This window comes from Ipomoea nil, unplaced genomic scaffold (assembly GCF_001879475.1).
Source record: "Ipomoea nil cultivar Tokyo-kokei standard unplaced genomic scaffold, Asagao_1.1 scaffold0317, whole genome shotgun sequence".
In the NCBI taxonomy this organism is placed as follows: domain Eukaryota; kingdom Viridiplantae; phylum Streptophyta; class Magnoliopsida; order Solanales; family Convolvulaceae; genus Ipomoea; species Ipomoea nil.
Genome location: NW_017616745.1, coordinates 1646398 through 1755108, shown reverse-complemented (window position 1 = coordinate 1755108; position 108711 = coordinate 1646398). Strand labels below are relative to the sequence as shown.

Below are 108711 nucleotides of genomic sequence, written 5' to 3'. Positions count from 1 at the left end.
CTTCATTCCTCCACATCATCTTTGACCCCACAAAAAAACAACCTAAAAACTATTAATGGGAACACCCTTATATCTTGGGAGTGTTCATTTAGTAATTTGGTCTATGTAACCTAGGATATATATAGTGATCGGTGAAACTTTACTTCATTTACAATAGTCAAATCTACAAAACTACAACGATCAAATGAGTTAATTCCAGCAATGGTCCTCCGACTATATTGATTTTCCAAAATTAGTCTCCGACTTTTAATTTTGACACTTTAGGTCCCTTGACTTTCAATTTCTTTCCAATTGAGCTCTTTTCGTTAGAATACGGTTCATTGGACTTTAAATGAAGGGGTAAGCACGTCCTTTCACCTTCCTATGTATTATTCTTCGTATTTCTCTCTTTGTATTTCGCCGCTATACCTTGTAAACATCTCAATAATGAAGGAACGCACACACGAGCAGCCAGCAAATGGGGAACGACGATGAACATTCTAGGGTTTCGACTAAGATTATCTTCATATATATCACGTATACAAGGGGGAAATATGAAGAATAATACATAGGCAGGTGAAAGGATGAGTTTACTCGTTCATTTAAAATCCAATTAACCGTATTCTAACGAAAGGACCTCAATTGGAAAGAAATTGAAAGTCAAGGAACCTAAAATGTCCAAATTAAAAATCAGGGACTAATTTTAGAAAATCAATATAGTCAGAGGACCATTACTGGAATTAACTCACGATCAAATTTACAAAATTTGAATGTCAGATCGTATTCAAAGAGAATCAAACTCCTTCCATTCAAATATGTTTGTAGTTATAGTATATTGTGGTATAAGGATTAGTTCATATCATAATACTTTTCCCATAAAAAAATAATGACATGCATCACATAAAATTACAAAATACATCACATTCAAAATTTTTGAATCTAAAAACGCACCCTATGATTATATCATATTCTTGAAAACCCAAGAATAAGACCAAAGGCCAAACCATAACTCGAAACTTGTTTTATCCTAAAAAATTTAGGTTACAACGCTCGTAGCCCTTTGGGAGGTAGCAAATAAGGTTTTAAGGATAGTGTTGGTATCACACGACTCAAGCTTACTCTTTCTCCTTTCGTTCTTGTGCTTGGTAATTTCTTAGAAATAATCTTTTTGTGGGATTATATTCCTAACACACACGACTCAAGCTTACCCTTTCTCCTTTTGTTCTTGTGCTTGGTAATTTCTTAGAAATAATCTTTTCGTGGGATTATATTCCACACATACACACACACACACACACACACAATAACTTGAACTTTGCTGCAATTAACATGTGTTAAAAGTGCAAGTAAAATCACTTAAAGTGTAACCATTTTATTTTAACTTAATAGTGCATATAATTTACCTTTTCACATTGGTGCACCTAGTGATAACGTCCTTCACATTGATGCACTTAATGATAACTTTTGGTGCAACTAATGATAACTTTTGGTGCACTTTATATTGATGCTCATTGTACATTATTTGTTGCACTTTTAATACATTTTACTTGCACTTATTAAGTGCATTTTATGAAAGTAATACTTGCACTTTTAACACAACTTACTTGCATTTCAAAATTTAATTATTTATGAAAATGCCACCGTATTATTTTAAAAGACAATATATATTTCTTAATCCTTTAGATTTGGACAGATAAACAGCTGACATGAATCCTCCTTTCTTTCCTGAGCATGTGATTCTCGCATAATCGGTCTCATATATATATATATATATATATATATATATATATATATATATATATATATATATATATATATATATATATATATATATATATATATATAGAGAGAGAGAGAGAGAGAGAGAGAGAGAGAGAGAGTAGGATTCCAATGAGAACACTTGCTTAGGTGAGAATAAATCGTGTGCATCCATCTAATATTTTTTAATGGTCTAGATTAGATTAAGTGCGTGCGAACGCGAATAAAATGTGTGCAAACACACTTAATCATGTTTGCACACATTTAATTCGCGTTCACACCTATTTAATTCGCATTCGTACACACTTAATCTAATCTAGACCATTAAAAAATATTAGATGAATACACATGATTTATTCTCACGCTCTCACCTAAACAAGTGTTCTCATATGATCATATATATATATATATATATATATATATATATATATATATATATATATATATATATTCAACTTGCGTTTGTTTAGACAAAATACAAATAATAAAATTGTAGTGTAGGTTCCATGTTTCCAGCTTTACATAGTTTAATAACCCTGTTTCCTTAAACGTTTCAGGAACTTTTTTGGGTTCAGAGTTGAACTTGAACAGGGTGTAAAGGCTGATGAGATTCCTTGAACAATGCGATCGTACATTAAATAAATTCTTGTGTAATAATTTATAAAATTACACATAAAAATAAATCATATTATCTAAATTTATGTAAGAAATTTGATAAAAAACATTAATAAAAATTAAATCTATGACATTGTGATACAATAATCATTCTCCACCTTAGCTACCCTTTTGGTGCACTCTTTTTTTTTTATTTTTGTTTCTGCATCACATTGCCCCTTCCTTTGTCTAAGGAGTTAACTATATTATCTTTTATTTATATATGTATATGCATAATGCATGTCAGATTTATTTTATATATCTGCCATTTTCAACCATTAATATAAAATACTTTGAACTCTATTCAATTCAACAATACCGTACAATGTCACCGGGCTTGTAGTTTAATGAAAAGATTGATAAAAAGGTTTTTAAAAGGAAATAAACAAGTGAATACATTTTTTTTTTTTTTTTTGGTTTTGAATTACTACATCTGCAGATTAGAGCTTTGCTTCAAAAAGGTTTGAAGCAAAGCTCTAATCTGAAACCCTAGAGCTGCTATGCCTATGGGGTGCCACGACCTGATTTATATTAAAAATTATTTGTTTTAATTAAGTTGTTGTCTAGGTGCCGCCTAACGCCAGCTATGGCCTATGGGGTGCCACAACCTGATTTATATTAAAAAAATATTTGTTTTAATTAGGTTGTTGCCTAGGTGCCGCCTAACGCCTACTATAATCTTGTATAAGACTTAAAAGTATTAATTATATCTACAATTTTGTTATGACTCATTTTTATTAGATCCCGTCTTACAAATTAATTAAGACCTATGAGACAGTCTCACTAGAGACCAGCCCATAATTCAATTTTAGGCACCAAAATTAGTAAATTCCATATCTTTCAAGAGAGAAGGATGGGATTGACCAAGTGAATGGATTATGATTTTAGTACTTAAAGGTCACGAGTTTGCAATTGATTTTTGTCAACATCTTCCTGTAAAAAAGTGTGAATTAATCATATTCATCATCCATTAATGTTGATCAATAATTGTTGAAAAATAAATATAAAAAAAAAATGAGATAAACACAAATAATTATTATAGTGCATTCGCAGATAACTTATATTGAACACACTTAAATACACTATATACTATTGATCCTAAGTGCATGCACTTTCAGTTATCGGTCAAATGCATGCACTATCAAGTGATTCTAAATGTGGATGTAATAACTACAAAAATGTCACTAAAATTTTCATTTAATTCCCCACCATTGATTATATTAAATGGATGAATGAAATTGATCCACATTTTTTACATGGATTTATTCTCACTTGAACCTTCTCTTATATATAAAAGAAAATTTGAAGTCATATTTTTTATAATTAATTAATAATCAAATACAAGAGTAATAACCAAGACTATGTGGTCTAATGGTACCCGGGTTGGACTTCCATTTGGAAGGTTATGAGTTTGAGCCTCAGTGGAGGCGTTATTGGTTCTTTGTGTTTCAGTAGGTTGAGAAAGTATATGAACAGATACTACAATGTAATAGGGCCAGTAACATTCAAAAATTTAGATATTTTTAAAAATAAGTCGTTTTAGTTAGAGTCTGATCTATTGTTTTAATTGATTGATTTTTAATCTAACTAATGAATCTCTTAACAACTATTTAATTAAAATACATGTCAAACACATCAAAAAATATTTCAAACGTTTTATTGAAACCACAGATCCCAAACTACTTTCAAATATTCTTTACATGTAATATATGATATTATATCCTTATTAGCATTTTCATGGAGCACCATGCGGTCCATGCATGATGATATATAATATATGTTAGGTCATGCTATCAATTAATAATTAATAATAATAATAATAAATTAATAATAAAAACAACAACAACAATGAAAAGTTTACCATGCGAATAATACATAGAACAATCATATATGTATAATATTCGTATGTTGTATTGGGTATAACCCAGTACCAATAGTACTCTAATAATAATAATAATAATAATAATAATAATAATCCATGTACAAATGAGGGAAACATCAAATACTGTGTTCAATCTACGTTAATAGTTAATGTGTAACTTTATATATTTCTTTATACTTGTATATCAATCAGCGTTACGAATAATAGATCGACTTAACCCTTTAGACTGGCCTCCACCTAGCACACAATTTCCAAGAATTAATAATGCATTTTCTTATTTAGCTAACCTTGTCTTTATTTATTAATAATCTTTCCAGTTTTTTTTTTTTTTGGCTCTTTTTTGTTTTTTTTTTTTTGTTTTTTTTTTTAAAATTTATTTTCTTTTCTTTGATTCTGGGCCAAAATTTAATTTGATACTTAATTGGGAGTGAAGTCATCATTGTAGAGTTATAGATACTTGGGAAGTGAATCTCGTGAATTGAAGATACCTATGTGATGAGATCAATTTGTAACAATAGTGTTAATTAAAATGAATTTATAATTTTTATTTTTTATTTTTTAATTTTGTGAAGTGACTTTTTTCATCAGTCAATTATCTACAAAGTAATTTTTTAAAACAACGCTGATAAAATTTAGAAAAGTTGTACTTATTATTATGCGTACACTAAGTTTAGTAACATCTTTTGCTCAAGCATGAGATTAATTTCTAAGTTACACTAATAATGTTGTGATTGAAGAATTTTAAAATAGTACTTCTAATTGAAATAAATTATTAGGTTTAAGTTGGTACTTGATTGTTGCAACCCCTAAAACCAACTTGTTAATAACAAGATCATTACAACTACAAAGTAATGCTAATAATGTCTTTTTTTCGGCAAGTGGATGGATTTGGATTCTAACCTTGTTGGATTTGCATGTTAAGTTTGAAAAAAGAAAAAAAAAAAAAAAAAAAGTTAAGTTTGCACTAAAAAAACATAAATTTTTTTTTAAGTTGGTTGGAAAGTACACTTTTCTTTTTCATGGAATTTTTGGATTCTAGCCTTCTTTGGTTTACATGTTAAGTAGAATTGAAAAAGATAAATTTGCGGTACCAAGGCTTGGAATTTATTTATTTTTGAGAATAAGGCTTGGAATTTTCTAGATACCAAAATAAGTTAGAAAGCACATTTTTGTCACCGAAAATGTAATTTTTGATACACTAGATTAATCTTAAATCTCCATAATCTCTATCTAAGGGCGTTAGAGGAGATAAATCGCAAATAATTGCCCAGTCAATCTTTTAGTTTCCATTTTTGCATGTAACTTTGTGCATTAATAGTTTTTATCATCCTTTAAAAAAAGTAGTCTTTATCACATCTGATCAATTTTTGACCTTTAATTTGGTCTTTAAAAAAAAAAAAAAAAAAAAAAAACTTAAAGACAAGTGAATTTGGAGTCAAACCTAGTTGGGTTTGCATGTTAAGTAGATAAAGTTAAGTTTGCTCTAGTGATTTTTTTTTTTTCAGTTCTCTTGCATATAAAAACACTTTTAAAAAATCACTTAGCTTTTTCATTGTAAAAATGGGTAATTAGAAAATCCATCTTGCAAAATACTTTTTTTTTTTTTTGAAAGGGCAAAATACTATTTTATTTTATTTCTACTCATATGTGAAAAAATTATAATATCTTTTGGTTCGTCAGTCCCGACGTGGAAAAACTCCAATTAATCAACATAGGTTATGGTTGATGTTTTTCACTTTATGATGTACCAATAACTTAGAAAACTCAAATTTTGAAATATTTTTTCAACAAATTGATGCGTCAATAATTTTTTTTAGGGTGACGAGAAAAACTATCATCAATTACTATCCGATGGTGTGCACTGACTGAACTTCACTCCTGTGTAATAACTCGCAAACCTTACATATGAGAAATAAACCATACTAAAAAGATCATATGTGACGAGATCAACCGAGAGGGTATTGACAGTTGTTATTGCGGTCGAAATCATTCACCTATAATTTATATACTTCAAAGTTCAAACATAACCTAATCATTATCATTGGTCAAACTCACAAAATTACAATCACCTAAAATATATATAAGCTCCAGGCCTCCAACGTTTGCCAAAAGTGTTGGATTAGGATATAATGTTCACAAAACATGTGGGAAAACTGTTAGGTATTAGGTACTATGGTTGAATTGAAACATTTGGACAGCACTGAAACACGTAGTGAAACTGCCTGGATTAACTCTCCTAATCCATATTTTTATGGCAACTTGCTTTTTAATTACAACATCAAATCACTTAACCATATCTCTTTCCATGCATTAGTTCAACAATTTCATCAATTTGTACAGATAATAATAACTTTTTTTATGGAGAATTTTTGGGCATTCCAAATTGTTGTTGTTAGTTTTTTTTTTTTAATTGAAAAAAAAAATTAAATAAACCTCTGAATTTATGTCTTTTGTGTAATTATGCCACTGAACTTTTTTTTTTTTAAGTACTATCAACTCTATTACAAGATAATATATGTTCAATATACTTTCTCTATCTATTGTAGCCCAAAAAGCCACTGAACTTAAAATGCTTGCAATTGAAACATCAAGTGATCAAACATGCAAAAACGTAATGTGCAATTGAGATATTTTTCTTATTTTTTACAAAATAATCCAATCACATTACTTACATGGTCCATTTCCTTTATCAAGTTAGTTTGGAGGAAAGATTGAATTATTTTCAACTCAAATTGCATTGGATCGGGAGAATTTTTTTTTTTTTTTTAAATCTTAATTGCACATATTTTGTTTGTTTAATGGTTTAATGCACGTGTTACTTGTTTAATAGTATAATTCACATGTTTTAAGTTCAGTGATCTAGTACACAAAAGTTAAAAATTTTGTGGCATATTTGACACTTTTGTTGTTCCAATTCACTAGTACAAAAACAGCTATTTACGTATGTTATGATCATTTTAATTACCAATCTGCCACTGCATCACCTTATGTGTCTGTGTTTTGTCACAACAGACGCAAAATGCACAATTTTTATGATATTTTCGTATTAGTAGTTGAAAGTAATTATACAACAGTACAATTATTTCAACATGAAATTATAAAATTACAGAATGATATATATCATTAATGATGAATAATATGAAATACCTTATAATTAAATGGACTAAACACTCAAAAATATACCAACCACTATACATATACACCACACGGTTTGATAATGTTTTGAAGGAACAAAACAAAGTGGTGTTCATCATCATGTGCTCACCAAACCCTAGTTAATCACTTAATTGTTTAGTTTCACAATTCCTACACCACTCCCTATTTAAATCTTCAGAGTTGAAATTGAAATAAAAAATAAATTAATTAATAAAGACTTAAAGTACTGAGTTAAGTTTTCATATAAATTATATACGTGAAAAAGTATTACCTCATCAATGTACAACAGTCATATCTAGGTTGTATTTTCAAAAACTTTACATATATATTATTAGTGTCTTGCATCATAATGATTGTGATGTTTTTTTTTTTTTTTTTTTTGTGTGCATTCTAAAATAATAAGGGGTCCTTGGTAAATAGCTGTTAGTTGATTGTGTTAGTGAATTTGATTAGTTGGTAGCATTAGCTGATTGTAGAAAGATGTTTGGTAAATTAGTTGTTATCGAATACTTGATTACATACAAAATGACTTTATAAAAAAGTTAATAAAAAAAGTTGTTTTGAACAGCATTTTGAATTCTAGTGTTTTGGAGCAATAAGCTATTAAAAAAAAAAACTAATTAATCAGACACTCTATTAGTTATTTAATAAAGTCAAACAGCAACAAACTAAAATTGACTGATAGACTAACTATTTTATCTTACTGGGCCGAAACCTTTTCTCTACAATCAATATTCACAATATAGAGGTGAAACTTTGGAAGAATGATCAGGGATCGAGTCTCACCAGCGGCAGTGTGGGAGCAACTTCTCAAAGTGAGGGGGGCTCCTTGTGCGCAGTGAGCATCGGTCTAGCCTCTATGGTTCATGTTCAGTTGAGTCACCATGATTTACATCCTCCCAAATGCTCTGTCGGGCCGGGGTGTGGGGGGCCCTTAGAGTTGGGGTTCAACTTTTTTTGGAAGAATATTCACAATATAATATAATACCAACAATCGAACATCACAATTACCTTTTAAAAGCATATCTTCTTGTAAATTAATATAACATCAAAAATTACAAACTGAAAATCGTAGAAATGCTCTTAGCAAAAGTAGACCGGACTCCATTCGTCGATCTTGAGAGGATCGGATAAGGAAAGCATCACTTAATATTTGTTTCATGCTTCTAATGGTAGGGTGTACGTTCGATTTTTGTGTCACGAACAATGACAATTTGAGTTTGAATAGAACTTTATATATATATATATATATATATATATATATATATATATATATATATATATATATATCTAAAAATCTAAAAACATAATAAGTGTGAATGAAAGTTATACCCCTGATTTATGTCTGTTTTTTCCGTTAAATTTTTTTGTACATTATGCTATAAAGGTTGTGCATTAAAATATTTTGGACAAACACACCCCTACCGTTATAACTTCCGTTATCTTTTCCACTATTGTTACCATGCACATGCATCCACCATATATTTTCTTATCTTATTCATTAATAATAATATATACACATTAAATATTTGAGTTATATGTTAATTATTACATAAATATAAATATCAAATTTATAAAAATGATTTACATTATTATTATTATTATTATTTAGAATAATTTAAATATCTAAAATCTAAATAAAGTTAAAATTTTAATATAATGTATTAATATTGAGCACCTATTTTTTGCGCATCGCGCATAAAAAATACTAGTAGATATATACAAATGTATAAGAAGTAATTTTACTTTTTGTCTCACGACTTTTGAGGTTCTATCACTTTTGGTGCACAACTTTAAAATTTTTAAATTTTGGTGTCTAACTTTTTTATTTTTATCATTTTTTGTTCTTTCGACCAAATTAACGGTGAAATGTTGCCGAATTTTATATTTTTAGGGGTAAAATCGTCATCCCAAGGAAACATCTTCAATATCTAAACAAAACCACTGTAAAATCATATCTATAGGTGTTTGATTGATGAGAAATTGAGAATAATGGGAAAGACGGACAAAAACTAGACGCATATCTATGAGATTTATAGTGTCAAAAATTGACAAACTCTTTTTTTTTTCTCTTAATATAATTTTTCTTTTGTTTAGATATTGAAGATCTTTCATTGGGATGACGATTTTGCCCTTAAAATATAAAATTCGGTAACATTCCGCTGTCAATTTGGCCGGAAGAACCAAATCTGATAAAAATAACAAAGTTAGGCACCAAAATACAAAATAATAATAATAAACTTGTGCACCAAAAGTGATAAAATTTCAAAAGTCATAGGATCAAAAGTGAAATTAGTTCAAATGTATAATTTAATGTTGAATCTTGAAGTTAAATTCATTTAATTTATTTTTTCACGGACCTGTGTACAATGTCATGAAGTCTAGAATATAATTCAACGGGGTTTAAGTTATCGCAAGAAGAAGAAAAAAAAAAAAAAACCCTCGGTCAACCAATCTTGGCGTGCCACATGTTAGTCAAATATTCGTTAGACAACCACATCAAAATTCTCAAAACACCCAACAGCTTTCCTCGCTCTCCTATCCCAAATCAGAATCCTCGTGGCTCCGAGGTTGTCCTGTTTCGGCTTCACGCCGACGCGCCGTTTGCTCCACTCGCGCATTTTTCTTGGGCGGGTAAGTTCAGAATCTCCTGAGATTTTCACCCGCACTTCTCGGGCAGTCAACGGGATTCGACGTGACAGGTGTCGGCGAGTACGGACTCCATCGCACCAGCGCGAGAGTGTGGAACAAGTTTAAGGTTTTAAAGTGGTTTTGAGCTCAGCGAATCGCTCCCGGTTTCAGAAAACCACCTTTCTTTCAATATTCTTTCTAAAAAGATCCCCAAACCTTAAACTAGCAAGCCCTCTCTCTCTCTCTCTCTCTCTCCCCCTCTCCTTCTTTCTTGTCTCTTTCATCCTTTCTCTCAATCGTGAACAACATACAAGTATAAATAGATGATCAAAATTGGTGATGATCTGTGATTTCTTGTGTTGATTTGAGCAAAGACGAAAATTCAGACTCAAATAAACAAGTGTTCTATCTAACGACTTTCTGCGCTGACAAAAACCCTAAAAACGAAGATGGGGAGAGGGAAGATTGTGATTAGAAGGATCGATAATTCGACGAGCAGGCAAGTCACCTTCTCTAAGAGGAGGAATGGGCTGCTGAAGAAGGCCAGGGAGCTATCAATCTTGTGTGATGCTGAAGTTGGCTTGATTATCTTCTCTAGCACCGAAAAGCTCTATGATTTTGCAAGCACTAGGTTAGTCGTTATATATACATAGAAATTAATTAAAGTATATCATTTCTTCCATCCATCTCTTCTATAATTGAATTTACTTTCTATATATATACAAGTATATAGCTGGTCTAGCGAGCTATAATTTACTTTTCATATATTATTGACCAGCTATATAGTTATTAATATTAATATTTGATCATTAAATTATACATACTAAACATTGGTTTCATTATATTTTATTTTCTAACTTTTTAAAGTATGTATATTCTTTTAACATCTCAGTACACCACTAAGACACTAAACTACAAAGACCCCCTGAAAAATATATTTTTTTTAATTTATTTTTTCTTTCATTTGATCGATTAAGATTTGAAATTCTGCTGGCTAGACTACAACGTTTTGACTTAGTTTTCATTTTACGCATTAAGAATGGAGTAATTAAAAGAATTCAAAAAGTTTTTTTTTAATTAAATACAAATCTTAATTAATACTTTTTTCATTGATTTTTTTTTTTTTTTTAGAAAATTTCATTGAAGGGTTAAATTTATGTGTATTATGAGTTAATATAGCGTGTTGCAGACAATCGATCTGGACTGACAATATTTATTTTTCACGTGAATATTCGCATATAATACAAAGTTTTTGGTAAAAGTTAAAATATTTGCATATATATATAATATATATTAATGCATCCTATCTAATAATATTTATCCTAGCTACAAGTTGATGAAAAATTACTGAGATAAAAATATACTGATCTGAAGATTCTGATCCCCAGGCCAGACTAGAATATAATCCAGAGTTTTCTCAACTTTTTCAGGAATTGGTTTCTCTCTCTCTCTCTATACATACATACATATATATATATATATATATATATATATATATACACGCAAACACACACTAAGAATTTATGTTGAAGAATGCATGCATGGATGAAATTGTATGTGGTGATATATACGTGAAGTATTGTGTGTATATGTTATTATTGCAGCATGAAATCTGTGATTGAAAGATACACGAAGATGAAGGAGGAGCAACCTCAGCTGATGAATCCTATGTCTGAGGTTAAGGTCAGTACACCACACACATGAATTTAATTAATAATGTTTAATTTCCAGCATGCTAGCTAGTTTCTTATCTTTTCAAACTTCTATAAATGTTACAACGTATGTACACACTTAAGTGTTTCATTCTCAGGGCATGCATGCATGCATGACCTATATATGTGAAGTTGCATATATATATATATATATATATATATATATATATATATATATATAGTAAGGTTCAAGTGCGGCCATGTCCTTAAGTGTGGCGTCACCAATAGTTCAACAAATATATACCATCAACATTTGGAGAATACACCACAAAAACACACACAAATTATGTACGCATGAGTAAAAACAGCATACAGTGTGAGAAAATATATACCATCAACGTTTGGAGAATACACGAGAATACACCATAAAAACACACACAAATTATGTACGCATGAGTAAAAACAGCGTACAGTGTGAGTTATTTACATGATTTTAATTTACATGATTTTTGTACGTATATGCAGGCTATACATAAGAGCGTAATTTACTTAATACAGACCCTTAAATAGTACGTGATTGTGGTTAGCAATCTATATAGCCCGCATAGGCAGCTCAACTAATCAATGTGGGAGCAACCTCTCAAATGAGGGGCTCTTTATACATAGTGAACAAATTAAAAGTCTAGCATTTGTTGATTAAAAGTACACAGTGTCTAAATTAAAAGTACACACAAATTATGTACGCATGAGTAAAAACAGCATACAGTGTGAGAAAATATATACCATCAACGTTTGGAGAATACACCAAAAAAACACACACAAATTATGTAAAAACAGCGTACCTGTGTGAGTTATTTACATGATTTTTGTACGTATATGCAGGCTATACATAAGAGCGTAATTTACTTAATGCAGACCCTTAAATAGTACGTGATTGTGGTTAGCAATCTATATAGTCCGCATAGGCAGCTCAACTAATCAATGTGGGAGCAACCTCTCAAATGAGGGGCTCTTTATACACAGTGAACAAATTAAAAGTCTAGCATTTGTTGATCAATTGAGTTATCATGATTTCTTCATGTCACAATCCTATCAAGTCAAGTGTGAGAGCGTTTAGAATTAGCGATTCAACCTTTTATCTCAAGAATTAGCAATCCATATATAATTTGTCTCAACTTATCATTCTTAAGTTCTTAACTGTACTGCTCCCCATAATTCAATAATATATTTATTTTTTGAATAATTTCAAACTTATTCATTTCTTTTTCTTCCCCCAATAAAAGCATGACAGAATTACAATATACTTATTTCATAATTTTCTTTAATCTTCTGAAGTGCATGTAGTTTTATCAAATGAACATTTTATATATATTTTCTAAATGGTCCTGCACTTATACAACTTATAAAAATTACAAAACAATATATGGGAAGTTTATGAAGTTTCTGAATTTTGATTAATTTTGTTAATATAATATACATTTTTAAAATTAATAAAGTTCAAAACAATTATTAATTCCATTAGACAAATTAAAGCCATAATGATGTGCACCAACATGTTAGAACTTAATTATTAACATTTTAGCATAGCAATGTCACATTAAAGTTTATAGTTTTTGGGAATTTTTTAAACCAAATTAAATATTATATAACTCTTATTATTTTATTTATTTTTAAAAAGAACTAATTATATAAAAAGTTAAATGTTTATTTGAACTACCACATCAATAATTTCGGGGCAAAACACAACAACAACAACAACAACAAAAGAGTAGCCAAGTGAGTGGAGCATGATTTTCGTACTAAAAGGTGACCGGCAAGTTCGATTCTTGCCAACATCTTTTCAGTTGAGCTCATCACACAAGATTTTTCTAGTATGGTTTACTTATGTGGTTTGTGGTCTATTAAACTATTATACAGGAGCAGTGTTTACTAAATGCACACACTTGAATAGTGGTTGCGGGTTTATCTTGTTATAAAAAAAAAAAAAAAAAAAAAAAAGTAAAATAAAATAAAAAAACACACCCAAATAAAGCATGACTAGTTGGTTTGTTCCTTTACTTTAAAAAATTGTGAGTGAAACTCACATTGTGACTCCTAATTGGCAAAGGACCACAACTCAAACTAAGAAGACCAATAGTTAGCTTTTATAGGGAGTATGAATTCTGTACTTGAAACAAATTAGTAATTGTCTTATGTTATGAATTTATGTGTTATGTGCCTGTGAACACAAATTATGTACCTAAATCAAATTTGAAAAATAAGTAAATATATAACATGTGTATGTGTCTTGTGTTATGAATTGAAATTATGTACCTTACGAATATAAATTCTGTACCTCGTCTTTTCAATCCAGCTGGGTCCATAATGCTATGTTATGTGTTTTGTGTTATGAAATTATGTACCTTATGAATATGAATTATGTACTTTGTTATTTCAATTTAAGGTTCATAATGTTATGTGGACCCTGATTCATGTTATAAATTGCCACCTAACCCCTAACTAATATATGTTTATCATTATCGTTATTGCTTTACCACCAAATAACTTTGTCTTCTAGTTCAAGTGTCAATTTGTCACTTTTAGTATTATCCTCGAAAGAATGTCAAAAGGAAGCACATTGTTGCATGAGTTATTCTTATTTATTATTATTATTATTATTTTGAATGTTAGTGATTCTATTACATTGTAGTATCTGTTCAAACATACTTTCTCAACCTAATGAAGCATAAAGAGTCAACAACGCCTCCACTGAGGCTCGATCTCATGACCTCCCATCTTATTTATTATTAAAAAAAAAAAAAACCAACAACAACAAAAAAAAAACAAAAAAAAAAAACAAAAAACAAAACAAAAACAAAAACAAAACAATATATGATACATCAAAGAGATGTGAATCAAACTTAAAACCGCTTATATAGAGTTACAAACCTAATTAAGACTCTATTGTAATGTTCTTGGGCATATAGGCTTTTTAAACAAGAGGAATGGTGCAAGAATGCCCAGCAGATCAACCTAAAGGGCTAAAGGGTCATCTGCCATAAACATCTGATCTTTCCACTGAATCTAAACCACCATCATATTCTTCATCCACTAAAGGATCAATCATCTGCCATGAGAGAACCTAGGGTGTGGTTAAGTGGAAGGCACTCATACATCCTTAACCAAATGTCAATAGTTCGATCCTTGGCTTTGGGTATGGAGCAACCTTAAATCTCCAGGCCAGTGTCCCACCCAAAAGAGGTGCCTACAATTTAACGAGGGGATTAGTCACTATATCAGACGATGGAAACCCCGAGTATACCCAAAAAAAAAAAAAAAAAAAAAAAAAAAAAAAAAAAAAAATCTGCCATGAGAGGAACAGTATAAAAAATTCAAAGCCACCATCTGCTTCTTGGTTGATCCAATAAGAGGCACCAGGTTGGTTCTTAGACTGTTAGATTGGCCTTCAGGAAAGATGAAATCCAAGCCATCCAATTATTAAACTCCATTACAAACACAGGCCAAGTAAAAGCATAGATGATATAGGAAAGAAACTTCCAAGAAAATCCTTCTATGAAAGAAAACTATATTCTGCTAGATTAGTTGCTGCATTGACCACATTAAAGAAGCATAGCTTAATAGATTCGCTTCTGTTCTGGGTAAGATGGATCAAATTGAATAAAGTTCAAACATGCCTGCACATTCTGAACCACAAGTTAGGAAAAGAGTGAGACCCGGGTTATCCCGAAATTCTTCCCCATAAAGAGAACTCATTTGCCACTTGAGCTACCCTTATGAATCAGTAATTATAGAGTTTGGAGACTCCAGCTTGCTTTGCTACCCAATGGTCTTTTAAAAGCAAACATGGCAGGACATCGTGTAACCAACAAAAGTCTCGGCTCACTTTCCAGCAACTGCATCTTGGCCCCAAAGGTTATGGTGTCCACTTGCCTAGATTCCCAACCGGGTACAGTCAAATGCTAGAAACAGCACCCCACTCTGAAGAAGCATACCCCATCAAGGTAAATAAAGTTTTTCTTTGCTTTAGGCAGCAAAGTATCGGCTAATGTCCTCTCTTATTTGCATTTGCAGAGGAATGAGATGAGGTGCCAACAACTTGCTCCTAGTGGAAGATCAAAAGTCTGCAAAGATACGTTCAACAGAACTCCATTAAATGATAGTTCGTTTCTCCTGCAGACATGGTTGAACTTGCAGAGTATAGTGATGAAGGAAATGAAGGCAAAGTGGTCAAAACAATTCGACCAAAATGGATATCGGGACTCGGGAGGTCCTAGAAATAACCAAATGATCAATTAATTTCAACTGCATCTAGGGAGCATGTTCAACAGAATTCTATTAAATGATAGTTCGTTACTTCGTTTCTCCTGCAGACATGGTTGAACCTTGCAGAGTATAGTAATGAAGGAAATGAAGGCAAAGTGGACAAAACAATTCGACCAAAATGGCTATTGGGACTCGGGAGGTCCTAGAAATAACCAAATGATCAATTAATTTCAACTGCATCTAGGGAGCATGTTCAACAGAATTCTATTAAATGATAGTTCGTTTCTCCTGCAGACATGGTTGAACCTTGCAGAGTATAGTAATGAAGGAAATGAAGGCAAAGTGGACAAAACAATTCGACCAAAATGGCTATCGGGTCTCGGGAGGTCCTAGAAATAACCAAATGATCAATTAATTTCAACTGCCTCTAGGGAACGAGTCTCCGCATTCATTTTGCATTTGGATGGGTGGCAAATGAGAGGAAAGAAAGATAAAGGGGGAAAATGGAGAAGTTTTGTATTTGGATGAGAAGATAGGGCTGAAGAGAAATAAAAACGAAGAAGAAAATTTTGTATTTGGATGAGATGAAAGGGTGATATAGGAATGGGAAACGGAGGTGGTGAATATATTGAGAGGAGAGGAGCTAGGTTCAATGTACAATATGGATTGAGAAAGGGAGAGACAACTTTTTCTTACCAATTTGGTAAGGAAAAACAAATGATAAGATAGAGGATTATTTCTCCCCCATTTGCTCCTCATTTTCGTTCCCTTCCTCTTCTTTCTCATCCAAACAAGAAAAACTAGTAACATTCCACTCATTTTCCTTCCTCCCATTTTCCACCCATCCAGACAAGGCAGCCATTGAATTTGGGTTTAAAAGGGCTCAAGTAACATAGAAGCATACCTTGTTAGATGCTCAGTTAGGCTACTGCTTTCTTCTCGAACGGACTTTGACACTAATCTCAAGGAACTATCAAACCCGAACTCAAGGCTCCCTTAGTCCACCACAGCATCCCCAAGTAACGTTGATCTCAATCCCAAGCTGAAAGTGGAATGGGGCTAGAGAATTGTAACCTTTTAGTCACTAGATGCTTGGCAATAAGATTCCTCAATGCATTCATCGTGATTCTTTCTTTCGATGCTCCAATCCAACTTCAAGCAGTGGCAAGGTGCAAACATGAATAGGTCCCAATGTTATCATGTTAGCTCTTATCAAGTAATGGTTTTGGTTATGAACCAATTTCCTATTGACAAGATGCTGTTTCTCATGCAATAGGTCTTGACTGCATTCTGCAGGTTCAACTGGCTAAGCCAGGAGACATTGCATTCAAATCTTCATCCTATTTGTCAAGCTGTTTCCCGATCCTTCATCTAACTTGTGCAACCCAAGATCTCCTGTTAGACATAGATATCAGAAGTAACTTGGGTCAGTTCACATAACTCCATATATGAAGATTGAAAATCTTCCATGCAAGTAATTTCACATTTTCAAAACATGTTGCTTCATAACTTCTGGATTTGATTGTTACTTGCAATCAGGCATAAATAAGGCATAATGCCCTTAAATAGTACAACTGGAATTGTTAACGGCTTAACTATTTTACTAAGGCTAAGAGTCTAGGTTTAAGAATTTTTCATTATTCCTTTGAAGAAAGCTTTAATTAGCTTATTTATGCATGCTAATCTATCATTTACTTGTTGACTGGGTAAGTATAAGCAATTTAATGTTTTGATTGATAGTTTTGGCAAAGAGAAGCAGCTACACTGAGGCAACAACTGCACTACTTGCAAGAAACCCACAGGTAAGTTCATCAGTCTCATATACTAAAAGGTTATTTAGTGAAAAACGAGTGTTATTATTCATTATATTGTTGGAGAAAGGTTTTATGCATCATTTTTTTAAAAATAATAATAGAATTTAAAGGATTGTGATCATAAAGTAAATGATAAATCAGTAAATGCACTTACTTTTTGGCTTGATAAAGAATTGCAGTTTAAGCAACTATGAAATCCCTATGTTGGTTTCTTTAGCTTTCTTCCTCTCTCATCTTCAAGAATGTATAATCTGCTTTTTCAGTACAGTGCCATAGATGAAAATTCATATGAACCCTATGTTGGTTTCCTGAACCTTCGTACTCATCTGTTCATATATGACATAACTAAGCTTATAGTAACAGTTCAGATTTAAGGAAGAATTTATGGAATACATGACGGGAAAAAAATGGTCTGGAATCTGAACAAGTACACAAGATATTCTAAAATAAGCAAGAACATGTTGCCTTGATGCAAAGAACCTCAAAAGGAATGCGATTTTGGTAAAGGAATAGAAAGTTATTATAGTTTCTACTAAATAGATCAAGATATTTTGGTAGCTAACAAGCAAAAGAAAATGGCATACATATATTTATGTTTCTTGCGAGTGTAGGCAGCTTTTAGGGGAAGAACTTTCTGGACTGAATGTCAAAGATCTCACGAATCTGGAGAATCAACTTGAGACAAGTCTGAAAGGTATCCGAAAGAAAAAGGTAAAACACTGAGGCTTGATGATAACATTCATGATTTACAGTCACCAAAAGGTAACCAATTTAAGAATGATTACGAATGAATGGCTGTCCTGCAGGAGAAAGTTTTATCTGATGAGATTGAAGAACTAAACCGAAAGGTCTTGTATGATAAATACTGGAATTTCACTTTTGGTGCTGCACTTAAGCTATGCTAAAGAGATGCCTTTACTTACATCTATGCAGGGAAATCTCATTTGTCAAGAAAATAAGGAACTGTATAAGAAGGTAAATCTCATTCGTCAAGAGAATATAGAAATGCAGAAAAAGGTAATTTATGGACAAATTTTTCTTCAAGAACTCTGCCTCTATCATTTTAACTTATGCCCAATGGCGAAATCTAAAGGGTAGATCATTCCAGATTTATGGACCTGGGAGAATAAATGAACCCGATGGAAGTTCTCAAACTACAAATGTAGTCAGCCCCAGATATGACCTACAACCACCAATAAATCTTCAGCTAAGCCAGCCACAAATACAGAAGAATGAAACACCAATAAGTGTGATGAAGCTCGGGTAATTCTCTCGCACTAAAGACTCATTATATTTCAAGCTTCAGAACCCAACCCCAAAGAAAATTTAATAATCGCGTAAGTGAATGTGACATTCTAACAGGCTACAGCTGCACTAGACAGCACTTTGGCAAAGGTCTGCTCTACACCAACAAAACCCGCAGCTAAAAGACACTTCTACGAATTCTGGTTATCTCTAAGATGGAAGACTAAAGTTAATCAAGTCTGGCTGTAGCAGATTGGACTGTGCCAATATATGAAACAGCTTTAAGGTTATTGTAAATTGATCGACAGCAGATGATTGTACATGGAAAGTTATGCAAACCCAGATATAAATAAAAATATGGTGATATGCAGGCATCGGTCTTAACAGACGATGCATGCTAAGTTGTGTGTAGTGATCCTGACATTTCTGCTAGTTTGATTCATGTAACAATTATACAGAGACTACTGCACCAAACTTCTTACCAAAGGTTTTCATGCTCAGCATATATTTTCTTGCAAGGTTGTTGTATCATTAAATCCATCTTCCCAATCCTGCACAATAGGATAATTTCTAGATTCAAATGGCTGGTAATATCATAAAAGCATATATAGAGCTGTGTATTATCAGAAAGATCCATATAGCTAGACTGAGTTGTTTAAAAATTAAATAAATAAATAATGTTTCCAGATAGCTAAACTAAGGAACGGTGAATTGCAGTCTAGAAGGGTATTTGCAACTAAAATGCATAACCACAATAATATCATCTTTTGCAAACTGCAAAGTGAATTGAGAAATAATAAAATAGAATAAAAAGAAAGGTCCAAACCAACCAAAAGATAACATGTTATAGTGTTATATGTAGTAGCTAGTAGATCTTGCAAGATAATAGCTTTGATTAAGTCTAGCTTAACTAAAGAAACTGAAGACCCTCAAATGCCTTACTAAGTTCTAGCCCTTGTGAATAGTGATTTCTCAAAGTGTTAAATCGTGGATTTAAACCATGATGCATTCTAGGTTGAGGTAACGCAGAATCCTCCGTGATCTAAATAACCTCATCGACTTTCCTTGGCCACTGGTTTTCTACATATCACGTCAAACCAGAGATATAGCTTCATTAAGTCTCGCAATAAGAAATCATTAATTAGTGTCAAGTTATTCATGCACTGATTTAATAGGTTTGACATCAAGCTATTAGTATCAAGATTTTGAAGTAATAAAATTTTGTAATATCTTCCCAAGTGGAACATTATCCTTTCACAGAGATAGCTACAAGCCTACAACTCTACAAGGAAGACTACAGTGAAACTTGGAGCAAGTCAGATATAAAAAAGAAGCCAAACTATTTCTAAATTCCAAATTATAATACCAAAGATGTTCGCTGGGGGGGTGGGGGGGCAAATATAAGAAATAAGAAACAATAATAACCTGCAATGTACTTAACTTCTCCTTTGATATGTCCTAATCCTACACACTTTCTACCCCATTTTTTGGTTTTTTTTTGGGGGGGTGGGGGCTTGTGCCACTTAACCACACGGTCATTGGCTATTTTGTAAGTTTGAGCTTCCCTTATGTAGGTTGATTTTGCAAGAACATTACCCATACATTGAGAAAATCTTGTGAGAAAAGGGGATCAATGAGAAGTAGCTGTGATTTTATACGTTACTGGACAAATCTCGACTGGAGTGGTTCAACAGAAACTCCATCTGCCACTACACTTGCAGCCAGAATTCAGCAGATTTGGGCATTTGGCTGCATGACCATTTCTCAGTGTTTTGGGCCTAACTTGGAGTCCACAAATCCAAATGGGTATCATCAAGTCATATTTGAAAGCTAATTCATAGACCTGCATCTATTGCAAGGGACCCAAGCCCTGATCAAAGCCAAAAACAGTCAGGAATAGCCCGCAATCACTGGTCTATTGCAGTCCAGTAGAGCCTTATTTGATTGGTTGGAAACTTGGAGTGTCCAACCGAGCACTCCAACTGTGAATTTGTTCCACATTCACATATGAAACATTCATACTACAGCAAACCTCATGGTAGGATTGGTTGGAATACGAACTAAACGAATTTTTTTGAAATCAAAGAAATATTTTACATCTCCTTCTCATGTTTTTCCCGTCTAGTAAACCATGCAGTAAGCTGGCAGGGAGATCTATTTGACGTGATTGAAAATCAAAATCCTCTGCTTTCAATGAAACAAAAACCCATTGGTTGCAAAGATATCTCTAACATTGAGCATATGAGCATATCTTCTAAGTTCTAAACATCAAGCATGCTTAAGCTTAAGTTTTCATATGCTAATTGATTACAAATTTCTACCCAAAATTACAAAAAATATATATTCTGCTAAATCTGTTCGAAATATATGCCCAAAATCCTACACGTTTTCCCACTTCCTAAATCGACAATCTAGTCATTATCCTCAAATCTTCCAATATTATTCTCATTCAAGAAGTTAGCTTTGGAAAGCTGAAATCTTAATTCAAACTATACAAAGTCTTACTTATTCAAACTTTATTAAATATGGATCCAAAGATCAAAGATGTATCATGTATATATATCAGCTATCCATACACTTCAGGCGATTCGGAAGCAGGAAACTTGAAGATATTAGCAAACGAATACACAAATGCGCATATACACAGAGAACATGAATCAATGGCGTTTGAGAATCTAGTTCTCATAAAGCATTCTCGTACCTTGAGGAAGATGAGCAACGAAGATTGCGATGAAACTAGCGGGGGAGCAAGTGGATGATAGAGAAGAAAATATCTCCAGCTTCTATTAAGGGAAGAGGATTTATATATATGTACGGATGGATCACTGATATGAAGTATGAACCCGTTGCTGATTTGTTGCGGGCCTACTTCCTGGTCGGTGACGTGTAAGGTGCACTTTTGAGTTTTTTTTTTTTTTTTTTGGAAATAAGAGTCAAATAGATCGGACTGCATTCAATAATGCAATTAAACCACCGAACTTAAAAAAACTACAATCAAGTTCCTGAACTAACCAATTATATTTAATTAGTCCAATTTATAGATTTTTCAAGTAATTAGCAGGTCACCTCTAATTTAAAATATTTTTAAAAATTATTATTATTTAAAATTTAAAAAAAAAAAAAAAAAAAAGATATCGTCTCCACTAGTGTGGAGACGAAGAAACCCTCTTCGTCTCCGGCCATGGAGATGGAGATAACTTCTTCGTCTCCATGGCAGGAGACGAAGAGTCGCTTCGTCTCCGGCCAGAGACGATGAAGTTATCTTCGTCTCCATGGCTGGTTTCTTCGTCTCCGGCAAAGGCGATCTGTTTTTTTTTTTTAATTTTAAATAATAATTTTTTTAAAAAAAATATTTTGAAAATGGGTGACCTGCTAACAACTTGGAAAACCTACAAATAAGACTAATTGCATAAAATTGATTGGTTCAGGGATTTAATTATAGTTTTTTTAAGTTCAGTGGCTTAATTGCATTATTGTGTGCAGTTCGATGGCCTATTTGACCCTTATTCCTTCTTTTTTTTAACATCAAATAAATCATCGAATTAAGTGTTTGTGTAAATTAGACTATTGAATAAAAAAATTATGCAACTAAATCATTTAATTTTATAAATGTATGCAGATAATATTTTTAACAAGTTACTTTTTTACAGACTAGCTCGACTCAGGTATTAGAGGTTTCTCAGGAAAACGGCAACAATCCAATAGCGTCTTATTTGCCACCACCCTTTGGTGGCTCTAAAAATGGCGAAACGAGAGAATATTTAGACACAATCGTATTGGAGTCGGCCAAAAGTGTTTTCTGATTCATCACCATCTAGCCGAGATTATTAGGACTATATTATTCATATTATACTATGACTATATTATTCATATTAGACTAGGACTATACTATTCTTGTTAGACTATGATTCTATATAGTATCTATATATTCGCTCTCTATACTCTCAGACATCATTATTGAATACAACACTTTTACATACACTCTCATCTGGTATCAGCTTCTAGGTTTTCTCTCATGGAAGGTCTCGGTCTCCCTGATGAAGGCTCTGTTCGATCTTCTGAACGAACCGTTACCGAGACTTCCCCTATGCCCACCGGGAATAGCCTCTCATCGGCTCATCACTTTGTTTCCATTAAACTAACCTCCTGTAGAGTTCAATGCCTTGGTCCATAATCATACGTGGTGTCTTATTCCGTTTCAACCATGTATGAATGTTGTTGGTTGCAAGTGGGTTTTCAGAACCAAACGGAAGGCCAATGGTTCAATAGAACGTCATAAAGCAAGGTTGGTGGCCAAGAGTTTTAATCAGGTTGTTGGTGAGGACTTTTTTGAGACTTTTAGTCCTGTGGTTAGGCTCACTACGATACGCCTTCTCTTATCTTTAGTCGTATCTCGTGGGTGGACTATTCGCCAGTTAGATATTCACAACACTTTTTTAAATGGCGAGCTAGCTGAGACTGTTTACATGCGACAGCCACCTGGTTATGAGGATAGTCATTAATTGATCATGTGTGTTTACTTAAAAAATCTCTATATGGGCTCAAACAGGCTCCGCATGCATGGTTCACAAGGTTGCATGATTTTCTTGTCTCTGTGGGCTTCTCGCCTTCAAAGACGGATGTGTCTCTTTTTATCTATTCTCGTGATAATATTCGTCTTTATTTCTTGGTGTATGTTGATGACATTTTGATTATGGGTTCTGACTCAGATCGTGTTACTGCTCTTATTAATAAATTAGCACTTGAGTTTAAGGTTCGTGATATGGGTGTGCCTTCTTTCTTTTTGGGAATTGAAACTGTCACGTTATCTGGCGGTATGCTTTTATCACAACAACGGTACATGAAGGATATTCTCAAATTGTTGGCATGGTGTATTGCAAGCCAGTAGTCACGTCTGTCTCTTCTGCAAAAATCACTGACAAAGTTGTTGTTTCCTATGCCAATCCTATGCAATACAGGAGCCTTGCTGGTGCTCTCCAGTATCTTACGGTAACTCGTCCTGATTTATCTTATGCCGTTAATCTCTTGTGTCAACATATGCATGCTCCCACTATTACGGACTGGGCCTCTCTAAAAAAAGTCTCGCGGTATGTCAAGGGCACCCTAAATCTTGGTTGCGTATTTCTCGGTCTACATCTATGAATATTCACGCCTATTCTGACTCAGATTGGGCTGGTGATCCGAATGATCGCAAGTCTAATAGTGGCCTTGCTGTGTTCTTGGGCAGTAATCTTATATCTTGGGCTTGTCGGAAGCAACAGACTGTCGCACGTTCTTCAACTGAAGCAGAATACAAGGGAGTGAGGGACTAGCTGATGTATCTGCAGAGGTTACATGGCTTGTTTCCCTGTTACACGAAATCAGCATCCCTCCTGCGTCTCCTCCTCGACTATAGTGTGATAATTTGGGAGCTACTTACTTGTGTGCCAATCCAGTGTTTCATGCCCGCACGAAGCACGTTGAGATTGACTATCATTTTGTTCGCGATAAAGTAGCCAAAAAGGACTTAGAGGTGCACTTTATTTCAACCAAGGATCAACTGGCAGATATCTTCACAAAGTCTCTTTCGTCTCTTCGTTTTAATTCTCTCCGTGAAAAGCTCAATGTTTTGACTAGCCAACCTTGTGCTTGAGGGGGAGTATTAGGACTATATTACTCATATTAGACTAGGACTATATTATTCATATTAGACTATGACTATATTATTTGTGTTATAATAAGATTCTATATAGTGTATATATATATATATATATATATATATATATATATATATATATATATATATATATTCGCTCTCTATACTCTCAGACATCATTATTGAATACAACACTTTTACATACACTCTCAGAGATAAGCAGATCATAATGCTCGTTCGGAACAAACCGTGTTTCATGCGGTCAATAAGTCATCAAAGACTACAAACTGGAACCTCATCCGGTGGATCAAACCTCCAACTGACTGGATAAAAGTCAATGTTGATGGCAGTTATGATCCTATCTTTAGAAAAGCAAGTTGTGGCGGAGTCATTCACAACGAACACGGTGATTGGCTCAAAGGCTTCTCTTATGTTGTAGGTTCTTGCTCAGAGGAAATGGCGGAAGCCTGAGCGCTTCTAAAAGGAATCCAAGTTGCTAAATCATTGAGGAGGAACAACATCTGCTTGGAATACGATTCCAAAGTAATTGCAAATGCATTAACCCAAGACATAAGACGGGAAAGCATCCCTGGCAACATTTTAGACGCTTGCAGACGTGAGCTTATGAACATCGAGACCTGGCACCTTTCACTCGTTCCCAGAGATATCAACCAAGCCGCAGATCAGCTTGCTAAGATGTGTGCACGACATGGAGGCTTAACACTAATAATTCGGCCACCTAACGAGCTCCTTCAAATCTTAGATGATGATAAATTTGGCATACCTTTACTGCGCCAATTAGACGCGGTTAGCTTGTAAACTTGAGTGTACCCCTTTCCTCTGTTCAAAAAGAAGAAACAAGTTACTTAAAAAAAAAAAAACAAAGTACTTTTAAGTTAAGCAGGTAGAATGAATAACATGACATTTTATGTGGTAATTTTTAATATTTAAATCAAGATTTTTTTTTTAATCAAATAGGAAACGATAGCCTCAACATTATTGAAATAACAAGCTGTAAGTAATTAAAGTACTATCTCATTCATAACTATATATTTGCCTACATTGAACCTAACCTCATAAACCAACACCAAGTGAACTTGTTGATGACAACTAGCTTGGTGTTGACTGGTTAAACATTGTAAATTTTCTCCTTAAGAGTATATATGATGAGTTTTATTCTATTTAAATTCAATTTAATGGATTAGTCTGAGGAAAATTTACGATAAATGACATTTTAGTAAATCTTATTTGTTGATTTCTAAACAAGTTACTATATGTAGATATACTATCGAATACATGACTACGATTTTCTCACGCTATTATCGAAGCAAGTCACATATGACTATAAGATTGCATAATTAATGCTCATTTTGTTCCATTTTACATGTTATACTTACTATTCATTAGTTAAACCAACTACTTATTATTTGATTATTTTATTTAATTTTTTTAAGTATTTCAAAATTTGATTTTTTTTTTGGTGTGTTTAATAATATGTTCAGTGTAGATTCTAAGTATATAAATTTGATATATTAATACTAAATTTAACATTATGACATATTGAATTAAAAATAACTCCAGTCAAATCTTAGTAACTGAATTAGACACATATAATGAGATTGGTGAAATATTACATTTACTCAAGGACGGAGCAAGGGGGTGGCGGCTACCCCCCTCACCCCACTCTCATCCCATATATAAGCTTTGTATGTATAGATGTATATATAGTATAAGTTTTAGTATTAATATAAAAAACAGATAAATATTAATAAGAAGTGAGTTAGATTAGTTGGCAAAGCATATATGTGGTTATAATGAAGGTTATGGGTTTGAATCTTGGCATTAATACATTTTCACAGTTTGTTTTTTTTTTTTTTTTTTTTTTTTTTTTTCAACACAATCACGTTTTTAATAGTTTTTTTTTTTTAAATATTTAATACACACACATACACATATAACATTCTTTTATATTAAGGGATAAAGTACAAATAAGCCACTGAACTATTTGGGAAAAAGCAATTAAGCCATCGAACTCAAATAACCCCCAAATAAGCCATTGAACTCGGAAAAAAAGAGCAATTAACATTGTTAACAGGTTAACTCTAGGTTTTTGCTGACTGGATTGCCAAATGTTTATTTTATTTACAATTTTTTATTATTATAATCCACCTACATAGTAATATATTTTAAAGTAATTATAATCAACGTAGTTTTGTCTTGTCTAGATCTAATTTATTTATTTATTATTATTTTTTAAACAAAAGATCGAGTAAAAAAAAATAATAAATAAATAAATCAAATCTCGATAAGACAAAACTATTTTAATTATAATTACTATAAAATATAATACTATCCACGTGGATAATATTAATAAAAAAATAATAATAATAAACGTAAATAAAATAAACATTTGACAATTTAATCAACAAAAACCTGGAGTTAACCTGTAAAAAATGTTAATTGTTCTTTTTTTCAGGATTCAATGGCTTATTTGCTCTTTTTTTCCGAGTTCAATGGCTTATTTGAGGTTATTTGAGTTCGATGGCTTAATTGCTGTTTCCCAAATAGTTCAGTGACTTATTTGTACTTTATCCCTTATATTAATAATGAGATGTGTAATTTATAATGTGTTTTTTATTCAAATTATTTTATCAAATTAATTATGTTTCATATTTTGTTATGAATATTTTTATAAAGTTTTGATGAGTTTTATTTTTTGCTCATATCGAACAATATTTATACCTATATTTATTAGATTTTTTTTTATAAATTATCTCTTTTGTTTTAACGTTTCGCCTTCACCGAAAAAAAATTGCTAAATCTGTCCCTGCTTCTTCGCCCCCTCAACAGAATTCCTGGCTCCGTCCCTGCATTTACTATCACATTTTTTACTTCATATCACATATGAATCAAGGATTTTGTTCATTCCATTTTCTCTTATAATACAAATTAAAAAGAAATAATTGTTTCCGACTCCAATGATAAGATTGAGAATTTGATTTATGCCACGAATATTGAAAAGATGAATTTGCATTGAACTTATTATGCACATAAATGTATAAATTTGTGTTAAATTTTAACTTAATTTATTTTTTTTATGAGCTCGATGTAAACAATAAATTGGAAACCAATGTTAGAGCAACACTATTAGAGGGAAATGAAGAGTTATTTTACACCTTTTGAGGTTACAATGCCATGTTGGAGGAGAGAGATGTAAGAGAGAGCGAGGGTGGGGAGCTCTGCAAGGGAAGAGACATCAATGAGGAAAAAGCAATTGCTATGTTCATTTCGTGCCTTAGGCGCGCTGACATGTACATTAAATATACATTTTTTTAAAATCAATTTTGATTTTTTTGTTTTCTTTTTTCTCTCCTCTTTCATCTTCTCTTTTCTAATTATACTTACAAAAACTCTTCAAAAATTATAAAATAACTCTAACAGTGTGGATGCTCTTAGATTATTATTATTATATTTTTTTTAAAAAAAAGGAGGAAAAGAGGAAATTTTACTACCAAGTAGTCAAGTACACCTATCATTTCCATAGCCGCATACTCCGTTTTCTTGTTTCTTGCTCCATACTCCATCGACTTGTACTTATTTATATTTCCTCCATTTCTCTGTCACAGTACCTGCCCGCGCTGGCTGCCTAAAACCCTAAACCCTAACAGAATCTTCGACCGTATCCAATGGCCACCGCCGCGTTGCTCAGGTCTCTTCGCCGCCGCGACCTTGCTAGCTCTTCACTGTCTGCGTACAAAACGGTATGTCTTTCGTTTACTCTCTTATTTCTTCATTTCCACCGGATATCAGCTGTTTATTTCATTGATTGATTCAGGGATGTCTATTCTCGGTTTATGTTTATGTTAATAATATAATTGGTCTAAATACATCCTCTGAAATGGTTGGACAGGTTTTGAGCTTTATGTTTTGAATTTAGCTTCTTTGTTATGTTCATACATTTCTGTTTCTGAGATTCTGGAATAGATATATGAATCATATCATTCATGAAATCTGGTGCTAAACATTCATAAAAGTATCTATTCAAGCTCAAGCCACTAAGCAAGATCAATTTCTCCCAATAGAATTCAGGCTACTGATTTTTTAAACTTGGAACTATTACTTGTTAACATTATAAGCATATACCAATGAACTGAGCTCATTATAACTAGTCAATTTCTAGGTTTATGTTTGATTTATCCTAAAAGTATGCCTATCTGTTATTCTGTTAATTATGTTAGTTATGTCAGGGTGAGTTCTTTTTATTCATCTTTATGACTTATGAGGTCTATCTTTGTATACTTTCTTGTGGGGTTTTTAAAATGGGTAATGAAGTCCATACTTGAGCACTGTAAAAAGAGATTTCTGAAAGCTTGAATAGCAAAGCTGATTGATTATTCACGTTATTCATTATTGAGCTTGATCATGGTGGGGTTGATTTATGAACTAGTAGCTGACTTCTGTTTATTATGAGAGGATGACTTGCCCCAATTTAAAAACTGTTGCCGAGTCCTGACCCATATATTGATAGCATCCAGTTAGTCCATAGCCTCTTTAATTTTGATATGTTACTTGAAAGATTGTTTATGCCTGTTTTGGAGATGAATCTGTGTTCAACATGGCATGTGCAGTTCACTGCAAATTCCAACTCGCCATGGGCATCATCACTCAGTGCTCCTAGATGGACTGATCTGGCTAGACATTTTAGGTATCTTTGATAACTCATAATTTTAAGACTTATATTTAGTATGTTGTTTTCGTTATCATCTTTATTCACTTTTCACTGTCGTGCTGTCATGCAGCACAAGATCATCTGGACATCATATTATTGGTATTGATTTGGGTACAACTAACTCATGTGTTGCTGCCATGGAGGGAAAGGTATGATGGATTGTTCATTGGAATTAGTTAACTTGTTTTTCATTTATTTGAAACACTAAAATGTGCACTTTGTGTATTTATGCAGACTCCTAAAGTGATTGAAAATTCTGAAGGCTCTCGGACCACCCCTTCTGTGGTAGCTTTTAACCAGAAAGGAGAATTACTTGTTGGTACACCGGCCAAACGTCAGGCTGTCACAAATCCCACAAACACAGTCTTTGGGACCAAACGCCTGATTGGCAGGCGCTATGATGATCCCCAGACAGAAAAGGAAATGAAAATGGTTCCTTACAAAATTGTGAAGGCCCCTAATGGAGATGCTTGGGTTGAAGCAAATCAACAAAAATATTCTCCTAGTCAAATTGGAGCCTTTGTTCTGACAAAGATGAAGGAAACTGCTGAGGCTTACCTGGGGAAGCCTGTATCAGAAGCTGTGATCACTGTTCCAGCTTATTTTAATGATGCTCAGAGACAGGCAACTAAGGATGCTGGGCGAATTGCTGGCCTCAACGTATCAAGGATTATTAATGAGCCTACTGCTGCTGCACTTTCTTATGGCATGAATAATAAAGAAGGTCTTGTTGCAGTTTTTGATCTCGGTGGTGGAACTTTTGATGTTTCCATTTTGGAAATTTCAAATGGTGTTTTTGAGGTATGTGAAATTGTTTCAGGTTCTGAGTTGGTGGTATATGTTGAACCTTATGTTGAGTTGTAAGCACAGCTGATTGGTTATCTTCATGCAGGTAAAAGCAACTAATGGTGACACCTTTTTAGGAGGGGAGGACTTTGACAATGCTTTGTTGGATTTTTTGGTGAATGAGTTTAAAAGAACTGATAAAATTGATCTTACAAAGGACAAACTTGCCCTGCAGAGGCTTCGTGAGGCAGCAGAGAAAGCTAAGATAGAGCTTTCATCAACCGCTCAAACTGAAATTAATTTGCCATTTATCACTGCTGATGCATCTGGAGCAAAGCATCTAAATATCACATTAACTAGGTCGAAATTTGAGGCTCTTGTGAACAATTTGATTGAGAGGACAAGGAATCCTTGCAAGAACTGTTTGAAGGACGCAGGAATATCTACCAATGAGGTGGATGAGGTCCTCCTTGTTGGTGGCATGACCCGTGTTCCGAAGGTGCAAGAGGTGGTTGCTCAGATCTTTGGCAAGAGCCCAAGCAAAGGGGTGAATCCCGACGAGGCAGTGGCAATGGGGGCTGCACTCCAAGGTGGTATTCTAGGCGGTGAAGTGACAGATTTGCTTCTTCTGGATGTCACTCCCTTGTCCCTTGGTATCGAGACACTGGGAGGTATCTTCACTAGATTGATTACTCGGAATACTACCATTCCTACCAAGAAAAGCCAGGTAAGGTCATTCGTTTTGGTCTTTGATTACTTTTTGGTAAGATTTGTACAATCTGCTAGAATTACCTGTGTGCTTCTTAATGTCAGGTGTTCTCCACAGCTGCTGACAACCAAACTCAGGTTGGCATTAAAGTACTGCAAGGCGAACGCCAGATGGCATCCGACAATAAACTCCTAGGCGAATTTGATCTCGTGGGGATTCCTCCCTCACCAAGAGGCATGCCCCAAATAGAAGTTACATTTGACATTGATGCCAACGGTATCGTCACAGTCTCGGCTAAGGATAAGGCCACCAACAAAGAGCAGCAGATAACTATCAAGTCATCTGGTGGCCTTTCAGAATCCGACATTGAGAGAATGGTGCAGGAAGCTGAGCTGCATGCCCAGAAAGATCAAGAAAAGAAGGCTTTAATTGACATCAAGAACAATGCAGACACTACTATTTACAGTATAGAGAAGAGTGTAGCTGAATATAAAGACAAAGTTCCCAAGGAAGTTACTTCCGAAATCGAATCAGCTGTGTCGGACCTGAGAAACGCCATGGCCGGAGATAACGTTGATGATATCAAATCGAAGATTGATGCAGCAAACAAAGCTGTTTCTAAGATTGGTCAGCACATGTCTGGTGGTGGTGGTTCTTCTGAAGGCAGTGAGCAGCCCCCTGAGGCCGAGTATGAAGAAGTCAAGAAGTAGATACATACCAGAACAGTTTTGCATACGGAAAGCAATTTTTATTACAGAGTTTGATCTATTCTTGTTACTCTTTGTTTTGTCAATTCTTGCATTATAATTTTTGTAGCAGTATTGCCATTTTCCCTTTCCATCTTTATTATACATTTATACTAGACTATAAGTATCAATAACTTACATATAAGTTATAAATAAATACGGATTGGAGCAGTATATGATCTTATTTGACAATTAGCTATTAGTGATTAGCAGATCATGTTAGGTTAGTCTGAGAGGGCTGGAGAGAAGAGAAAGCGGTAAAAATCGCTCAGATTCGGTCACTGAGAAGTTAGACGAATTTTAAGTAACAGGATCCTTTGAGATTTTTTCGCGGTATATCCCTTCCAAAACTTTGAATAAAGATGGGCTAAGGATTTTCCTGTCAAAGTGCAAGATGACTTATTCGAGTAAAAATTGATATGATTCAACCTCAAACTCAAATTGATATGATTCAACTTCACACTCATTTAAATATATCGGGTAACAGTTCGGATGAACCACTATGTCTTTGATTAATTTGATCAAATGTTCGTTTTTTTTTTTTTTAATTTTTTATCAGTCAAGATGTACTCTTTACAGTTTTGTTAGAATATTGCATAAAAATAAGGTGGAACACAAAAGGGATTGATAATGTAAATGGTATGGGTTGAGTAATAATTCCCATCCTTGAGTCAAAATGAATAAAATAAGAAAAAATGGGCTAAAGTACAAATAAAATGAGAGTACTACCTTTTTTTTTTTTTTTTGAAAATAAATGAGAGTACTACCTATTTAGCCATTTTAATGACAATATATTTAACATAAAAGCATCTACTTAATCCCGAAAGTTAAATACGGAGGAAAAATTAGCAACACCACTCCACATACCTCACGGGAGCAAACGCAGACTTCTCAAATGGCGACTTCCGCCGTGCTCAGATCCCTCCGCCGCCGCGATCTGGCTTCCTCTTCCCTCTCTGCCTACAAAACTGTATGCTCTTCATACATATATATAGTTTGTTTTTGGCTTTATACTCTTTGATGTTATAGATTTTAATCCTTGGTCATTCGTATGATGTTGGAATGGTGTCTTCTGACGATTTCTTATCTAGAAATGGATCATTTGATTCTCTGTTCAATGCTGAGGTGTTTTCCATCTTTATCTGCTTGGTTTATCTTACGATTTTGCCGTATGTAATTGCTGCGAAATTTAGGGTTTTCTTCATATTGATATTTGATCTGGTTTTATTGTTCGACGCTAAGACATGATTTTCCGTATGCCTTTATGCGAGGAAAAAATTACTTAATTGTACTTCTGGAGGGTGAAGAACCTGTTAAATTTTGCTTTCACGTTTCATTGAACGTGTTATTTTTATAACCATCATTATTGTATTTGCCATCGGTGTCATCTATTCCCAGGGAGTCATTCTAGATTTCTAGGATAGTAATAGACTAAATAGACAACTAAAAAGCTCAAACGCAAGCCTTTCTTTTATAATCACAATCATCTAGCTCTCCAATCTAGTTTTACAAAAGAAAAAATGGCTTACTGTGAATGGTACCTAGGTAAGCGGACATCAACAACAATGATTATGCATTCGATTTGATGATCCTTGATTTATAGTATGGTGAAATAGAGATTTGGAGGAGTATCTTAGAATTAAGATGATTGATCATTTAGAAATGTAATCTGTAAGCTCCTTGTTTTGCTTGATGACAACCTAAACTCCCGAACGTACCAGTGCCATGAAAATAAATGAGGAATTTATTCCTTTTAAGATCACTGCTCTACTTTCACTATGTTGCCAAAGCATCTGTTAATTGTGTCAATTTCTTTCAGTCTCTCATTTTGATATGTAACATGAATAATTTATTTTAATTTGTTGAGCTGAATTTATATTCAACATTCAATGTGCAGTTCACTGCCAATACCAATTCATCATTGGCATCATCAGTTACTGGTACTAGATGGGCTGGTATTGCTAGGCAATTTAGGTATCTTTAACTAAACACTTATGAATTTCCTTTGTTTTCATTCCCCTGTGTTTATATGTCATCCATAATGTTTTCATATTGATGCAGTTCAAAAGCCAGTGGAAATGAAGCTGCTGGTATTGACTTGAGTACTGTGAACTCCCATAGCTCTGATAAGGAGAACAAGGTAAGATGAGTTTTTCCTTTTGGGATCAATTCTTTTTATTTTTAGTTTTACTTTTTTTATTGCTTACAATGCTTGTGTGTGTGTGTGTGTGTGTGTGTGTGTTTTTTTTTTTTTTTTGGTTTGTGCTGTACTGCCCTTGTAGATATCTCTTATGTGAACACTTTCTATTGTTAAATTTTTTTGAAATATCTTAGGTCACCCCATCTGTGGCTGCTGCTTACCAGAAAGGATTATTTGTTGGTATGCCAGCCAAACATCGCGAGTTTCAACGGGTAAGGGTAGTCATGCTTTGGAGAACATCAGTATTATTTGATCCTGATGACTTTTTCCTTCATTTTCTTCTGATCTGGAGAAATGACTCCCTGTGTGGAATCTAATTGCACTTTTCTTAATAACATCATTTCAGGCTTTCTCTACAATCGCATCTGACAACCTAACTGATGAAGGGAAAAAGGTCCTTCGCCCATTATCACCTCATCTTCCTGTTTATACGCCCCAGACTACTTCAACTTCTTCTATTCTGCATAGAATCTCTGGAGCTTACCTAGCCGGTGTTGCTTTTGGCTTTCATATTCTTTATCTGAAATTAGGTTCAGTTTGCCTCAGCTACAGTGATTTCTACCAGTTCTTCTACTATACATCAAAGCTCAGCCAACTTTCTCTCGAGGTAGCTGCAGTAGCTATGGCCTATCATGTGATAAATGGGGTTCGTCATTTAGTGGCAGATTTTTCAGGATACCTCTTTCCTAAAATCGGAAGAAAGAAATTGAAATGAATGTAAAATGTCCCATCGGTTCTCTCCTAGCAAAGTGAAGGAGTTTAATCTGGAATAAATAAAATGCCAGACCCTGTGCACAAGGCTTCCCGCAGCATGCAGGAATGAGATAAATATTTAGGATTTTCCCTTCAGAAAGATCAGGTTTCTACTTCATGTTCTGCTATCCTGTTTCCCGCATTTTGTACTTAAACCCAGAAGCTTGGTGGTTCTTGGTTGTTCTGAACCTGGGTGTGCATCTTGTGAAATTTCCAGTAGAAATGACTGGTGACTTTTTGTGAACTAATGTTTTTTAGTGCATGAATAAATATTGTGATTTACATTTTATAGTCACTATGCTTTGTGATTTGCATTTCTGTGGGCATTTAGACTGCAACATATAACCCATACTTTATTGCAATTTTTTGATATCTGAGTTTGTTTTAAGCATATTTGAATTGAATTTTGACGTATTCCCTACCAGGCTTTGATAGTAATTAGTAAGTTAGTAACCTTTGATGAGTGTCTGAGTCTCTATTGGCAATTTGATCGTGACATTGACAAATGTGCTTTGATAGTAACGTTTGAGTGTCTCTATTGGCAATTTGATAATGTCATCGTGTCATTGGCATTTTTTTTTTTTTTTTTTTTTTTTTTTGTGACGAAAAAAATCACAATCACTGTTTGAATATGTGCATTAAGTATCACTCATTTATAATAGCTTGTAAAACATTAGAAAGATTATAAATATTTTCGTACAAAATTTGTTTAAATTAATGACTTGAACATAATGGTAAATTTTTGCAAATGGGCAAATAAGATGTCCAATTATAACCAGACTTTCTGGGATGTAACTGGTAAGGATGTTACTGATTTTGTTATTAATTACCTTACGCAGTATTCTTTTCCTGCTAATTTGAATGATGCGAACATAGTTTTGATCCCCAAGAAATGTACCCCCGAGTTTGTTTCTGACCTGAGACCGATTGCTTTATGTAATGTGCCATTATAAGATAATGGCAAAAATGCTAGCAAACCGTATGAAACCTGTTTCAGTTTCTCAAAGTGCTTTTTTTGCCTGGCCGTTTAATCTCAGATAACATCCTTATTGCGTCTGAGGTTGGTCATTATTTGAGGAGGAAGCAGGTAGGGCAGGTTGGTTGGGCGACCTTAAAGCTTGATATGGCTAAGGCTTATGACAGGATGGAGTGGCCGTTTGTACAGCAGATGATGTTGGGATTGGGGTTTGATGAAAGGTGGGTTAGGCTTGTGATGTTGTGTGTTGAGACTGTGCGCTATAGGGTCCTGGTAAATGGCGTTCCAACGGAGGAGATAATCCCAACTAGGGGGCTAAGACAGGGTGATTCCTTGTCTCCCTACTTATTCATTATATGTGCTGAGGGTCTGTCGTTGTTGTTGCAGGATTCTCAGTCTAAATGACTTATTCATGGTTGTAGGGTGGCCCGGGGGGGCGCCGCCTATCTCTCATTTGTTTTTTGCAGATGACAGTTTGCTTTTCTTTAAAGCTAATCTGAAAAGGTGCTTGGGCGTATATGAGGCTTATTCGGGGCAGGCGGTAAATTTTCACAAGTCTGGTGTTACGTTTAGCCGTAATACAACTGATAGTGATAGGGATCTCGTTGCAGGATCTTTGGGGGTTGCCCAGGCAGATGATTTTGGTAAGTACCTTGGTTTGCCTTCAGTGGTAAGCAGGAACAGAAAGGCAGTCTTTGCATATATTAAGCAGAAGTTGAAGCAGAGGTTCGGTTCTTGAAACAAGAGGCTGTTATCAAAGGCTGGTAAGGAGGTTCTTCTGAAAAGTGTAGCGCAGGCTATGCCCACATATACAATGAGCATATATTTACTCCCTAAAACTCTTTGTGCTGCTCTTGAAATGTTGATGAACAGGTACTGGTGGGGGCGGAAATGAGCTGATAATAGTATTCATTGGTTAGCCTGGGACAGAATGTGTGTGCCGAAGAAGTACGGTGGATTAGGCTTTAAACGCTTGCATGAATTTAATGTAGCTTTGCTGGCTAAGCAAGGGTGGCGATTGTTAACGAACCCTAACTCTTTATTGGCGCAGGTTTTTAAAGCTATGTATTATCTTTCTACTACTTTTTATGAAGCTGTTTTGGGTGGTAATCCGAGCTATGTCTGGAGAAGCATAATGGCTGGCCAGGAGTTGGTTAAGTCTGGGTGCAGGCTGAGGATTGGGGATGGTAGGACTACTAAAGTTTGGTCACATCCATGGCTACCTGATGCGCACGACCCCTATGTGGGTCTGAATCACCAGGGTGTCAATCATGACCTGCTGGTTGCGGATTTGATTGATAATGATGCTAAAAGATGGAATGATGGTTTACTTAATCAGCTTTTTGCTTCTCGAGATGTTGTGTTAATTAAACAGCTGCCAATTAATGCGGATTATAAGGACATGTGGTTTTGGGAACGGGATATAAGGGGATGCTACACAGTAAAAGATGGGTATAGAAGGTTGGTTGAACAGAATACCCCAAACTCGGAGGTTTGGGGAATGCTTTGGAGGTTACAGGTTCCGCCTAAGTGGAAAATCTTCCTTGTGGAGAGCCTTGTTGAACATTCTGCCTACGTTAGATAATTTGATTGTGCGCATGGTGGATCTTGTTAATGTATGCCCGTCATGTGGATTGGAGGAGGAAAATGTTATGCATGCTTTATGTTCCTGTTTTTTTGCATCTCATGTTTGGTCTTTATCTCAATTGCCTATTCCATCTTTTAACGGCAGGAATTTTAAGCAATGGGTGGAGGGTTGGCTTGCCGAACCGGCCATCACTCCAGACACCAAAGGAAGGATTTGTGGCTTTTTATATGACATATGGACTTCCAGGAATGCCGCAGTATGGGAAGGGTTTTTACCATATCCGCAAAAACTACTACGTGGTAGTTTTGCTAGGTGGGAGGCGTGGAAGATCAGTTTTCAGCAGCATGTTCGTAACCTGCCTTTTCAGGTAGCAGAACCGATTCCAGACCCCCATTCAGCTGCAGGAGTAATCTGTTATGTAGATGCAGGTTTTCATGGCCCACAGCATGCACCCTCGTATGGATTCATTGTGTATGAGGCGGATGGAACCTTTATGGCAGCGGCAAATGGCCCATTAACTTGTTCGTATGATCCTATCTTGGCCGAAGCACTGGCAATGTGTGAAGCTTTATCATGGTTGAAGGACAATGGTTACACTGCAGTTACTTTATGTTCAAGATAGTTTGGTTTTAGTTTCAAGTTTAAGACATGCTAGTACTTTTCGTTTTTATCTTGGTTTTGTGTTGCTATCTTGTAATCGGTTACTTACTTTCATGTCAAATCCTGTGGTTAAACATGTTAGCAGGGATGCAAATCGAGCGGTTCATGCTCTAGCTAAACATATAAGCGCAAGCTTGGAGCGTTCTGTTTGGAGGGATGATCTTCCTCTCTTTCTTTTGCTTAGTATGGCTAATATAGTCTGATTCTTTTGGCTTTTAAAAAAAAGATGTCCAATTATAACAAATGTAAACAATAGAATAAGTTAAATAAGTTATTTTTTTTAGCTAATGGGTTAGCTTGTATTTCCATTGCCTGGGGCCTAAGTATGTGTGATGGGTTGGCAAGTAAATATTGCAATCTTTATTGTATGGACCATATTTTATATATTGTAAAATAAGGTATATTCAGTACAAAAATAATATACTTTTAGTATATTAAAATGTACATTGTATTTAGAAGATGTACATTATTTGTGTATTGAGTGTACATTATATTGTGTACTGAGTGTACATTATATTATATAATGTATATTCAGTACATAAATAATGTATATTTAGTATATTAAAAATGTAAATTTTGTTATGGTCCACACAATAATTTGCCTAAATATTGGAAGGTCACAGGTTCAAATTTATGATTCAGTAGATTAAGAAAGTATGTATAAACAGATACTACACTGTAATAAAGTCGATGATACTAAAAAAAGAAGAAGCAAAAGTTATGTTATGGGCGCAAGTCCACCTTCTTCCAAGTCAAAATATACCATTTATATATTGAATATTCACAATTTACATATTAAATGTTCATAATTCAAATTGTGAACATCATTCAATATGTAAATGTGAACATTCAGGGAGTGTTATGCTATGGACCCGTGTCCACCATGTTGTATATTCATAATTTATATAATGTAGATTCATAAAATTTATAATGTAGATTCATAATTTCTATACTGTAGATTCATAAAATTTATAATGTAGATTCATACAGTACAGAAATTATGAAGGTGTAGTATAGAAATTATGAATTTACAGTATATATTTTATGAATGTACAATATAAAAATTAGGAATAAGGTTCAAATTGGCCACTGAACGTAACCTGAAAATGCAATTAGGCCACTGAATGGAAAAAAAGTGCAATTAGGCCATTGAACACTCAAAAAAATGCAATTATGCCACTGAACTCTCCAAACGTATGCAATTTTATCGGATAGCAGGTTACCATCAATTTTAGCAGGTTACCTGCTTACGTGGCAGCTTAGTTGACATTTTTAATAATTTTTAAATAATTGTTAATAATTAATTTTAATAATAAATTTTATAAAAAATTGGAAAAAATTAAATAAAAAATAAAATAAAGTGGTTTTTATTTTTAATTTTTTTTTAATAAAAAGTTATTATTAAAATTTATTAAAAATTAATTAAAATTTATTAAAAATGCCAACTCAACTGCCACGTAAACAAATAACCTGCTAAAATTGAGGGTAACCTGCTATCAGGTGAAATTGCACATTTTTGAAGTGTTCAGTGGCCTAATTATACTTTTTTTCAATCAGTGGCCTAATTGCATTTTAAAGTTATGTTCAGTGGCCAATTTAAACCTTATCACCATGCACATAGTAAATACGAGTCCATAGCATAATTTGCCAACATTCAGTACATAAATCGGGTCTACATAATAATTTGCCAAAAAGGAGTCCCTAACCAATTCGAATTCGGAGAATGTACTAAAATCTTGGGTCGGGTCTGGCCCGTTTTTGTCTAAAAACCCTACAATGCATAAACCCTATAGGGTTTGTGTGTTTGTCTTCCCTTCACTCCCTCCCTCAGGCACCACACCAGTACGAAACGATCTCAACCTAGCTTCTCTTTTGGTTCGGATAGATGGGGAAGAAAAGAGTTGCAGAGTCCGGAGACGAATTGAACAATCCAAGCGTGGAGAATGTTAATTCCGAGCCGTCGACAAAGAAAATGAAGAAGAAGAGGAAAGAAGCTGAACCAGAAGAGGAGGGTAATGCTCCGTCAACCTCAAAGAAGAGTTCTTCCACCAATCCAATGGAGACCAAAAAGGAGAAGAGGAAAAGGGACAAAGAGAGGCACCAGGAAGAATCCGAGAACGCGGAGCCTAAGCCCAAACAGATGGCTTTCGAATTCAAAGATGACGACAAGGCGGATACTTCTCCCAGTAGTAGCGGCGCAGTTTTGCCTGAGTTTCACATTGGCGTGTTTAAGGAACTTGCCGCTGCTGATTCTTCTGTCAGGGAAGCTGCAGCTGGGATGCTGGTTACGGAGTTGCGGCAAGTGCAGAAGGCGTATGATGAGCTCGAGAATAAGGAAAGTATTGATGGTGAGTTGAAATTGGAAGCTGATAAGGGTGATGGGTTGAATAAATGTGCGCCGTCATTGAGATACGCCGTTCGGAGGCTCATTCGCGGTGTCTCTTCATCAAGAGAGGTGCGTTTCAGCATATTATTGTTCGGAAATCTTTGTAACTGCCATCCTTTAACCAAGTGCAAGGGAAAAATTTATTCTTTATTATACTCTTAACTTTACAGTGTTAAAAAAGTTGCATTATATGAGTTCTCTTGTAATTTATCATTTTTTTTGGGTTACTAAAGGATCTCAGTTAGACACCTAATATGTCCATAATAATCAAATTCTTAAAGGAGTGACACTATAGTATAGTATGTGTTTCAATGCACACTTGTTATAAAATATATGGAGAGTATCTGGAATGTGGGATAATATTGTAAATTTCAGTGTGAAGAAAGTGTAGACAAGGATAAAGGTGAATATTCATCAGTCAGATTTCATGCTTGGTTTCTTGGAGTTCTAATGTTAAAGTTGTTATTGGTTTCAGTTTGAATGAGAAATGGCCATAGTTTTTTTTTTTTGTTTTTTTTTTTTTGGCCAATAATATCTTTTTCTTTATAAATCTGATTTTATCATTCTCTGAATTTTATCAATTGCAGTGTGCAAGACAAGGATTTGCATTAGGATTGAGTATTTTAGTCGGTGCAGTTCCTAGCATCAAAATGGACTCTCTGTTGAAGTTAATTATTGATTTGGTTGAGGTTACTTCTTCAATGAAGGGCCAGGTTAGCAAATTCAAAATCACTACTTTCATGTACTCAATACAATTTTTTTATTTTTTTTATTTTTTATTCTTTAGAGATTTCCTTGTGTGAATTGCTAAGTTGGTTGTGTAGGAAGTAAGGGATTCCCTGTTAGGCCGCTTGTTTGCTTATGGAGCTATTGCAAGATCAGGAAGACTAACCGAAGAGTGGATTAAAGATAAAGATACTCCATATATCAAAGATTTTATTGGTTCTTTAATCTTGCTAGCAAATAAGAAGCGGTATTTACAAGAACCTGCTGTCTCAATTATTTGGGAATTGGTTGAGAAGGTACTTCATCCTTTCGTAAATATGTGGGAGGCATTTAGTCAATAGTCATGATTTTTCACATCTTTTAAATGAAATATTTTTGCATGCTCTTGTGATGGCTCCAAAGGGCTTATGGTTGCTTATTGGGTCACTTTTTATTGACTCATCACCCATAATCAGGAATATACTATTTACTTAGTTAAAGACACTGATGGGGAAGGGTCAATATTGTGATGTTAATTGGATGGACTTATTAAAAGAAGAAGAGGAGAGGAGGGATCAGTTGATTGGTTATATGATCTTATTATCTTCATATTTTTAATTTTAAAATTTTAATGCTTTAACTTTAACTTCTTGTTTTCTGGTAATCCAGTTACCTGTTGAAGCATTGCCAAATCATGTTTTTGAAGCTCCTGGACTTCTGGAGTGGTTTGAAGGTGCATCTGAAGTAGGAAATCCTGATGCATTGCTCTTGGCTCTCAAAATGCAAGAGAAAGCTGGAGTTGATAAAACATTTGGAAAGCTTCTCCCTTCTCCGTATAGCTTGAGTAGCCTGTTTTCTGCTGACCATTTGTCCTATATTGCCACTTGCTTAAAGGTGATTTTTGAATTCCTCTTGTAATATATTCTTCCTTCAGCTAGTGTCTATAATTGAGTAGATGGACTGCGCTTTGACTTTTTAAGTTTTATGGGATACACAGGAATCTACCTTCTGTCAGCCTCGAGTTCATAGTGTATGGCCTGTCTTGGTGAATATCCTTTTACCTGATACTGTTTTGCAAGATGTTGATCCGGCATCAGTTTTAAATTCCACAAAGAAGCACAAAAAAAGTCGCAAGGGAGAAGAGGATGTTGAGAAGAACCTTAGAAACTTTTGTGAAGTCATTCTTGAAGGATCACTTCTCTCATCATCCCATGACCGCAAAAGCTTAGCATTTGATGTTATGCTGTTGCTTCTACCAAAGCTGCCTTCGAATTATGCCAACGTTGTTCTGTCTCACAAACTTGTCCAGTGCTTGATGGATGTTCTTTCGACTAAAGATTCTTGGCTTTTCAAAGTTGCAGACCATTTTATGAAAGAATTATCTGAATGGGCAAAACATGATGATGAGAGAAGAGTGGCTGTTATTGAGGCTTTGCAAAAACACAGCAATGGGAAATTTGATACTATCACCAGGACCAAAACAGTAAAGAATTTGATGGTGGAGTTTAAGAATGAATCTGGCTGCATGTGCTTATTCCGGAGCTTGACAAGCATGTTTCTGGATGAAGGGCATGCTTCAGAAGAACCTTCAGATCAGAGCCAAACAACTGATGACAATTCAGAAATAGGTTCAGTAGAGGATAAGGATTCCAATGGGGCATTAGGATTCTCTGATCTTTTGAAAAGTTGGGTTATAGAGTCTCTTCCGGGTGTTCTAAAGCATTCAGAATTAGACCAAAATGCAAGGTTCAAGTTGCAAAAGGAAATTTTGAAGTTTTTGGCTGTTCAAGGTCTCTTTTCTTCCACTCTGGGGTCTGAAGTTACGTCTTTTGAATTGCAAGAAAAGTTTAAGTGGCCAAAGTCAGCCATCTCAAGTGCTTTATGTAGGATGTGCATTGAGCAACTACAGTCATTGCTTGCAAGTGCTCAAAAGGTAGAGGGATCTCATGCAGTGACAGGTGGTGCTGAAGCAAATGATTTGGGATCTTACTTCATGCATTTTGTAAACACATTACGAAGTATTCCTTCGGTTTCACTATACAGGTCCTTGAATGATGATGATGAACAAGCATTCAAAGAATTGCAGTCTATGGAAGCTCTACTCTTAAGAGAGGTTTGGCATTTTATTTAATGCATTTGCACGCCATACTATGTAATATTTCTCTTGTTTTTTTGTTTTGTTTTTTTTTTGTTTTTTTTTTTTTCATACATTTGAGTATATATCTTTTATTTAATTAATATTAAACCTAATCTCACAAGTTGATATCTTGTTTTATTATGTTCATTTTCTGGGTTCTATTTGTGGTGAACTAAAGGTTGTGCATTCTCTTTTTATGGGGGAAAAAACAATTTCTGATTTTAAGCACCCTTCTATGCTAGCTCTCCTGTTATTTATGCAAGCTTATATTGTTTCCTCTGACTCCAAATGTTGATAGGAGAGACATTCTGTTTCAAGTATGGATTTAAACAAGTGTCATGCGATGAGGTACTTGCTCATCCAACTGTTGCTTCAAATCCTACTACGACCTGGGGAGTTCTCTGAAGCTGCCTCTGAGCTTGTTATATGCTGTAAGAAAACTTTTGGCTCCTTTGACCTTCTTGGCTCATCTGGAGAGGATGAATCAAATGAAAATGGTGCACCTGAACTAATGGATGTGCTTGTCGATACCATGCTTTCGCTTCTGCCACAGTCATCGGCTCCCTTGAGGACTGCCATTGAGCAGGTGAATGTTGGAAAATAATTTTTTTCCTCGATTTTCTTATTGACAATAAACTGCAGTTGCATATTTCATCCTCTCTCTATCTTCATCATTTCAAAGTGTCTAACATCGTAGTTCTCTTTCAAGTTTATTATCTAAAACATAAATTTTGTAAGTAATGTTGAAGATGGTAAGCTTGTTGCAAAGCCTATCTGATTTTCCATTATCAGCATATGATAGAGGTCATGGCCTTCAGCTTGGCTTTGTTCCTATCCTTATACAGGCAAATGCAAAATTACTGTTACTCGATCTATACTATTGAGTGGCTAGTAATGGGAGAAATAGCTAGTGATTGAAGGACATACCTATGCTCCCCTTGTTTATAATAATTTATAAATGCATTTACATGAATAATGCTTATTTAATTTGTTTCGTATTTATGTGCTTTAGCATTTACTGACTTAGTCAAACACAATCACATCTTTTCAGACTTTCAAGTATTTCTGTAATGATATCACGGATGATGGGTTAGTTCGCATGTTGCGGGTCATTAAGAAAGATCTTAAACCAGCTAGACATCAAGATACAGATACTGAAGATGATGATGATAATGATGATCTTCTTGACATTGAAGATGAAGAGGAACCTGATGAGGATGGGATCGGTGAAACAGCTGAAAGTGATGAGCAGACTGATGACCCTGAGGCAGTGGTTGGAGCAGAGATTGCAAGCACAGAACTTCCGGATGCTTCTGATGATTCTGAATCTGATGAGGGAATGGATGATGATGCTATGTTCCGGATGGATTCATACCTTGCACGTATTTTCAAGGAAAAGAAGAACCAAGTTGGTGGTGAAACTGCTCAGTCCCAGCTTGTTCTCTTCAAACTTCGTGTTCTCTCCTTATTGGAGATTTACCTACACGAGAATCCAGGCAAGTCTTTGCTGTTCTGTCAAGTTTATATTACCTTGAGCCTAGTTTACATCAGGATTTCATCACTTTGGCCCTCGACTTCCAAACTTTCTCAATTTCATCCCCAACTATGCAATTGTTAACCAAAATGGTCCTAATCAGGACTATTTTGGTTTGGACAAAGGACTATTTTAGGTAAAAATTGCATAGTTGGGGATGAAATTCAGCAAGTCTGGAAGTCGAGGACCAAAGTGGTGAAATCCTAATAGTCGAGGGACCAAATCGGGTATTAACTATTCTCAATTGCATTCTATAGCTGTTAACTATGATTCTAGATAGTGTTGTCGTAGTTATGTTGGTAGTAAATTACTTTTCCTATAAATAGCAGGTTTTCTAGGGTGAATCTTGGATACTGACACATGGTCTTTAAATGCATTCCAAATTGTTACTATGCAGGCGAGCCACAAGTGCTGAAAGTCTTTCAGAATTTGGCCCAGGCATTTATAAATCCTAATGCCACCGAAGGTAGTGAGCAGCTTAGTCAACGTATTTGGGGGATACTACAAAAGAAGATATTTAAAGCAAAGGATTACCCGAGAGGGGAAGCTGTGCAGCTTCCTTTACTCGAATCTATTTTAGAAAAGTTCTTGAAATTGGCAGCTAGACCATTCAAGAAGAAGAAATCTGCTGCCAATCTGTCAAAGAAGAAGCAGTCTGTATCCTTGAACCGATACAAAATGATCAATTCACTCGCACAAAATTCTACATTTTGGATTCTGAAGATAGTTGATGGTAGAAACTTTCCGGAGAACGAACTTGAGAGAACTTTGGATATTTTCAAGAGCGTTGTGGCAGCCTATTTCGACAGTAAAAAATCTCAAATGAAGTCCGACTTTTTGAAGGAAATTTTCAAAAGAAGACCATGGGTTGGTCATCACCTCTTTGAATTCCTCTTAGAGAAATGTAGCAATGCAAAGTTGCAGTTCCGGCAAGTTGAAGGTCTCGATCTAATCCTCGAGACATTAAAGTCACTGGTGCCTGCAAACGCTGATCAAACCAACCAGGAAGCATCAAAGAAAACGTTGAAAGGCAAGCTCCGCAAACTCTCTCATCTAATCCAGGTTCTCGTGACAAACATGCCCGACAAGCAGTCCAGAAGAGCAGACGTTCGAAAATTCTGCAGCAAGGTATTCGGCATTTTATCAAGCCTTAACCTGACAGCACCGTTCCTCAAAGCTTTGGAACCCGATGGTCACACTGCTTGTGAATCTCAACTTGGCGACACATTTCTTGCTTTGAAGAAGCAGCAGTAGGGGAATTAGACCATCATACCATCCATATTCATTGGTTGTTATATTCGTGCTCGATGATACAGAACATACTGAGATCTACAGAGACATCTCTCTTGGTAATTATATGCTTAGGAGGCTATAATTAGTCCTTTTTAGAATTGTTTACAGGTGGCTTCAGGATTTCCTTCCTGCTGTTTTTCAATGAAGATTGTCACACTAGAATAGTTCTGGTTGCTACTGGTCTACCACAAGAACAGTGGCTCCAGTCAGATTTTGAGCTGCTAAAATGTTTGTACTTCACACACCCTATGTTAACTGTTGATTGGTTTCTCCTTGCATTTTATTGATGAACAATCTGCTCTATTCAGTACCAAATTTAAAGAAATTTATTTATTTTGAGCTTTTTTTTTTTCTCCAAATCTTATTTTCTTGGAATATTGATCACTTGAAGTATTGTTATTAGGCACCCTTGCCATATTCAATATGTTCATGTGATTTATTTATTTAGGTTGAATTCTTATTCTTGAATTGCCTATTTAGTAATCATGTCATTGCTACCCACCGTTAATGTATATATAAGTCTAACAATATTATAAAGAGTAATGTTACACATACTCTCACTTTTTATTCCATTTACTATAAATTGATGTGACATACTTTAAATCATTCATAAAAAAAATGGGTCAATGTTTTTATTTCATTTTTACTACTCTAAATTGATGTGACACACTTTAATTCATTCATAAAAAAAGTGGGTCAATGTTTTGAATTTTTTTTCTCCAATAAAATACTACAAGTGACAGGAGTTTTACTCATTAGAATACACGTCATTATCCTATTATAAATTAATTAGACAAAACAATTATATATATATATATATATATATATATATATATATATATATATATATATATATATATATTCATAATTGGTCTTTTACTATTAATTTTTTCATATTTACTCCACACCTATTGGATCATTTTCATATTTGGTCAATGACTATTAAATATTTTACATTTAGTCTTACGGTTGTTTAAATCTTGTTAAAAATGTCATAGAAGATGACAACTTTGTCCTTCATGAAAAATTATTATTTTGGTCCCTCAATTATATTAGAATAGCTAACGCAGTCCCTTAATTATATATGTGACCCTATTTTTTTTTGAGAAAATATGTGATCCTATTTAGTCCCTATACTATTTATTTAGTGGTCATTTTAGTCTCTCACCTCATATTGCTGTTAAAATTAACGGAGCTAGATGGATAAATATGTAAATTCTCTTACTTCCAAAACACATCAATGCCAATTTCCTCCCAAAACACATCAACGCGTCCCCAATTTGCTATAGAAACCCTAAATTTTTTCTCTTAGAATCCATGGTGCTATGAGAACTATGGACAACATGGGAAAGAATAGAAGATTACTGGAAATTAAAGTGACTCCAATAATTATGGGATCAAATATGAAAAAATTAATAGTTAAGGACCAAAAATAGAAATAATCCTCCCGTCATGGGACTAAGGGTGTGTTTGGAAACCTGAAAAATAAGTTCTGAAAATCATTTTTCAAGTTTCCATTGTTTGGATGTGCCTGGAAAATCAAGTCAACGGAAATCATTTTCCGTTGACTTTGGAAAATATGCTTGTTTTGGAGGAAAATGACTTCCCCTTTTTTTGGGGAAGTCATTTTCCAACTTTTACACCAACATCACACCACCACCAACATCATCAAACACCATACCACCACCACCTCACTACCATTACTGTCGCCGCCACCACCACCATACCACCGCAACCATCGTCGCCGCCGCACCACCACCATACCACTGCCACCACACCACCACCACCACTACCATCGTCGCTGCCACCACCACCATTACCATACCACCGCAACCACCGTCGCCGCCACCACCACCACCATACCACCGCAACCATTGCCACCACCACCACACCACCACCATCACACCACCGCTGCCGCCACCACCACAACCATACCACCGCCGCCACCACCACCACCATGCCACCGCAACCATCGTCGCCACCACCACCACCACCATCACACCACCACTGTCGCCGCCGCCACCAGTTATTATTATTATTATTATTATTATTATTATTATTATTATTATTATTATTATTATTATATAACAAATAACACCACTACCACTACACCACCACCACCACCATAATATTTTTGATATATTATTAATTATTTTTTTATTATATTTAAAATTATTATTATATTATTATATATTATTATACATGTTGTAATATTCTAAATAAAATAATTAAAATATTTAATTATACAATTCTACTCATTTTCCAGAAAATGAACCAAACACACAAAAATAGTTTTCCAGAATGCAACCAAACACTGGAAAGGAAAATGTTTTTCAAAAAATGACTCATTTTCCAAAAAACATTTTTCAGAAGTCATTTTCCTGCTTTCCAAACGGACCATAAAAGTAAAAAAAACTTGAGAGATATACTATAATCGAGAAGTACAAATAATATGACTAGCACTTTGCCTTTTAATTTGGCTTGCCCAGTGCAAACGAGAATTATTCTTAGTATGGTACGAGCTCTAACGTGCCTCCTATAATTATGGCATACTCAGGACCAATTGTTATACCATGTAGGCATGGAGCAGAGTTCATATTACATTGTGAAACCTGGTCTAAAATTATGTGTCTACCGTTAATACATTATGTACTTGTAGTTAACCATTTTTGAACTTGTAAACAAATTGTAGGCACATAACATCTTAATTAGATAATAGATTGTGTATCTTTTCTTAGCTCGTGCAATAATAAAGAAATTCTTCACCTTAGTAAGATAGCTTTCTAAGCTCGGGTAGGACGTGGATCAATTGTGACGAAATGGGACTAATCCTCTAGTATAAAAGAGTCAGAGTCCTTTCTCGCCCAGACGAAGGGGAAATGAATAGAATTCTGCCTTGATCCTCCTGGAGGCTCAAAGTTCATAATTCAGTGTGGTGGGGCTTGCTTTAGTTGTTGTATTATAATGATATTGGTATCATATATAAGATAAGTGTACTCTGCTTTTAAGAGCACTCTTTTCATCCAACTAGTTTTATCTTACTAAGAAAAAGAATCAAAGCACCTAAAAACTCCCATGTCTTTCTTGGTTGGACTAACCGACGATCTACAACAAGTCTTTCTTCATTGCAAGAAGCGGAACTACAATGTTATCATATTCTATACTTGCAGTTAACAGTGTTTGTAGTTGTCATGTTATTATGTGTTTGTAATACACTTTCAATTTGTTTACATGTACAGAAACAGTTAATTGCATGTACATAATCTGTAAACTACAAGTACATAAAATGTTATTTTTAGACTGAATCACAATTCACAATACAAGATAGATCATAATCTATGATATAGCAAAGCGTTTGGTTCACTATAATTTAGCTGTAGTTGAATTGCAATACAGTAGATGACTCAATTACATTGTTTGGTTGGAGGGAATTGCAATTCCGCAGAATTGCAATACCCTCATTTTGTTGAATTGCAATTCATGAGGTACCCCCATGAATTGCAATTCAATGAATTTGAGAAATGAAAAACATATGAAATGACATTACTACCCTTAGTTGTTATTACTATTATTATTACACAAGGATATTTTAGTCTTTATACCACTTATTTCCTTCTAAATTCTATTTCCCTTTACCAAACAACGTAATTCCTACCTTATTCTTTCCCACCGAATTACAATTCATTTCCCCCTAATTCCTTTCTTCCAACCAAACGCCCGTAATTGTGGATATCTAGTGGTGTAAAAAAAAAAGATATTTTTCATATATTCATTCACATGTGCCAAAATAGTCTATCTATTATAGGATTTATAGCTGAGCAAATCATGGCAATGCCCGCTTCTCATCAGCTTAATGAGGCAGTTGGCGGATGGCGATTAGCGCGACGACGACTGGGAACAAGCCGGCCATAGCGCGCTGACCAAATGCGCAAACTCTTCACCAACTCTTTCCTACTTCCCAACTCCAAATTGAATTTCAATAACTTCCCGAATCGACCAGTACCAACCTATCGCTATAGCCGCGCATTAACACTTCTACAGTTCTACATCACTGTAAAACGTAGCCTTCTCACTTCTTCTCCTCGATAACTGCTCCAAGTTGTCTTGTCTCCTAGCGATTCGATAATTCAAAGGTATGTTCGATATATTCTCTGCGTTTTATCGGTTTATGCGTAAATGTATATGTATATGCATATGTATATGTATATGTGAGTTTCTATTGTGAGAACGTGAGCGTACTTTCTTAATTTTTTGGTTTGATATCGTAGCGATTCGATAAGTCGAAGGTCTGTTCAGTTTATTCTCTGCGTTTATGCGTATATGTGTGTATATGTTTCTGTTCTGATTTCTGAGAACATGAGTGGAGTGTGATTTGTATGTGTGTGTGTGTGTTGGTTATCCTTCATGTTCTTCTGGTGATTTGGTAGTTTTGATTGATTGGATTAGATTTTATTGGAAGATGGGGAAGAAGAGAGTGATGTTGCCGGCTAGTGAAGTTGACTTGACGGCGGTGAAGTACATACCGGAAAACATTCAAGGTTACTGATGTTTTATGGGAGCGAAATCGTGCTGTTTTAATTCCATGTATCTATGATGTTACTGACTTTCTTGTTGCTTGGTTGAATTTGGTGTGGTGGCTTGAATTTGCAGCTCCGCATTTGACTGGTTTTGGGTTGAAGTTGTTTGTCAAGTTAGCTGAGGCGCCAGTGGTTGGATCATTGATTATGGATTACATGAAGAACCAGAACGGAGTAGTGGAGGTCTGATTAGTGTTTGCAGCTCGCTTCTCAATGTTGGCAGTTTTCAGTTTGTCTTTTGTCTGGCGGTGTCTATAAGTTTTGAAAATTGTTTATTTGTGATTGACAGATGTTGAGGAACACTGTCATACCAGAGCCTCCTATGTTTAAGCCTGAGTTCCCACCTCAAGGTTTTGTGAAATTTCTGTCTTTTCTTTTCTGTCTGTATACTGATAATTAATGTGTATTATGATATTCCATCTGTTCACATTATGTTTTTATTTCAATTTCATTTAAATGAGTAGGTGTAGGTATATCAAATGCTCCATTTATATTTGCTGGTTGATTGAGTTGTTAGTTGTATAGCTTTGTCCAATCTTTTCCAGTAATGGCAAATATTATTGATTGAGATAACCCTTTGTGTAGAAAATTAGGTATCATGCATTTCTTTTGTGATTTACGATTACAAGGCCTATAAACTTGGCATTGACTCTGTACTTGCAACATGTGAATTTAGAGCCAGAGCCTTGTGTATCTTTATTGGAGGAAGATGGAAAACCTCAAGATAGAGTTGACATTGCCTTGAAGTGTCTCCCATATTATGATCCTGCTAGCAACTGGAGTTCTGATTTGACTGCACCATTCCGCTACTGGAAGATTCGTGACTATGCACATGCATATAGATTGAAGCTCACAACTCCATCAGTGGTAAGTTACTTACAGTTTCTAGATCTCCATCCTTTTATATTTTTATCCAGTCTAGGAATAATGAGCAGCCATTTCACTACAGGTTGCTGAGCGCTTCATCTCTGCCATGGAGGAGTTTGATGCTAAGAACCCAACAGCACCTCTATTGATATCTTTCAAGCCTGATGAGGTTAGAAAGCAAGCTGCAGCTTCCACACAAAGATTTGAGGAAGGTAATTGGATTCTTCACATATTTATACTCATAAATGGTTTAATAAGCATTTTACCATAGTTGCAGTTATGACGTTATGTAACTCAGTAGCATGCCACTGTTAGTGGTGTCATTTTATGTTGACAAAAGTCTTCCATTTGGGATAGTTCCTTATTCAAGTGGGGTTATGCAGGAAACCCATTGTCAATCTTGGATGGGATTTTTGTGGCAATTAAGGATGACATTGATCTCTACCCTCATACTACAAAGGGTAGGTCTCTGACTTGTCCGTTTTCGACCAATCTCTTTGCCAGGTTCATTTAAATGATCAATGATATCTACAGGTGCTACAACGTGGCTTCATGAGGTTTATGAAGTAGAAAAAGATGGAATTTCTGTTTCACGAATACGCAGCTGTGGTGTGATTTTGGTTGGGAAGGCAAATATGCATGAGTTGGGCCTGGGTACAACAGGAAACAATCCCAATTATGGGTAGGTTTAACCCAGAAACTGCAAGTAACAGTAAAAAACTTTCGTTTTCTGTATCCAAAGCCTGAAGTGAACTTGTGAACAGGAAGTTGCTTTTGCAAAAAAATTTGGTCAGTACATTTCATGTATTTACTTGTACTGGAGTCTACAGCTTGATTCCCTTATTTTAGATTTTATCTGATTTATCTGTGTTTTTCATCTACCATTTAAGTCTTATAATCAGTCTAAAGGAAATAGCTCATCTTTCATGTGCTACTTGTACTGGATCATATATATTGTGTCCAATTCGGTTATCAATAAAATGCTTTGTGTTTCCAGTTGCAATGCTTTCTGCTGGTGCACCTTATTTACTTTTCCAGACATATTTTCCCTTGGATCCTAGTTTTTTTTGGGGTTGGGTGGGATGTTGTATTCAGTTCAGCGATTGCTATGGTAATCCTTCTTAATCTAATATTTTGCATTAATGTCAAATTGCTGCTTCCTGAATATGACATGGCTATGTAGATAAAGTAGTGTGGAGAGTACATTTTACCTTCTTCCTTCCCAGCTGTGGAAACCATATATTCTTCGACATATATTTATATGTGCATGTTTATATGTGTGTATATCAAGTTCTGCATAAGTTACGATATTTTGCATGACAGGACAACAAGAAACCCACATGCCCCAGAAAGGTACACTGGTGGATCATCCTCAGGCCCTGCAGCAATTGTAGCTTCTGGGTTGTGTTCTGCTGCACTAGGAACAGATGGTGGAGGTTGTACAATTTATAACGCATCAGGCTTTTGTGAATCAACTTGTTCAGTCTTCTAAAATTGTTATAGTTGTTGAAGCTTGAGTTTTGATGGCAAAGGCAGGTTCAGTTCGGATTCCTTCTTCCCTCTGCGGTGTGGTTGGCTTGAAGACAACATATGGGCGGACTGACATTAGTGGGTAAGCTCAATGTATAGTTGCATTTGTAGCTTTGTTAATCATTCTCTTGTCAAACTGTTAAGCTTCTTCCATACATATCTTTTCATATAAAAAGAGCTTATCCTATTTACCTTAAGAAGGTTTTAAAAGATGGATTGGATATGTTTGATGTAGGCCTACATATGAGGTATAGTGGTAAGGTATTGGTAACTTACCCTGATTGAAGTTATCAAGAATGATGTGATGGCTAAAAGGTTCATGATGGATTTGCCACTTCATAGAATCAAGTAGAAAAACAATATCCATTTAGCTGCCTAACGAGATTGGAACTAAGGTTTAGTTGAGTTGGGTTGTACTTATCCTGTTGGATTGAAGAAAAGGAATGCGGTATTTTTTAGTTCTACTTGATAGATTAGATTTGATGATACAATTGTTCTCTGCAGAAATAAACATTAATCAATTCCTTTCATGATAGACATCTTCATCATCAAAAGAAATTTATTATAAAGAAAAAGGAAACCTTTTTGAGGTTGAAATATATTTCATCTTCGAGTCTCTGAAATATATATATATATATATATATATATATATATTTATTTATTTATTTATTTTCTTTCTTTCTTTCTTTCTTTTAGGTCATTATGTGACTCTGGGACTGTGGAGATCATTGGACCTATCACAGCAACTGTTGAAGATGCCATACTTGTGTAAGCTGATCATGCTGGTTCTGAGTTATTTTCAATATTATGTGTGCTGCATCTGATCCTGTCCTTACTCACAGACAATGCATTACTTATATTTTTCTATTTTCTAAAATAAATCTGATCCTTTTCTCCATTTAATACTTTTCTATTTACATGTTTAGTTGCTAGAGAAATCATTACTATATTTACTTTTTATTTCATTAAATAGGGATTGTGATCTCTTCTACTAACAGTACTATCCATTTGTCAGGTATGCAGCAATTTTAGGATCCTCTCCTGCCAATAGAATTTCTTTAAAACCGGTAATCACCTAGAAAATATTTAAATCAATCATCTGCCTTTTGCTTCATGGTGATACATCTTTTTCTTTCTTTCAATCTAATTCTAACGGTAATTTGACAATGTCTTAATTTTCTGGCATCACTGATTTTAATATTCAAAGAACTTGCGAAGTTTCATCCTTCCACTGCTTCAGAATTCCAGTGGTAATATTTATGAGAACAAAAATGAATACTTGAATGACTTTAGTTTTCAAGCTTGGTAGGGCTACATTATTCAGTGTATCCTTATTCTGACTTTCCAGATGAACTATAAAGTTGCGACTTTTTGTCAGTTATACCATGGGTTACCCCAGAGTGTAAATGCCTAGTCTGTTCGTGAGCTGATAATCCAATTATCAGCATTTTGATAACTTTAGACTTGGTCATGTTGATTGTGTAGTATTTCGTTTCATGTGCCTTTTACCAAAATGCAGCATAATCTCTCACATTTCCTACTTAAGATTGTTTTATGAATTAATGACACTATACTATATTTTTTGCTATGTGTATTTGCACTAGCCATATCTCTATACTTGATTTTAAAATTAAATCAACAATTAACCATGTCATGCTATCATTCTTTTTTTTTTTTTTTTTTTTTTTCCATCAGGCCCTCCCTTGTATACCTACCTTATCTTCAAATGAAAGTTTGGATGTTCTAGGATCATTGCGGTTAGGAAAGTATACAGAGGTAAATATATGTTCTTTTGTTCTGAATATGGTTTTACAAGTATTTTCATATGATCATTTCAATACACAGTTTAATTTGCTTTGGTTTTGTGCTTCAGTGGTTTAATGATGTTTTCTCAACTGAAATATCTGACAAATGCAATGATGTTCTAAATCAACTATCAAAAAAGTATGGGAGCAAAGTAAGTCCATTGCTTGTAGCTTCTACTTTTAGAGGCTGTTATTGTAAATCTTTATGCAAATGTGCACTTATTACTTGTTTGTAATGGAATGAAAAAGAATTGCATGCTATTTTCCAATTTGAGTTTTGTTTTGGCTTTGTTCAAGACAATAGAGATTGCGATACCAGAGCTACATGAGATGCGGACTGCTCATATTGTTTCCATAGGCTCTGAATCACTGTGTTCATTGAATCCTAAAGTTGAGGATGGGTATGCTCATTCAACCTGTTACTTTTATCTATTTATCTACCTGCCTTTAAGTGTGATTTAAATTTCAGTATCTTGTACTTCAACATGTGTTTCCCGATTATGATTATCTAAATGTTGGGCTCCCATGGACTGCTCTTTCTCTGTTCTTTTGACTAGGAAAGGAGTAAGATTGACATATGATACTCGCACCAATCTGGCATTTTTTCGGTCATTCTCAGCATCAGACTATGTTGCTGCTCAGTGCCTCAGGTAAGGCATAATTTAACTGGCTGTTCAGTACCAAATGCTGCCTTAATAACATTAAGCAGAAAGCATAAGAATACAAATGCAGAAGAGAAAAACATTGTGCTTTTTCTGTATAGTTTAGAGTTGCTTAGTTGGATTCAAATTGGTCAAACTTGGTCCTTATTTTTATTTGTTCTGATCTTGTGCTTTTACTTATTAGGCTAAACTTACAAGCACAGTTTTCATTATTTGATTAAAAGGAAAATGAACACAATAGATCTGTTCTGGATATTTTTACTGCAGGAGAAGGATAATGTACTACCACATGGAGATATTTAAGAACGTGGATGTCATTGTAACTCCTACTACTGGGTATGTTAGCACACTTGAGCATCGGTGATAATGTTTGGAACTAGATCTTTTTCTTGCCAGATTCATTAGTTGCTTGTTGCGATGAATATTGTCTGTCTGCCCCCTCAAACAAACTCTCTCTAAGTGTACATTCCTTTCTTTAGCATGACAGCACCCATAATACCACCAAGTGCTCTTTCAGATGGAGAGACAAATATGCAAGTCTCAGGTTGGTTTTTCCTGTCTACTTCCAGGTTTAATTTGGTTCCCTGTTAATAGTCTAGTGCCTAAATGATGTAATAAGAAGCATTGCTTTACCCGTCAAGGCTGAAACAAAATAGTGGTCAAGCTCTTCGGAATTTGGAAGTTTAATGCATTCCCCTTCATGATACATGTAGTTTTTATGTAGGCTAACTATTATTAATGCATACTTTTTTCAGGAAATCTCATGCGTTTTATTCTAGCAGGAAATCTTCTGGGGCTTCCAGCAATTTCTGTACCTGTAAGTGATATAGCACATAACATTTGAGAGTTCAGTGAAATTAATTCTACAAGCATTCATAAAGTACAATAGACAAATATCTGTAGCCAGCCTACCGATTGCCTTTCTGTGTCTTGAATTGTATAGAAATCTTATATTTATACAAACATTGGGCCGACAACTTTGCTAGCAATGTGAAATTGTTAATTTCCAGGTTGGCTACGACAAGCAAGGACTGCCCATAGGTATCCAACTTATCGGCCGGCCATGGTGTGAAGCTTCCATTTTACGTTTGGCAGCTGCAATAGAGGTATGAATTTCATCCCAATAACTACATGAATATATATATACGCCCTGTTTGGTAATATAGTTTGCTTATCAACCAATTTTAGCTTGTTTGACCATTATTTGCTGCTTGACTTGATTAAACAATCAATATGAATGTTTAATTAATTAGCTTTTTGTAATAACTTATTGCACCAAAAAATTAAAATTCAAAAAGTTGCTAAAAACAACTTTTTTGATCAACTTTTTGAAGAAGTCATTTTACATGTAATTAGCTTATCAGCTAACAGCTAATTTACCAAATATCTTTCTACAATCAGCTAATGCTATCAACTAATCAAACTCACTAACTCAAACAGTTAACAACTATTTACCAAACACCCCATAGTCTTTTAGTCCCTTGGACATTATATGAGCTCATAGTCAACCATTCTACGAAAGATAACATTGGTATTTAAAAGTTATGAATTTGATTCTTGCTAATACTTTCTTGGTCGAACCCATTGCACGGTGCTTTTTTAGTACGGTTTACTTCTTCTGTGTAATTTACAAACTATTACGCAAAAGTGAATTTTACCAAATTCACACCTTTAAATAGTGACTTAGGTTTCTCTTGTCACTAGAAAAAGAAAAAAAAGAAAAAAAAATAACGTTGATGTTGAGACAATAAGGCTTAGTTGGCTCAGTGACTTGTGGTCTAGTGGCATGAAAGACTCTCAAATGAGAGGTCATGGGTTTGAGTCCCAGTCGGGGCGGTATTGACTCTTTGTGCTTCAGCAGATTGAGAAAATAACTTTTTGTGGTTCAACCGGTCGAGAAAATAACTATGAACATATACTACATCGTAACAGAGTCAGTAGTACTAAAAAAAACTGACATAAAAATATATGCTTTTATCTTTCAGGAGAATTGTTCAGCACCCAAGAAAAAGCCATTGCAATTCTATGATATATTGAAAGGGAACTAAACTCGACATTTTCTTGTATCTTTTTCGTCAAGTATGATTGTTCAACAATAAATTATATAGAGAGACAATGATGATACTCAATTGATATGAGCAACTTTGGATGTGAAAGACTAGTAAGGGTGGCATGAATAACATTCTTTGTATATTCATAATATCATTAATGGTTTTTCTTTGTATTAATATTAACATCAATAACTATTTTTTTTAAGAGTCTCTCAAGCGATACAAATTCCGCTTAAAGTGACTTTTCTTGATTGATCAATTATCTAATTGGGAATTATTGATTGGATAATTAACCAATCAAAACTCGAGGAGAGTTGCTTTAAATGAGATTTGTCTTGCTTGAGAGATTCTTATAATTTTACATATATATGTTTTGTATTGTTTAAACTAATATCATAGTTCTTTTGGGTGAGATGAATCTCACTTGAGGTGGTTCTAATCATTATAAACTCAAAAAGAGCCATTAAAGATGAGATTTGTCTGCATCGGTGTGCGTTTTATGCACCAGCACTACATGTGCTTGTTGGGCGCATAATTCATAATGGTGATTTTTTTTCTTTTACTTTTTTCCTTTTTTTTTTTTTCCCTCTCCTCGTCTTATGTGGGAAAAAATCAAAGTTGTTGGAGATGTTCTTGTTAGACTCTTACCATGTTTATATCCCTTTGAGTGTACTTTTTTTGAGTAACCTAAATAATGTATGAGAATAAAAAACTTCGAATTGGCAATTTTTATTTTTAATTTTTTGAAAAAGGAAATCCATTAATCAATTCATATCAAGTCTCAAACTATCTAAATGATAGGAGGCAGAACGTCACACCAAACAATACATTGAGACAAGGAACACGTTATCTTAACAAGTACATGAGCTACTATGTTTGCTAAATGCTTAACAAAAGATAAATTGACATGCATTAGAGATATTTGTTAGTAAAATCTTTGATATTATCAATAAAAATGGCTGAAGGAGTGCAAAATGACAATGAACAAAGCTCATGGATGAGCTGTTTGGCATTCGTTTCCACATGAATCTGCTCAAGTGAGAGCTTCCCGCCCTTATCCCCAGTGCTTCAACTTCTTTGACCAAAAGTCTCCCCTCAGCTCCAAGTTACGCACTTAGGTGCTACAGATTCAACAGCTTCGTTTCTTATCACACAGCCTAATTAAGCCCATCCTATCGTTAGTGAAATCAAACGTTGCACCCTGCACTGGGTTTGTACCACTTCACTTGACACGGTTGCATTTTGTATTATGTTTTTTACTTAAAAATAAATACATTTAATTCTCAACTATTAAAATATAAGTCAAATTCAATCACCAATTATTAGATCTATTATATTAGTCTGCTATGCTACTAAAATTCGAAGGTAAAGTTCACAACTTCTCAAAAACTTTATTAATTAGTTTAATTTAATGCAATCAAATTTCCTAATTAAGAGTAGTTAGATTCTATAACTTTAATGTAAAGGAGAATAGGGGATGTATAGTGAAAGAATGCAATTACAAAGTTGAAGATCATTTAATTTTGAGTAAATACTTAAAATGATCCCTCAATTATAGCTAAATTCACAAATTGATCCCCGACCTTTAATTTTAACCAATTAAGTCCTTAACTTTGCAATTTTAACACGATTGGGTCCTCCGTCTATTTGACTGTTTGTTGACCGTGATCTCTGAGGATATATATATGTAATTTCATTGCCGTCCGCCCTCATCCGCTGTCGTGACACAGTCTATCGCCCATGTAACACCCCACTTTTCTTAATTCTTCGCTCAGGTACGAACTCAACTACATTGAATCCAAAGAGGGGATGAAGAAAGGTGACAGGATTTGGTAGATTGCTTTCGGCTGTGGATTCAAATGTAATAGTGCGGTTTGAAAATGCAACCGGAACCTTAAAAACCGACAATGGACCATGAAATTACATATATATTCTAAAAAATCACAGTTAACAAATGGTCAAATAGACGGAGGACCAAATCGTGTTAAAATTGTAAAGTTAAGGACTTAATTAGTTAAAATTAAAAGTCGAGGACCAATTTGTGAATTTAGCTATAGTCGAGGGACCATTTTGGGTATTTACTCTTTAATTTTTGACAATTGATAAGCGGACGACTAATACAATTATAAAGATAATAATTTATACACAGAGGCTTAACTCATTGGTTCAGCAAGTAACAGTTGAGAGAAGAGATCAAGATTCGAATTTCGACAGCAGTGCTGTAGAGAGTAAGACCAAAGTGGATAAATTCCTTACATCATTCCAAATGCTCTTTCAGATCAGAGTGTGAGGGGCCATTGCCCTATTAAAAAAAAAATGTAAATGGTCTCATAAGTTTGATTTAAAAATTGAAAATAAAATGTGAAAAAAAAAATCAATATTCTAGATTTCTAGATAGTTTTATTGGATTTAACTCTTCACAATTTTGTGCTTGGCACAATTGGTAAGAATTTAAAAGTGAAATGTGTTGCAAATCGAGAGCTCACCCTTCTTACCTTCATCTGTTGATCCGCGTAGATTTTGTTCAACTCCATTAATGTGATTGAGAATGGCCTCTAAGCTAAACCCAAAGCTCTTCACATGGCTTTTTCTTCCAGCTTTTATGCTCCTCATCCTCTACTCTACATTCCTTCCTCTTTACACTCCCTCATCCCCATCCTCCTCGCAGTATTCAAAGCCTAAACTCTCGATTTCATCCTCGTGCAATCTCTTCAAGGGTCAATGGGTGTTCGACCCGGCTCGGAAGCCCATGTACGACGACAACTGCCCGTTCCACAGAAACGCTTGGAACTGCCTCAGAAACGAGAGGGAGAATATGGGTCGGATCAATTCGTGGAGGTGGGTGCCCGAAGACTGCGAATTGGCTCGGGTCGACCCATCTGGGTTCTTGGGTCTGATGAGGAATAGGAATATTGGGTTTGTGGGGGACTCTTTGAATGAGAATTTCTTGGTTTCTTTTCTGTGTATACTTAGAGTGGCGGATATGGGTGCTAAGAAGTGGAAGAGAAAAGGGGCTTGGAGAGGGGCATTTTTCCCCAAATTTAATGTCACTGTTGGCTATCATCGTGCCGTCTTGCTTGCAGAATATGTGTATGTAACTGAGTTTTTTTTAAAAATTCTTGACTTTTAATAAGATTCAATACCTGCATTCATTGAACTTACTTTGAAGATGTAACCTTGGTGATTTAAGTAGGCAGACAAGAGAGCCTGGTTCTTCAACTGAAAAGGGATCATATCGGGTCGATGTTGATGTTCCAGCAGATGATTGGGCACACATTGCTGGCTTTTATGATGTGCTAGTTTTTAACACTGGTCATTGGTAACCTCCTGTTCCATCAATCTTGCTTTTACTCAATTGGTTTATAGTTATTCTCTGTTTCGATTGTTGAAATCGTTGATTTGCTTCCCTAGTTCCTCTCCAGTTTATGTAGGTGTTTTTTGCCCAAAGCTTAGGGATAGGGTCTCTTTAGTGATCCAAAGAATGCATTGTATTTGTATGCTGGGAATGTAATTTATCTGGTAGGGAAGATATCTTGCTTAGAAGGTAGGAAATTGTATTTTTGCTTTCAAGCGGCATGGAATTGTTTCACTGTGTCTCTCTTTATTTGATCTCGTGGCATCTGGATGATGTTGGGCTTGGTAATAATAAACTGTGTGGATTCTGTTCTTCCTTTTGAATAACTCGACTACTATGAGGCTTCGGGCTAGCAGCAAGGATTTAGCATAGCAGTTAGTTCCTAGGAACTTGTAATTTGCTTTTATAGGCCAAGAGAGTACCTACAACTATACTAGCATGTTTGGTTCATGGAATAGGTTGGGAATGGAATACCATTTCCGGGAATAGACCTATTCCATTGTTTGTCTTGTCCTTTTATTCCTGGGAATAGCATTCCCAGGAATGAGTTATCCATGCATAATCCATGCTCCATTGGCTTTCGGTGAGAGAGAGGGAGAGTGAAAAAGGGGGGCGCGGGACAGCATTGGAGAAGGGAATTAAATGACCGAAGGGATTTGATTTGTATGGGCTGTTCATATTCTGCATTTATTTTTGGTGTCATTATGCCCTTTTCAATTTTTGGTTTGTATTTTAAATACTTACTATATGGATACTACTGTCTACAGACTATTTCTCTGTAACTATTGCTTCTTATCCCTTGTGTCTACTAGGTGGGGCTACGACAAATTTCCAAAAGAGACACCTCTTGTATTTTACAAGGCAGGTCAGCCTATACAACCTCCCTTGGAAATGTTAGATGGGTTTAAGGTTGTCCTAGAGAATATGGTTGCTCATATAGAAAAACAGTTCCCGAAGACACTTAAGTTCTGGCGTTTGCAATCTCCGAGGCATTTCCATGGAGGTGATTGGAACCAAAATGGTAGTTGTGTTTTCAGCGAGCCACTTGATGAATCTCAGGTATGCTACGGTAAACATCTTAGTATCTTACCTAAACGATTCTCTTTTCCTTTTGGTTCATTTTAATCTTATGTCCCCTTTGGAGATTGAAATATCGAGAAGTTTAGATATTTCCTATGCATTCATCCCCATTTTCAATTAAAGCATCAATTTGCAAAAGTTCAACACGAAACTCTTAGGCCCTGTTTGGTAAAATAGTTAGCCTATCCGCTAATTTTGGCTTATTTGACCATTATTAGCTGTTTGACTTGGTTAAACAATTAATATGAGTGTTTGATTAATTAGCTTTTTGTAACAACTTATTACTCCAAAACATTAAAATTCAAAAAAGTTGCTCAAAGCAACTTTTTCGATCAGTTTTTTGAGAAAGTCATTTTGTATGTAATCAGCTAACAGCTAATTTACCAAACATCTTTCTATAATCAGCTAATGTTATCAACTAGTCAAACCCACTAACCCAATCAGCTAACAACTATTTACCAAACACCCCCTTAACCTTTTTTATTTATTTATTTTATTTTATTTTATTTTTTTATTTTTTTTTGTTTTTTGTTTTGTTTATTTTAGTTCATGACTAGATAAAAGTTAGTTTGAACAATTTCCCCGGAGATCAAAGTTTCTCGGTGAGGCTTATTATGAATCACAAATAGAATTGTGTGAAACAGCGGCTCCCATGGAAGGATCTATACTGATACCTAAACAGCTTGACTTGTGGTTTGATCCCAGAAACAATGGAGTGAACAAGGAAGCAAGAAAGCTTAACGGTGTCATTAAGGAGGCAATAGAAGGCTCGAGTATCAGAATACTTGATCTCACTCACTTGAGTGAGCTCCGGGCAGATGCCCATCCCGCAATTTGGTTGGGAAAGAAGGATGCAGTCGCCGTTTGGGGCCAGGACTGTATGCACTGGTGCCTGCCAGGCGTTCCAGACACTTGGGTCGATATATTGGCACAACAAATTCGTTATAGCGTGGAGACAGGGTGGTAACTGCATAGATCTACAATTTCGAGTTTTTTTTTACGAAGACTATACAGCTGATCTTTCAGTGAACTCAAACCACATTGCTTCTGCCCACTGCAAAGGTGCTTCAATATTCTCTGGAAGAGCCCTACCATTTCTTATGGTTGAAGAAGCCTGCCGTTTCTTACCTTTACTGTTTCAGTGTTTTTGAACATAACCCCCATGATCCCCATCTGTATCATTATTTTCTTTCTTTATGAAATTCTCATTTTTTACCAAGTTCCCAAAAGTACTCTAAAGAAATGATAATGCTATATGTATCATTACTAGGGGTGTAAATGAGCCGAGCCGCTCGCGAATCGCTCGTGAGCGGTTCGGTCAACGCTCGGCTCGAACTCGGTCAAAATCGAGCTCGGCTCGAGCTCGAGCAGCTCGTGGATTAAACGAGCACGAGCGAGCTTAGGTATTGTAGGCTCGCGGCTCGATGAGCCGATCGCGAGCTTTATAATATATTATATAATATATAATATATAATATAATTATATTATATTTAGTATATGAAAATAATAATTAGGGAGAGAAATTAAAATACTTTAATAATTATGTATGGATAAAAGTCATAAAAAAAGTACTTTAAATTTTAAATCAAATAGGTCAAATTTGAGATCAAAACTAAACTCAAATTCAAGCCTAAACTCGATCTCAAATTCGAGCCTAAACTCGAGCTCGAGTTCAGGCTCGAATTCGAGCTCGAGCTCGAGCAGCTCGACAATTGCCGAGCTCAAGTTCGAGCATCAGTTCACGAGCTCGAACGAGCTCGAGCTCGAGCTCGAGCAGTGTTATCATTAACGAGCACGAGCATGAGCATACCCAGGCTCGGGCTCGGCTCGGCTCGTTTACACCCCTAATCATTACCTCTTATTCGATTAATTTGTGTTGGATCCATTGTTGAAAGAAGGCACTTTATGTTAAAGAGTTTTAAATCAGATTTTTTCCGACTAAAAATCATAGGTTCAAATTAGTTTTATTGTAATAACGGTTTTGCTTACCAGAAAATGAGTGATGTGTGAAATTCGTAGTCACTACTTGAGAGTGTGTTGTGACAAAGACTTTATTGTAAAAATTGTACCTACGCGCTAGGCGGTGCCCAGTCGCGTTGAGAAATGCCTGAATCGGCCTCCTCCGTGACTGGCCGTCTAGGTGGCTGAAACGTCCCAAGTCGATTTTTTTAGGGTTATTTTCCAAAACGACGTCGTTTTGACGAATAACCCCTAAAAAATAAAACCGCTTTTATTATAATTAGTGGTTAAACTAATCAATTATAATTATATAAATGTGTTTTAGACTTTTAGGTAATAATTAGGTATTAAAATTTTTGGTTTTTTTTTTTAAATTAAAAAAAATCAAGCGCCTAGTATCTTTTTCAATACGGGACACAGGATAAATTCTTTTTTTTTTTTTTTTTTGTGATCTTAGCCAACGAAAAATCACAAAGAGATAAGTCAGCTTAAGTTGTTCATAATTAGACAATTTAAACTTTAAACTAAAATATTTAATAAGTTGTTCGTATTTGGACTCAAATTTGTAACTTTATAATTACTAAATCACAAAGAAAAAAATGTAATTTTATTAAGTTTGGAAAGTATACTAATAATAGAATTTGGATAAATAAATAATTGTGTTTCAGGATTTGATCAGATTACAGACTGCAGGCTACAGTCTACATAAGAATCTTGGCGTTGAAGTCAATGCGGATGCTATAAAGGACATGAAACATCGAAATCTGTGCTTAAGATCTGAGACTTGAATCACATGGTAATCCGATAATCTCGTACACTTCAGAGTTTCGACAATTCCGGACAGAACCCTAATCTCTCCGGAGAAGGCGCTACCATATTTACAAGTGCAAGAAATGGCTTCTGAAATCGAGGTTGTGTCGGACCCCAACGATCAGAAGAGCCCCGCCCAACAAAACCCTAGCGAAGTAGTCGTGTTCGATGTGCACTCCGCTTCTGCCTATGGAGACTTACAGAAGCTCCGGAACTTCGTCGAGCACGACGGCGCTTCCCTATCTCACCCGGACGGGAATGGCTACTATCCCCTTCAGTGGGCTGCTCTCAACAACTTCGCCGACATCGTGCAGTATATAATTGAGGTAATATTAGCATTTAATGCGTAAATTGCATGTTAAGTGAAGTGTAAGGAAGAGTTTTGACGCCGTAATTCGAATGTTCTGTGGATTTTGAAGCATGGAGGTGATGTGAACGCTAAGGATCATACCGGGCAGACTGCCTTGCATTGGTCTGCTGTTCGTGGTTCGATTGCTGCGGCAGATATTTTGTTGCAGAATGGGGCACGGGTTGAGGCAGCTGATGTTAATGGCTATAGGGTAAAATTCAGTAAAATGCTGTTGAGATTGGGGAAAAAGTGGTTTTTTTTTTTACTCTGATTTGATTGCTTGGAGTGATTGTGATTTCAAACCCTACTGTTTTGCTTGCTTTTTGTACACTACAGGCAGTTCACATAGCTGCTCAGTATGGACAAACAACTTTTCTTTATCACATAGTCACAAAGTATCTTGCTGACTTTGATGTACCGGATAACGATGGAAGGAGCCCTCTTCACTGGTATCTTTATAACCACATTCTTCTGTTATATTTTGAGCACGCCTTCTTTACTTTAGAGTAGTATTCTCATTTCTGATCATTTATTATTGTGTACTTCTTTACCCTGCTTCAATTTGTACCCTATTGTAACGGGCGTTGATTTTCTCATCCTCTAGTTGTTTGATGTATCGAGTTTTATTTATAACTATAATGAGTGTGAACATAGAAATGGGATTGCCTAGTCAGTGTGGCTAGAAAGTTTCTACTGTTGCTTTTGTATAATCAAGAACCAAATTACATTAAGGTCTTTCCAGTAAATACTTAAATATGTAGCCTTATCCTGGTTTTTCAAATTTTGACCAGGGCTGCATACAAGGGATTTACTGATACAGTTCGGTTACTTCTGTTCAGAGATGCCTCCCAAGTCAGACAAGATAAAGATGGTATGCTAGCTCTGGATCTTACTGTTTGTACATTTTAGTGGCTGAAATTTCTTATAGTGGTTTAACTATTTCTATTGACTTGCTTTTTCAAATTTATTTTTACCAATTTGTGATGCTTTGATGGAATAGTGCAACAATAAGATGCTACATTTAAGTTTGTTAGCATACTAAGCCGCATCTAGAATATGAAATAAGTGGTTTTTATTTTATATCCTGTAGTGATTGGTTTTCATTCTTATTATACCTATCCTATGAACATCCTTCTTTTATACTATGGTTTTGTTCGAGCTTCTTTGTAATTGAAGATAACATAATAACTTGTGAATAGGACAATCCATACAAGAAGATCTGCAAAAGAGTTTTTTGCAACAAATTCATTTAGAATTTTTAAATGTTGCAGGATGCACCCCCTTGCATTGGGCTGTATTAAGAGGAAATATAGAGGCATGCAATGTACTTGTACACGCGGGTACGAAACAGGAATTGGCAGTAAAAGATAAAACTGGATGTACACCGGCAAAAATTGCATCTGACAAAGGTTATCGGCACATCGCCCTTTTACTTGTACGTCAATTTTATTGTTATTATCTACAAATATTTTCATGCACATTCTTGCCGTTAAACTTGAGAAATGGAGGTCCATTTGGAATGTTATTGTGCAGAAGAGGCCGATATTTTCTTTCTTTGTGTTTTCACTGATTATTTTTTTCTTCTGTTAACTCATTCGTTTCATTAGTCAAAACCAAAATTTCCAGTGAAATGTAAAATTACTGTGTAAAATTTTACTAAGCCAAATTGGAACTTGAATTGCCAACATCTGCTCAAATATGAATAATTTATTTTCAATTGGCATCTTTTCCTCTTCCCCTCTTTGGCTGTGAAGATTTAATTGGGTTTTCAAACTTTTCATATTGAAATTCAATTAAGTACTGATTGCTATTTAAGATGATATCTTGAGAAGTTAAAAAACCGTTTTTTGGTCCCACAAACATAGTGGCACTTCCACATTGCTCCCATGAATTTCAATTTGGCTAAATGTGGTCAGTGGATTATAAAAATTGACTGATTCTGGTCTTGCTTTTAACCCAAATGTTATAAATGTATGTAAAAAGTCATCTATGTTCCTAAATTTTGAGGGCAAAGTAAACATTTATGTTGCTTCACCATCATCAATCAAATTAGTTTATTTTATTTTATTTTTTAAAGGATTATGTTGAACAATGTCAGCTAGATTGAGAACCCTATCTATATTCTATATTGTCCTAGCCACTTTCTGGCGGCCATGCCCTTCTCTATATTTTCCTTGTTTTTTTTTTCTTCTCCTTTTGATTGGTTGGTGGTGGTTGAGTAATGGAAATGTCTACTTTTTCCTCAAATTTTTGGCACATGTAACACATGACCTTTTCTATCCATTTTTAACATTTGGCTCAATGGGAAGCTGAGGACTATAATTGGTTCATCTTAATAGTCTATGAGCTGCGTTTGTCCAAATCGAAAGTTGTGGGAGCAGTGAGGAAGTTGTGGTCCAAAAATGGGTTTAACTCTTAATTAAGCATTGAGTTTAATTCTGTTCTACAAGTAGCTACATGGCTTATATCTGTGAAGTATTTCGAGGACTTAGTGCCTCGTCACCATAGCCATTGATTATTCGATCCTGTGCAGACTAATGTAGAACGCACACAGAGCAAGCGAGGGAAAGGCAATTGTTGTTCACGAATAGGAGGCGATAATGGTTATGCCCCCATTTTATTCAGTGTAGTTGCAATTAATATCATTCTTTTCATCGGTTCTGTTATCGTTGGTAGGTGATCTACAATTCATGGTATGTTAATTTTTTATACCATCAATTGGCATGCTAATTATTGCTTTACTGTTGCTTGTGCTAGCTCCTAATCTTCCAAAGGCCACAGCTGTTGTTGCACTTTGGGGATGGATTGGTGTTTCCATGGGAGTTGCAGCTCTCTTAATGCTCGTTCGTTGTACTAGGTAGCTGTTTTGTTTGATGAAAATGATTTTTTTTTTTTTTTGTTGTTGGTTTTTAAAATATAAAGCTATCTTAGTTTTTTTGTTTGAGGTTGGTTCTCAGAAACCATAATATGTGCCTGTGGAATCTACATAGGATGCTGCATTTAGCTTCTAAATTCTGTTTCTGATACTAATGGTTATTGTCTGTTGCTTGCAGTAAAGATCCAGGTTATATTAAGACGGGAACCAGTAAACATTCTGATTCAGAGGTACTCAATCTCCCCTCTAAAGTTGGAAATTTTCAAATTTCCTTTGTGGTACTTATAGAATTGACGGGGTTGCTAAACTTTTCCAGGATCCTTTGTTGAATATTGATCTGAGTAACTCGTCCATTTGGATTGGGAATTGGTCTCAACTCTGCCCCACCTGCAAGGTTTCTCATCGTCTTAGTATTTATTTATATGAAATGCATTTTCTGCTGCTTGGGGTTATGCCTTTGTCTTGCAATGCAGACTTGCATAGCCATCCTTATCTCATATGTTTTGCTAATGTTTATTAAATTCTTTCATTGAAGATAATAAGACCACTTCGGTCCAAACACTGCACTACATGCAACCGCTGTGTGGAACAGTTTGACCATCACTGCCCCTGGATATCAAATTGCGTGGGAAAGGTATAAACCACATTCTTTTCTTTTGGCAATATCCTTTTGTAAAACCTATACGAGTTGCTTATCCATAGAATTTATTCCCTTCGCTAATTGCATATATAAATGCACAAGAATGATGTTAAGCCTTTTTCAATCTAACATATATTTCGAGGTTCCTTTTGGGTTATGCAATATGTTGCCTCTATGAAATTTGTTCAGAGAAATACACAAGTGAAATCCATGGTTCTGCCATTGCTTTCTGAAAGATTTTTGCGCGATTCTGCTGCTCGCATTTCCATATTATGACTATAATTGGTTCCCGTATAAGTACTAATATGTGTGTTGCTAGTTGTAAATCTTTTACTTTTTACCAATATATTATTCTTGTTTACTCCATACCCGCAGCTCCATAACTACTGCTTCATTCTTGTTTTAACTGAACTTTGCAGAGGAATAAGCGAGACTTCTTCATTTTCCTCTGCATGGGTACTCTGACATCACTAATCGGGGCTGTAGTCGCAGTTCATAGTACGTAAAAACAACTAACGCATAGTACTCACAAAGTTCAAAAGTCATTTTAAGGTTTAGCGAGCTTACAACCTAATCCATTGTTGCAGGAATCTGGATCCCAGTACTGGCATCAGGAGACGATGGATCATGGCTGCATCGTGTGGTTTCTGAGCATCCTGGTTTATTTGCTTTTCTCTTTATGGATGCGGTTATTTTCATTGCTGCTTTTACTTTGTTCGCTGTCCAAACATACCAGGTAACTGATCATCTCTTTGTAGCAGTAAAGGAAATATTACTGATTTCTATCGTTTTCGTTCATTTTATTTTTCTTTCTTTCTTCCATTTCCAGATTGGTCGGAATATAACAACCAACGAACAGGCTAATGCTCGTCGGTATGGGTATCTTCATGGTCCAGATGGTCGGTTTCGCAACCCCTATAACTATGGATGTCTGAAGAACTGCTCGGATTTCCTAATCCACGGCTACACCAACGACAACGAGATTGCGTGGCCACCATTGCCGCAGGCTGTCAGGTAGCAGTGAAGATATGGTTGCACATAGAAATTACCTTTAGAAGATACAAATGCCCATTGCCACTTTGCTGTGTGTAATACAGTTCTATTCTTCAAGTGATTCTTCTCTGGCTCTCTCCCATTTGTAATTTTGTATACCTTGACTTGAATGATGAAAAATGGAAGATGGAATATAATGTAGGGTGTTCTGCACAGATGTGTATTGTTACTTGATATAATAATCTGCCCAAAATTATGTATTGCCAATTCAGAATAAGAAGATAGGTTTGGCTTAAGTTGATCAAGTTGTTGGCTTAGTAACAAAGTTTTAGCAAAGCACCTTGTGCTGTACTTTTGTGACTCCCCTAGATCGAATTTCGGTGGTAATGTATTGACTCTTTGAGCTGCAGTAGTTAGGAAAAGTATAGAACAGATAATACATTGTAGTAGAGTCAATAGTACTAAAAAAAAAAAAAAAAGTTTTAAGTTTGACTTCCAGTAAGAACGGCTTATTAGTTTTCTTTATTTAAATTGACCAACTATAATCAACTTAGGTTGGTTCAACTTAGGTTGGTTTATCTCTTTGTGATCATTTGTTAGCTAGTCACAAGATAGTCTCCTTAATATACTCTAAAAAAAAATAATGTCACTATTTAAAGGTATATTTTGGAGGGTCACAAAAAGATATAAACTAGTAGTTACCAAATAACGTCGTAACAATTGCTATTATTCCTTGCCATGTTTCCAATTATAAGTAACGATAAATGCGACAGAGTGGACAAAATGGTGTCGTGGTGTAGTTGGTTATCACGTCAGTCTAACACACTGAAGGTCTCCGGGCGACGCCACTTTTTCTGATGTTTTACGTACAAGACTGCTCACAATAATACGACGCCGTTCTTGAGATCGTTTTCGGCAAGGCCATCGTTTCTCCATAAATTAATGCTAGAAACACGGATAAAGTGGGGGCCCACAAGCAGTACCTGTAACAATAATATAATGGAAATGAAAATACAGTGGTTTACCCGACCGGACACGTCACTCCATCCAATAACTCAATTATATGACATCACCCGCATCACTCTCTCGCTTCCCATTGGTTAGCGGCGTCCACGTCAGCGGTGTTCTGGAGTCCCCGCCGCCACACATCTCCAACAAATTTTCCATCCTCCTTCGTCGGTAAAGTCTCTCCCCATTATATTTCGCACTGCGAAATTCCGCCAATATATTTCTCATTTCTCTTTACGATCTCTCTCTCTCTCTCTCTCTCTCTCTCTCTCTCATCCCCTGCGTTCTGGAATTCCGTAGCGCGTTAAGTTCTCCGGCCGCATGGCTCCGACGAGGATTCGATGGGTTAGCTTCGCAGCTATTTGTTTGGTTCTGATCGCGATTCCTTTTCCGGCGTCGGAAGCTTTGATCGCCGGCCAGGATGCCAATCCTCCTTACCCTAAAGCCATATCTGTAAGATTTATCTTGCTTTCTCCTTCTCTCTCCTCTTATTGTCATTGATTTTCGCGTAGAAATATCTCAGAAACAGCAAACTGTTGAGGAAAACATCCCATATCTGATGTGTTTCGGCTAGAGTTGGAATTTTTGCAAGCTGGTTTAGTTGTTTCTGGATTACGTTTAGCTGTTGTCGTCGTATGCGTTTTATTATGCGATTCTTAGTCAAATTAGTATTTGAAAAATGATAGTTTCTAATGATTCTTATGATCGAACTGGTTGAACACTGAACAGCCAAAAATTGGTTCAAGTTCATGACCTTAACAGCGAATTCTCCACACAGACTAAAAAAAAATTGTAGAATGAAATAAATTGAAAGCGTGTTAGGATAAAGACATGAAAATATTATTAACTCTTTCCGGATTCTAGAATTTGTAATGATGACACTTGTAGTGTGGAATTACATAGGATTGGCTTTAAATTAGATTACATTGAAGTCAGGACTATCTAACTTTTTGTGTTCCTTTTGCGGTTTGCCTTTCAAATAGGATTTAAAGGAAGCAATTGTAAAGGGGTTGGGATTCAAGGAGGAGGATTTCAAGATATCTGGATTTGATTGGAGAGACATCTTAGTGGGAAGGTCGGTGGCTTATGAGTTTGATGTTGAGATTGATAATAAAGTTCTTCCCTTGAAGCTTCTAGAGGATGTGAATAGATGGGAGTATGTGGATTTGCCCATTTTCCGGGTACAGGACCCTGCAAGGCCTGGAGAGGCAAATGGACTGGTGGAGAAGCACAAATTGGACAGTGAGATTCCTGTGTTAGCTCCATTCACTTTGGCAGGGCCTATGGAACTTTGGATCCAGGATGCCGAGAACATGAGGCTTTCACTTCCTGTAAGTTGAAGCTCTAGTTCTTCCTATCATTCTCATGTTTTATATATTACCTTGATAGTTCTTAGAGGACCAAATACATGCTATGTTGTTGGCCTGTTCCTTGTCTTGCTGATTGGTTTTGGTTTCGGTTTCTCAATAATATGCAGCATGATGTGGATGCTGGTAAAGTGAAGAAAGTGGTGTTAGCAGATGGTGCAATGGTCACTGTTAAGGGTGCCAGATCTGTAAGTCTCCGACATCCGGTTGAGCTCCCACTCCCGTTTAATAGATCCCAGAATGGGTTTGCCTCTGGTTTGTTAGCTCTGGCAGAACATCTACGTCGTGCTTCCCGCACTGAAGGTGGCCCTGTGCTGTCACTCCGCATTGTTGGCCCAACATCTCTCACATCGCCCACTTCATCATCACCCTCTTCAGCTAATAGGCTTAAACTTAAGCGCCTGGCACCCGGCCTAGTAGAGCTATCGTCAGTGCCTAAAATGAAACCCATGGCCATGGATGCCATCTCCACCATTGATCTCCGGAAAGAGTCCACAGCCCTCTTAACTCCCGTTCAATTCACTACATTGTGGCCACTCGTATCAGTCAATAGTTCACATTCTAACTTGCTTGGTTTTGAGGCCTTGCTTTCATCTGTGCTGGGTCCTAAGGCAAATAAAAAGGGTTCTTTCAAGTTGCTGAGGGCAGATGTATCTGCTCAGACTTTCGTGAAGATAGGTTTCGGATTGGAGAAGATGTTGAAAGAGGGGGACAAAGGGTTCAATTGGGAGAGTTTTCCCGAGTGGATGACGAAGCCCGAGTCTGTGAGAATGCATTTTGAAGTGTTGGCCAAAGTAGATGGGGACAAAGTTGTACCTGAGAGAGTGGTGCAGGTTGATCCTATAACTATAGAGAACACCATGACACCAAATATGCTCTCAGGCAATGTAAGCATGTCTAAAGCTCCCATTGTTCATCCTCCTCCAATTCCATTCACATTATAAATTCCCCAGAGGAAGTAGTTGAGAATCCAAGCCATATTGTATAGGTAAATTTTTTTTTTTCTTTTCTTTTCTTTTTATTTTACACTCTCTCTGGGTTTTAATCATGCTCTTAAAAGAGCTAAAGAGAGTGAATATATATATATATATATATATATATATATATATATATATATATATTATATGTTATAGAAGAATGGTGGACAAATCTTGTTTTTATTGAATAAGAACATCATTTTGCTCATGTGTATTATATATATTATATGTTATAGTAGAATGGCCGAGAAATCTTGTTTTTTATTGATTTGCTCTAAGGGGCCTTATTTGAGGAGTGAATTTCATGAATCCTATATGTAAGATAAACAGCAGATGAAAGAAATGGTCATCCATCCTATTATTACACAGAGATGACAAACCATGATTGTGTACAAATTGGTTACAAAAATATAAACATGCCTACAACACTTCTGGAAAACTCAGCCACACAAACAATATAAAGTAATAAACAATATAGTGTAATGTCATTGCAGTTAAACATTACACAATTCAATAATCAATTGAACAACAATCTCATGTCAACCTTTCTAGTGCAACAACATGAGTGGAATTAGTCACCCGTCTTTTAGCCATTGAGGACGACCCTAAAAGATGCAGCAGAAGCTGTGTCTATGTAAACTTTCTAGTGCACCTTTTTGGAAGTGGTATGGAAGTGTGGCTCCTTTGGGACAGTCACTCGTCTTTTTCCCCGTGAGGATGAACTTTTATCTGTCATTGCAAGATTTCGACTAGGTGATGCCATTGTCATCTTTGTTGAAGCAAGCCTGCAAAATAGTTGACAAGGGCGACTTAGTTTGAATGTTTGATTGATATCTTATGATTTATAGGAAAAAGAAAGTCCAGTATACATAAGCATTTTGCTTTACTAACCTTTGAAACACGGCTTGTTTTTTCTCCAAGGGGGATTTGACCTTCCTGGTAGCTGATCTTTCACCCCTTTCCTGGAATGGGGAAGCATTAGGTCTTTTCGGTGTCATAGTGACTGTCTTTGATCTTACTTTGTCTCTTGACATCTTGGTTCTTTCTGCTGTTCTGCTCCCTTTCTGCAAAATTTTAAATGTGGTGAGTACTATTGGTAGAATTAGATTTTAGAATGGTAGACTACATTATTCAAAATTTGAATAGCTGCTTACCGTCAAACTGCTATCGGTGTCTGATGATTCCTTGCCCTTGCAGTTGCTACCAGCACCCCTATTTTGTTGCTCTATAGACTCCCCATTGCCCTGATATAACGAATTATATCGGTTGTCAGACATTCAAGTGCAGAGATTTAATATAAGGTCTCTTTTGTCAAGTATAGTAGAAAGAAACAAGTATTACATGAGTGTCTGCTCCATGTTTTCTTATCAAATTTCCACTGGGAGGGTCTGGATGCTGACCTTTCCTCTCAAAGTTAGATTCCTTAAGAATGCTTCTTTCCTGAAAACCCAAGATTTATCTGATGCTTTAAAAAAAGAATGCTGACACTAGTAAAGAAATCTAAAGTGGAAATAGCATTGCTTTGCTTACATCAGTTCTTAGCCTGAAAGGCTTTGGGTTTGTAGGCTTTGGTTTCTTGAATTTCAGCACTGAAAGATTCTTGTCTGCTGGTTTGATAATCTGGTTGACAATACAAATTCTAGCTATCAGTTTAACATCAATAAGCAAAACAGGGCTTTTTCACCAAAATGAAATCGAATGAATTAAAGAAAAGGAAAGGGGGTACCTTTTTTATGGTGTTTGTCTGTTCGCCTAGAATTTTGGTCTTGATGTTGTTATCATTTACCGTTCTGTAAGATTTCAGATAAACCAAATCAGCACACAGCATTTTGCTAACAAATAATCCAAAACTATATGGATATGTATATCTAAAGGGAGGCTATGAGAGCATAAAGACTATAGTTTCAGACCTGTTTTCATCGGCAGATACATCATTCTCTTTGTCATCGCCTTCTGTGGATGCATTTTCATGATAATGCACTTCAGAGGGTTGGGTCTCAGTAGAATGATTCTTAAAGTTCTCTACATTCTCTGAATTTTCTTCTGTATCCTGTTCACTTCCTTCATTAGATAAATTCAGCTTCTCTCTTGGAGCCATGGATAGAGGCTCTGAGGATGGGTTTGCATCTATTTGCTTATCACTCTCTGCTTCGACCTCCATGCTGCAGGGCTCGTTTTCAACTTTCTCCTTCAAGTTGCATTCTTTCTTACCCCTCACAGACTTGACTGGCTTTACTTTCTCAGCAGCTTGAGGTTGGGACTGTGAAGGGACCTTTGCCACTCTATTATCCTTCTTGGAGGTTTTAACCTTTACTGCACTATCTAATGGCATTGACTTTAATGGAGTATGTCCAGCATCCTTTAATGATCTGTTAGAATGCCCTAATAAACGCTTCTTTTGGCTTGTTATCTCGAGCCTCTTCATCCCTTCACACAGCTTTGTTAGAGGCATACGCAGCTCAACAGATTTCTTCAAACTGATAGCTTTCTTTGGAGAGGAGAACGCGAGAGCCTTTGCCACCATCCGATTCTTTGGCACTGCAAGAGTGGTAGGTTTGGGATTCTGAACACTCCGAAATGAATTTGCATCCGGAAGGCACTTTTTGCTCCTAGGAGTGGTAAGATATTTGGCTGCAACTTGCTTTGTTTTAGCCTTTGGAGTAGACATCGGATTTGTAGGAGGTTTAACTTTCTCTTTCTCATAACCCAATTTCCTGGAAATGGATGAAGCCACTGCTAATCTTGACACCACCCTGGGCTTCGAATATTTTGAGGGCACTGACATTGGGCACTTCATGTTTCTATCAAAGTAAACAGGGATCAGAACATCAGATCAATGTTAATGTGAAACAATTTAGACCAACTTTAGGTGATCTACAAACTACAATACCTTGAAGCATTTCTATTTAGTGCCTTTTGAAGCCTTACATTGGGACTTCTTGCTGCCATTACCTGTATTCATAGATATAATCACATTAGAAATGCTGAATCCCTGGACAACTTACACCTAAAAGAATCAACAATTATGAGTTATGACCAACCCGAAGAACGAAATCCTTGTAGATTCTCTCCGAGTCCATCTCTTCTTCATGTTTTTCCTCACATCCTGAAGCAGAATGAATGTAATTCTTAGCATCACAGTTTGGGAACATCTTGAAAACTCTAGCTATAAACTACATTATGTCACTACAAAAAATTATACATCTAGGAGGCAATTCCAACCAAGTTGGTCAGGCTGTTGTGGGTTACAAGTTCGACTCTCCGTGGGAGCAGTCTATTGGCCTCTTCTTGTTTTAAGTCGGTCAGATATGGACAGTCTAAGTTTGTTTATGTGATTCTTTGCCGGTTAAGGTCACAAAGTAGGATTAATCCGGTGCACACGTAGTGGAAGTCTAGTGTACTAGAAATATGAAGCTTTCACTATCAAAATAAGACTAGAAGAACAAGGTTAGGTTTATGAAGGTGTTGCATTAAAGCAGATAACAGTATGCATCAGATTCTGTTCTTCGTTCTCGCATTAGTATATAGATCTAACAGGAAGTTCAACCTACGCTCAGAAGCTAACACAATGGCGAAGCCGAGTAAACAGTGTTGCAAAATCGAGCAACGTAATTTTCAGATCGTGTATGTAGAATTAAGGAACGCTCATCATATATTCAAACAATAGTACATGTAAGTTGAGAAATTACTAACAAAAACGAGGAAAGTTTGAGAGGTGAAGACAATGTACCAACACGGAGGCAGAACCAGTAGTGATCGTCGGGGCGGAAATGATCCGGAGCGGTGAAATCGACGAACTTAGGAGCCTCGATCCTCTCGTAGAACTCCTCGTCTTCTCCGGTGTCCATACTGCTCCCGCCGCTACCGCTGCAAATGGACTCCGGCAGTGAAGCGGATCGGATTCCGAGTTCCTTCACCATTTCCGGCTGTGCTGTGCGGTGCGGTGGAGCGTCGCAACGGCTTCTGCGAGTGCGTGAGAGAGAGTGAGGAAGAAGAGCGTTTGGTGAATGCTTTGTTGTAGACAGCCGTTGCTTTTCAAATGCCTGTCTGCAAGTAGCCGTTAGAACCGATCTAGCTTGGGGGCAAATGTGGAATTACATACATCAACAACTTTGGTCCCCATAGACCATTTTATTCGGTCTATATGCTTGTCAGCTTGTGGGTGTACAACTGTACAAGTAAGCCAAAATTGGGTGCAATTCTTCCCAATCAAGTTAGCCAAAAGTTAGTTTGATAATTATAAATTTTTAAATTTGATTCTTAAAGTTATCTATTAGTCTTCTTTGTTAATGCTGAAAGTATGTTAATATGTAATTACATAGAAAATGTACTCTTTGCTTACTCAACTTAAAAATAATTTGTAGAAGTTTATAAGGAGTTATTAATGAAAGTGAAGCACTTGTAAAGAAGTCAACAAAAGTCCGAACAATCTTTGCTAATCATGTGATTACTTTTTTGAAACACATCCATTTTTAATACGATGATATATCTTCACCTAAGTAAGCTAAAGACTTTAGGAAAGTCCAACTCGTAGTTGCCTAAGTCTTTTGCTTCTTCCACACTACACTTATATTTTTTTTTTTGTACGAATGAGGGATCAGAAGGTCTCAAAGATTAGTAAACTCTTCTTGTAGCTACACACCTATATTAAAAGTAAACTCCATCGCTCATCCTTGTCAACTTGCAAGAGTTCACCTCTCTCAACCTTCTTCTCGCTCTATACTAAAACATTTATCTGTATTAAATTTAACCAATCATTCATAAAACTAACATTATCCTTGAATTTTTACTACTCGTGAGATGATATGGAAGCTTTGTGTCTTCTTTTTTTTTTTTTTTTTTTTTTGAAGGGTAAAATACTGTGTAGGTTAATTCAAGAACTCCAAAATAGAGTCAGGGAGGACAGTGTCCCAAAACAAAGTGTCGTCTTCCAACGAGGAGATACAAGACTTAGCTAATGTATGAGCATATCAGCAAAGCTTGCAAAACTTGCAAAAGGCTATACCCTTCGGCAGCATGCGACAACCTTTTGTACTTTCTTTTTATTTATTAATTTGTTATTATATTATAATACGATGGAAAAGTGTGACATTTTTTAGGGTCAAAGAGTTACAGGCGAGATATATGTAAAATATTAAGTGAATTACAAATTTAATAATGTATAAGTAAAACATACTTTTAAAAGTGAAAGAATATTGCAAAGATCAAAATAACTTAAATTTGATCTATCAAATCACTCTTTGCTCTTGCTAGTCTCAAACCTCTTACTTTTTTTTTTTTTTTTTTTTTTTTTTTTTTTTTTTTTTTTTTTTTTTGGGTACATAAGAGGGGCAACCAAAGCCAAAGCAATATCACCACATCCTCTCTAGATACACCTTATTTTGCAAGTCATGTTCTTAATATTTCAAGAGAAGACAATACTGAATGAGTTATACTATAACAACTTTAATACAACTTGTTAGTAATATGTTAACATTATTTTTTGAATGACAAAGAAAACTTACATCTACTATATCAAGGTGTGCATATAGTAAATCTGTAATTGTATAATAACAAATTTGGAAGAATAATTGTGTAATAACACTTCAAAAACACTCGTTTTAGGGCTGTTATATATATATATATATATATATATATATATATATATATATATATATATATATGTTAGATAATAATATTAAGGCTAACATAAACTGTACTAAACGAGTAACCTGTCTCGTTACCGCAGAAGCTTTAGGATCGTCCGAATATCCCCAGCCATAGTCATTGATATTGCCACGAGATGGTAAACCTGCAGAATAAAGGTTAGTGTTTTGTCTACCACTTCTCTACCGAATACCTGATGGTGCGTGTATTCTGAACTCGGGAGCTGTGGGAGGACTCATTATGCTTAGAAGCCTACATGCCATCAATGTAGGCAGATATTCAGTTAATCCTAAACTAAATATCCTGAGTTGCCTAACAGATTAAGCCACTAACTGACTTAATCTTCCACTTGCACCACAACCACTTAATTAATACAATATATTATAATATATTATATTATAGAAAATACTTACAATATATATATATATATATATATATATATATATATATATATATATATATATATATATATATATATATATATATAGATTTTGGATCCGGTGAGGTTACCTTTGTCAGGCGAGGTGGTGAGGCTTGATCTGGTGCGTTTATTTGGATTTTTGGATGGATTAGATTTGGCTGAATATAATGCCTTGTGCGTGTGATTTATTTGCATGTGGGGGTGTTATTGTCTTTTTGGTAGTGTCTTAATTAGGGTGTAATAATTAATTAGCAGATTTTATAGGCTTGTGCACTACTTAATTATGGTATTGTATCGGGTGTGTGCAATTTGTTTTTCCGTGTGTGCATTTGGCTTCAATTCTTTGTTAAGCTGTGTGTGCAATTTGTTTTCCCGTGTGTGCATTTGGCTTAAATTCTTTGTTATGACGGGTATGATCAATCAGCGGTATGGTTGTGGTTTTTGTTGCATGTTGATTTCGTTATTCAATTTAAAAATTAATGAACAGAAGTTTGTGTTGTGTTATGAAGTTTTTGTGTGTGCATTTTATGTGTTCGGCTTGTGCGTTGGGTCACAAATAGGTTGACAAGTTTTCAGGCCAAATATCTCTTATTTGGACTGTCAACTAGAATTGAGGCAAACTTTTACCATATTTTTATATCTTGGTTTTTGTTTTTGTTTTTTTTTTTTTTTTTTACGTAAAGCAATTTTGGTATGTGTATTTTAATTGTAACATGTTATGATCTATTAACTGTTGGTGTGTTGTTATTTTATATATTTATTTGGTGCTTTTTGTTGTTATGGTCTGTGCGATTGGGGTTTACAAGGGGTGTGTTTTTTTTTGTTTTTTGTTTTTGTTTTTTTTTTTTTTTGTTTTTTTTTTGTTTTTTTTTTTTTTGGTTTAAAATTTACACTGGATTCTAGTAGGTCTGACGTTTGTTCGGTTTAGTTTTTGGGCTTGTGCGTTGGGTTCTTAACTCAACGCACCGACTTAACTAAATGACGGCACAGACAGAACATAACCCATAACACACTTCTATTAAGGTTGCACATACCTCTATCCGGCTGCACCTTCATTGTTGAGGAGATATCCCACCGCAAAACACTATTGCTGAGTACAAATGTTTAAATACAACTCACACTCTATCAACAATAATTTATAACCGTAAATATATTAGTCAACACCATAATTAGTTAATCCTTAGCATGGAATGTATTCCAATCTATTCCTAATCATATATAGCTCTAATATTACAATTACTTATACACACTTATGCATAGACTACTACCATAGATGAAAAATAAATCTCTTTCAATCTCACCATTTGATATGTTATGATTTAATGGATGAGATGAGACCCCATTATCTCACCCATCTAAGTGACCTCATGATTTAATGGATGAGATGAGACCCCATTATCTCACCCATCTAAGTGACCTCATGGGATCCGAAGCATATATATTATTATTATTATTATTATTATTATTATTATTATTATTCTAACCAGCCGACGCTCTCTCCTGTTTCGCCTCTGTCTTCTCAACGTTACGCAGACCGCAGCCAGCAGCCATTTTTTATTTTCCATTGCTTCCTCAAGCTCCTGCCTCCACGCCCCAGCCAGCAGCTTCATCACTCCATCAGAACTCTTCATCGAAGATTTGCAGATTCGCGCCCATTACTCCACGCCTCCACCGACCACCGTCGTCCGGCTATTCTCCTCCGTGGCTCCGTCCGTTCACCATTCGTCCACCATTATAGATTTATAGCCTCAGGTAGTTAGGTACTTTATTCTCTTAATTAGTTTGCCCTAATGGCTAATTCTATAAAAATGATGATTGATAAATCCGTAATTCCCTAAATTTTCAATTAGTTTGCCCTAACCTATTCTTTTGATGTATTTTCGTATTGCATTTGTATGTATGTATGTATGTTGTCTGTATTAGTCTATTCTGTAAGACTGTAACTCTGTGTTAGTGTATTCTGTAACACCTGTTTGATATCCGTATGTATTATAACCAATTATTCATAACAATAGGGATTAGCAGATGATTATTTTCTGAAAAATTGTAAGCTTCGCCGTTGAGGTTATGTTATTTTGTTGTGCTATCTGCAGCACCACTTTTGCTTATTGAATCTTGATTATGTACAGAACAGTATGATTTGTGTACTTTTTCAATCAAAACCTTAAGACTGTAACTCCGTGTGTGATATGAATTGAGTACGAAATTAGGATTCCAAAGTATTGTCTGTATTTGTATACATTTATCGTTTCATATTGTCTCTATTATTATGTTGCTATTCTGTTCATAAAAGCAAACAAAGATATGCTGCTTCGAATTTTCCTTCTTTTAATAAAGGAAGTGGGAATTTTTCTTGATGCGTTTTTGATTTTGATGAATTTATCGGCAGTGTGAGTGTCAGAGTGTGTGACCCTGCAGGAAAATCTTCATTTTTATTTTATTTTACTTTTTGTTTTTTTTATCAAAGAATCAAATAAATTTGCAAGCTATGTGTTGTGTTCTTTGAAAATAATCTTTCCAGATAAAATGAATAAACATTCATGTTCTTGATTACCTACTCTCTCCCCAATCTTTTTGGTAATGGTTTACTCTTTGTTCTTCTTTAGAAGTGCTTTACTTGTCATAACTTTTCAAAGTGCTTTATTAGTAGTTTTGTCTTTTATTTTTGTAGTATAGGCTGTATAGCTTGTTAATTGATTGTGTAAAAAATATATAGCTTTCTCATTGAATTAAGAATACATCATTTTGTCAACTAGTGTTAGAGATTAGAGACTATCTGGTGTTTTATTTCCAGAAATTATGCTTTGCTTATGTTTATCAGTTTATTTGTTTGCTGGAAAATTCTATGTTTACTTGTTTAGATTATATATTTTTTGGCTCGTCATTCTAGGAGTGCCTGTCTATACCCCGAATACACACTGCTAGTAGGTGGAGAGAGATGCATCAAAGAACATCGGCAGCTAGTCGGCGGCCGTCTGGAACCGATGGTTCCGATTTCTCCTACCGCATGGTGGTTGACTCCCGTAAATTACCTTTTTCCCTGTTAAAGTCTGCTTCTGTTAGGGTTTTGTGATATTTTGTTTTTGATAAATTATTAATTCGTGTTTTTGGTGGCAGGATATCAAAAAGTTGCCAAAGGAAAATCTCGACTTTCCAAAATCATATTCATTCAGGTATGAAGAGCATCGACCTTTATTTACTTGCTGTTTATTGCAATTGTCAGAATTGTTGTTTTTCATTGGCTAAGTTGGTGTGGTTGTGAATTTCTGAGGATTGCAATTGGTTCACTTTTACTTGAGCTTCATTATTATTGCAGGCTATTGTTCAATTGATAATAGCAGTAAGCACATTTTTGGCAGCAGCAAAGACAGAGACTTTGGACGGATGTGCTTTCTCTTCTGTTGCATTAGGCTTCATCTCTATTATAAGTGGAGAATTAGGTATGTATTATTCATTATTCTCCAATTCTTGTCATTCTCAGGTAATGAGTTAATGGTTGTGCATTTTTCATTGAAAGATGTGTTGTTTTTGTGCTGAAGGTCAAAAGCGCAGCAGATCAAACTTTTTGAAGTTTTATGTGTTAGGATCATCGGCAGCTATAATATTGCCTGCTGCGTGTTTTGCTAGGAGTCACAATCTTTTGGAGGTAAATTTACAGGATCATTAATCGTTTACTGTTTGATACAAGACTGATCCTTTCATATATTTGTAACCTTGTTTCAATGGAACAACTACAAGGTTGTGTAGAATTTCACTATCATATTCAACAATAGTGCATGATCTTTTAGATATATTTAGTGCAAATAACCCTGCAAAACATGCAATTTGTGATGAAGAAAGTTTATTTCTTTATGTTTCTCAAGACCTGAAGTTGAAGTCATTGGTGTTGCCTTACCTCTAAATCTCAGTGCAATGCTGCAGACCGTTTACTCCTGCCTAGAGAGATTGTAGTCTTAGATGGAATCTAAAATGTGCTTTGTAAAGGACAAGATTGGCTAATCACTGGGTTTTGGCATGTTAGCATGGTAATCTTGAACAAGAAGACTGCAATTGGTTCTCAGCTTCTATACATAGAATAACAACATAGAAATTTTCTCATTTCTACTCTCTTTTTAGGTGAAAATGATCTACAAATGCGCTATAGAGCCAGCATTTTTGTTCAATCCCTTTTAGCTTCTTTGACAAAGTATGCATGTGGACATTTGTGTATTGTTTGATGGCTTCTTAATTGAAAAAGACAATTCAAGCCTAGTTATTAGTTGGATAAATATCGTTTTCTTGCCAATTATATTGGCTAAGATAGCTGTTATTTCATTCACATGTTCCCATAATTTTCTGCCACGGATTATGGTGTTCCGTGGACGAAACAGAACCAGTTTACATGAACTTAGAGTAGCTTTCTTGAAGTTTAAACCTTTCACTTCACTCATAGTTGGGTATTTTGTCATTTATCATATTTTATTCGGTTTCTCATTCTTATACTTGTATTTCTTTTTTACCTTGGTGATGATTATTATTTATCCCTTTTCAAGTGAGGTGGTTTGATCCACTTTTTTGTTTAACCCTTGAATATTGACTTTTTTTTTTTTTTACTGCTGTTGTCCATATAGATGAGCTTCTTTTGAATTGTGAGTTTTAAAACTCATTTTTATCTCGTGTCTTTTTTTAGGTTGTTCAAAATTTGAATAGCATGCTGCCACCAAACCTTGAAGTCGTGAAGATTACTGCTACTGTACTTGGTAAGCTCTCTAGATTAAGTCCGAAATTTCTCTAGATAATTACATAAATTGCCCAGTGTAATGATATACACTTTTTTCTTTTTCCTGCAGGATTTGTGATACAGATCTTCTCAATTGCTACAACAGTATCTCTCATTCATAATATGGCACCTCCTAAGAGAGCTTCTTGATGACTGGCACGAATTCGAGAATAGTTAAAAGTTTAGTGATCTATCGAGGCATCTTCCTACCATTTTCAGCCCCCACTCAGGTATTTCCCGAACAGTGAATGAAAAACAGAAGAAAAGCACCATACTTTCACTTCATTGTAACTTTCTTCAATCCTTTTATTAATGTAGTTTTGCAGAATGTTCTGTGTTGTTCTCTTGGATTAATTCTTACTGTCCAATAGTTACCTGACTTATGGATTAACTTTATAGGACAAAGTTTTGGTTTAGCTTTAAAGTCTTTAACTTGAATAGTTACAGCTTCTTGGTTTTTCAACTTCCTGTTGTGGATGTTGCTTTGTGCCCAAGTGAATGGAGAAAATCAAGAAAACTGAGATCAATTTTATAGAAATTAGGGAAAATGACACTTTTAGCCCCTAAGTTGTTTGCCGTGAATTTGGTTACTAGAGCTAGGCTTAGCAACAGGGAGGGAAACCTGAGAGGTGTGGTTGAGTGGAAAGAGATTTATTCATCCTTAACCAAATGTCAATAATTTGATTTTTGGCTTTGAGTATGGAGCAATTTTAAATTTCCAGGCTAGCTGTCTCACTCAATAGAAGTGCTTACAATTCAGCGAGGGAATTAGTCATTGTATTCGACGTTGAAAATTCTGGACTACACATAAAAAAAAATAGCAACAGGGAGGGGGCAGGGAGTAGGGTCCCCCTTCCCCACCCCTAATTTCTTACCCGTTCTCCAACCCCTCCCAGTTCCCCGGTGGGGGTGGGGATGTGGAATTATCCCGTTCCCGTGTGGATTGTGTCATGATTTTTTAGTATAGAATAAAATAATATATTATTTAAATTATACAATTAAGTTGTAAATTTGTATATTTAAATATTCAGTTAGTCTAACATCCATAAAAATTGTACTAATTAAGTAATTAATAAGAAATAGGAACATAAAAATATACAACAATACTTAAAATATGCAATTATTTTAAATACAACTAGTGTCCTGAAGTGACTTTCCTAAATGGGAAGTCATGAGTTTGAGCTTCAATGATGGCGGTATTGACTCTTTTTGCTTCAGTAAGTTGATAAAGTAGTTATAAATAGATATTACATTGTAACAGTCAATTCAAAAAAAAAAAAAAACTAGTACAATATATAACTAGTACATTATATTGTACATTATTTTTGTTCTGAGTGTACATTATATTGTATAATGTACATTCAGTACAAAAATAATGTGCATTTAGTATATTATAAATGTACTTTTTGTTATGGTCCACACAATAATTTGCCTATCCTCACTCCATGGGCTGTTGGGGCGGGGCCCCAAATTTTCCATCGAGTCTGGGTCGAATTGTCATTCCTAATTGGATTGTTACTTTATACACTATTTTCATGTGGTAATGGAGGTAGGGTAATGTATTTTGAGATATTAATGATGCGTGCGTATTGCCAGAAAGCCCATATTTTGTGAGCCATGATTTTGGTAGTTTGGTAATAATTGGTATACATCTCGATCATATTTAATTCATTCATGAATTTAGAGACTGATCTGATAGTCGTAGGGCCGCAATCTGAGGTGATGACGATGAACACGACTAAACACTATTAAGTGATACATATAACACTTAGCGCCACGGTTTACCGCACACACGTGAGGGTGCAATCAAACTATCAGCTTAAGCTTTTAGTTGAGATGAAGCATATGCTTATTAAGTGATACATATAACACTTAGACTAGATGTTTTAAAATTTTAAGCTCTTTTGTCGCTTGTTACTTGATCTACTTATAAGGTTTGAACTCTAGATTTGATTACAAGATTCAAATTTTTACAATAACTCGTTTCAAACTTGAGTTCCTTTTGCTACTCTAGCTATTTATAGTGTTTGGATTTGAGGGTTTATTACGAGTGATGGTGGTTATATGATAGCTTAATTAATTCAATAATTGTCGCGATAGGGCTTGTTGTGCCGCCTAATGAGTTTGCATCGTTGAAGTGGTAAATGACATCATATACCTAATTAATCTTTGTCAGAAATTATAATTTAAAAGATTAAAAAAAAAAAAAAAGACGAAAATTTTACAATGTTGTGACATGTGAGTATATTTTATGTTTTGTATCTCCCCCACTATGTACCATTAGTACAACATGGATTGAGCTTGCATAGACAACTCAATTAGTACTTAAGATGGCAGATGGAGGGTGGAGACTTAGGATTGAGTCGGACTCCTTTACTTCTCCACAATCTTGTCGAGTCAAAATGTAAGGCCCTAGGGGTAAGGGACTTCTAGTGAACAATTGTTATACAATGGACCATGGTCCAAAAATGTCGTTTTTTTTTTTTTTTTTTTTTTTTAAGTAAAAAGAAACAGAAATGCAGGTGGCCGTTACTAATCCCGTATTTATGATGTGTTCCGAACAAAATGAAATTACAGTGTATCTAAAATGAAATTGAATAACATATCTCACATATTGAGTGTATATTGTCAAATGAAACTATAGTTGAATCAGAGTGATACTTTAGTTGTGATGTAATGAAACTAGTGTTTCTAAAATAATGAAACTGAGTAACATGTCTCATATATTGAGTGTACATTGTCAAATGAAACTGTAGTTGAATTAAAATGATACTTTAGTTGTATTGTAATGAAACTAAGTGTGTTTATAAAATGAAACTAAATAACAAGCTGGTCTCACATATTGAGTGTGTATTGTCAAATGAAACTGTAATTGAATTAAAATGATACATTAGTTGTTGCTATAATGAAACTACAATATGTATAAAATGAAACTGATTAACAATATTTACATATTAAGTATATATATTCTCAAATAAAACTGTAATTATATCAAAATAATACTTTAATTATGTTGTAATGAAACTAAAAAATATATATAGAATGAAACTAAATACGCGATAAAAAATAATTAGTTGGATAAAACGACCGAACATATACCGTTTCTTTTCATTATAAAAGAAACACGCGGCACCGTTTTGGACTATACTCCACAGTCAAATTTGCCTCTAGTGAGTAAAGCATGGATTGAAAAAGTCATACATGCATACATAATAAACTGCTGACTTGACTCAAAGAACAAAAGGAAAACAACATTCACCGCCACCCAAATTCCCTTATTGGATTGGGACGAATTCTTTTTTTTTGTCTCAATTATTTGACTAACTAAATATATTGAAGTCCTCTTTCGATTCCTTCCATGTTTGACATATATAATGGATTTATTTTGATTCTATTCTAAGATAATAATAATATAAAATACTTTCCTCTTTGAATTCCAGTGCTTTCGCCATATCTTAGTTCTGTTTTTCCAGAAATGGCTGGCGATTTTGGAAATTGACAATAAACGTTGACTTTGAATCATTCTGCCCTGCGTGCACTGACCAAATCACATGCCTACTTATCTTTACACTTCAATGTATCCGTTAAAAACAACCGTAATGTTTTAAAAATAAGTTAGATTTTTGTCAGGACAATAAAGAAAAAGAAGAAAAAAATTTATAAGTAGTTGAGCATATAATTATTAATGTGCAATCCAATTATAAGCTTAGGCTTTTAGTTGAGATGGAGTACATGCTTCAATTCGGTATCAGAGTCGAATATGCTTGGAATCCACCGCACACGTGAGGGGGCGTGTTGAACATATAACCATTAATGTGCAATCCAACTATAAGCTTAGGCTAGGCATTCATCAATAACATACGTACCTTGACTGGCGACTGGCGGAGGCATGGGGTGGTAGGCCTGAGCGAGTGTGATCGACTCCTCTGGCATTTTAGGGATTATTCGTCGCTTCAGCCGATTTTGTTTCTTTTAGGGGTTATTTACTAAAACGACGTTGTTTTGGCGAATAACTCTTAAAAAAAAAGGGGTTCTAGTCGATTCGGCCAGTCGTGGAAGAGGCCGATTCAGACATTTTTTGACACGACCAGACATCGGCGTTTAGGCGCGATTTTTGCAACATTGCTCACGGGTTTCATGACTTGATTGATAGAGTATAAAAAGAATAATAATAAAAATTACAATCCACTTTTTTTTTTTTTTTTTTTTTTATATGGATAAATTGGAAATGCCACATTGCCACGTACGAAGAGAGAAAAATAGAGTAGAAACCTTAAAAGTATAAAGTAACTTTTTCACGTTAAATAAATCACATTTTTAGTTAATTCAAACTTTTCTCCCGTTAAAACGTCACCTTCCCAAATTGCAGGCCGGGAAGTTTAAATCTGTCTATTAAATGGCTTCTTAATGTCACAATTCATTGGCTGTAATGAATTGAAAGACTATATAATAAGTATATACACCAGAAAAGTCTATTTGTAGTCTTTTTCCTTTTTATATATTTTATTGAGTTAATTACACCGGAGTTCTCATTGTCTTTGGTGACAATTTCAAATTTAGTCTAAAACTATCATTTTTGTCATTTAACCTCACAGATTATTATTTTTTAAACACTTTTAGTTTGACTTTTTTTTTTTTTTTAGTAAGAGTATTTTTGTCTCTTCATATTTTTCTTTTCTTATTTTCCCGATTTCAATTAATTTAATTGGTTTAGGAGTTTAGGTAATCTCTGATTTTTAGTAACCATGCATATTTTTCAATCGATTTTTTTAGTAAAGTCCTAAATCATTTAAATCGGTTGAACCCGGAAAAATAACAAAAGAAACATATCAAAAGACAAAAATGCCTTTATTACAATAGGAAAAGTCATAATAAGGACTAAAAATGTCCAAAAAATAATAGTTTAAGATTTTAAATGGCAAAAACGATAGTTTGAGACTAAATTTGAAATTGACACCAAAGACAATAATGGACCGAAGGTGGAATTAACTCTATTTTATTCATTAAAAAATTTAATTTGCTGGTAGCATGAGATCGAACCTCAGTGGAGACGTTGGCTACAATGTAATAGTAACATTCAAAAAAAAATTAATTTGCTGGTGGCTGTTGCACCTAAGAATTAATTAATATTTGGCAGATCCGCAGATGCATTTAAGTTCATTATAAGAGGAGTTGTTTACGGTTGAAAGTCACCAACTAACAACACTTCATCTTGGCAGTTCATTGAGAGAGAGAGAGAGAGATACACATACATTTTAGAGAGAGAAACCAATCAAATCCAGTTTATCTTGGCACTTGATTGAAGAAAATTTTCTTGAAGATGGTGGTGATTGATCTTTATATTCTGGGCAGTTTCGTTGCTTCTTTACTGGGGTGCTTCGTTTGCCTCTACAACTTGAGAGGAAAGATTAGCAGGAAAAACAAGGCCGCCGTGAAGTTTGGACGCAAAGAGGAGATGGCGGCCGCCGTTAAGTCGTCGTCTCCGGCGAATAACGACGGGTGCCGGAAGGCGGAGGATGGGAGGACGACGGACGTTATCATCGTCGGCGCCGGTGTTGCTGGGGCAGCTCTAGCCCACACTCTAGGGAAGGTGCGTACGTACCGTATTCTATATCTCCTCTAGCTTGCTGCATGGTAGATAGGTAACACGTAACTGGAAATTCACCAATTATCCTTCACTTTTTTTATTTTTATTTTTATTTTATTATTATTATTATTATTATTATTATTATTTTTTTTTTTTTTTATCAATCAAACAAATATCACGGTTACAAAAACCAACCTAGGCACTAGGCGCCCCTAGGCCATAGCGAATTAGTCGCTAGGAAACTGTCTAGAAAGCCGGCCGCTTAGGTGCCCAACTCGGTCGACTCGGCTGAGTTGGCGCGAACTCGATCGAATTAACTCGTCCAATTTGATCGAGTTAGCGGAATTAACTCGGCTAAGTCGGATTTGCTAATTTTTTTAATTTATATATATATATATATATATATATATATATATAATTAGCTGCCTAGGCGACGCCACATTAGGCGCTACTCTACTAGCGTCTAGCGAGTAGCGCCTATTGCAATTATGGCCATTATTAAGAAATTTTTAACAGTATAGGCGAAATTTTTAGCCTCAAGCTAAGGACCCCATATATCCAGCATTAATAGGATAGTGAATGATAAATCATGATGACCAGTCTCTTATATAGGAAAATTTTAACTTTCCTAACAATAATGTGAACGTGTGTGATGATTTAACTGGTAAGTTTTTATTCTCACTTTTAGTGTTACGTGTCATTCTTATAGATAGTTTGAAATAGTTGGAAAGTTGATAGGGAAGTCATTTCTAACATAAAACTTTTAGGGCCCGTTTAGTTTGCGAAAAATATTTGAGGGGAAATAGAATATAATTGAAATTCTATAGAAAAGTAATTATATTACTAGAAAGATTGATTCTATTATATTGTTTGGTTGGTGAAAAAGAAATTGTTGAGAATATTGATTTTATTGTTTAGTTGGTTTTGAAATTGTAAGAAATAATGAGCATAAAAATATATGTCTCTACACAATAATAATGATAGTAAGAATGAATCGCAAGGACAAAATCGTCATGTCAATTCACTTTTTATTCCCAAATTTCATGAAAAACAAAATATCATTTCTTCCCATTGAAAAAGTTTTCCTCATAATTAAGGACAACTTTTTCCTATAGAAAAAAAATTTCAATGAACCAAACGGAGGAAAACCCTGTTTTCCACAAATTTAAGAAAAAAAAATTCCTTTTGAAAAAGTTTTTCATCCAACTAAACACCCCCTTAAATGTTTGACTATAATAAAGTCTTTCAACCACCTTTAGTCTTTGTTTGATCGACATACCTAGTTGAAAAGCTAGATAAACTAACTTATTAAAATTAAAATATTTGATAAAATTAATTGTTGAATAATCTGATAAGTGTGAAAATTCATAAAAGGATAAAAAAAAATATATTATAATTTTGAGTAATGAAGAGTAGATTGTGTTATCCTTATAAAGGATAGAAAGAAAAAAAGTTAAAATCTAATAACTTGTTTTGTATTTCAAAATAAACTATTATATTAAACTCTATATAATTTAAAAAAAATAAATAATAATTATAACTTATTTATAGTTTAAAATAAATTATAAGTTGTATAAAAAATATCCTTAGTATTACCAATCACTTTCAAAGTTTCAATAACCAATGATTATCCACCTCCCACAAATTAAACAGCCAAAATGTTAGGACTTAGGAGGTGTGTCATTTTCAATAAAAAAAAAAAAAAAAAAAAAAAAAAAGCTCAAGTTTTGGACTTAAAAATAATAATTTATTATTGTGAAAAATTCGGAGTTCTCCGATCCAGCAGTATTTCTTGTGTACAGACATGCATCACCAACGTAGTACCTTGTACTACATACCTAACTCTATATAATTCTTGTAATTTGATTGTACCTATACTAGGATGGACGCAGAGTTCACGTAATCGAAAGAGACTTGAGTGAACCGGATAGAATTGTGGGCGAGCTTCTTCAACCCGGAGGCTATTTGAAACTAATGGAATTAGGCCTCCAAGGTACGTAATTTCTTTGTTTTGCATAGCAATGGCTGAATCAGATTTGGGGTGTTTGGTAAATAGTTGTTAGCTGATAACGATTAGCTTATTGAGTTAATGAGTTTTACTAGTTGATAACATTAGCTGATTATAGAGAAATGTTTGACAAATTAGATGTTAGCTGATAGTTGATTACATACGGAATGACTTTATCAAAAAGTTGCTTTGAACAACTTTTTAAATTTTAGTGTTTTAGAACAATAAACTTAAAAAAAATATAATTAATCAAACACTGAATAAGTGAAACAATTAATAGTGGTCAAATAAGCTTAAATTAGCTTATAAGCTAACTATTTTACCAAACAAGGTCAGAATGAATTGGTTTGTATGTGTTGCAGATAGGGATGTCAACGGGGCGGGGTGGGGCAGGGGACATACCCCCATCCCCGCCCCCGACTTTCCTCCCATTCCCCGTCCCCATCCCCATCCCCCCATCTCCATCCCTACGGGGATTATTCGGGGACGGAGAATCCCCACTCCGTTAATAAGTTATAAAAAAAAAATTAAACATTAAAAAATATTTAAATAAATAACGCATATATATTCATTCCCAACTTAAAGTTGTATTCAATATTTTACAATTAAATATTTTATTTAAATATGCATGACATACAATGACAAGAATACTTCTAAAATTATATATATTGTATACAAAGTTCTACATTTGTGTGTGTTGTGTGGCAATATATATATATATATATATATATATATATATATATATATATATATATATAGGGGACGGCGCGGGGCGGGGAGTACTCTCCCCGCCCCCACTCCCGGCGGAGAATTCAAAATTGTCCCCATCCCTATCCCCGATCCTCTATTTCTGTTCCCATCCTTGTTCCTGTAAGGGCGGGAATCGGGTTCCCCGTCAGGTGCGGGTTCAATTGACATCCCTAGTTGCAGATTGCTTGGAGACGATTGATGCCCAGAGAGTGTACGGATATGCTCTTTACAAGGATGGCAAGAGTACGAGGTTGTCTTATCCCTTGGAGAAATTTCATTCAGATGTGTCGGGAAGAAGCTTCCATAACGGCCGTTTCATTCAAAGGATGAGGGACAAAGCAGCGACACTTCCCAAGTATGTATCATCATATCCCTAGCTTCAATTCCACCGTTACAAAATCCTCAATTTCTGTCAACTTTTCCATCTAAACATCCATCTTATAAACAAGTTAGATGCATGGAAAGTTAGTTCAGGTTTCTAATTAACCATTTATTAGACAGACAGAAAGTTAAGGTGAAACATAATTTTTGTACGAATTTGTTTATTATCAAACATAATTCCGTGATCGAATGTACCTGCAGTGTGAAGATGGAGCAAGGAACAGTGACATGTTTGATTGAGGAAGAGGGAAGTGTGAAAGGAGTGCAATACAAGACAAAGGATAATAATGGGCAAGAAGTGACGACGACAGCATTTGCACCTTTGACTATTGTCTGTGACGGCTGTTTCTCTAACCTGCGACGCTCTTTGTGCACTCCCCAAGTGGACAACCCTTCATGTTTTGTGGGTTTAGTCCTCCAAAATTGTGACCTCCCATTTGCAAACCATGGCCATGTGGTATTAGCTGACCCTTCACCAATCTTGTTTTATCCCATTAGTTGCACTGAAGTCCGATGTTTGGTTGACATCCCTGGTCAAAAAATCCCTTCCCTGGCAACTGGTCAACTTGCCAATTACCTCAAAACCAATGTTGCTCCCCAGGTAACTGTTTGGTAAATGACTGTTAGTTGTTAGCTGATTGAGTTAATTAGAGAGTATAGTGTTTGATAAATTAGCTTGTTAGCTGATAGCTGTTTGATATAATTATATTTCAGATTCCTCGAGAGCTGTATGACGCTTTCATTGCAGCAATCGATAGAGGAAACATCAAAACAATGCCGAATAGAAGCATGCCTGCAAAACCACACTCCACTCCGGGTGCTCTCCTCTTGGGAGACGCCTTCAACATGAGACATCCTTTGACCGGCGGAGGAATGACCGTCGCCCTTTCCGACATCGTCCTTCTTCGCGATCTTCTCAGACCTTTGCGCAACCTCAACAACGCACCCGCCCTCTCCAACTACCTCGAATCCTTCTACACTCTCCGTAAGGTAAATGCACCAGGCCGGCCCCGGTCATATTGCATGGTTAACTCCAGTTAAGTTAGTCAGATAGTTGACTTGGTAACACAAAGTTACAAATTCGACTCTGGATCAGATAGCTATAGACAGTTTTGACTGGTTGACCTTCTTATGTTTCTTTATCTGTTAGAATCACACCATAGAGTTTAGTTACTAAGTGCACAGTGACTTGGTTTTCTGGTCACTCAAAAAATATGTTAATGTTGAAAATTTAATGTTTTGTAGCCTGTGGCGTCCACCATAAATACGTTGGCGGGGGCACTGTACAAGGTGTTCTGTGCATCGCCTGATGAAGCTAGGAAGGAGATGAGAGAGGCGTGCTTTGATTACCTTAGTCTTGGAGGGGTTTTCTCCGAAGGACCGGTTTCTTTGCTTTCTGGACTCAACCCTAAACCTCTCAGCTTGGTGGTGCATTTCTTCGCCGTTGCGGTCTACGGCGTCGGCCGCTTGTTGCTTCCGTTCCCTTCTCCGCAACGCATTTGGCTAGGAGCTAGATTGCTCTTGGTGAGTATAGCCTTCTTAGTTTAAGTCGGTTAGTTATAGACAATCTAGATTATGACAACTTCAGTTAAGTTAATCAAACGATTAATTTGATAACTACAAAGTTACAAGTTTGACTCTCAATCAAACAAGTATTAAATTGTCTGATTATGACTAATTAAAGTTGGAAATTTCAGGGTGCATCTGGGATTATCTTACCAATCATAAAGGCAGAAGGAGTTAGACAAATGTTCTTCCCGATTACAGTTCCAGCTTATTACAGAGCTCCCCCTCTTGGTGTTGGCCATTAGAATATAATGATCCAAACAACTTTTAATTTTTTGGTGTCTTTTTCCTGAAGTGACAAAAGAGTACACAGGAGATAGATGCAACATGATATGAGCTTCACAAGTATTGTAATAATTACGAAGCTCATTATTGTATCTTTCGGGATTAATCATTTCATGCGTATTTGTATGTTATGCATATAAATGGTACGGCTGCAATATAATATGTGATTTAGTTACGCCACATTGTATAAACTTTGGTATGAAAAATTAAAATTTATTTTTGTATCACTAGAAGAAAAATGGTCATAGACAATGGTTATATATATATATATATATATATATATATATATATATATATATATCCAATTTCTATCAAAATATAATGGATAAAAAAATTAAAGTGTTTTATTTGATTTACGGGTTTACGACTTTCTGTAACTACTGCTCAAATGTGTGTACTTAGTGAAATTTGCTTTGGAGTTTTAGCCGACAAAGTACGTGATTAACTAGTCTAGATTGTTCATAATTAGCCGGCTCAAATTAGTAATACTAATAAATTGCTCTCACAAGTGCAATAGACAGTGCCCTAAAGTATATATTTTCTTTTATTTACATCTATTTGCTATTTGAAAATGAATTAATACTCAAAATCGTCATCGACTATAGTGATTTTTCTCAATTTCGTCCTAAACGACTTTGGTGACCTAATATCGTCCCAGACTTTTGTGTTTCGCTCAATTTAGTCCCAGACTTTTGTGTTTTTGCTCAATTTAGTCCTTCATTTGTTATTCTGTCCATTTGGTGTTAAATAAATAGACAATTCAGTAATTTTAATATTGACATCTCTTTACTCATAGACATGTGAACTGCGAAATCCTTTTTTTTTTTACGAATTACTCCCAGAATTACTCCTAAAACTGCGAATATAAAATTTGATTTGCAGGTCCGGGAGTAATTCTGGGTGTAATTCGTACAAGAAAGAGGAATTTCGCACTTCACAAGTTGAAAGTAAAGAGAGATCAATATTGACATTACTGAATTGTCCCTTTATTTAACACCAATTTGACGGAATAACAAATGGAGGACTAAATTGAGCGAAACACAAAAGTCTGGGACGATATTAGGTCACCAAAGTCGTTTAGGACGAAATTGAGAAAAACCACTATAGTCGAGGACGATTTTGGGTATTAACTCATTTGAAAATGTACTAGGTAGTTTCATAGAGAGTTAAACATGGAACCTTGTGAGATGTGGCTAAGGCTAAATGACTAATAAGCCTAGTGTCCGACCAACTCAGCTAAGTTGTCTCCTAAAAGAAGTATTTTCTAAATAGTATTCTATACTTTTCATACCAATATATTAAGGCAATAAGAATTTCATCTAGAGTGTCGTAATTTGATTGAACAATCCTTATTTTGATGTCATCTAATAAATGAATATTATTCTAAATGAGATTTGTCTAATTGTATGTCTCATCTGAAGGATAAAACATTTTTCTTTTTTTGAGTGTCCTCTAAAAATACATACTATGCCAAATCGAAATCAAACATGACCTATAAGGACACTATTGCATATATTTATTTATTTTTTGTTTAACATATAGTTTATAATTAGTAGATTGTTTGATAAAAAAAATGTATTTTCCTAATTAACTAATTATAATTAATTATTTAATTAAATCAGACAAATATTTGTATAGTGGGAGTTTTCGTATATACTCCGTATTTTATAGTTAGAAAAAAAAAAAAGAAAAAGAAAAATTGTAAATCCGCCTATTTGACTATATCCGCGTAGCCCGTCGGCCGTCGGGTCGATACCTTTCCTTTCTTTCGTCGTGAACTCTGAACCCCAACGCGTCTATCTATCTAGGGTTTTCTAAGATTCCAAAGTGTGATAATTTTATGTAATTTTCCCAAAATTGAATTGATTCTAGCAGAAATTTCACAATCCAAAACACGACCTACTAAGAATCTTAGCCTGTAGCGACAGAGATCAAAACCCTAGCAGCCGGGAGACCTCCGGGCTCTAGCCGCCTGCGAAGCATCACCGATCACCTGCGCCCCTCCAACAGCCGGAAAAACCATCTCCGGGCGCTTGGCAGAATCGGCTCCTTCGCGAACCCAGGTGAGTTTCTGTTGAAATCAGTGTTATGTGTATATATTTCGCGAACTGGTTTTGCTTCTTCATCTCCATTTCCATTTTATAAAGATTTATGTACTCATAGATTATGATATTCGATTAAAGTGTCCATTTTTATCTACTTCAATGAAAGATTTGTCTCGATTTGGGATCACATATTCCACGATACGTAAAACAAAAAAAAGATGTTACTTTATCCTCATGTTTCTTTGAAGAAACCCTCCAAAAGGCCAAATTTTTTTAGTTGATAGTTTACTTCTGGACTCAATATTTAAAGAGTACACTTCTCTGGTTAACTAGTTAATCATTTAAATTTCTTTGGCTGATTGTGGGCTTTTACATTGCTAGTTTGCTACTTTTATGTCTTGTTGGATAATATTTAACCTTTGTCTTGCTCACCAGTAGAGGACATTAGCTATGGATTTGGCAACTGAAAACAGAATTGCTGCGATTCTCTTAAAAGAAGCTGCAGAATTACGGCGGCAAGCTGAGAAAGATGGTGCACTTGCTTATCTTCATAGACCTACAGTTAGGGGGCGACCAAATTCAAGATTTCTAACGGCAACTGTTCTCGGCGTACAACAAGGTGAGCGTTGTCATCTGTGAATGGTTATATTTTACGAAGATCATTCGGCTGTCATGTTTGTTTACTACTCTCTGTTCTTATGAACTTAAAAGTTCTTAGTTTAATTGCATACTTTTTCCAAATCCTTTTCTTCCACCCACCTTGTTAAATGATGATGCATTAATTTCTGTAGTGATTGTGTTGACTTAATTACTCCTTTTATCTGCTTTGTTTGATATGGTCATTACAGCTAATCGAGCTGTTGAAGTAAATGAGATGTGGCGGCTTAGACAGAAAGAGCTGGAGGTTGATAATAGGAACAAACGAAGATTGGAAAATGAGTGTAGGAACAAACAAATATTGGACAATGAGAATAAGAACAAACGTAGATCAGAAAATGAGAATAGCAGCACAAGGAGTCATAAGGATGTTATGGAATCTAGGATTAAGGCTAAGAGACACAGTGATGTTGGTTCTACTTCAAGTGCTTCATGCCCATCAAAGAAGAGAGACATTGAAGATTACTATTCAAGGGAGGATGGCTTGAGGGATGCTGAAGTTGAAGAATTTTTGCATTCAAGGTCAGTCTACCCATTGTCTCCTGTACCTATATTTGTTGTATTTGTGATTTCCTTCCTTCTGTGTTTCTTTTCTCTGTCCTCTATTTCATAATGTGTCAGACTGGTAGGGTCTTTGGTGAACTTTCTGTTTCCTATGTAAGATAGCATTTGTTTCCTGCTGAAGAAATTAAACGTCTTCTGCAGGGCTAAGAGAGGAAGGGGCACAGTCGGGTCACGAATGGATGAAACTGGTCCTTACCCTTGTTTAGATCCTGAAGAAAAGCAGTTGTCAGGTCCTGATATGGGGCCGAGAGTAGAATTCAAAGATCATGCCATCATCGGGCCAGAGAAGCCCCGTTGGTTGAATTCCTCGGAGTCTTCAGAAGATGAAATAGTTTCAGGTGATGATAAGATAAAAGTATCAAAAAAATATCATAGTAGGAAAGACAAATCTAAGAGCAAATCAAGAGAGAAGGATAAAAAGAGGAGGGATTCGAAAAGACACAAGTCCCACAAGTAGGATAATCTGAAGAAGTTTATTATGTACTCTTCAGCTGATGATCATTCATTTCCGTGTACTTTCCAGCACTGGATGAAGAATTTCCAATTGCCTTGTACTATTGTGAGTTAGTATTGGGGTCTGTTGTCTACATACGGTGATTTAGTGTTTCCCACCCCTCTTCCCCTTGCAACTCTCTCTATTATTTGTGTATAGATCACAGTTCTTTTGGAAGAGGAAGTTCTCTTTTATTTGCAGGAGAGATGCCATGTTAAAAAGATGTTGAATCAGTAATTGCAGGAGCAACAACTTCTATTTGATTTTTCAGTGTCCTATTGTGGATGTCACTTTGTATCCTAGTGAATGGAGAAGATCAAAATCTGCTATTATTAGTCTTAGAGACTTAAAAAAGTCCAGGTAGTTTTATCTCTGACCCCCTCTTTTGATGAACATGAAAGTGCAAGAAACTTTGTTAATGAGAAGGCCTTTTAACTTAATGGCTAATGTACATGTTTTCATCAATTTCAATTTCATTTTAGCCAGTATTAAGGCATGCCATTGCATTCTGTAGTTGTTTCTACATTGGCTTCCTCATTTAGAATCTAGAGTTTGATTTCAACCATTCATTAAGTCTAGTTTATATATTTTGATATTTTCTGTGAGTACAATCTAATAATGTCTAGTTTATATGCTCATTTTTAGTTTCTGTTTTCTTGTATCTGGTTAAGTTGATCTTGAAGAGATATGGTGTGGGTAACTGTGTATAACAATTATTGAACATCATTTCATTTCTCTCTGTAATTCTACAAATATTATGTACAGTGTAAAAAATTTCTATAAGCTTGTCCATAAAAGGAGAAATTTTTCTCACCCTAGGGCCTTCACACTATGGCCTAACAAGGTAGCGGAGGCGTAAATCACGGTGAACTGGTGACCTAGTAGACAATTAGGTGGGAGGACCAACACCGGTGCCCACCATATTGGCTTGATCTAAATAACTGAGCTGCCTAGGTTAGGGGTGTGAAATTGGTTAAGCGAGTTTTAACTGAACAATTTTAACCAAAGTTTTTAAAGGTTTAATCGTTAATTGAACCGAACTTTGTATTACCGAATTAATCTCAAAGTTTTTTAAGCAATCCTTAAAATAATACCTATTATAACAAATCCATAAAAAAAAAATATACAAACGCAATACCATAATAATACTACAAACATAAAAGTACAAATTATAAAGTCCAACATCCATATATATATAATTTTATATATATATATATATATATATATATATATATATATATATATATATATATATTCAATTAACCTATAATTTTGAATTGAATTAACCGTTAATCGAAAATTTGCAAATCCTTTAACCATTAATCAAACTGAAGTTTTTCGGTTAAAGAACGATTAACCGAAATTCTTCGGTTCTTAACCGAACTTTAACCGAAATTTGCACACCCCTGGGTAAAATTTCTATAAGCTGTATATATCTTCTTCTTCTGCTGCTGTTGTTGCTGAGGGTTCTGATGAAGGGTTTGTGTGGAGTGCAACTAGGGATGCATAGTGACCATCTCTTTTAGCAATAAGCATATCATGCTTTCCCTTCTCCACAACAGCTCCATCCTTAACTACAGCAATTACATCAGCTCCTCTAACTGTTGACAGCCTATGTGCTATCATTATCGTGGTCCGGTTTACCATAATCTTGTCCAGTGCATCCTGAACCATCCTCTCCGATTCAGCATCTAACGCGCTAGTCGCCTCGTCCAACAGCAGTATTCTCGGGCTCTCATAATGGCTCGCGCAATGGCCAGTCGTTGCTTCTGTCCCCCAGACAGCTGAATCCCTCGCTCCCCTACCACCGTATCATATCCCTGCATATTTTGTGTCATGGATAAGAATCAATGTATTTATAGACATCTAATCCCTATACAATGAATATGAAACAAACTCATATTCCTAATCCTTATAGGAGACAAACTCAACAATAAAGAACACAGAGAAAACACTCATTTAATTGTGACCTGTTGAAGGCCACTGATGAACTTGTGAGCATTTGCCAGCTCTGCTGCAGCTATGACTTCTCCTTCTGTTACATCTTCTTCTTTCCCATAGGTAATGTTTGCTCTGATGGTGTCATTTAATAAAACTGGTTCTTGGCTTACAAGCCCCATCTGCTTCCTTAGCCATTTCATGTTCAAATTTCTAATATCAACTCCATCTAGCATTATTCGCCCCGAATCACAATCATAAAATCTCTCCAGCAATGCTATCACTGTCGACTTCCCACTCCCACTCTTCCCCACTAGTGCAACTGTCTGGTAACAGTAGAGGTTTTTAAAATGAGACGTTTAAATTGGTTCAAAATAGTAAGGAAGAAAGGACGAAACATACCTTCCCGTTCTGAATTGTGAAGCTGAAACCACAGAGAACTTTGACATCTGGTCTAGTTGGATATGCATAGCATACATTTTGAAACTCGATTTCTCCCTGCACTGAGTCTAGTTCCAAACCAGACTTCTCGTCGAGGTCAATCTTAGACTGTCTGTCTAGAAGCCCGAATATCGACTTAGCAACAGTTTTTGCTTTTCGGAAATCTTGGGTGAAGGAGCTTGATTGAGATAGTACAGAAGTTGTAAAATACATTGCATAGTAAACCTGTCAGATGAAAAGAAAGTGAAAGAACTCTCTTTTAGTACCAATATGTTGCTGAAGAAATGGGATTGTATGGTATGATGCTTACGCGAAAATAATCATCAAACGTTGCTTTGCCACCCGCCACGAGATGTGCACCAAAATAAGAAATGCTGGCGTGAACGAAGAATATCGAAGTACATGTTAGACCAAAGCTCATCCCTGTTATCAGCCCTCTCTTAATTCCTCGCCTCTTTGGTTTCTCGCATTTTGTGTTGTACAGTTCCATGACCTTCTCTTCTGCACAGAAAGATGCAACTGTTCTCATGTTTCCAACTGCATCGCTGGCAACTTGCGTGGCATCCTCGTACAACATCTGAAACAATTGAGACTAAACTAAGAAACTGTCTTTTTTTTTTTTTGTTTTTGTTTTTGGTTTCAGGTGAATAATGTTACAGGTGATCAAGAAACTGATAGCAGACCTTTGTATCGGTACTGAACCCTTTCGTGTGCTTGGCTTCAACGTATATATTTGCCCCGATTAGTGGGAACATGATGAAGGAAAACAGTGATAGCTGCCAGCTTGCTCGAAAAGCGATGACTAAACCAAGAATACAAGAAACAAGATTTCGAATCATCTGGATAAGGGCATCACTGATTAGTGTTCTGATTGTAGCTGCATCAGAAGAGAGCTTTGCTGCTATTACTCCACTCGAGTTCTGTGGCTCATCGAACCAACCAATTTCTGTATGAACGACCTTTTCGAAGCACATGGAAGCAATTCGATTGATTAGTTTACCTCTAGCCACCCCGAATAGGCATGTCGTTATCAGAATAGACAGTAATGACACTGCTCCAAGAATCACAAGCATTAGTGCCCAGAATGCTGAATCTTTCTTCAGTTTATTTGGTGGCAAGTAATATGTTTGGATCATATTGGCCAAAAGTAAGCCCAAAACGGGTAACATTGCTCCATAAATGAGAGCAAAAGTGGCAGCTGCTGCGAGCGTTGGAAGTTCTGGCTTGCTGAGAGAGGCAAAGCGACAAAGTGAAACATCTGCAGCCTTTTCGGGTGTTTTGTTGGATGAAATCCCGTGTCTTGAGGGATAGTTGTCAAGAACATCTATTGACATTGAACCCGAGCTCCATTTTTCCAACTCTATATTGGATTCTGCTGTCATATCCTCACCTCCCCGCGATTCTTCTGCTTTATTCGCCTCTTGCAAGTGCAGAAGCCGAGAGTAGGCTCCTTCGGGATCCTTGAGAAGTTGAGAATGAGTGCCTGAATGCCAAAAAACATTGAAAATATAAGAGAGAACATATGGGTTTATAAGGTCACGGGTTGGACTAGCTAATTGATTGGATTTATCTTTCAGTGTGGTTTGGCCCATGTGAGTTGAGATAATCAGATACCTTTTTCTGCAATCTGTCCTTGATGAACAACTGCAATGATATCCGCGTTTCTAACTGTGCTTAGACGATGAGCAACTATGACAGTTGTTCTATTTACCATAACTTTTTCCAGTGCTTCTTGCACAGCTCTTTCAGATTCAGCATCTAGAGCACTCGTTGCCTCGTCTAGCAGCAAAACCCGCGGTTCCTTTAGGATTGCTCGAGCTATGGCGATTCGTTGCTTCTGTCCACCCGACAGCTGAGTTCCCCTTTCCCCTACCATGGTGTCTAGTCCCTACACAAAAAAACCATCAGCCTTCTGAATGAATGTTTATGCTCAATGAACATAGTTAGCGAAATGAATGAAACCTGAGGCAGATCTTTAATGAAGTTGTAAGCATTTGCCAACTCGGCTGCAGCTCTGATTTCCTCCATAGTTGCACAGTCTTTTCCATAGGCAATGTTTTCTTTAATAGTGGTTGTGAATAGAACAGGCTCTTGACTGACCAGGCCGATTTGTCGCCTGAGCCATTTCAGCTTGAAAATTTTAAGATTGACCCCATCAACGAGGATTTCGCCAGATTGTGGATCATAGAACCTCTCTATCAGGCTTATCACTGTTGACTTGCCACTGCCACTGTGACCAACCAAAGCTAAGGTTTTTCCACTGGGAACTGACACTGAAAATCCATTGAGGATTTGGTCCCTTGGTCTGGCTGGGTAACTAAAACATACATCTCTTAGCTCAATTTCGCCTCGAATATCATCCAACACTCTACCATCGATCTCGTTTGCATCCACCTCTGGGTTTCGGTTTATAATCTCGAACATCTTGAACATTGCAGCTTGCCCTGCAGCAAACGCTGCCATACAGGTTGATGCTTGTCCCAGAGCCCTGATATGAGCATTTAAAAAAGTTGAAAATGTGCTTTTTTTTTTTAGCAAATTTGGGGAGTTTAAGGATTACAAATCAAGAACTCACATTGAACCGAACAATACAGCGAAGGTTACATTGATAACTTCACCGCCCATATAGCCCTTTTCCAAGATCAACCTCCCACCATACCAGAAAGACAGAGAGAAACTGGAGAACAGAATAAACATGAATGTCCCAGAGCCTAATCCCTGAGCAAGATGTTGATAAACCTCAGACTTGTAAGCCTTGGCAAGCGACGCTTTGTAGCTAGCCACCGCTTTGTTTTCCCCTGTAAACGACGCAACCTGGGAGAGAACAACAACTCAAGTAAACTCAGAACCAGACCAAATGGCATCATGGGACGACACGAATCATTAAAGCCTCAGAACCATACCATTTTAATTGAACTAACAGTCTGCTCTACTAAATTTGCAGCTCTAGTATAAGCGGTCTGTGCACGAGATGCAGTTTTTGCCATGAAGATGAATGAAATCGCGATAGATAGCCCCACGGGGGGAAGAGTGGATAACATAATCAGTGCAAGACGCCACCCTCTAACTAAGGCAACCACAAATCCTGCTACAAATTCTGCAACCAGCTTAATGAACTTCCCCACCTAACCACACAGTGAAAAGTTCAGAGATGATTTAAATCGAGAATTCTCGAACATTTGGAATGATGGGTATTGGGTAGTGTACCTTTTCACCCATAGCATCTTGCAGGACAACAATGTCACCAGACATGTTTGCAGTAGTTTCACCTGTGCTTATTTCCTTGTCAAAAAAACCGATTTCTTGTCTTAGAATACTTGTCAAATAAAGGTTCCTTATTCGGGCAGCCTGTCTGTCTCCTGTGACCATCCAGCAAGCCACCTCTGTGTACAAAGATGGTTACTAGGAAAAACTTTAAGAGGGAGATATGATCACTGGCTAAAAGTACTTACGAAAAAACGAGGATGCACCCATAGCAAAAGCAGCATAGACAAATTTCATTGACACCTAAATTTGACAGGTTAGACATTGAGATAAGCAGCACATCACATTTAACTCGATTTGCAGATAGTCTAAAAACATTATTCTTAAAGTCATTACCTTGGAAACTGCTGGAACAACATTGTTTCTATCCTGGTTGTGTCCAAAGGCATCTATCAGCTCTCCGAGCAAGACAACCATCATTATCTCACACACACCACTCGCGATGGAACCTACTGTGCCGATTCCCATCAAGATTTTATCTGTAGAATCCGCAAAGGCGAAGAGCTTGTAGAATGGAATCCAGTTCTTGCTTGCCTCTGTAGTCATGTTGTTCTGCTTCTTCTCATTCCCAGACAAGAAGAAGAGAAAAGAACAGAAAGTAACCTGTCACAGTATGTTGTTGCATGCAGTTTAAGTTATAATCAATATGGAGTTGTTTAATTACAATAAACAACAAATGAAAGCTTTTGTTTGGTTCATGAAGATTTTCTGCATTCACACGTTGCAATGTTTTGCTGGTAATGGATGATGCAAGAAAGCTGAGAGTGCCTTGCACTGTGAGTTCTCTTTCAGATTCGTGGGTGCATGGATCAATCTTCCGGCGACCTGGGTTTTTTGCTTAACTTTATCCGACGTTTTTTGCCAAGTTCAGTTGCACGCCGGCGAGCTTCCTTGCCGGAATGATTGAAGAGTATTATATTTTTGGTATTTGTGTGGTGTCTCTAATCAACTTTGGACGGGGCTCAAAAGAGGATTACTTTAATCTTGTTACAAAATAATAATTTAATGGACATTATTATTGTACTTAAAGGTGAACATTATTATCATTATTATAATATAATAATAATAATAATTTAAAGGGTGTCGTTTTGGGGCTGTATAAGTTTTGATAGTGAGAGCAGCTGTTCCCATGCCCGCTTCGTCATTGAATGATAAATCAGACGGTTGAGATGTTTGGAGTTGTGCAGTGGTGTAGTGATGCAATTTTTTGTTAATCCAGATCAATGGTGCACAATGGTACAAGGATTTACATGTTAACAAAGATTCACATTTGAAACTAATTCTATATATATATATATATGTGTGTGTGTGTGTGTGAATGATTTTTTTCCAATCAATAACAGTTATAATTTAACTGTGGAATAATTTAAATATTCAAATTTAAATTATGATTATTATCCTGTAATTTTTATTGGACGAAATACTTTCACAATATATAAGATATCTCCGCAAAGCAACTTTAGAATTTTATTCATCTTTTTGTATCTCATAAGTTTAATCTTGAAACTCGTTGCTGTTTGAGGTAGATTAAAAATTTATAGGAATTATTTTAAAAAATAAAAAATAAAAACTTATATAGGAAAGTGTTTATATGTCTGAAGATCTCATTTCTCATCCATTTTCTCATACACCAATCAAAACAATCTATAAGTTTTCAAGTTTTGTTTTCTGATAAAATATGTGTTCTGGATCTCATCATGACTTTGAATTGCCACCAACTTTCAAAAGTTGGAACAGTTTGAAGGGGTGAGTTTGTGGAGATGGCAGAAGAAGATGAAGTTCAATTCTTCGCAACTATAAATGTGATATACATATATGCTCAGAACCCCGAAGCTAGAGGAACAAGAGGATGAGACTCTTATAGGCAACTGGCCGAAGACTCAAATGAGAGAACAAAGACTTCGTCAGTCGTGGTGACATTCTGAACGGTATGTCTCACACCCTCTTTGATGTTTATTACTATGAGGAGTCCTCAAAGGATCTTTGAGACGTACTTGGGACAAAGTATATGTCTGATCGAGGATGCGGTAGAAAATAATAAAATGGTGGACAATCGTCCAATCATGGAATAATTTCATGAGATTGTCAGGATATACTTAGGCAGATAAGGCAGCACAACATGAATATGGATGATTCCATTGCCATTATATTGCTTGTATATCATTGACAAGTTGCCAGATGTATAACATATCTTGAAGCACAAAAGGGAAGAACTTACCATAGTATAGAACATTTGGGCATTGACCTTGGTCCTTGGGATTGAGGAGGGGATCATATTGCAGGAAAGCAAAAATGCTGGTAGTGCAAAGGTCATCGTGACTCCATGATCTGTCATTAACGTACTTGATGAAAGCAGATCAAGTAGGAACCAGAAAGGGAAGGGAAAGTCAGGAAAAATCACCAAGTCTTCCAAATTTAAGAATAAGGCAGAAGGAAACACTTTTGTTTCATGTTGGGTGTGAAGTGGTTCACACTATAAAAGAGACTGGAAAGTTTTGAAGGAAAAAAAGAAAGGCACAAATAGAAAGTCAAGGCATCGGTGATCGGGAAGTGGTCATGAGAAACAAGGTGAGATTTATTTTCAATCTCATTTCTGATAATATCGAAAACTTCATTGCTATGATCTATGATATTTGAAATTTGTCTCGTGTAGACTGATGATTCGTGGTGAGTTGACACCGGGGCAATCATCTACAACTCTACAAGGATGTGAATCTTTATAAAATTTATAAAGAGTTGAAAGATGGTCCAAGCATGTACATGAGAAACTATTCCATGGTAAAGATTAAAGGCATTGGACAAGTTGAATTGTTGCTCACTTCAGAAAAGAAGTTGACGTTGACAAAGGTCTTTTACGCTCCGGATGTTAGAAAAATTTAGTTTCTAACATTGTACTCAACAAAGCTTCAAATTAGTTTTTGAAGCCGATAAATTTATTTTGTCTAAGACCGGTATATTTGGTGGACAAGGTTTCCTATGTAACAACATGTTTATTTAAATTAAATATTAATAAAATTGATTGTTCTGTTTATATAGTGTGTTCATTTTCTTTATGGCATTATTGTTTATGTCACGTAAATTAAATGCGATTATATGATATGGCTAAGGATATGATGACTTAATTCCGTCCTTTGATTTAAATATGCGAAAATGCATTACTTGCATGTTAAATAAAATTACTAGGAATCCATCCCCTAGTGTTATAAGAAGTTCAATATTACTTGAATTGGTGCATAGTGGATTAGTGCCCTGAGTGATTTTTGTAGCACCCCATCCTTGGGAATAAAAAATATATTTTCACGTTTATTAATGACTTTTCAAGATGTACTTAAAATGACTTTTCAAGATATTGCTATATGTACCTCCTACATTCTAAGGATGAAGCTTTAGAAAAATTTAAAATATTTAAATTAGAGGTTGAACTGCGAACTAATCTGTTAGTAAAATTATTACGCACTGACAAAGGTAGTGAATATTATGACTCATTGTTTTTCCAATTCGTGGGTGTTATTCACGATATCACAGCTCTTTATACACCACAATAAAATGATGTAACAAAAAGAAAAACAAACATAATACTCAAGGAAATGGTAAACTATATATTATCAGTTTCCAGTCTGAATGAAGGTTTTAAGGGATCAGAGAAGCTATGGTGACAACATGCTATATTCTCAACATAGTACCCAAACAAAAGAAGAATAAGGTACTCCTTATGAACTTTGATATAAAAGAAAATCCAACTTAAATTATTTAAAAGTCTAGAAAAATTTAAGCCATCAATTAAGCCATTCCTAAAAGTTATCTATAATTTAAGCCATCAATGTTCGAAAACACCAGCCTGAACCGCCATTAATTAAGCCATAAATTGTGCAAAGACTGGGAACAATAAATTGTGCAAAGATAAAATGTAACTATAATATAATTTTTACCTCAATTTTTTTTTCACCAAATTATAGTATAAAATATTTCTTTATACTTGTGTATAATAACAATAGGGAAAATGGCACTTCTTCCCCCTAAGTTATATACTTATAGCATTTTCTCCCCCTGAATTATTCAAGTGGCTGTTTTTCCCCCTGAAATGTTAAATGGACATATTTACCCTTAAAATAAATATTTCATTTATTTTCCTTCTCCAACAAATTATGACAATAATTTGGTTCAAACCAAACAAACACTATAGCAATCAAACCGAAATATTCCAATTACAATTTAGAATCGAAACTCGATATTTAGAGTTTATTAAAATTGCGAACCGGAACGGACGATTCATGTACCGAACTGAAAAAATAAAATATATTTATTGTTGAATTTAGACTATTTAAAATAAAAAATAAAATTTTAAAATAAAGACGGTTCAAAATTGCGAACCGGATCCAGAACCGCCGATTCACGGTTCAAGATCCAATTTTTTTTATTCATAATTTTAATAAATTGAAATCCAAATATTAGGTTCTAGATCTGAATCATAACCGGAAACTTTTAATTCAATTGCTATAGTGTCCGGTTCAGTTTGATCTGAACCGTGGTCATCCCTACGTATACGCGATAATTTGTTGGAGAAGTAAAATAAATAAAATGTTTACTTTAAGGGTAGAAATGTCAATTTAATATATCAGGGGGGAAAAATCACCACTTTTAGAATAATTGAGGGGGCTAATGTGCTTACCTAAATAATTGAGGGGGAAAAATGGCTATAATTATATAACTTAGGGGGAAAAAGTGCCATTTTCCCATAACAATACAATACTTACCAATATATCAAAAGTTACATTTCTAATAATGAAAAGGGAAAATGGCACTTTTTCCCCCTATGTTATATACTTATAGCACTTTTTCCCCCTCAATTATTTATGTAAGCACATTAGCCCCCTCAATTATTTTAAAAGTGGTGGTTTTCCCCCCTAATATATTAAATTGACATTTCTACCCTTAAAGTAAACATTTTATTTATTTTACTTCTCCAACAAATTATTGCGTATATGTAGCGATTACCACGGTTCGGTTCGAACTGAACCAGACACTATAGCAATCGAATTAAAAATTTCAGTTATGATTCAGATCTAGAACCCAATATTTGGATTTCAATTTATTAAATTTAAGAATAAAAAAAAACTGGATCATGAACCG

At 35.4% G+C, this 108711-nt stretch overlaps 14 protein-coding genes, 1 long non-coding RNA gene and 1 pseudogene across 26 annotated transcripts; 13 read left to right on the top strand and 3 right to left on the bottom strand.

Moving 5' to 3' along the window:
- The first annotated feature begins 10270 nt into the window (after window positions 1-10270).
- Window positions 10271-19552, top strand: LOC109168502 (MADS-box transcription factor 23-like). 2 transcript variants are annotated; one of them, XM_019317550.1, is made up of 8 exons: window positions 10271-10691; window positions 11665-11743; window positions 17716-17777; window positions 18401-18500; window positions 18596-18637; window positions 18723-18764; window positions 18898-19052; window positions 19152-19552. In XM_019317550.1, exons 1-8 carry the CDS (start codon window positions 10510-10512, stop codon window positions 19165-19167), a joined length of 678 nt encoding a protein of 225 aa, XP_019173095.1. In that variant the 5' UTR covers window positions 10271-10509; the 3' UTR covers window positions 19168-19552. The 2 variants fall into 2 exon arrangements, with proteins under 2 accessions (XP_019173095.1, XP_019173086.1); XM_019317541.1 differs by having other exon boundaries at window positions 10274-10691; window positions 18723-18806.
- LOC109168523 lies at window positions 15164-21836 on the bottom strand. Of its 4 annotated transcripts, none has more exons than XR_002052093.1 (5): window positions 21736-21821; window positions 19517-19585; window positions 18374-18476; window positions 16880-17370; window positions 15164-15833 (listed from the first exon to the last, which is right to left on the bottom strand). It is a non-coding gene; the product is annotated as an uncharacterized LOC109168523 (long non-coding RNA). The 4 variants fall into 4 exon arrangements; XR_002052095.1 differs by lacking the exon at window positions 15164-15833 and adding an exon at window positions 17944-18115 and having other exon boundaries at window positions 16068-17370; window positions 21736-21836; XR_002052091.1 differs by lacking the exon at window positions 15164-15833 and having other exon boundaries at window positions 16068-17370; window positions 21736-21828.
- Window positions 21837-28226: 6390 nt separating this feature from the next.
- Window positions 28227-31834, top strand: LOC109168485 (heat shock 70 kDa protein, mitochondrial-like). Of its 3 annotated transcripts, none has more exons than XM_019317522.1 (6): window positions 28227-28430; window positions 29298-29374; window positions 29469-29547; window positions 29633-30199; window positions 30291-30911; window positions 30998-31834. In XM_019317522.1, exons 1-6 carry the CDS (start codon window positions 28356-28358, stop codon window positions 31601-31603), a joined length of 2025 nt encoding a protein of 674 aa, XP_019173067.1. In that variant the 5' UTR covers window positions 28227-28355; the 3' UTR covers window positions 31604-31834. The 3 variants fall into 3 exon arrangements, with proteins under 3 accessions (XP_019173067.1, XP_019173059.1, XP_019173074.1); XM_019317514.1 differs by having other exon boundaries at window positions 29289-29374; XM_019317529.1 differs by lacking the exon at window positions 28227-28430 and adding an exon at window positions 28970-29203.
- A 625-nt stretch (window positions 31835-32459) lies between these two features.
- Window positions 32460-34980, top strand: LOC109168516 (succinate dehydrogenase subunit 3-1, mitochondrial-like). The gene is made up of 5 exons (XM_019317562.1): window positions 32460-32609; window positions 33537-33613; window positions 33701-33779; window positions 33974-34051; window positions 34186-34980. The coding sequence occupies exons 1-5, from the start codon at window positions 32535-32537 to the stop codon at window positions 34552-34554; spliced, it is 678 nt and encodes a 225-aa protein (XP_019173107.1). The 5' UTR covers window positions 32460-32534; the 3' UTR covers window positions 34555-34980.
- Window positions 34981-35323: 343 nt separating this feature from the next.
- Window positions 35324-36307, top strand: LOC109165620. The gene is made up of 3 exons (XM_019314468.1): window positions 35324-35528; window positions 35630-35789; window positions 35956-36307. Exons 1-3 carry the CDS (start codon window positions 35324-35326, stop codon window positions 36305-36307), a joined length of 717 nt encoding a protein of 238 aa, XP_019170013.1.
- Window positions 36308-37166: 859 nt separating this feature from the next.
- On the top strand, window positions 37167-37778 carry LOC109165612. Its single transcript, XM_019314458.1, has one exon. It carries the CDS (start codon window positions 37167-37169, stop codon window positions 37776-37778), a length of 612 nt encoding a protein of 203 aa, XP_019170003.1.
- Window positions 37779-39606: 1828 nt separating this feature from the next.
- LOC109168476 (myb-binding protein 1A-like protein) lies at window positions 39607-46214 on the top strand. Its single transcript, XM_019317501.1, has 8 exons — window positions 39607-40271; window positions 40790-40915; window positions 41027-41224; window positions 41577-41801; window positions 41905-43020; window positions 43343-43630; window positions 44096-44540; window positions 44976-46214. Exons 1-8 carry the CDS (start codon window positions 39702-39704, stop codon window positions 45830-45832), a joined length of 3825 nt encoding a protein of 1274 aa, XP_019173046.1. The 5' UTR covers window positions 39607-39701; the 3' UTR covers window positions 45833-46214.
- A 3474-nt stretch (window positions 46215-49688) lies between these two features.
- LOC109168435 (fatty acid amide hydrolase-like) lies at window positions 49689-57579 on the top strand. 2 transcript variants are annotated; one of them, XM_019317460.1, is made up of 21 exons: window positions 49689-50004; window positions 50318-50409; window positions 50522-50631; window positions 50738-50798; window positions 51125-51315; window positions 51398-51527; window positions 51699-51776; window positions 51850-51997; window positions 52639-52751; window positions 52852-52927; window positions 53542-53613; window positions 53861-53912; window positions 54541-54621; window positions 54719-54802; window positions 54948-55051; window positions 55208-55300; window positions 55580-55648; window positions 55792-55856; window positions 56068-56129; window positions 56323-56418; window positions 57298-57579. In XM_019317460.1, exons 2-21 carry the CDS (start codon window positions 50331-50333, stop codon window positions 57358-57360), a joined length of 1827 nt encoding a protein of 608 aa, XP_019173005.1. In that variant the 5' UTR covers window positions 49689-50004; window positions 50318-50330; the 3' UTR covers window positions 57361-57579. The 2 variants fall into 2 exon arrangements, with proteins under 2 accessions (XP_019173005.1, XP_019173011.1); XM_019317466.1 differs by lacking the exon at window positions 49689-50004 and adding an exon at window positions 50058-50157.
- A 2212-nt stretch (window positions 57580-59791) lies between these two features.
- LOC109168455 (protein trichome birefringence-like 12) lies at window positions 59792-63732 on the top strand. Of its 3 annotated transcripts, none has more exons than XM_019317491.1 (5): window positions 59792-60453; window positions 60557-60682; window positions 61531-61777; window positions 62481-63057; window positions 63646-63732. In XM_019317491.1, the coding sequence occupies exons 1-4, from the start codon at window positions 59912-59914 to the stop codon at window positions 62763-62765; spliced, it is 1200 nt and encodes a 399-aa protein (XP_019173036.1). In that variant the 5' UTR covers window positions 59792-59911; the 3' UTR covers window positions 62766-63057; window positions 63646-63732. The 3 variants fall into 3 exon arrangements, with proteins under 3 accessions (XP_019173036.1, XP_019173026.1, XP_019173030.1); XM_019317481.1 differs by having other exon boundaries at window positions 60554-60682; XM_019317485.1 differs by lacking the exon at window positions 63646-63732 and having other exon boundaries at window positions 60554-60682; window positions 62481-63065.
- A 712-nt stretch (window positions 63733-64444) lies between these two features.
- Window positions 64445-69658, top strand: LOC109168444 (probable protein S-acyltransferase 23). The gene is made up of 13 exons (XM_019317471.1): window positions 64445-64893; window positions 64987-65127; window positions 65253-65365; window positions 65708-65787; window positions 66188-66351; window positions 67450-67588; window positions 67674-67773; window positions 67970-68021; window positions 68108-68185; window positions 68327-68425; window positions 68851-68929; window positions 69019-69167; window positions 69261-69658. The coding sequence occupies exons 1-13, from the start codon at window positions 64651-64653 to the stop codon at window positions 69447-69449; spliced, it is 1626 nt and encodes a 541-aa protein (XP_019173016.1). The 5' UTR covers window positions 64445-64650; the 3' UTR covers window positions 69450-69658.
- A 937-nt stretch (window positions 69659-70595) lies between these two features.
- On the top strand, window positions 70596-72870 carry LOC109168449. The gene is made up of 3 exons (XM_019317475.1): window positions 70596-70885; window positions 71416-71763; window positions 71910-72870. The coding sequence occupies exons 1-3, from the start codon at window positions 70754-70756 to the stop codon at window positions 72741-72743; spliced, it is 1314 nt and encodes a 437-aa protein (XP_019173020.1). The 5' UTR covers window positions 70596-70753; the 3' UTR covers window positions 72744-72870.
- A 224-nt stretch (window positions 72871-73094) lies between these two features.
- On the bottom strand, window positions 73095-76948 carry LOC109168425 (AT-rich interactive domain-containing protein 4B). The gene is made up of 10 exons (XM_019317452.1): window positions 76507-76948; window positions 75818-75882; window positions 75667-75728; window positions 74687-75577; window positions 74503-74566; window positions 74307-74396; window positions 74118-74216; window positions 73931-74020; window positions 73668-73840; window positions 73095-73561 (listed from the first exon to the last, which is right to left on the bottom strand). Exons 1-10 carry the CDS (start codon window positions 76694-76696, stop codon window positions 73420-73422), a joined length of 1866 nt encoding a protein of 621 aa, XP_019172997.1. The 5' UTR covers window positions 76697-76948; the 3' UTR covers window positions 73095-73419.
- Window positions 76949-80329: 3381 nt separating this feature from the next.
- Window positions 80330-84053, top strand: LOC109164830. Its single transcript, XM_019313380.1, has 7 exons — window positions 80330-80595; window positions 81734-81866; window positions 81961-82016; window positions 82160-82283; window positions 82383-82489; window positions 83513-83582; window positions 83673-84053. The coding sequence occupies exons 2-7, from the start codon at window positions 81782-81784 to the stop codon at window positions 83750-83752; spliced, it is 522 nt and encodes a 173-aa protein (XP_019168925.1). The 5' UTR covers window positions 80330-80595; window positions 81734-81781; the 3' UTR covers window positions 83753-84053.
- A 4747-nt stretch (window positions 84054-88800) lies between these two features.
- Window positions 88801-94403, top strand: LOC109171408 (squalene monooxygenase-like). The gene is made up of 7 exons (XM_019320497.1): window positions 88801-89192; window positions 91071-91182; window positions 92128-92302; window positions 92530-92929; window positions 93043-93318; window positions 93574-93852; window positions 94026-94403. The coding sequence occupies exons 1-7, from the start codon at window positions 88923-88925 to the stop codon at window positions 94137-94139; spliced, it is 1626 nt and encodes a 541-aa protein (XP_019176042.1). The 5' UTR covers window positions 88801-88922; the 3' UTR covers window positions 94140-94403.
- Window positions 94404-95905: 1502 nt separating this feature from the next.
- Window positions 95906-98423, top strand: LOC109168380. 3 transcript variants are annotated; one of them, XR_002052082.1, is made up of 5 exons: window positions 95906-96242; window positions 96660-96843; window positions 97073-97403; window positions 97587-98004; window positions 98098-98423. XR_002052082.1 is itself a non-coding variant. In XM_019317397.1 (4 exons), the coding sequence occupies exons 2-4, from the start codon at window positions 96675-96677 to the stop codon at window positions 97900-97902; spliced, it is 816 nt and encodes a 271-aa protein (XP_019172942.1). In that variant the 5' UTR covers window positions 95906-96242; window positions 96663-96674; the 3' UTR covers window positions 97903-98403. The 3 variants fall into 3 exon arrangements, 2 of the variants coding, with proteins under 2 accessions (XP_019172942.1, XP_019172936.1); XM_019317397.1 differs by having other exon boundaries at window positions 96663-96843; window positions 97587-98403; XM_019317391.1 differs by having other exon boundaries at window positions 97587-98403.
- Window positions 98424-99349: 926 nt separating this feature from the next.
- LOC109168420 lies at window positions 99350-104179 on the bottom strand (annotated as a pseudogene).
- Between the last annotated feature and the right edge of the window lie 4532 nt (window positions 104180-108711).

What these genes read in the sequence shown, in the direction of transcription:
- LOC109168502 (XM_019317541.1), top strand. Translation starts at nt 10,510, where the DNA reads ATGGGGAGAGGGAAGATTGTGATTAGAAGGATCGATAATTCGACGAGC. An exon ending in ATCCTATGTCTGAGGTTAAG is followed by an intron (nt 11,744 to 17,715) that starts GTCAGTACACCA and finishes TTTGATTGATAG; the next exon opens with TTTTGGCAAAGAGAAGCAGC. An exon ending in TACTTGCAAGAAACCCACAG is followed by an intron (nt 17,778 to 18,400) that starts GTAAGTTCATCA and finishes TTGCGAGTGTAG; the next exon opens with GCAGCTTTTAGGGGAAGAAC.
- LOC109168485 (XM_019317514.1), top strand. Translation starts at nt 28,356, where the DNA reads ATGGCCACCGCCGCGTTGCTCAGGTCTCTTCGCCGCCGCGACCTTGCT. An exon ending in GATCTGGCTAGACATTTTAG is followed by an intron (nt 29,375 to 29,468) that starts GTATCTTTGATA and finishes GCTGTCATGCAG; the next exon opens with CACAAGATCATCTGGACATC. An exon ending in TTGCTGCCATGGAGGGAAAG is followed by an intron (nt 29,548 to 29,632) that starts GTATGATGGATT and finishes GTATTTATGCAG; the next exon opens with ACTCCTAAAGTGATTGAAAA.
- LOC109168516 (XM_019317562.1), top strand. Translation starts at nt 32,535, where the DNA reads ATGGCGACTTCCGCCGTGCTCAGATCCCTCCGCCGCCGCGATCTGGCT. An exon ending in GGTATTGCTAGGCAATTTAG is followed by an intron (nt 33,614 to 33,700) that starts GTATCTTTAACT and finishes ATATTGATGCAG; the next exon opens with TTCAAAAGCCAGTGGAAATG. An exon ending in AACATCGCGAGTTTCAACGG is followed by an intron (nt 34,052 to 34,185) that starts GTAAGGGTAGTC and finishes ACATCATTTCAG; the next exon opens with GCTTTCTCTACAATCGCATC.
- LOC109165620 (XM_019314468.1), top strand. Translation starts at nt 35,324, where the DNA reads ATGGTAAATTTTTGCAAATGGGCAAATAAGATGTCCAATTATAACCAG. An exon ending in CCTGAGACCGATTGCTTTAT is followed by an intron (nt 35,529 to 35,629) that starts GTAATGTGCCAT and finishes GTTTAATCTCAG; the next exon opens with ATAACATCCTTATTGCGTCT. An exon ending in GGATTGGGGTTTGATGAAAG is followed by an intron (nt 35,790 to 35,955) that starts GTGGGTTAGGCT and finishes TTGTTGTTGCAG; the next exon opens with GATTCTCAGTCTAAATGACT.
- LOC109165612 (XM_019314458.1), top strand. Translation starts at nt 37,167, where the DNA reads ATGGTGGATCTTGTTAATGTATGCCCGTCATGTGGATTGGAGGAGGAA.
- LOC109168476 (XM_019317501.1), top strand. Translation starts at nt 39,702, where the DNA reads ATGGGGAAGAAAAGAGTTGCAGAGTCCGGAGACGAATTGAACAATCCA. An exon ending in CTTCTTCAATGAAGGGCCAG is followed by an intron (nt 40,916 to 41,026) that starts GTTAGCAAATTC and finishes TTGGTTGTGTAG; the next exon opens with GAAGTAAGGGATTCCCTGTT. An exon ending in TTACCTACACGAGAATCCAG is followed by an intron (nt 44,541 to 44,975) that starts GCAAGTCTTTGC and finishes GTTACTATGCAG; the next exon opens with GCGAGCCACAAGTGCTGAAA.
- LOC109168435 (XM_019317460.1), top strand. Translation starts at nt 50,331, where the DNA reads ATGGGGAAGAAGAGAGTGATGTTGCCGGCTAGTGAAGTTGACTTGACG. An exon ending in CATACCGGAAAACATTCAAG is followed by an intron (nt 50,410 to 50,521) that starts GTTACTGATGTT and finishes TTGAATTTGCAG; the next exon opens with CTCCGCATTTGACTGGTTTT. An exon ending in GCCTGAGTTCCCACCTCAAG is followed by an intron (nt 50,799 to 51,124) that starts GTTTTGTGAAAT and finishes ATGTGAATTTAG; the next exon opens with AGCCAGAGCCTTGTGTATCT.
- LOC109168455 (XM_019317481.1), top strand. Translation starts at nt 59,912, where the DNA reads ATGGCCTCTAAGCTAAACCCAAAGCTCTTCACATGGCTTTTTCTTCCA. An exon ending in GTCTTGCTTGCAGAATATGT is followed by an intron (nt 60,454 to 60,553) that starts GTATGTAACTGA and finishes TGGTGATTTAAG; the next exon opens with TAGGCAGACAAGAGAGCCTG. An exon ending in GTTTTTAACACTGGTCATTG is followed by an intron (nt 60,683 to 61,530) that starts GTAACCTCCTGT and finishes TGTGTCTACTAG; the next exon opens with GTGGGGCTACGACAAATTTC.
- LOC109168444 (XM_019317471.1), top strand. Translation starts at nt 64,651, where the DNA reads ATGGCTTCTGAAATCGAGGTTGTGTCGGACCCCAACGATCAGAAGAGC. An exon ending in GTAAACATTCTGATTCAGAG is followed by an intron (nt 68,022 to 68,107) that starts GTACTCAATCTC and finishes AAACTTTTCCAG; the next exon opens with GATCCTTTGTTGAATATTGA. An exon ending in GGCTGTAGTCGCAGTTCATA is followed by an intron (nt 68,930 to 69,018) that starts GTACGTAAAAAC and finishes CCATTGTTGCAG; the next exon opens with GAATCTGGATCCCAGTACTG.
- LOC109168449 (XM_019317475.1), top strand. Translation starts at nt 70,754, where the DNA reads ATGGCTCCGACGAGGATTCGATGGGTTAGCTTCGCAGCTATTTGTTTG. An exon ending in CTTACCCTAAAGCCATATCT is followed by an intron (nt 70,886 to 71,415) that starts GTAAGATTTATC and finishes CCTTTCAAATAG; the next exon opens with GATTTAAAGGAAGCAATTGT. An exon ending in ACATGAGGCTTTCACTTCCT is followed by an intron (nt 71,764 to 71,909) that starts GTAAGTTGAAGC and finishes AATAATATGCAG; the next exon opens with CATGATGTGGATGCTGGTAA.
- LOC109168425 (XM_019317452.1), bottom strand. Translation starts at nt 76,696, where the DNA reads ATGGTGAAGGAACTCGGAATCCGATCCGCTTCACTGCCGGAGTCCATT. An exon ending in ACAAGGATTTCGTTCTTCGG is followed by an intron (nt 75,729 to 75,817) that starts GTTGGTCATAAC and finishes CTATGAATACAG; the next exon opens with GTAATGGCAGCAAGAAGTCC. An exon ending in AAACAAGCCGTGTTTCAAAG is followed by an intron (nt 73,562 to 73,667) that starts GTTAGTAAAGCA and finishes ACTATTTTGCAG; the next exon opens with GCTTGCTTCAACAAAGATGA.
- LOC109164830 (XM_019313380.1), top strand. Translation starts at nt 81,782, where the DNA reads ATGCATCAAAGAACATCGGCAGCTAGTCGGCGGCCGTCTGGAACCGAT. An exon ending in CCGCATGGTGGTTGACTCCC is followed by an intron (nt 81,867 to 81,960) that starts GTAAATTACCTT and finishes TTTTGGTGGCAG; the next exon opens with GATATCAAAAAGTTGCCAAA. An exon ending in TATTATAAGTGGAGAATTAG is followed by an intron (nt 82,284 to 82,382) that starts GTATGTATTATT and finishes TTTGTGCTGAAG; the next exon opens with GTCAAAAGCGCAGCAGATCA.
- LOC109171408 (XM_019320497.1), top strand. Translation starts at nt 88,923, where the DNA reads ATGGTGGTGATTGATCTTTATATTCTGGGCAGTTTCGTTGCTTCTTTA. An exon ending in TAGCCCACACTCTAGGGAAG is followed by an intron (nt 89,193 to 91,070) that starts GTGCGTACGTAC and finishes TACCTATACTAG; the next exon opens with GATGGACGCAGAGTTCACGT. An exon ending in AAACCAATGTTGCTCCCCAG is followed by an intron (nt 92,930 to 93,042) that starts GTAACTGTTTGG and finishes ATTATATTTCAG; the next exon opens with ATTCCTCGAGAGCTGTATGA.
- LOC109168380 (XM_019317397.1), top strand. Translation starts at nt 96,675, where the DNA reads ATGGATTTGGCAACTGAAAACAGAATTGCTGCGATTCTCTTAAAAGAA. An exon ending in TGTTCTCGGCGTACAACAAG is followed by an intron (nt 96,844 to 97,072) that starts GTGAGCGTTGTC and finishes TGGTCATTACAG; the next exon opens with CTAATCGAGCTGTTGAAGTA. An exon ending in GAAGAATTTTTGCATTCAAG is followed by an intron (nt 97,404 to 97,586) that starts GTCAGTCTACCC and finishes CGTCTTCTGCAG; the next exon opens with GGCTAAGAGAGGAAGGGGCA.